At 45.0% G+C, this 125,346-nt stretch overlaps 3 protein-coding genes across 3 annotated transcripts; all 3 read right to left on the reverse strand.

Moving 5' to 3' along the window:
* Positions 1–21,322: 21,322 nt before the first annotated feature.
* Positions 21,323–70,398, reverse strand: LOC126526012 (cytochrome P450 3A4-like). Its single transcript, XM_055067958.2, has 15 exons — positions 70,315–70,398; positions 67,842–67,916; positions 48,808–48,904; positions 43,649–43,701; positions 43,045–43,141; positions 40,318–40,443; positions 37,932–38,184; positions 30,801–30,931; positions 30,054–30,165; positions 29,857–29,950; positions 28,830–28,938; positions 28,663–28,751; positions 28,223–28,363; positions 22,497–22,662; positions 21,323–21,527 (listed from the first exon to the last, which is right to left on the reverse strand). The coding sequence occupies exons 2-15, from the start codon at positions 67,895–67,897 to the stop codon at positions 21,447–21,449; spliced, it is 1,605 nt and encodes a 534-aa protein (XP_054923933.2). The 5' UTR covers positions 67,898–67,916; positions 70,315–70,398; the 3' UTR covers positions 21,323–21,446.
* An 11,691-nt stretch (positions 70,399–82,089) lies between these two features.
* On the reverse strand, positions 82,090–84,100 carry LOC129383339 (cytochrome P450 3A5-like). Its single transcript, XM_055067777.1, has 5 exons — positions 83,883–84,100; positions 83,690–83,783; positions 82,679–82,787; positions 82,520–82,608; positions 82,090–82,223 (listed from the first exon to the last, which is right to left on the reverse strand). The coding sequence occupies exons 1-5, from the start codon at positions 83,974–83,976 to the stop codon at positions 82,109–82,111; spliced, it is 501 nt and encodes a 166-aa protein (XP_054923752.1). The 5' UTR covers positions 83,977–84,100; the 3' UTR covers positions 82,090–82,108.
* An 11,323-nt stretch (positions 84,101–95,423) lies between these two features.
* LOC129383337 (cytochrome P450 3A13-like) lies at positions 95,424–120,799 on the reverse strand. Its single transcript, XM_072289914.1, has 14 exons — positions 120,744–120,799; positions 114,844–114,940; positions 110,608–110,660; positions 109,782–109,878; positions 106,881–107,006; positions 104,910–105,162; positions 104,199–104,329; positions 103,445–103,561; positions 103,253–103,341; positions 100,434–100,542; positions 100,267–100,355; positions 99,825–99,965; positions 96,797–96,962; positions 95,424–95,801 (listed from the first exon to the last, which is right to left on the reverse strand). Exons 1-14 carry the CDS (start codon positions 120,797–120,799, stop codon positions 95,721–95,723), a joined length of 1,605 nt encoding a protein of 534 aa, XP_072146015.1. The 3' UTR covers positions 95,424–95,720.
* Positions 120,800–125,346: the final 4,547 nt, after the last annotated feature.

A 125,346-nucleotide genomic window follows, 5' to 3' on the forward strand; every position in this document is an offset into this window, starting at 1 on the left:
TAAGCAATAGTCGTTTAGAGTACTGGCGTAAGAAAAGTATGGAAGATATTGATACGACCGGATCTATTACAGGTATAGGTAGCGGTACAAGTTAGAGAAACTTTGTGGAAGAGAAAGAATATTAAAAAGACGTATACAAAGATGCTAGAATGAAAAAACGTGTTTAGCATATCTGAGTAACTCAAGCAGGCTAGGTGACTATTTGCCACCGCCAGGTTCAAAAGGAATGACAATCACTCATGACAATCACCATTGCAATCACGAGTAGTGGAACAAGCGATGCATAAGGCTGGAGTCAAAACATTGAAAAAAAAAAATACAAACGATTTGCCTTCGTGAGTGCAGCCTTCGGCATCCCCTGTTCGACCATTTTCGATCAGCTCTAAATTCAGCTTCACATGTCCGCTTGACCGATGTTTACTACAGTAACGTGTATTTCCACCGAGCTAAACGCAGCGCAGCCTACCTTCTTCATGTTGCTCGTCGTAAAGGCTGGCGTGAGAAGGCTGCGCATTTTCTTCCAACGGTCGCCCTCCACGTTGACCAAGCTTAGTTTCATGATCGAATGGCTCCGCGCGAAGCTCGACGGCATCTGTAAATGTTTTTTCACAGCCCGTTTCCTGGAGACACTGTGAATCACTCAAAAAAATTTTCTGTGTTACGGCCATAAGCCGGCGAATATAATTGCGTAGCAGGTCGTAAAAACATCTGACATAAGCAAATCTAAGCACATAGAGATTTTAATATAAATATCACGAAAAAAATTTTTGCGGGTTAGAAATTTCTAAGGCTGAAACTTCTTCCAAGGTACATTTATAACAGATGAACACACTGGATAGAATGCATAGAGTGATGCAAACACACGACAGGGTGCACAGTGGTCTTGTCTAAGTTTCACGCATCAGTGCAGCTGCAATAAAAATTAGTAGAGCTATTGATTTGGCATGCCGATACAGCAATTGGATCGACAGTAGATGGTACCTTGAGGATACCGACAGGTTTAAGAGGGAAATTCGTGAAATCATACCAATTTTTCACTAATTTCGACTGGCTATACGGCAGCGGTTGCCCGTTATTATTTATAATTAAACGTTTCTCTCTCTCACTTCCTGCCTCAGCAATTTAGAGCTGATAGAAGCGTGAAATATTGGGCTTGCCTCAGTAAGTGGCCTTGCTATATTTACTTCTGATGAGGAAAAAAAAAAAAAACCGCTACCAGTTCTTAGCACACCTGTTCGAACGCTCAAGAGTAGAGGTGGTAAGTAGTTGAGATGGCCTCGTGAACACTTTATACCGACTTCAGCGACTATCACTTTGTTCTTTTGACAAGTCCACTGATATATAAAGCATTACAAAGGCGCAATTTTATTTACGCTTTCTCAAAAAGTCATTACAATAGCATTTGTCCGAGTGTTACGATGGACCCTCAATACAACCGGCAGAACGTAATGATTCGGTTCCGCATCATTGGCCTTTCGAGCTTTGTCAGCACTTCAGAGCACCTTCCGCCTGCGTTATCACCCGTGACAGCCGGTCGTTTTGTGTTGAGCGATAAAAAAATAAGATAGAGGAATGACTCGTTATATTATACAGGCCTAGTTTTGTACCCAGCGTGGTGCACATATCACACGGGGTATCCCTGCAGCATGTTCCAGTGGTATGCGCCTAGAAAAAGAAGTTAGCACTAAATGAAATCCTGCGCAGTCTTATTTTCAGACGAGTGAATAATGAAAAAAAAAAAAAAGAATGGTGGGGTTTGTGACGTAAACGTGACGTGGGCCTCCCACTCCTGTGGTAAAGTGCATGAGAGTAATTTCGGTTACGGACATTAGTCTAAGTAATGGAAGAGAGTGCCCGAGGCTTGCTGCGGAAGGAGTAGCTGGTGTCCCGGCCTCATTGGTTGGCAATATTTAATTTGACTGCATATCCGCTATTGCCAACTTTCCTAAAGCGAATTTTTTTTCTACCTGCTCAGGCTTTCGGGAGAGTCATTCAGCTGACTTCTTACCAAGCTGTCGCCCAACCCAGGCAAAATAAGAAAAAAAAAACTTGCCCAATTGGAGCTGTTTAACAAGGTCTCTGTGCTTTAATCATTAGGCCATAGAGGAGCAGGCTTTTAGCGTACGCCTAATTTTCAGTTTGATACCCCTCTAGACTTCTCGCAACCAAAGCTTTGAGATTCCTCGCAGCCAACGCTAACAATCATAAAATGTCCAAAGGAGTCGACAAATCCTCTAAATTAGCGATCGTTTGCTGTATGTTAACAAATTGTTGTGTGCAGTGGCACCTCGTGGGGAAAAAAAGCCACCACATAGCGTTCAATATTTAAATGGTTCGTATTTGGTTCTCGTATTTACCGCTCTGTTTCGACTGAGGTAGCTAGCATTTTCGCAATATTGAAATGTTTATTGACGCATGGAAAAGGGCTTAGTTGTCCTTAATAAATTGTCAGTAATCGTCCCAAGGCCACTCTTCGATCATGAGAGCTGTTGCTTGGCGACAATTGAAATCCTCATTTGAGCTGCTGAAGTGATAAATCACAAGTCTATAGCACTAGTGCGGGATGAAAGAAGGCTTAGCTTACACTGATCTCCACAGTGTCGGAAATCTTCATGATTTAAAAATTGATCCATGAAAAAAACGATGATCAAGATACTCCCTAATGAGTAACTTGAGCGCAGCTCTATACGTGTTTTCATTTCGCGACAGATTGGCAGCCGCGGACAATCTGTCTCGTGAGGCACGTAGCAAACGGAGCGAAATGTGCGGCGCCTGCCGCACTAATCTGAAGATCGCGAGAGGCAGCACATGGGTGACCCTGGGCGCAATGCACAGCAGCCACCGCAGACGGACCTCCCAAACGACGTGCGATACTCTGGTGCCATATTTAATAGCCATCGCCGCCACACTACGATTTTCTTCTCACGCTCGCCATACCCTCCTCCTCTGCTTTCCACATCTTCGTTCCGCTGCATCGTCCTCTCCCGCTTTCCGGCTCACATCTTTCATACCCCGCTGCGCTCTGCGTTCGCTCTTTTATCTTTCGCTCGTTCGCTCGATTACGCCGAAGGTTTCCACAAGAACGGGCGCCTAAGGGTACACCCACACCAGGCCGACCGGACACCGATTTCGGTCTGCCGACTGTCGGTGGCAGCGTTTTTTCCTTCGTGTCGGCAACTCTGTCACAATGTACCGACGCTGACAGTCTGCCGACGATCGGCGAAGAACTCGGCGTCGGTACAGTGTCACAGACGAAGGTAAAGAACGCTGTCGCCGAAAGCCGGCACACCGAAATCGGTGTCGGGTCGGCCTGGTGTGAGTGAGCCTTAAGAGCTGCGTCCTAAAAGTTCACCGACGTTTACGATACTCCTTAATGCAAATTTGGAGCGCAGCTGCTTAGGTCTTTTGAATTTGCGATATATTGTGGCAAAGAATTTGATTCTGAACGACAATGTCCTCTCGGCGGCGGTGCTGAGCCTCTACTCGGGTATCTCATTGAGCAGCTACGGCAGGCGAGGCGCTTCCAGCGGTTGCGTCGCTCATTGTTCTAAAAGAACTGGCTGACACTATTTTGTATTATGATTATATTGACACGTGGTAGCGATAGTGACGAACGGCGTAGTGTCGAAGCTGTTAGTTACAAATTTAACTCTTCATTAGGCGAACTTGTGCCAAGCAAGATAAGTAACACTCAAGCGCAACAATAGCGGCGAGCGGAATCGGCGATCGTCGAAAATCCGATCTGCGGGTCAAGCGCGTCGGCTTTTATGCCGTACCTGACTCTCCAAGGTTCCATTGTAATCGGTGGTGCCCGCGTGGCTTCCAGAAAGTACCACACAATTCGCGTCGAGCATACAATCAGATTACAAAAAAGCTTTGGTTGCCACAGCCAAAGGAAAGAACTATCGGTAACATCCGAGATACTTCTGATACATGACGGCGCGCGTGCATTGAGGAATAGCATTTAACAGTTGTTAGCTGTTGAAAAGCAGTGACCGAAGAAAGATAAAGGAGTGAACAGACAATGCTCGGTACTCTGGCGTCATCTCGTAGCGATCATCGCAGAATGCGTCTTGCGGGGAGCTACGCTTTCCTTCTCACACTTTTGCCATACCATCCTCCTCCGCTTTCCTCCCCGCGCTCTCTCCGCTATCGGCAATTTTTATTCACTGCTGCGCTCCTTGATGCTCGTTCATCCTGCGCTGTTGTGCTCGTTCGATCGGTTGCTACGCCAACGCTCGCCGCAGGAACAGGCGCCAAAGAGCAGCGCTCTAAAAAAAGGGTTTGCCTGGGAAAGATCTTAGGACGGTGCTTTATAACTTGCAATTGTATAGCCAAAACACCCAAGGGGGCTTATTTGATGAGACTGCTAACAGCGACATGAAGACTAAAAGATTCAAACTTGAAGAGTAAACTTTCGTACTTACTCTTCGGCTTGTAAAATTGTTGAAATCTTTTATCTGGATCTTCTTGATTAGCTCAAGATCTTTCACAATAAGAGACGGATGAGCACCATTGTAGAAGCTGCAAAAAGCCATGCCACAAAGGAAGTTTACGTACACCAGACTTGTTGTACAACATATACGGTAGAAAGTATGACGTCACAGACAAACATTACGGCTCCAGAAACCAGCAACTGCAGTGTATCTTTATAGTTATGTCAACACTCTCGCAAGACATATTTTTCAAAGAAAATTTTAGCGGACCACACCATGATATTGCACATGTGTTGCGAAACCGATTCCTGAACTATCAGACCCAGAAGATGGGATAGCTAAGCATAACATGTTTATGCCTCGCTGGCTATTTCATTTTTCTGGTGTCACTGCAGTTGGCAATAGTAGAGAACTGGCAATTAGTGCACTGAAAACATTTCTGCTATCTCATAACTGGGTACAATTATCGTTCCGAATGCAGTTTCTCTAGAGTTACTCTGCATGCCAAATTGGTTTAGTTTGCATTTCTTTAGGTGCCTTTCAGGAGAGAAAAAAAAACACACGTACCCTACGATGTCTCCATATTTGTCTAACCATTCCTTGAATTTTACCAGTGCTCCCTAAAAAGAAGCAGCAAAAAGAAAATACTGTATAATACGGCCATTGTATTTCGTGGCAGGGCAAAAGCAAACCACCTGTACTGATTACGTTGTGTGACGTTTATTTCCGTAAAGTCAGAAGAGGATATGCTATCTCGTACAGGCTTTTTTAAAGAGGAGGGTCAGACAGCCTAACTAAAATTACTATTTGCATGCAGTACAATATCTGTTTCTCTTGCTTGCTGCAGCCAACAGAAAGAATACTAAACTGCGATAGACGACTTGCTTCTCCACATCAATATACGCCGGCTGCTAAAAGCATGTTCTGTAAAGATGATATGTGGTGTTTAATGGCGCAAGGGCCAGGTATGGCCTAAGAGCGCCATGACAATTGGTAAGTTTAACAATGTATTGTGAATGGCATGGACAGTGAATGTATCATGGTAATTGTGAGAAGGCTCTAAAAGGGCCTGAAAACTGTCGCTGTAAATTGTGTAAAATATATAGGTACTTAAATAATGACGCTGATAGCGTTCTGTAAAGATAAAATTCTGTAAAGACAAAGTTGTTTTTCATTCTACCAAAGGTGTTTTTACCCTTGAAAAATATGTGGCTCCTCAATTTGCACCCTGCGATATTTGCGCATTGTAAGTGAAGCAAAGCTATGGGTGTTCCTTAAAATTTGGTAAAATTGCTTATTGCAATGTCTAGAGCTGAGATAACTGTGCTGTCACTAATTCATGCCACTTGCAATTTCATGACTTCGCACCAGAAATGACGAGTGCCACTTTCGCATTCTCGTTATATTCATAATGTTGCCAACATGTTATCAGGAAGCCCGCAAGGTGCAGGATCGTTAATGAAAAATAAAATTGTCATCTACCAAACTGTAGCATGAAGTCATGCAAAGGAAACCCATACGGGTTTCTCAGAAAGAAAGCTGGCAATCAGAGAAAAATTCGTCCTGATCTGGCACAACATTATAGCGTAGCTTCATTCTACAGTCCGGTGGAAGGTATATCCCTTTCATCGATTGTTTCTATAAAAAAATTAAATAATGGGGTCTTACGCACCAAAACCACGATCATATTATGAGACACGCCGTAGTCTGGAACTACAGATTAATTTTGACCACCTGGGGTCCTTTAACGTACACCTATGTCTAAGTACACGGTTTTTTTTTTGCATTTCGGTCCCATCGGAATGTGGCCGCCATGGCCGCTGCTAAGCACGATGCCAGCCTCGTGCTTAGCAGCGCCACACCAAAGCCACTAAACAACCATGGCGGGTATTGTTGTTTATTCTAATAGGATTCAAGGAAACAACAGGGTCAATTCATTGTAGCACAGTTCATCATTAGATCCAGCGTGAATGATAGTTCCTTGCTGCGCTTATAACCTAAGTTGGCAGATTGGAGTGCATTGTTCTAATTAATATTCTTGCATTTCTAGGTGCTGCATGGTTTATGGCCGCGGGAAATCTTGAATTATCTAATTGAGTATAAAAGCTTGCTCAAGCACTGCCAAATTATAAGAATAATTGAAGATCTACAGATTTTATAGCTAGTCTTAGTCAAATTGTAGCTGATTGCTAAGAAACAAAATTCGGCAGCGACATTTAAGACGGCTTTTGCGCGCGAACGCGAGAGCCTTATTTCATAATTGAAGTTTGTTCTTACCGCATAAGTACACTGATGTATACATAAGCGGTGGGGATGGCAGGATGAAAGCTGCATAAAGGCAGCTTGACTGGTCTCACCTCCCGTTGGACAAGAGACAGCAACATGGCAACATATTCATTGCACATACTTGTGCCAAGATGAATAAATATATATACATGCAGCAAGAGCAGAAACGTCACAACTTTGAAACGGTAAATAAATACTGTTCGATTCACGCATAAAACATGTTAGCAATCACAAAATTAATTGCAGTAATGTGTTCTCGAATATATAACGTACGTTTTCATCACTTAGTTTGTATTCAGTTTTGATAAAAGACGATAGGAGAGTGTTTGAAGGCCGTAATTAGTGCGCGGGCGTGGAACTGCTTAGTGTTCATTGTATCGATTCAGGCGAAAAGCTTGATTATGTTGCAAGTTTGCAATGTATCTGATATGTGTAGTACCCTTAATCACATCACGTTTAAGAGAACTTATAAGTTGATACTCGTAAAGGTGGTCTACTCGTAAAATTCTAAACCTCCGAAATATATCACGCGTATGCGATTTGTAAGGCAATCCTGAAATAGCACGTAAGGCGCTATTTTGAGGTGAAACTAAATTTCCTAACGATCTCTTAGTACTATTTTGCCAAATGAGGTGACAAGAGCGCAGGTAATAAGCAAATAGTGCGTTATGAATCCTAAGTTTCTGTGGTATTGGCAGTAACCTCGGGCGCCTGCTGATCATACCTAACGCATTACTAAGTTTATTTTGTATGTAAATGGTATGGTGGTCCCACAGCATGGGTTCATGAAAAATAACACCCAAACTTCTTGCTGTAGCGGAAAGTTCTATTTTCGTGTCATTGAGTGTGAGGCGCTGAGTGAGATCACAAGGCGTGGACTTCACTCTGAAGAGGACCGCTTTTGTCTTGGAGCACTTTAACTGGAAATAATCGTTTGCCGACCAGTTATATATTTTGCTGAGTATTTTATTTGCCAAATATATAAGTTCATCCTCCTTAGTTCCTGAGAAGTATAAACTGGTACCATCTGCGTAAAATATGTCGTTAAGCGAATCTTCACTATTAAAAATGTCAGTTACACAAATAGTAAATAGAAGTCGTCACAATTTGCTACCTTGAGCCATACCCTGCTTTATAAGTTTAAACGAATATAATTTTGTATTAATTGGTCCGCATTGCTTTCTGTTGGTTATGTAACTTCTTGTTAAATCGAAAACAATTTCGTGTGTACCATAACAACTCAAATTTTCTGATAATGTTCTATGATTAATTCTCTCGAAAACTTTTGAAAAATCTAGCCATACTCCCAATGTTAGTTTCGCTTTCTCTATGACTTTCAATATTAGTTCTTTTTGTTTAACAAGAGCAGTTTGAGTGGAGCAGCCTGTCCTGAAGCCGTATTCGATTTTGTACTTGGAACTAACGGGCGAGATATACACCGTGGAGATCACGATTCCTTCTTCCGTTTGTACATCACAAAAATGAGCACAGTCGGTGAAAATTCTGTTCATACCAAGATCGAACAGTTGCACTTAAACGTCGTGCTTTACGCGATGACACCGACCTGCAACGCGGGACTCCGCCCGGCGAACCCACACGACTCCGGTGTAGCCATTGAGCTGGGCGAACGAGTCTGACCACGTTTCCGAAAGACAAAGGACGGGTATCTCGTTCAGGATTGCACCGTGATTGAGATCTTCCGCACGCAGATTCAATGAACGAAACATCTGTTCTTACCCGTGTGCCTGTGACCCCTTTAGTTCCCGCGGGTGACGAGAATATTTCAAGGGAGCATTACAGTTTCGCCGAGTCCACAGGGGTATGTGCCATTGAGCTTCGACCCTTCTGCACTAACACCAGGATCGACCCACAAGAGGATTTTTTTCTGTTGCCGGACGCCGAGAAAGCTACGGGAGGATAGTCACATACCACTTTCGCTGTTAATTGAGATTGATTTGTAGTTACTTGTGATGTCTTTCTCCACCTTTGTGCGCACCAGTTACTCTTGTAATTTTCATCTCCTGAAGAAAAAATTTCAGAGGTTAAAGACATGTTGTAAATAGGAGTAAGCGCGGGATGAGCAGGTGAATAAGATATAGAATTGGTTGTAGGTTTATTTCGTGTACATCTTCACTTTTGGTTCACCTAAAGCTTTTAAAAAACATCAAAAACTTCAATGTCATCACCTCCATGAAGATAGAAAGAGTGTGTAATGAGACTGAGCAAATACATCAAGGCTACCTGATCATAAGCTGGTGCGCTCCACTCAGAATGCGATATGTGGCCCTGGAAATTTTGGCCCTGGAAAAAGTCCGGCATGCCGTGTGAAAGTCCGTCAGAACTACGACGCACTCCCAGTGGGGCCTCGTCGTGATGGCCAACGCTATCACTTGCTCCTCTGCCTCCGCAGTGCTCGCTCTGGAAACCGACATCACGCCGATGACACCAACGGATTTTCGCGTAATGGGGCACCTAATGCATTCGCATTAATAATATTTAGTATTTAACAAATTTCAATGGTAAGGGATATGCAGGCGATACCTCCCAGAACTTTTAGCTACCGAAGTAATAGCCTAACAGCGTCGGTGTTCTTTTTTTTCAGCAAGATCTCGCGTTTCATTCCCTGAAGTGGCAGTCATGCTTGGTTTAGTGTTGATTGCTGTATTTCTCACACGCTCACATCTTGAATAATTTCAAAGAAATTCAAATAGTGAAGATCTATCCTATTATTGTGATCCGTGGCCTTGATAAATGAGTTGAAAGTTAACTCGAACCACTGATGATTCTTTATTGTCCAGCCATTGGCCTGCTAGCGTCAGCTTTTGAAATAATGTTTAAATTTTTATGCCTTTTATATATCGTAAGGTGGTGAGTTGTTTAAAATCAGTGAGTTGTTTAAAGTTGTTTTAAAAAATCATAGATGACATTATGATGCCGACACAGTAATAAAGCAGCTTAGATTTTTTTATTATTCCGGCTTTATACGCCTCTTGAACACTTGTCACGCAGCAAGTATATGAATTCTACAAGGCTGCGTTGCCACAGATTTGTAGAACAGTCTGTTGAAGAACATTCCCAGACAACCTTTATAGAGAAGATGTATGCTTCCAGCCCCCAACGCATTTGTCGTGTCCGTGGACATAAATGACCTCTTTCGTGGGCCGATCCCGGTGTGGTGCAATTGTAGGCTGAAATTGAAGCGATAAGTGTGCATGTCCTTTTGAATCACACATACAGTGCATACTGGATTGGTTGCTTCGATAAATAAAAGCATAAAACATGTCTCGTGCTACCATGATGGATGATAAGGTGGTCGTTAACAATGGGAAGCACAATATGATCGACAACGACATCTGGTTGTAACAGGGGGCATGGCGCCAATACCAATATAAAATATAAACTAAAGTGCAGGTTTGTGACAGCAAAGTTTGTAACACAGGATGTGAGGTCACCACATTACATATCTATAAAAAGACCCGCATTGCATTTATGTTGTGACAGTTCTATGGGAAGGTCACGTATAGGGTGGACTCCTGAAGAGCAGCGTGCGTATGAGGAGTGGCGAACAGAGACGACAATGTGAACAACGGCGTCATGCTCATGCCACGAATAAACATCGTGTCCAGGACGCTCAGCGCAAGCGCCAAGCGTGGTAGGATGGTGATGATGAATGTCGCGAAGCCGAAAAAGAGGCCAACCGACGTGGGCGCTATGCAATCAATCGTTTCAAAGGTGCGAATTCTAGGTTTAAGAAGACATTTCTCGACGCAGAATTCGGATTTAGTTGCCCAATGTGGGATCGACTGTGATTCCAGGTTTAGTGCATTTAGCTTCTCTGTGGTCCACTCTTTGTAGGTGCACGAAGTAGCGGCGCAAGTGAAGTCGTAGGTCGGTGAAACCTCTTCGGTTAATAATAAGGCAAAGAGCATGCGAATGTCGCTGCGCAAATAATTTCGAGCCACGTCGCAATGGGTAATTGTTCTAGGCGTCGTTTACAGCTTCGTTATCCAAACATCTTCACAGGGTGAATTGGAACCAATAATTCTTTTATAGCATGCGAATTTTTGGTTAAAAGAAATCGTCTAAGCAATCTATTTCCAAAATCTCGTCGCGGATAGTCACGTTTTACCTTTTGTATAATTTCAGAGAGGTTCCCTGAAAGAAAGCTTGGAGGAGGTCCGGGGATTCCGAGGTCTTTAAAGAACGACAGCTGTCTCTTCCGTTGTCTGGAAAACACGTAACAACGTATGGTGTCGAGGATACCGTACAGCTAGTTCTTATTTCGCTTGAAATTGGTGTTTCAACGCTGAGAAACGCTATGGATCCTAAAAGCCAGTAGTTCGATATTAATGAATGTTTAAAGTTTACTTATACAATGTGAAGACAGCATAAATTTGGATCAATCTGAAAACCTATAATTGCAGTCTAAAACTACACTAAACGTAGAGTTATTCGACATATAGACGCTTACTTGAAAGGCCATCTCGCTATTACTTTTTTTCTGTTAAAAAGCTGCGATACTGTTTCTCGATTTCATACGTAGGATGCATGTAAGCTTGAATGTCAAGTACGTTCTGCTTAGTAAAGCCAGGCCTTCTTCCAAGTTACATTATTCGTTATTACAACAGGATAGTCGTACTTACATGACGAACCAAGTAGCAAGTGCCATGATGACGCTCAGGAGCAAGGCTTCAAGCATGGTTTGTGATGCCGACGTCAAGTTAAATTACGGAACGCACAAACATGAACTTGTGGCGAAAGGGGCTATGAGCGCTTTTTGTGGCGCGTCGCATAGCAGGCTGCGCGGTTGTTCTTATCGTGACGTCACAAACACTATTCTCTTATCTCGCGACCTAGTAATCTTTATATGTAGGAAATCTTTGAGGTCAGTATTTGCGAATTAATCAGTTCATGGTGTGTAGTCAAGACGCTTCTGAAGTCGGGGGAAAGGGTAACGTAGTACAATAAGGCCTTCTCTCTCATGTCGGCATCTCTAGCAATAAGAGTTTGTCTCAGCATATGCCTGTATTCCTCTATTATATATATGCACCTTTTTAGGGCTACGAAGGTACGTGGTGGACGCATGGCTTATGCAAACACCACACCTAGGAATACAGTACTGAAAACAGGAACACACATTAAAACGACAAGGACAAGACAGAGAAAAAACAAATACAAGCAAATACACAAAGCCACAATTGCAAATAGGCAATATTCTGTAGTGTCGTTGAGCGGAAATACGCGTGGGAAGAAACGGAGTGGACAGGACAGACGTTCACTTGAAATTGAAGTTTAATGAAAGGTTTTCCTGGGAGCGGACGGCCACACATGCATTGTCAGAAGGCTGATACGAAGCTCATGCGTAATCACATGCAAAAATTGTTAAAAACGCTAACGCCCAAGGAGATAACTAATTTCTTTATCCGTCAGGGCAACTGACGGGACACTGACACACGCGGCAGATTGTGCGTATATCTGGCCAGCCTCAACAATTTCTCTCACCAGTCTGTCATTAGACTTCTTTAAAATGGTTGCATTTCTAAATAGCGGAGTGCAACCGCAATCTTTGATACGTGCAGGTAGGCGCATAGCACCCGCAACAGCCTTCAATGACGCTGAGTGCATCCTGAGTCGGCATAAACGACAGACTAAAGGCGCCGTAATTTTGACAGAGGCGGTTTCTAACACGTAAAGTAGCTCTGCTTGGGATTGCCGGCCTAATGGATTCTCGAGCGTGGTGAAATAATGATAGATGCTGCGTGGTGTGGAGCACAGCGAGCACTCACCGAGGACGAAGTCATGATCTCGAGCTCTATTCAAACAACTCTTGAGCGAATAGGGTGCCAAGTCAATGAGCGGCTCCCTGAAAGTGAGTGAAATTTGCATAGCATTACATTATTGATACTGTAGCTCAATGCAATAATTTTAAACTTAGAGGAAACAGCATCTACGCAACGAATTAAGTGCGACAGAGTAATTAAGGAATAGTAAGGATAGTAGCCACACTGTTCGCTATGGGTTTGTAAACGCGGTCGCTTATGTAAAATCATCAAGCTGTACACAAAATGCTGTCGTCTTCGTTATCTAATTTTGCCGAGGAAAGAAATTTGTGGTAATTTTCATTACCCTCAGATTTCTGGATTGTAAAACTTTATTTGTCCAACAGATGTAGGGAAGGCTTTGAGCGTTCCCACCTAGACGACGGCCAGGAGTCCTTGGACCCTCAAGGCGGTTTCGGCCAGTCGGACGGTCTTCAGTTGAATCTCCGGAACGGGGCTGTGCCTTTCGTTTTTGCCAAGGAATGACCTTTTTCCTTCTCTCCCTTCTCCGCCCTATTGAAGATAAAATAAAAGAGAAGGGAATGATTTCTATCCTACTACTGCATTCTTAGTTTTAATAATATTGCTTTCTTTTTTGCAGGAGACAAATTTTTCGCTCAGCCCCCCTCTCACTCATTTGGTTGCTCTCGCCCCGCCCCCCTCGGCTCCGTAATCAAAAAAGCAAGACCCATGTCTGGACAACTAATGTATGAAGGGGTACGTTAATCTTTTGTGTTAACCCTGATGTGCCTGTGGCCAGTGGGGTAAGCTGAAAGCAGCTGCTGGTGCTCCATCTGCAGTAAACGTTGATCGCAACAAAACGACGAAGAGGTGAGGGTGTAGGGAGAAGATAAATGTGACTCAGCCTCAGACGCTAACAGCCCCGAGCCCCCGCTTCATTTTTTCCTAGTCATCGATATGACGGTTTTGATAGCCGCCAGTTTCTGCACATGCCTCCATTCTACATGATTTTCGTTTCCTCAATAAAGTTGTTAAAAGTCAGCGCTGTGTGACTCTTTTTCTTTTATCCCTGTCTCTCGCACTGTTCTTAAACATGAACTACAAACATGTATAAGTCTCTACCTTTCATATGTTGTTTGAAGCACGTCCTCACCGAAACAAATTTGCAGAAATTTTTTGCCTCTTCAGACGACCATCTTCAGCTTTAGAATGCATTGGGAAGCAGCAACAAAATTTTCTGTATATCAACATATTTGCAAGATCTTGCATTTACTGCACCATTGTGAAGGATGAATAATATTTACCGGCGTCCCGCTAAATAAGAAAGCCGCACAAATTCTTTTCTGCAGAGGCTATAGTATTTCTGTAGGATTCTTGCTTTTAATGCAATTGGCATTCTATCTATCTATCTATCTATCTATCTATCTATCTATCTATCTATCTATCTATCTATCTATCTATCTATCTATCTATCTATCTATCTATCTATCTATCTATCTATCTATCTATCTATCTATCTATCTATCTATCTATCTATCTATCTATCTATCTATCTATCTATCTATCTATCTATCTATCTATCTATCTATCTATCTATCTATCTATCTATCTATCTATCTATCTATCTATCTATCTATCTATCTATCTATCTATCTATCTATCTATCTATCTATCTATCTATCCTCTCACGCCGACCAAGTGACCCATGTTGTCTACCTTCTTAAGACTCTAGGTATGTGCTCGTAGTCGTGATGCCGTCATGGTCGTCCTCATTCCAGCTTCGTCATCTGACTACCATCATGCCGTGTCGTGAACACCCAATGTAGTGGCCGAAGTTATCTAATAACTTGTGCCACTAGTTACGGTCTCGTGGCTGGGACGCCGTCGTGATGCCGGAGTCAGTTTATCCTCGTCATCACTTCACAAGCGTCATACCATTGTCGTCATGTCGTCAAAGTCATTCAGCCATCGTCGTTCCAACGTCCTTAACTCTCAATCATTCTAGAGTAATCATGCTGTCTTCATGCAATCGTGATTGTGCCGCCGCAGCATCCCATCGGTGCCACTGCGTCGTCATGAGACAGTCACTGCCGTGTATCCATTGCCATGCAGTAGTTGTCACGCTGCCACCGTTATATCATCGTCATCATTTGGGAATCGCCATGTCATTGTGGTCGTGCCGCTGTCGTCCCACCGACTTTGTCCTTCCATCGACGTCATTGTTTTGTCGTTCCAACGTTGTCACTGCTTATCATCATAGAGTCGTTGGCATGCATTCATGCTTATAGACGACTTTGGCAAGCGAGTGAAATGCCAAAGTGGGCCGATACAGGAGACAGTGTGGATCGCATAAAGTCGAAGCAATGAAAGTCTCAGAATAGCCGCTACAAATTTTAAGTAAACGCGACTTCAGCAGTGCGGTGTGTCGTTGCAGTGCTAGAACGCTAATCGCATTATAACGTCGATAGTCATATTGAGATGGGTTCTGGCGTAATTTTTTTATTTCCATTTAAATACTTCTCATAGCCTTTATCTAGAGGGGGTTGAAAACAACAGGAACACGGACTCTATAATAGACGATAAAAAAGACACAACCGCAAAAGCATATGTCGGTCGGTAACAAATATCGTGACGTATGATTTAGCAGCACGTTTATTCAGAACCCATATTCCACGTGAACTGTAGCGCGCCGCAGTCTCAGTGTAGTGTTTTTAATTCTTTTACGGAAATTTCTACTCTGAACAAAATGGCCAAAGGCTTCAACAGCTCTCCGACGGAAAACCGTGCAGTGATACAAGCACGTGTAACAAGAATGTGTTTCATCGATAACGGCGAGAAGCTTGTGTGCTTGGGAGCGTTGTTTACCACAAGCATTCATTGCACCTATAAAACGCAGACGCAAGGATCAGCGTTGCCAGATTGGAAAGTCGGCACGACACCAGAAACTCGCTAAAATTTCCCCAGATTTCACCAGAAAATAAAAGTGCCTTATAATGCACAAAAATGACCAAGAAGTAACATTCGTCAATCACTCATCTTATTATTTATATAATATCACGATGAGAAGGCTTTAATCATCCCTTGGAGCATCGTAGATGCCTGAACGAAACCTGCGTAGCATATCGTCCGTGATAGTGAACTTCACGCAACACCCCTCTCTGGAGGCCAACGTTGTGCGAATTCGTACAATGGAATCCAAAGTTTATAGCGACATTTTGCTCCTGTACTTAGTCTTAACACACGTAACCTGACTGAAGACACGCTCCACCACTGCATTCGACACTGGGCGAGAAAGACACGCCAGTGCATACAATGCAAGTTCCTGGTAGGGCTTTTCCCCCATGGCATTTTTAAACTTGAAAATTCTAGCCCAGACTGTTGCAGAATCCTCAGGAAGTTTCCCATCGAAGACGGCCTGCGCAACAGGTTTTTCTGACAGCGAAACGAGCGGAGCGTCAGCACGTGTGTTGGCTGGCCACGTGACGCATTGCCGGTGGCCGGGCGTTGCTCTTCCCGTGCTTCCCACGGTAAATTCATTCCTCCACTAGAACAGCCGGTGCCGTCTATTGAAACGACTTATAACTATACGTGCGTTGAAACCTAGCGCTAGCATCACACGCTAGCACAAACCTTAGCTACAGTAAGCTTTATATAGTTCACTGTACCCTAGCAGTAGCACAGCAACACAGGGATTTCATGAGGAGTAAACAAATACAAATATAGGCCTTAAAATCGTGGCGGCCGCAGGCGCAACCTAGTGTTAAATGTTTGGATGAGCAGCGAGGGTGGACGGTAATTTCGGTAGAGTGGTTTTCCCCAGATATCCCCAGATTTGGTCTGGTGTAGTAGTTTGTTGGCCTGGCCACCAGGAGCTCTACATTTTCGCCAGATTTCCGAAATCTGGTGGCCAATTTCACCAGATGGCAACGCTGGCAAGGATAGTTCTCCTCGGTCTATTGCATCATAAAAAGGTGATAAATGCACAACGCGTTTACAGGGTTGTCAAAAAGAGAACAGTTTTATCTAAGGAAACTATTGCCTCATTTGCATGGCCAAGAGGTGTGATTGTGTTTGTCTATAGAAGTTTGCTGAGATAATAGAGAGATTTAGAATTGGGGGCCCAAGGCTGTAGGCCCCTGCGCCGCGTTGCGTCGGTTGCTGTTGGGTTTAGAGGAGCAAGCAGAGTTTGAGGATTGGGTCGAACGCAGACAGCGTTGGGTTGAGCGCTCGGGACGCCGCAGTGTGGAAAATAGAAAGGTACTTGAAGGCAAAGAAAAGTACCTCTTTTCTTACAAGGGGAAATGAACAGAATGCATTTTGAGCAAAAAGAGCGAACAATAAAATGTAACATACGTAATCACTGTGCTAGTACCGGTTAGTATTACGAATTAAGTGTGCAATTCTAAGCCAAGCAAAGCCAATCGAAGCCAAGTGCTCTTAGTTGGTGTTTTCTTGTGACGCACTGCGAAACTGCGAGTTCACCCGCGTGAAATGGCAAAAATCAGTCGAAGTACAGCAAGTTTGCGCTGGGGCCATCTGCTGTACGCCCTCGCTGTCACCCGCGAGGGCGGCCCAAGACGGCTTGGGGACCCACGCTGGTTTTCGATTTTTGGGTCTTGGGCTAACGCGAACGCAAGAACCCAAGACTGGCTTGGGTTCTGCGCATGCGCACTTGCGGCCCGCAATTTTCTTGGGTCCCCAAGCCGCTTGGGCCCCCAATTCTAAAACTCTCTAATGATATGCGTTCCGGGCCTCCACAAGAATTTACCCATCAGGCTGAGAAATCGAACTTGCTACTGTTTCTTTTGTGTTTGTCCGATTGGCCGTTAAGCAGTCGCTAACTCTCTTCCAGATTGCTTTGTTATTTCTTATTTTCATCGGCGTAAGGCTAATTCTGATGGAATAAATTCTGTTTTGAAGGCGGCTGCGCCTATCTTCTGTTCTCAAAATGATTATTGCTGACAAAGCGGAGAATGTACATTGTATCTCTATTACGTCAAGGCCTGACACGTGCGCTGCTTGTTTTATAGCGTACCGATAATATCCAAGAATGCCAAGATATGCAAGATATCCAGCGTTGGCTGCGATTTCAGACTCGCCTTTCATCAGCAGGAGTAGTGTGGGTCATGGTAGGGCCTTAGCTGCTCACTGATGGCGGGCACGCTCCTTTCGAAGAAATTGACTCGGCGAACGCCTAAAATACTTCAGTGTACTTTTGATTTCCCGTGATCCGTTCTGTATTTGTACTAGTGACGTTGAAACGTTTCTTTGTTTTTGTCTCGCTTAACTTCCTCGCCCACACTTCAGGCAAGCAGATATAATATTCTAAGCCCGTTGCACCCCCATCGCATCTTTCTTTCTCGGCCTCTGAGCATTTTCGGGAATATTTCAAAGGTGATCGAAAAAGCATGTCCTCGGGAATGCTGCACTCTGAAGCAACCCCGTGCTCTTGAAACAAGGAGTAAAACCATATTCTTTGGCAAACTTCAACGTCCACGAATGTAATTCAGCCGGGCTCACATATCGTGTGGGTTCTGACTGTCAACGAACTGCATTTGTCAAAGGAGCCTGAAACAACCACAAAATGTAAGTGACGCGGTTGTCTCTTTCTTGCTTGACAAGGGGCGCGATGCTGCTGCGGCACTATCAATAACGTGCCATGAAAACATAATTTTTTTCACCACTTCTTCAGTCAAGCTGATTAGCCACATTTGACAGCGCTATGTGTAAACTCTGGGGAATATAAGCTTCACGGCCATACTTTTCTAGATGACATCAGAATGTTTATTGCCATAAAATTTTCAGTCGGGATATCTTATGAAAACGTACGTTACTTTTGAACGTTACAATTACTAATAGGATAAACTCTTGAGCATAGCGGGGAATGTGGATGGAACCTTTTGCTAAACAAATAATGTAATTAGTCACATTACAGCACCAATAGATACAGGAAATAGCTATTTTATATGAGGTGCACTACGAGGCTTTAGGAGTAATTCAATGTGTTACTAGGTATCTGTGGAGATAAATAGCGCTTTTCTTGTGCGTTTTGTTAAAAACCGCCAACTCGCTAATTCAGAAGGCATGAACTTGAAACTAATCTTTTAGTTCTTCTTTATGATATACCACAGCATGTATAAGAGTTCAATACCCGCAATAAACCATTTTTTTTTGTGATTATAAAGACTGGAAATGGGCGTGACAACTAAATATTCATAAAGATGTTTTCCTGCACTGCAGGCCGCAAGTTTTCAGAAAAGTATCTGCTGTAAATTTGGATACATTAATAGCACTAAGTCATGTTTCGTGACAGCAAGAGACTTTCTGAATCTTTCAGAAACACGTTCGCAATAAAACAATAGAATAAAGAATTGCACAGTGAAACAACAATCACTTCCTAAATATCATCATATCATCACTGCAACAAATATAGGCCTACAAGCCCAATATTGCTTTAATAGAGCAAACACACGCGTCGTGGTTGTTTAGTGGCTACGGTGTTGGGCTACTAAGCGCGAGGTTGTGGGATCGAAACCCGGCCAATGCGGCCGCATTTCGATGGGGGCGGAATGCGGAAACGTCCGTGTACTTAGATTTAGGTGCAGGCTAAAGAACCCCAGGTGGTCCAAATTTCCGCAGTCCCCCACTACGGCATGCCTCATAATCAGATCGTGGTTTTGGCACCTAAAACATCATAATTTATTTAAGCCAAACAGCTCTCTTAAACGCTCGGCTATTCGCTTGCATTGGGTATCGCCTTCGATGGTGACAGCACCTTCTAGTTTTACAAGCAAGGTAATAGGGAGACAATTGAAGCAGATTGCCTTAGAAAGGCAGGTGTGTCGTGTGTCAGCGCACCTTCTGTTTTTCTATCGCCCAAAGAAACTAAGTTTCTGAGCATGCTCACCTGAGGTCGGCATTTTGGTCTTGGGACGTCATGAAGGAAAGTGTTCATATGGTACAATATTGTGCATACACGAATAACATGCATAACATAGTAGCCAAAATAAGAATCGGGACGTTAGGAAGATAATTGAAGCAGATTGAATTAGAGAGGCGGGAGTATCAGGTGTCAGCGCACCTTCAGCGTTTCTGCTGTCCAAAGAAACTAAGTTTCCGAGCATGGCCACTTGAGGTCGGCATACCGGTCTTGTGACGTCATGAAGGAAAGTGTTCATATGATCCAATTTTGTAAATACAAGATCAGTTGGAAGTAAGCGCTTGTGTTGTCTACTCCTCATTTTTTCCTTGTTTGTGCGTGCTTGACCGTGATCTGCCATGTGTAACCAACTAGCCAAAAAGTCGGGGGCCTTAAGCCACCCAAGATGGTAAGAGGTTCATTGACGAGCGGCAGATATCCAATGCCTGCATGGCGCAGTTCGATGTAGCTTTGACGTGAAAGACGTCCATTGAAAAGTGGCACATAGCCTGCGAATTTTCGGCGTAACGTATACTAAATCATCGGCTTCCGGTTATTAAGGAACGCTTGGAACGCGGAGTTGATTGCTCTCAGCGTCGAAGAAACTTAAGGAACTTTTTTCGTCGCTGTAAAGTCGCAAATCCGCAGTGGCACCTACCTAGTTACCCAAGCTAGCGTCAAAGGCTTTCATTGAAGAGCGGCACCCACCTAATGGCACCTACGCGGTGAACCAAGTTTGCATGAAACATGTTCATTTTATACGATCGCAGTCCCAGTGGTAGATACCCAGTGGCGTTAATTGGCATCCTAAAGGCTAATTGAACAATGGTACCTACCAGCGGTGCCTACCAGCGGTACCTACCAGGGTGCAGCGGTGGCGTGGAGGTAGAACAAGCATGCAAGAGGTCCGTGGTTCGAATCGCGGTGCCGCGCAATTTTCCACCGGATTAAAAAAAAAATCCGCGTGTTGAGAAAATTGCATAAACAGGCCTGGACTGTGGCCTGATCCCGGTGACCAAAACCGCTAACGCACTCCCTCACCAGAGCAGGATTGGCAACCCTGGTGCAGTACTTGGCCACAACCTCCTATATGAACACAACAATCAAACCCCGGCCCCTCAGTCCCCAGCAGCTGCGAAGCAACTGACCACGGCGGCGGTCAGACCTGCGACGCAGCAGAGGGTGCTAAAAATCCCTGGCTCCGGACAGGCCGCCATTGGAATATGAACCTGGCAACGTTTAACGCTAGAACGTTATCTAGTGAGGCGGAATTAGAGGGCAGTTAATGGGATATAATAGGGCTCAGTGAAGTTAGGAGGCCAAAAGAAGCATATACAGTGCTAAAAAGCGGGCACGTCCTGTGCTACCGGGACCTACCAATCCTGCATATACACTGAGCCGTCTCCACGTGAAGAGGTTTATTGATGAGCGGCACATATGTACATATTGTCACATAGCGAGTGACCCAAGTTGGCCTCACGGTCTGCTTCGAACCCAGTTCCTTCAGCACAACAGCCTGATGCTCTACGTGATGATTCGCCCATGTACAGAGCGCGCCACCCTTGTGTAGAGCGCGGGAGCGGCTGCCACCGGGCCACTCCGCAGCGAACCAGCGACGTTTAATAGTAGTGGATGGGCCCGAGATTTGATATGTCGGCCGTGCGTGCCCAGACACTTCTGATGTCGAGCCCCGCAGATACAGTTACAGGTGACTGGCTAACTCCGGTGCCGCCACGCGGCCGCCGTTCCCGCGCTCTACACAAGGGTGACGCCGACTGTACTACCCAGTAACCCTGATTGGTTGGGAAAACAGTAAGATAAAAACATATATGGATCGTTAGCGCCCGGAAAGTGCGTGAAGCCTCTTAACAATCTAAATGCATGAAAATATAAGCTGAATGGATAATAAAATAAAACGGCTAGTTTATTTGATGCAGTTCAACAAGACGTTATAAAGTGCAAGCTCTTCTAAAATACTTGGTGTTCAACCATCCCTTGAGTCCGTGGAAAAAGTGGAACTGATGTTCAAATATTTTCAAGCTTGAGCCATATGCCATTCTTAGGGTAGGCCAAGACGAAGGTAGATTCAAGCTTCAACACTTTCTCCTGGAATGATAAACAACGCATGGATTACTGCACAAATTTTATCTGTAGCCGCAATAGTCTAATGGAACAATTTAAGCAGTGCTGATGCTACAGTGACGCCATAATTTTTTCAAGTTCTGGCATATTGAGCCACACAGAATGTGTAATTGTCCAGGAAACTTCAGATGAAGGAGAGAACAGTAGTCAAGCGAAAAATAATTTAATAAATAAAATTGCTGGACTTTATATGCCTAACCTACGAATGCTAATGATGCACACGCTGAAGTGAGGTAGTGCGCAATCAATTTGACCACCTGAGGTTCTTCTACTTCCACCAAATCTAACTTTACCAGCGTCTTTTGCAGTTCGTCCCCATCAAAATGCAGCTCCCGGGGCTAGGATTCAACCTGTGAACTCGAGCTCAACTGCAGCACGCCAACCCACGGGGTTACTGCGCCATGTAGTGATGAAACAAGGAATGTCGCTGGATCTATCTTTTTGGCAATTGGACATGTTAGTTTCAGTGGCCTGATGAAAGACAAGATTCCTTGCCGAATGTTGTATCTAGGGGCATACCTTGTTGGATGACCTAATGCAAGTCAGTATGACAATACTACAATACAGGCAGCGAAGTTTACGGCCATAATAGTTACAAATGTACCTCATCTGTACATGAAATCGGAGCTGGTTCTCAGTATTTGAATTGGTGAAGGTTTGAATGAAAAAAAAAAAGACTTCCGTGAAATGAACACATATGGGGCTTGTACTGCGCAAGTTTACTATGTAGGGTTAATATACAGTGGAGTTGAAGTTAGTATAGACGTATCAAATATAAAGACAAAACAGATATTCTAGTCGCATAAATAGTATTCAGAGCTAACAGGTTTCAATTCCGAATTGTTATTTATTTCAATTCTTCCCGGTGTAAAGAAAAGCAAGTTGGGCTTTCTATCGGAAATGGCGTCGAATGTTTCATGAGAAAGCGCACACCTTAATATGACGATCGTCCAGAACGAGCTTGTATTTCGCCATTAGCTTGGCCAAGGTGAGTTTCATCTCGAGTTGAGCGAAGCGTATGCCGACGCAGTTGCGAGGGCCTTGACCAAAAGGCTGGTACACCGCAGGATCAACTTCGCTTTTCTTTTCAGGGCTAAATCTGCAAAAAGGGTTGTGGCAAGGAGTAGAAATGAGAACTGAAAACTACATAATGACTCAACCTCTTATTCACAAGAAGTGTTACTTGATTTACTCAGGAAATAAATATTTCTTCCCAAGACACCTTTCCGAGCAGCGATGTCCAGCTTGCCCGCTAAAAGCAACTATGCATAAAAGATGTGTCACTCATTTGCAATCATTGAGTTTCATTCCGAAAACATTGAATGAAGCCTGTTTTCTTCCATGTTTCTTTCTGCGATTTTGTCAGTTGCATGAAGCGACGGCAATAGTCCAATTCATTAAGGATAAAATGGTTTGTTCCATTAGCTGTCCGATTAAATTGGTGAACACAGTTCTTGACGTTCATTATTCAAGGGGCCGCATTCACAATTTTTTTCGTTACTTCGCTTCGCCATTGATCTGCTGCATTCACTAAATATATGTCCAACATAAACATTGGCGTTTAGAGCTTTAGAGTAACCAGTTTTAGAGTAAGGTCGATTTTGTAAGTACACACCAAGATCTCACAAACACTACGACAAACGGAATTGAGAAGGTCATTTTGTGCTGCTCGTGGAACAGGTTGGATTGAATAAACTTTGTCAAAGGTCCTACAGGACGCGCATCAGCGCGCAGCGGGCGTCTCCCACGCAGGGACCGACAGCGAGTGCCGGGCTGCAGCTGCGTGGGCCTGCTAGACGGTTCATCGCTGGTCTTGGAGAAGTGCGCATCGTAGAGTCTTCTCTCCCTTGTCCAAAGTAGAGTTGGGCGGAGCGTTTCTGCACTCCCAGAGAACGTGTGCGAGTGTTGCCATGTCGCCGCAGGAACGGCACGCGTCGTCGGAGTAGACGCCCGGGTAGATGATGTATAACGTGGCGGGGTTGGGATAGGCATGTGTCTGTAACAAGCGCAGCGTTAGCGCCTGTGGCCTGCTTAGTTTGGGTTGCGGGAGCGGAAAGAGACTTCGACACAGGTGAAAGTGTTTAGTGCTTCCGTCGTACGTTAATGAGGTGTCCCTGTTCGCATCCAACTCGTCGAAACGTGGTTGCCCGGGGTGTCGGCGTGGTCAGTAAGCGCGCGCGCAGCGTCGTGGGCTGTCTCGTTGAGGTCGGGCGGGGCGCCCGGGATCCGACCCAGGCGGGCGCGAAACCAGATGATGGTGTGGTGCTTGATGGTGCTCGGATCGGCGCCGCGGAGGACACGTAACGCCTGGTCGCAGACGACTGCTCTCTTGAACGCTTTCATGCCGGACTCGGTACGCTGAATCGAGCATCGCCAGGGCTATGGCCACTTGCTCCGCCACCGCGGGATCGAGAGTGAGTACTGTGGCGGTGTGTAGGGTCGGCTGCGAGGACGAGACCGCGACTGCGACGAAGGCTCGGTTGCCGCGGTAGGCGGCGGCGCCCACAAATGCGACGTCGCCCGCTTTCTTGACTATGCGCTTGAGGAATGCGGTCACCCGGACTAGGCGCGTGGCTCGATTGTGTTCCGGATGTACGTCTCGCGGAGTGGCTGCGATCGTGATCAGGTCGCGGGGCTTGCGGGGAACCGGCGCATACTACGGTGGATCCTGGTTGGTCGGTGGAAAGTAGCCGAGCTTGCGCAAGATGTGGCCGCCCGTCTTGGTGGTCGTCAGCCATATCACCTGCGTTCTCTCCTGATCTTCAGCTATCTCTACGAGCGTATTGTGCACCCCGAGCTCAAGGAGTCGCTGCGTCGGCGTGGTGATCGGGAACCCAAGAGCCCGCTCCACTACCTTTCGGATAAGTGTATTGAGCTTGTGCCTCTCCGATAGTTTCCACTTGTGCATTGCTGTGACGTAGGTAAAGTGACATAGGACAAACGCGTGTGCGAGACATAGCAGATTGTCTTCTTTGAGGCCGTGGTGACGGCTGGCGACTCTGCGTACGAGTCGTATCGCGTTGTTCGTCTTTGTAGTCAGCTTGTGGACCATTTCAATGTTTGATCCACGCACCTCGATTGTCAGGCCCAGGACTCGGATGGAGTCGACCCTGGGTATGGAGCGACCGTCTCTGGTGCGGACGGTGATGTTGCGCGTGATCGGGAGTTTCCACCCCTGGGTCTTTTGCGGTGTCGTTTTTTACAGTACAGCAGCAGCTCCAATTTGGCGGAGAAGCACTTAAGGCCCGTGTGGTCGAGTTAGGACTCGGCGGTTTCGACTGCTTCCTACAGAGCGGATTCGCTAAAGCCGTCCGACCCCGTGGAACGCCAGATGGTGATGTCGTCCACGACTACCGTGTGGTGGAGGCCTTATATCTTCGAGAGGCATTCGCAGAGCCCGATCATCCCCAGGTTGAACAGCGTCGGCGAGACGATGGAGCACTGGGGGGGTGCCGCGCTCTCCGAGCTCCACTTCTGACCTGAGGTCTCCAGCACCGAGCACGGCCTTACGACGTGATCAGGTCACCTAGGGTGCTGTAGTGTTCCGTTATTTTCTTGTTCAGTTCTGCAATGCGTTTACGGAGCCTGCGGTTGAGATGCTGGCTCTTCCATCGGGTCAGTAGAGGCTGCTTGGCCTCGAGCAAGTGGGCTCGGCGGCTGTCCATCACCTCGGTGGGCATGTCCGTACTGATTGTTTTCGTGGCCTTACGGACGACTGCCTTGAGCTGAGCCGTCCACGTCTCGATGTTCGGGGCAATGTCGGGCGGGAGTCGTGCGGCGCGAGTCTTGCGAAAGAGGTCCCAGTCGACCCACAGTGTACAACTTGGGCTTCCTGACGACGGTGGGTAAGTGCACGGCCAGTATGAAATAGTCGCTGCCAAGATTCTCCCCGAGATTGGACTAGCGGGCATCGGCTGTGTTCTTCCCGAAGCAGAGATCGGAGTGCTGTCTCCGTGCGTGAAGGTGCCGATGCAGGTGAGGGAACGCCTTGTCCGTGCCTAGTGTGGGATCCAGGTCGTTCGCATTCTGTCCCAGCGCGGTACCCTTGGAAGTGTCCTACACATAATCCCAGGTTAGATGCGCAGCGTTAATGTCGCCAGCTATCACGAGCGGGTTTCAGCCTGCAAGACGGATGGCTCTCTGGAATAGGCGTAGGAAACGTTGACTCTTTTGGCTGGAGCTTCTGTACACGTTGAGGATGTATGCACTTTGTCGGCATGCGTCGCTTGGGAAAATCTCTTACATCACGTTGTCCCCGTCCGACATGCGGAGGGAGTGCGCGAGGCATGTGAGCTTTTTAGCGACCAGCGTAGTGGTACCGCGTCTTCCCGCGGGCACTGGGCAACCACTGGTAACCGGTGGACGTGGCGGTGTGTGTGAGAGTTTCTTGCAGTAGGATTAAGTGGGGCTTGGTCACTACCCATCAGGTATTACCTGGTAGAAAACCGGGACAACTAACCATTTCAAAGCTGCGTCCACGCATTACGGACTCATTATTGTGCCGAACAAAACTTAATTTTTAGCGGTATAGCCGGAGATTGAACGGTTCCGAAAGGAATAGCCCGCCAATCGCTCTTGCATTAGTTACTCGAAGCTGCCGGGAGAATACACGTATTTGAGCATAATAAACATTTTCCCGTGGCGGTATAGGATTGTCGAGCCCTTTGGGGAGGCATGCGACATCGCTCTGCCAATTTTTCTTCACTAAAAATGCCTTTTATCGGTACTTTTAACCTTCCATTGCATGCCACGGTGATTCTCTACCAGCCATCAGAAGCCAGGCTAGGGGAAGCGGGCAATCGCAGATCTAGGTACCGCCTTCCTTATACGGTTATCTACTTTCGCTGCGCTGGCTTGGCCCCACTCAGACTCTCTCCATTTGAGTGTGAATTTCACCTGCTGTGAGCCAAACATATAAGAAAAATGTTGCAACAGAACTGCTTGTTGGCCTAGTTGGTGCTTGCTAAAAGACGTGTATTTTGCCGCAATTGAACACACACAAAAGGAAGACACATACAGCCAACACGGCGGTACTTCCAACTGATTTAATTTGGACTGTGGCCCATGAATATATATACACATACACGCATGCGCTTGCTGTTCACAGATCTATGTTACCCAGCGGTCAAACAATCTAGTTTCCGATTTATAGAGCACGATAGATGTATCGCTAATGCAATTTGTACCGTTCTTTTTTGTATAGTAAGCTTCCATTAGCAAGCTTCTATTAGCTCACGTGCTGTTTGAAATCTACTTCTGCCAAGAATCCTAATCTCAGAAAAAACGTGGTTTGCTCATGCAGGCCTTGCAGTGTGCAGGCGAATGTGCCACGCCATCTTTCATTAGATTCTGTTCGTGTGCCCTGGCTTGTTGATTTACGCAGCGTCCAGTCTGTCCTATATAGGAGTTGCCGCACTCAAGGGGAATTTCATATACCACGCCCGTAGCGCATCTCCCGTAGGACGTGCTATGTTTTTTGCCACAGCCTTGCGAACTGGTCTCCTCGCGTGTGGTTTTCGAACAGAGTCGACCCAGTTTGACGGCAGCAGAAAAGGCAATGGGTATACCACACCGGCCTGCCACCGGTATGGTATGGGAACAGCCAGCGCATGCGTGTATGTGTATATATATTCGTGGGTCACACCCCAAATTAAATCAGTTGGAACTGCCGCCCGTGATGTTTGTATGTGTCTTCCTTTTGTGTGTGTTCAACTGCGGCAAAATCATGTCTCTTATATAAGAAAAACATGTCAGTAAAGACAAGAGCATTTGGTCGGGCTGTTCAAGTAACGCTGCGGGTCACCGCCGGATGTCTGCGTTGGTAGTTAAGTAAGCTTGAAGTTAGGAGATCTGTATAAAAACAGATTGCAATGGTTCTACCTTATAGGGACCCTGGAATACTACACGTATAATCAGTCAAACATCGCGAGTAACTACAAAGTTTCGCAAGAGAATACTAGTTCTGTCCGATACATCAGTGCCAGTATTCACAAGGAAGTTTTTATGCTTGAATTGCTCGGAGCCCATGCAAGCCGATCATGAGGCCGCACATATTATCGTGAATGTGGCCGGCAAATGATACGCAGCTCATGAAAGGAAAAATATCTTTCTGAAAACAGCTCAAGGAGCGAACTGCAGTAAGGTATCTAGTTGGGCGAGTGGGTACATCTGCATTATTATGCACAACAAAGATTTGTATCTGCACAACAAGGAAAAATATTTCAGAAGCATGTAATCGTTAAAGTTATCGGACTTCTTCCTTTACCGCTCACCTTTTTTGTTTCGCTTGTGGTTAAGGGAATGTATGGTGCGCGGGTGAACGCATTTGTGAGGTTTCCTATTTATATGTCTCTTTGAACGCAATAAACTTTTAGCCGTGAGTCAGCGCTCGCGTTTCGTTTCTCTTCATCCATGGTTTTTAGTGCTCACCGTAAGCAGTAATAAAGCTCAAGGAGCGGCATATACGGGTCGCGCTAACAATTGCTCCATCTCGGATATCCTTTACACCGGCCTCATTCGGTAATGCGTTGTTAGACATCAGGATTCCTTGCCGTCTGCTCCAACGGAGGCTTCTTCTTGCGTTAGCACGTTGTACGAATATGGGGCTAGATGATTGATATGGGCAACACATGTGATTAACATAGGAGAAAGATAGCGACCTTTCGGGATCGAAAATTTCTTGTTCCGTCCAAAAAGCTGGGTCACGGCTCATCTGGTAGTGGGGTATAAGGATGTTGATTCCGGCAGGTATAGTGATACCCTTGTGGACGTAGTCTCTAGCACATCCTCTTGTTGTGAAGCTGTAGAACACAGAGAAAGAACTTGTGTTATTCATTCAACTTTACCAAATGAAAAATGCCAAGAACGTTAATTAGCCACATTTATACGACGATTCGGTGTGAAATGGGTGCCTGGAATGACGGTTTTATTACTTGGTGGAATATCAACTGAGAAGTTGCTACCTGTGGGATAGTGGCGTGTTCAGAATATCTTTGCATTTTTACGGAGACATACAAAGGGTCTCGAAAGCTAAAAAAAATCCCTCGAATTCTTTTCATTGTAAATAAAGAATGCTGTTATCCTCGAAAACATTACTTACCCTATGGCGGGCGCATAAAAGCGAAGCGATTCCGATATGACTTGGTCCATGTATTTGAAGCTGAAAACGTTGTCATACGTAAAGGTTCCCTGAAACACCACATGTTTTTGAGTTAGGCTCACATGACGAACAAAAAAATGCCACCGAGGATTTTCAAGAAATCATACATCTCTCTTCAGGATGGCAAGGACTTCTTTTCGAAGACGGTCTTGAATGTCTTGGTGTTTTGCAAGGAGATACACTATAAACGCCAGAGCTGTGGCTGTTGTCTCGGACCTGTAATTTACTTGTGCGTTAACGCTGCAATGATTCCAGTTAGCAAGAACGACATATCGAGAAAGATGCTGAAATTTGACACATCTTATCATCGCTGTGAACAGACCAAACGATCTTTTAAGAGGAACATTGTGATAAAGAATGTTTAACAATTTTCTGCATTTTATATAATTATAGGGCACGCAAGTTGAAGCCTCTTGCGACTAAAATTATCGCTAAATAAAGAATTACCGCTGTGTTGCAAAAAAAAAAAACTAATACGTTGTTATAGTTCCGGAGCAAAGAACAGTGAAACTTACATATTTCTAGGGCATAAAGGCAAAAAAAAAAGTTAATAATGAAATATAAGCATGCACTGATGTTATACTTTCCATGGAGGATATGTTGTCAAACTTCAATGTTCTTTTATCATAGATCATACAGCATTTATAGCAGACACACCAGCAGCTGATTGAAGTGGCATTACATTGCTATAAGGCAGTGGCAATTCTCAGGTCAGGGTGCAAACCACCGGAGGCCCACATGCCGTATAGTGTTTGAGCAAAAGGCCGGACACCTGGGGTGGCGCAAGTGCAGATCCGTTGGCGCAACTGCTGACCACGTTGCCATGGCGTTGCAATTTTATGCGAGTATTGAAGGAAACTACACAACCAACACATAACAAAAACGAAGAAGTTTCAGACTCTATCAATATCGCGTTTGGAGTCGGAGTAGCTTGCACGAAAACGTAATTGCACTGAGCTTTCATTTCTTGCTATAAATCAAAGTTGTGTTGGTCCTTTAATGTTTAAGACGGTAATGCATCTGTTGTTTTCTTACAGTGGGATTTATTTTTGCCAGCGCGGATGGGCAATATTCAGCAGCATTATTTTAATCCGACAGTTAGCAAATACCCCTTAGCTTCCCGCGTATTCTCACCCCGCTACGAAGAAGATGAAGCCGTTTGCCAAAATTTCCGTATTTGTTAGAAAGCACTTCTTCCCGCTGTCCTTTGCTTTGACAGGCTGCTTATCTGAAAGACAAATCAGAGATGAAATGCGCTGCCATCTCTAAACTATAAGCCACATATTCAATAATCAGATACGTTATGAGAAGTAGGCAGCTGTGAGCTCTACCTTCAAATGCTCTATCTGAATCGACGGACGTTGTGAGCGAATGCACGTCTACGGGGACTTCATCCTCAGCTTCTGCATTGAGCATCAACTGCAAGAGATCGCTTCTATCGTTCTGAAATGATATAAAAAAGGCAATTCAATTAAAATTTTCTAATCAACGTGACCTCGGCAAATGAGGCGCTGTCGTCATCGCGCTTGACCTTTTGTGACATCAGGTAAATTAGGTTCAGAGGTGTCCCACACATTACTGGCACCATCGCTGATTACTGGTCAATTATAGTTGGGTAACTCTTCGAACCAACTATCGGTCATGAGCAAAACTTCGTTCTAACCGTCGCTGTTTCCATTGGCCGTCATTTTAGCTTGAGCGACAAAACGTGCGGCTGTATGGTGCAACGTCAGATGTTATTAATAGCCCCTAATTTTAGCTTTTACTATAACCTACTCGTCGTCGCCATAGCCAGCCTTCTGATTCTATGCGTATATGTGACTTGGCAATCCCGCCGCGAGTTCCCATATCTCGTTGCAAGCTTAATATAATGTGTAACGTGATTTTCTTAATTATTATTTTTGTGACAGGACGACCGAGTTCCTTGCGAGCTAAGTCTTCCTTACAATTTGATGACATAAAAAAGTCCACCGGATGTTCTTGTTTGAGATCTCGAGTAGATTTTGAAACCTAAGCCTTTCCGGAGAAGGGTGAGCAACTTAAATATCAGTCACGCCTGCGCGATAGAGAGGACCTACCTCGCGGTTTCCTCGACGGAAATGTACGATAGGAGAAAGTTCATCAAAGATGTTGTCTGTGGCAGTTTTGTTGAGCCGCGAACTGCACGACATTACCGTTGTCCAAAAAGAGGCAAACTCCGGAAAGCATGCTGAAAGAAAACGACAAGGTCACTGGTTTGAAAATAGAATAAAAAAAAACTGCTGAAGATTCCACGTGCTTTGATAATCGATTCAAGCGAACGCTGTTCTGCTGTTTGTGTTGAATGACAATAATTGGCGGGGATGTTGATCGCATACGAGAATCGTGAGGGGACGTTAAATGTTGTCTTGTGAGCACCACTTGTGTTTACGTGAGCAGTACCTAGAACACAGTGAGACGTGCTCGTTCGAGGTGCAGTGCATCATTCTTTGTAACCTCCGAGACGGTTACAAAATGGCCACTGGCTCACATCGCGCATCGCATCGTGAATGAATCGTTCGTTCAAAGGACTGCCGCTTGTGTATATAGATTCTTCTTGACGCTACCGTGCTCTAATGCGGTGTTGCTTCGGCACGCCCTGTGTCAGTCATCCATGCGGACGAACTGACACGGTGTTTAATTTTTTTTTTTTCAAGAACGTTCCTTCCGGCAGAAACTATATCACGTTGAACATAGGCGTAAATTCAATGAGCATTGAAACAATGTAGAAGCACACTGTACTGCCACCGTAGAAACGCATCTTGTATGAGGGCTTTATGCAACCAGGCTCCTTTCTCACGATTCCTTCGGCACACGCGACGCCATATCGCACCACTGCCAAGAAAGCCCACCCGTGGCGTGTGGTTGAATATGTACTCCGTCTACGTTGAATACTTATAAGGCGGGTTCAATTCAATCCAATTTAATACTTCAATCCAAACACGATTTTTAATAAGTATTTTGTTAATAAAGAGGCTCATGTACCCAACGGCATATACCCGGTGACTCTAGTTAGCATCGAAGAGGTTCACTGAGTATCGAAACATAACCATTGGCACGTACTCATTGACCAAAGTTGGCATCAAAAATGTTCGTTGAAGAGCCCCACATAACTAAGCACATAATCAGTGACTCAAGCATGCTTTAAAGAAGCTAATTGAACAGCTGCACATACCCAACGGCACATACATAGAGTGCAAAGTTGATTCGTTGGTTAGATTCGAACCTTGTTCAATCTGCAGAGGGGCCCAATGCGTTATCTAGTAGACTATTGACTACACAATGGCGCAATTCGGCGAGAAAATTGTTTGACAGATTACAGACAAGCAGACCCATGAAATTGCGTCAAATTCGTTAAGAATGCTAATCGAATTAAATAAGAGGAACGCACCTTGGCGACTTTAATATACATATGCCGAGTTCGTGTGCAACTGTTCTCATAACTAGTAGTTGCGTTTCCTTGATTGATGTGGCCCTGAACGAGGATTTCGTTCTGATGGCACTTGTCCCCTTTCCCGCGGTCTCCCCATGTATTCATGCTGCCACGATCTAAAGGGAGTGAAGCTTTTATACTTATTTCGCGACTGCCTTGGCTCTACTCCTTTCCCTCCTTTCTCTACCTCCTCTCTGAACTGCTGCGGGCGAGCACAATGTTAAGCGCTTGAGCTTCTGCAATGTTTTTTTGAAAGATCTCACGCGTGTTTACAGTCGTTCACAGATCATTCTGGTGACAGCTAGTGAGATCCTGAAGGCATTGTGGCGATGGCTAGGAAGCCCCACAGAGCTTTGAGCACGCGTCCAGAGAACGCGCACTGGACATGTCTCAGACACCGAATGGTGCATGCTTTCTGACGTCACCTTTTTGCTTTACCGTGCTCAGGCCTCGTAAACGGTACGTGTTCTCAACCTGCACTCTATTGCAGCCTGAAAGATAGCAGCACCTTCAGTGGGACAATCGAAGAGGCAAAAAAAGTTTGGCACCGCGTTCGACTATCTCGTTAAGTATGACGTGCAAAACGCGAGAAGTGGCCAGAGCAGTGTATCCGTCAAGCTGAGGGCGTTAACGCAGTGAAAAGTGGAGAGGTTTCCATCATTCCTGCGATGTGGGCACCCACGCGGTATTTTTCGTCTGCTTTCTTCGCGGAAGGCTAATAAACAGCGAGAGGAACATTCGGTGGCATGTCCAGATGGCGATCGTCGAATATTCACAAGATTATCATTCATAGGATACTTGACGCACCTTTTAGTAACCAACTGTCCATCTTTATATGCGTTTCGAGGCTTGTTTCCAACCTTTCTTTCCAACCTTCTTAGTAAACAAAAAAGAAAATAGCCTTTAACACCCCCCGTGCTGGGCGGAACCCAACAAGCGTCACACGGGTTTATGAAGTACAACACCAAGACGCTTTAGCCATCTGTCCTACGAATACACTAGAGAAGTGCCACTCTTCAACGAGCCTCTTCACGCGAACTCGTGTTACTGGTAATGTGCCACTGGGTGTAAGCGGCTCTTCAATGACAAAAAAGATCGTCAAAGTTTTTTCAGGAGCTTTTGTGTAGTCTAAACCGCGCCTCAGCCATTCTTGTCTAAATTTTTGCGAATATGTATTCACATACGTGCCACGCGTGGACATTGTGGCGGCGGCAATAGACAGCGCAGCTTGTTCAGAAGGAATAAGGTGGCTCCATCCAAAACAACTAAGAGGGAAGCAGTTGTTACGGCTCAACACCATAAAAGCGTTAATTGGCGTTTGCCACAAGGCAAACACCCGCCCATCCATCAACGCCTATCCAGACGTCAACTCAGCGTGGACACCGACTCTTGACGGGTCCAAAAAGAAAAAGAAAGGTCATCCCCCCAACAATACCTTGTAGCCTGAACTAAGGATGAAATGGGCGGCCCCATCCAAAGCTACCAAACAGCGTTGGCGACCTTACATTGGCAGGTTGCTTTCTTTCCACATATTACACAAAGATAATCCTCGGCGTTTGCTATCGCTCACCCTCGTCCTGTGCCACCTTCACTGAAGAACTGCACGGCGCTATTAATCTAATTTTTTGCCGTTTTCCCACAACACCGTTATTAATACTCGGCGATTTTCATTTTCCAAATTTAATATGGAATACGCATCCACCCACCATAAATCCTTTTTCTGTTCAGGCTAAAGATGTCTGTGAACTGTGTTCCCTGTTTTCATTTTCCCAACTTGTGACTCAGCCTACCAGATCATCAATCAGAACCGTAAACACGCTTGATTGAATCCTAACTAATCGACCAGAGCTTGCTTCCTCTATAACATACCTACCTGGTATTAGTGATAATACCCAAAAGGACAAAAGGTAAGGAAGTGATACGCGATTACAAGAAAGCCACTTTTGAAGCTATCAATAATGAACTATCTTCATTTATTCAAACATTTTTTGTTGATTTTGAGGACCGTTCGGTCCAGTCGAATTGGGATATATTTGTAGACCAGGTAGGCCTATAAACTAAAAGTTCATTCCTAATCGCGTCATCACTTCTAATCCTCAATCTCCTTGGTACAACTCTTATATAAAGCGCCTATCTAACAGAAAAACATCTATATCACTTAGCTAAGTCATCTGCAAATAAAACAACTTGCGAAACCTGTAACGCTGCCAATCATGTGTACTTAACTGCACTAAAAATGCCAAAGACAATTACTTACTCCATACATTACCTGACATGCTTACAACAGATATCCGAAAGTTCTGGCGCGTGATTAACCCATCTTCTGATAACTCTATCACCTTGAAATATGAGTCAGGTGAAGTTATTCCAAGTGAAGATTGCGCAAACACTCTCAGTGAATCATTGCAAATAATTTTTCCACTTCATTGAACATTAATCCGCCACACACAGAACACTACAGCTATCTCATTATGCAACCCATAGCTCTCGACTTTGCAGGTATTGCTAGGCTGATTTTTGACTTGCCTTTAAACTCAGCTCCCGGTTATAATACTATTAATAGTAAATTTTTGAAAAGCACTAACACATACAGCTCTGTAATACTTTCTAATATTTTTCAGCAATCAATAAACACTTGTACTCTGCCTTCTCAATGGAAAATCCGTTGCATAAGTCTGGTAACAAAAGCTCACCCCTGAATTACCACCCGATTTCGCTTACCAGCACACCTGTTGCAAACTTCTTGAACATGTTATATCTCGTTAACTCTCTTGATTCGAACTCATTTTTTACCTCAGCTCAACATGGTTTTCCCAAAACGTTCTCATGTGAAACGCAACTAATATATTCCACTAATAGATTACACTGTATTTTATATCGTGCCTCCTGTGCCGACTGTGTATTTTCAGACTTTATCAAAACGTTCGACAAGGTTTGCCACAAACTGCTGCTATTCAAGTTGAGTCTACTAAACCTTGAGAGTAACCTGCTAAAATGGATTGAGTGTTTTCTTACTAACCATTATCAATTTGTAACTGAGAATTACGATTCATCATTGACTGAGGTTCGTTCTGGTGTGCCTCAGGGATCAGTACTAGGGCCCCTACTTTTCCTGATTTATAATTATGACCTACATTCTTCATTGACATCTCACATTCACTTGTTTGATGAGGATGGCGGGATATATCGTGAAATAATTACTAACGACTACACTAATGCTCTTCAGTCTGACTTGGACTATGTGATTGATTCGTGTGACACTTGGCTAATGGAACTTAATATTATTAAATGTAAAGTTATGCACGTACAGAGGAGCACCAGTACTCTTCCTACTTACTATCTAAATAAAATTCCTCTAGAACACGTTAACTCGTACAAATACTTAGGAGTTCATATAACAGAAAAACTAACCTAGAACATTCACACTGATTACATAATAAGTAAAGCTAATAGCATGCTCGCTTACTTACGCCACAAGTTTTCCAAAGCACCACCATCCTTAAAATTATTACTTTACCAGTGCGTCCTAAACTGGAATACGCTGCAGCTGTGTGGGACCCGCACCATGAAAGTCTTATTTCCTCACTGGAACTTGTCCAAAATAATTCAGCCCGATTCATAGTTTCAAATTATAACCGTACCGCTAGCGCAACATAAATAAAAGACAATCTATCTCCTCCATCACTTGCATCTCGTAGAACAAGAGCACGTTTGACACTGTCTCACAAATTTTATTACCAGCCCCTCCCTTCACAGTAACTTCATTTCTCAACCTCATTACCTATCGAGCCGCATAGATCATCGTCATAAGGTCGGACTTCAAACAGGCAACACTAACACCTTCAGTCAATCTTCTTTTCCCAGATCATCACGGCAGTGGAACCACCTTCCTTGTGAAATTGTATCTATTGTCGACAACAAACTCCTTCGTAAGGCATTAGCTAACATTGTATAATTAGGAATTATTAACATGTTATTTCATTTACTTGCCGTACTTACAAGCGACTAAGGACGACACTGGTTAACATTGTACTAACAGGAATTATCAAGATGCTATTTTGTTTACATTGTCTGTCGTACTTACAAACATTAGGCAATATATTGCATAGTGCTGTATAATTAGGAATTACTAACACGCTGCATTGTTTATTTTCCGTACTTCATTGTTAGGCTTCCCGTTTCCCACTCCCCTCTGTAATGTCTTCGGGCCTTGAGGGTACCATAAATAAATAAATAATTCCAAACTATCGGGATCCGGGGGTGGAGTTTCTGCAGAGTGTTGCGAGCATTGGCGTGGTATGGCAACGGAGTCGGCGATTGTGATTTGCTGCTGGACAGTCTTAAGATTCCCTAGTCAAGTCGCCTAGGAAAGACGACGGTATTAAAAGCGGAGACTTTTTTAGCAGTGAACAGAGGCTCCTGATGTGAACTCCGACGGTTAACTTGCTCCTGCGTGGAGTGAACTCCGTAACTGGAGCCTTGTAACTACGCAATAAACCTTTTTTCCTTCATTTTCTACAACTTCACGTACCAGTCAACGGGGCTGGGTGCATTCCCTGCCATAACACCACCCTAAGCTGCAATACGATAGAGTGAAAAGCGCGACTGCAGTAGACGCCTTATACAAGAGGCGTTTCGGCGGTGGCAGCACTATTCGAAATAATGTATACGCTCATCGTGAAGTGACTTCTGCATAAAAATGCATTGCGAGAGCAATTATATGCACACTCGGGGTGCAGTTTTGTCGTCGCCGTGATGTTCCGTATGAAGTCCATGGGCGATAAAACCGTCGCCGTGCGTGGTATGTTGTATGCGCGAATGAAAGCGCGCGAGGGGAACCGACGTTCAAGACTCAATCGGCGGATTGGGAGGATGGAAAGAGGAGAGGAAACGCGCCGTATCCGCCACGCGAAAGGCTGTGGGGGGATGAGAGGGAGAAAGGGGCGGTGTTGGTCTCCGGCAGCAGCTCCGTATTTCGAGACCGGGCGCTAGCGAAATTGACGATCACGGCGCAATCTCGCGTGCGAAAGGAAAGAAAGCGGGGAGGCTGTGCCGAGAAGGTGGGGGGGGGGGGGGGTACTATCAACTGCGCACTATGCGCGGCGTCGCACAAGCATGAAAGCGATTTGCAGACAGCTCACACGCCGCTAAGTTTGCGTTGAAGCGATAGACAGCACGCAGTGCTCACTTCGCTCGCAGTTGCTGCCGCACTTCATCACGCCAGTGATTTGACAGCGAGTGTCCGCGGTCATCGAGTGTGATGTTCATGTTTGCCTGTGGGTCGTTACGCTATGCTTGTAGTCCTGTTAGTAAGCAAATTATTCCAAGTTTACACGGCCGATAAAATATATACAGATATATATATATATATATATATATATATATATATATATATATATATATATATATATATATATATATATAGAAGCCCTTCTGAATTTCGTGAGGAATACTACTGCATTGTATGAACGTTTGTGAATCAAGATTCCTTTGCGAATCTGGCCTTTGTCTTTTCTCTCCTTGTCTATTCTTCCCCTTTCTCCCTCTCCTAGTGTAGTTAGCCAACCGGGCACATGCTTGGTTAACCTCTTTACCTTTTTCTCTTCGTTACGCTCTCTCTCACTAATTTGCTATCGCAATCGATGCTTCGGTTTTCGAACAAACCTGCGACTCTTTTAAAACCTACCATCAGATTAATTAGTGTAACATGTGTACGTTCTGCTGTTTCTACAAAGTTACGTGCGCAATCTGAACTTACCAGTAAGGAAGTTTATCCATGCATGACGAAATTGCTGAAAACTCTTCAAGCTCTCCTGAAACAGCGACTCTGCCGAGCTGTCCGCTCGATCTTTTCGCTGCAGATTAAATTTTAGGCCGAATGCTGTTTGAATGAGCACGTCTGCCGCTAACCTCTGGAATAGCTCCCGAAACTCGATGGCTTTGTGTTTTGGCCGGAGGGACTCGATGACATCGAGTAACTCATTGGAGCTGTCGTCCATGAGGCTCGCCATCTGAAAGCAGAAGACTGCCATATGATACCTTCTCCTAAGCACCAGCATAAAGACATCTTAGAGGATTTATGCCAATTTCCGAGACTAATACACCAAATACAGCAAAGATGTACCCCCTAGCTCTGACCACTTTTGTCGGAAATAGTAGAGATCTGTTTGCTAGGGGTCGTTGGGCATGATTGACCATCGAAACCCTGGTCACACGGCTGCTTTGCGACACCCTAGCAGGCGCCGTTCTTTGTCCACCATCTCTGCTTTCGTGCAGCAGAAGTGCAAACTCCTAGCTGACGCCCAACCTTGTGCAGGTAAAACACAACGTTACAAGCAAAAATTACGTGCTACTGATAAAAACACCGCGCAAGAAATCCTTTAGTCCACTGGAATACCTACGGCTAAATTAATGAACTTAATTTTGTAATCATTAGTAACTACCTTTGAAAACAATTAGTTGGCTATTACTTGGTCAACTGTTGATACTGAGCATGCCGCTCCGAACGCGATACAGCCGCATGGAGGCAGTTGTGCCCGTCTACTTAACAGCTTCGCTGTAAAGTTCTGCAAGTGAGCTGTCAGCTAGGGCCCAGAAGTTCTTCACTTCTCAACAGGTATCTTGAATATATGGTCAAAAACGTTTAGTCATAGCAACTGATGACAAGCAAACGGTTTTCGCACCAACTTCCAGTTTTGGCGGTTCACAGCCGAAAGCAACGTTCTTTAGCAAGCTGTGGGTGTCTTGGCAATTTAGTGGTGTTTGCTTGGGTCCGCGATAAAGTGATCAGTGACTTCTTTTAGTCACTGGTGCACCAGATGTAAGGAGCAGAGTTTACACTTGCCATATTTAAGTTAGAAAGGAAAATTGCCATCGCGAACATTAACTGACACCTTGCTATCAAAGTATTTCTTCATTTTTTCGTTAACCGTAAAAGTGCTACCTTGGTCAGCTAATTGCACACACTTATGCTGAAGAAACAGTGCTGTTGAACAAAACCAGGAGTGACGACATACGCTATAGTGCTGCCAAGCAACCGTTACATTTATTTGTAACGAGAAGGTATATACAGGGTGTTTCAGCGAAAACTTATAAGATGTTTTAAAGGTCGCCTGTGGCAGATAGCTCAATTCTAGTTTGTGAGCCTGTCTACTCGAAGCGGCTAACATAACTTGCACAAAAAAAATTGAACTGCAAAATTAGCTAAATAAGAAGAATTCACTAATTAACGTTTTAGCTAATTATATTATGACACTTATTGCAATTTACAAATTCTAGAAGTAGACGTCGCAAGGCGGATCCGCTTGAAACGAATTCTCAGGATATTACAGTTTCGAGATATAAATTCCCGAACTTTGAGGTGCAGTGCATAGGCGTTCCAGTTCCTTGTGTGCTTCAGTGCATGGAACGACGCTTTTTTATCAAATGAACTGGAACGACAGTAAATTTCTCCACAAAGTTTCGGAATTCACATCTTGAAACTGGTGTCATCTTGAAAATTCATTCCAAGCGGATCCGCCCTGCGAACTCCATGACTATAATTTGCAAATTGCAATATGTGCCACATTGTAATTGCTTAAAAACTTAATTGGTGAATTTTTATTATTAGTCGATTTTACATCTCAATTTTTTGCGCAAGTATTGTCCGCCGCTTCGAGTAGACAAACTCATGAACTAGAATTGTGATATCTGCCACAGGCAACTTTTAAAGGTATTTGAAAGTGTTCGCTGAAACATCTTGTATATGGGACATGACAAACTGCAGGTAAGGTGGACATATTTGCAAATCAGAAGACATGCTCCAAAAATACCGCACATCCTTTATACACAATAGCTTTTATGGTTTATGGACCTGTAAGTGCCGGGCAAGCATTTACGCGTGCCCCCGTGGCTACATAAATGAATACAAGGCAGACCATTCGGCGTGTTCACGTAATATACATTGTTAATGCGGTGGCCCGTTTGACCTTTGTATTTGCCGAATATGCTAAAAGAACTTTGTAAGTGATTTCTTTGTCAGCGCAGCCTGAGAAATCTCTAGTTCTACCACTTTCGATCCGCTCTAAATCTAGTTTCGTGTGTCCGTTACACAGAGTGCTACTAGTAGAGTGTTTTGCCATCAAGCTAAGAGTATCGCTGCATACCTTCTTCATGTTGCTAGTCGTAAAGGCTGGCGTGATGAGGCTGCGCATTTTCTTCCAGCGGTCCCCCTCAGCATGCACCATGCTTTGACTGATAATCGGATGGCTCCGCGCGAAGCCTGACATCATCTGGAAGTGTTCAGACACCACCGCATTCTTTGAAACAAAGCAAATTCTTCAAAATACTTGATCTCATATAGCCATGAACCAGAGGATATACTTACTTAACACGCCGGGGAAGCAGTCACGCAAACTCATGTATGCACAGAAAAATATTAAAATAAATCTGATGAAAATAGTTTTCCTCGCAGATTACAAATTCGTAATGCTGAAGCTTTTTGCAACGTACATTTATAACAAGTGAGCACACCGTAGAGTCCGCATGCAGTGATGCAAAGAAATTGTCAAACATCAGTTAAAGCATGTTAAAGCACGCGTCAGTTAAAGCAAGCCTCAAGCCGCAGCTATATTAGTTGCTAGAGCTGCTGATCCGCAGCTAGTTGAGATGGCCTTTTAATGTTTCGATACTGGCTTCAGTAACTATCACAATGTTCTCTAGTAAAGCTGATTGCCATTTAAAACGATACACAGGTGCTTCTTTTTAAGAATGCATTTTCAAACACTCATTTAAAATGCGTCTGTGTAAGCCTTTAGAAGAAACCCCAACACCGGGAGACTGTAACGACTGTGTTCCACATTTTTGACCTTTGGAGCTTCTTCGAGGCAAGTTGCGCCTGCTTGATCACCACCGTCATCGTGAGACAGAGGGTGGTAAAATAATAGAATTTAAAAGAATGTCTCATTACAGTACATCGGTCTAGCATTGGTCATTGTCAATTGAAAAGGCCGGTGAATATATCACGCGCTGATACCTGCACAATTTTGCAAGGGTTTATGCTTACAAGACAGCCTAACACTCAAATGAAAGCCAGCGCCCCCTATTTCTTGGTGGAGCGAAAGGCAAAAAAGAGCAGGGATTAAGGCGCACTTGTGACGTGGGCCATCGGCTGCGATGATAGGACGCACAGGTGAACTTTTTATTTTGTTATATTCGGTAGGATTGGCCGTAAAGTTGAACTTTCGGTTACGGACACTGATCGAGGTAATGGGAAGGAGCGGGTACTGCTTGCTGAAGGGTCATTAGCTCGCTTATACCCCTGTCACACGGCAAATCTAATGTCATTTCCAAGAAATTACACTTGTTGCGATTAATGTCATTAACTCAGCGCGCTGTCACACGGCGAAAACTAATCTCATTTGAAAATGATGACAATGACGATAGTAAAAAAAAAGACACCCCTCAAAGCCACTTTTGTCCAATAATTATTTTCTAATATGCTAAATTCCACTAGAATATTTGATCGTTGCTTTCAAACCGTAGCGTTCGATTACTAACTTGTCGACATTGCCAAAGAAGTCGAGTCAAGCCAAGCCAAAGCTACGGCAAGCACCAGGGTGAAGAGAACGATAGGCGCGTCCGCTTCATCTGCTAAAGTGGTACGAGAATGGCAGTTGCATGTCATCGCCGTTCTGATGTGCATGCGGGCTTCTAATATCCTCATTCTTGGCGCGTGCCACAGGAAAACATGCGCACGCTTTTACGCCAAGTCAATTGAAGCGGCCGCGGCCGATTCTCCGGTGCGAACCAGCACGACTGCTGCAGCGAAAGCTAAAAATGGCTGGCTGTCTGGTCACTGGACTGAGAGTAGTTTTCCGTATTTACGCACGCGATAGACTTCAATGTCGTTAAAGCAATAATTAGGTAATAAAATGGATAGAATATTAGTGATTTTTTGATAAAACAAAAAAGAAGCATGTACTGTTTGCGAAACACTGGTAAACTCGTGGTGTCGAGGATACACATGCGAATGCGAATGAGTTTGGCGAACTCATTCGTTTGTAAATGTCATTTTCGAAAATGTCCTTACGTTTTACCGTGTGACACCAAACAAATGGCATTATCAGCGAATGTCATTCGCTGTAAATGACATTAGATTTGCCGTGCGACAGGGGTATTATTCGCCTCATTGGCCTACACCGTTTCATTTCACTCTGTATTAGCAATGGGCAAATTCATTTTGATGCGAAGGTTTATTTGTCTACTGCCCAGGGTTTTGGTGTAGGCCACTCGGTCGAGTTCTTACCGGCCTGTCACTTAATCAAACCAAAATAAAAATAAATTGTCAAATGGGATGACTTGAACAAAGTGCATATGGTGCGAATATAGTCAAACTTTGAGCTTTGCTTTACTCTTTGCTCGCTGCAGCCAGTGCTTTGAGACGACTGACAGGCGTAATAACGTTTATAAAATGTTCAAAGGAGTCTACAAATTATCTAAATTTTCGCAGTTGGCCTGTACGTTTTCAAAATGTCTTGTGCGGTGGCACCTGCTTGAAAGAAAAGAATCGACCACATTGAGCGGCACATTATGTCTCGTGGTTGCTTCGAAAATTTCCCGCTCTTTTCCGATTGTGGTAGCTAGCACATTTCGAAAATTGAAACGTTTATTGACTTATTGACGCAGACAAAAGCGCCGACGTATCCAAAGCCAAGGGTAAATCATTTTGACCACGCCACTCTTCGATTATGATATCGAAAGCTTACTTGACCAGTTAAGCGATAAAAATTTTAGATTAAGTGCGCAAATAAACACGGCTCATTTGATGAGTCTTCTACAAGCGGCTAGAAGACTAAAATGTAGCAGCACGAAGGTTGAACATTTGTACTCACTCCTCGGCTTGTAAAATTGTTGAAATCTTTTATCTGGATCTTCTTGATTAGTTCGGGATCTTTCACGATAAGAAACGGATGAGCCCCATTGTAGAAGCTGTAAAAAGTCGAGACACAAAGCAAGGCTCCATGTTAAAGATTTGGTATATAAAGTACCGAGTTGAAAGTATGACGTCATAGACAGGCATTGCGGCTCGAGAAACCGGTAAGTGTATATTGTGCTTTTCGTACGGTTATGTGAACACTCTCGCAAGAGATCTTGCACTTTTGGAAGTTTTGTGAGAAAATTTTAGCAGACCTGACGGTGATAGTCGACAGGAATCACTAGACCTATTCCAGCACCTGCAGAGCAGGAACATGGTATCGCAAAGGATAGCATGGTTATGCATTGCAGGCTAATATATTATTTTCCCGATGTCACTGCAGTGGAAAACAGCAACGGGCTACTAAATATTCAAGGGAAAAGAAGTGTACTACCTCCGAACGAGGTAAGATTATTGCACCAGTCACACAGTGTTTTCATTTCCTCTGCGGACCACATGGCATTAGCTTCAATTTCTTTATTTTCATTTCCGAAAAGAAACAAAGAAAACTAAGCACGTACCCTACGATGTCTCCGTATTTGTCCAACCATTCCTTGAATGTGATCAGTGATCCCTAAAAAGAAGCAACAAAAATAAACTACTATACTACACTGACAATTTATTCCTTCGACAAGCAAGAACATTCCAACTGTAATAAATAGCTTGCGTGATGTTAGTCTGCACTAAATGAGAGCAGTCTATGGCACAACTATAAATGATGTTTTTAGAAGTGTCGGAGCAGATAACCGAACTAAAACGATAACATTCCATGATCTCTGTCTGCTTCTCACGCTACCTTGCAGCTGTAACTTATGTAACCGTAATGTTTACGAAGAAGACCTGGCCGCGAACGCTATGCACGAAGGCGAGCACCATCTGGATGGTGTTGCAAGCATCCGGGTGAGCGCTCTATAAATTGTAGAAACACTGGAAAATGGGTTTGTTTGAGCTTCTGCGTAAGAGCATATTAATATTACAGTCCGGCGCTAACACGTCTGTAGGTTGTGCGTAAGTCATACTCTATGACTTTTCAGACGTATTTTACATTGAGAAATTCAATAAGTTCGGTAAGGCCATTGCGCTACACGGAGTGCCTGCGTGGTTCGCATTGCGTGGTTCGGAACATTCTCTCGCCACACTGGATTTTCTGCGACATGGAGGCCTTAACGCTGTCACGTTAAAATTACTATTTGCAGGTCGCACGAAATCTATCTCTCACTTTCTGCAGACAATAGAGAGAATGCTAAACTATGATAGATGACTTTCTTCTCCACATCGGCATTCCGTTACTGCTAAAGGTGTGTTCGGTGAGCAGAAAGATTTTCTTTAGGTCTCCCAAGGTCCTTTTAGCCTTGAAGTATACGTGGCTCCACAGTTTGTGCTGCCGATGTTTGCACATATTGCGGCCATGATGAGAACAGGAAAGCTACAGGCATTCCTTCAAAATGGCATTCTATTGACACGGGACGGTGGCACACACACACCTAGCCTGCTTAAATTAATCAAATATGCTATGTACGTTTTTGTTCTAGCATTTTTTCATACATATATTTATCTTCTTTTCTTCCTGAAAGTTTGTATATCTTCCCTGTGCCACTACATATACAACTGCTACATGGCGTGCAACCTCTTTTAATAATACGCAACGGCAGTAGAAAGTCTGCAAGTATCGACGCTACCCGGCGCGCATCTCACATCGCATGACAGGTGACAAGAGCCTATGGTACTCAAGATGATGATGGTGGTGATCTATAGCCATCCCCTTTGAAACGGGGTGGTGAAAAACAGTCACATAGCCTGCTTGATTTATTCAGGTTGTTTATACATGTTCTTTCATCATAGCAATTTTTATACATCTCTATAATCATCTTTTCTTCCTCAAGACATCTATATCTACCTTCTCTCGCTCTTTATGCAGCTGCTTCGTGGCGTGCCATCTGGTTTCATATTATGCAACTGCAATGCAAAGGACCCATGTATTGATGCTATACGCTTCACGCAGCTCGCATCGCTATACGAGTGGCACAACTCGATGCTAACGATCATGATGATGGTGATTTATTGGCACCCCCTTTCACATGGGGCGGCGACATTATCACCTAGCCAGCTTGTTTTAATCAGGTATACAGTACATGTTTTCTCATTCTAGCATTTTTTATATATGTCCTCAGTCTTCCTTTCCTCCTCAAACCTTCTGTATCTAGATTGTACCGCTACCTAGGTGAGTGCTTCATGGCCTGCCACGTGATATAATAGCATGTAGCTGTAAGGCAAAAGGTCCACGTATCGACGCTATGCGGAGCGCTTGTCACATCGTGTGTCTCCTGGTGCGATTGGACGCGTTTATAGGGCATTGCTTTTGCCTGCAAGCTAACAAGCGCTGGCGCAGCTCAGACCAAAAGCCTGAACTCTTAAAAGTTTACGGCTGCACCAGAAGCTGAGCAAAACTGGTGCGTTATGGCAAGGGCATTCTCTACACTTTTCTTGTCAGTTCAAAAGAAGGCTATGTAATCTGCATAGGTACGTACACTGATTTTGTTGGATAACAATTTGAACCCGTGGAAGCATGATCCCTCAGAATTCGTGCGCAAAGCAGTTCTAAATGGCCTATGGTGTACGATGCCAACCCACTTGACAGGCATTCAGGGGAGGCAAGGCTTTAAGTAGTTGAATGTATCCCTCTCTCAATACCACACTAGAAATCCACACTGGTCAGTGGAAGTTGCAGAAGTACAACGTAAGGCTAGCAACGGACAGAGACGGCAGTTTTCTATATTTAGCCGAGCTGAAGCTTGCAATGTGTTCCTGGCAGCTAGACTTCCATATGTCCTGCAGGCATCACACTACTCGCGGCATAGGTTGCAAGCTTACCCTCACGTGTTTGTTACTAATGTGTGGAGCCTCCGTGTTGAGGCCCTGCAACGTGATAACTTTTTTTTTCTCATTGAGAGGTTTTTTTTCGCATAGTTCCCCTTTTTGTTAGACAATCTTGTCTCCCGGTTATTCTTCATTTGTGATGCAAACAGTCCATTTGTAAGAGAGTTGTTACAACTTTGAGTAATCACTAGCGTTCAAGAAATAGATGTATCGTCATCTGTCGGAGATGCACCACGAGCTCCTTTGGGCTTCATGAAGGAGTTTGTCGGAGAATTTCACTTTCTTAAGGCTCGCTTTTTTATGGATTATATTGCTACGCAACAGTACTAGCGATCACGAAGAAGCGAGCAGTGTAAAGACGACGACGACGATTAGAGGCTAGCGCGGGTTGTTGCCTCTTGGCCAAGTGCGGCGTATTTTCCTGTAAATATACTTGTATATAGCTTTTCGTCTAAGTCTCCTTACGTAACAATATTTTCACTGCCTCCCGCAAAGAAATTTCTGTTGCACTCATAGACACATTGTTTCCTGTTCCCCATTATCGTGCGCCTTATTTGGACTGTCATTAACTAGACGTATTTAAGCGTGTCCGTGGAATCATCATTGCTGCAGGGATCAAAACATTTTTTCTTTAATTTCCATTAGGCAACCCTTCCTGTCCAAACCTGGCTTGAATAAAGGGGCTGTTTCGTGCTGTAGCCGACTTGCTGCCGCTTCTGTCCGCACGCTGAAACGATTGATCACTGTTTTGTACATTGTAGGGATGCCGTGTTCTTGTTACATTTCCAAAAGAACACTTGGCTGTCACACCATACACAATTAATTTCCTACCTGTCAAAGATCCCTGTGACACGCCATGACGTGTTCATGGTACTCGTCCTACATTGCCTTTGGCGCTGTAGAATGTGTGGTAGGCACGCTGAACCACCGCGAAGCACTCGGTCTCTTTGTTCAGGAATCTGTTGGCTATACGTTCATAGTGTGCGCGCCGCACTTGAAACAGCACCGGACTGGATGACTTTATAGGACATTTGCGTGTGTTTGTCTCACTTTTGAATGTGTTTTCAGTCGTCTTAAATTTCTCCAGCGCTTTGTTTTTCTTACTTTGTTGAGCAGCCTGCTCCCATGTAATCAGGGACAAAAAAAGCACCCGCGTGGCTCAGTGGTAGTGAAGTGGTAGAGTAGGTGAGTCCCGCGCAGGGGGCCCCTGCTCGATCCCGGCGGGAAGTCGGTGTTTTGTTATCATTTTCAGTGACAGCTGCGATGGACACGTGAGCCGGCGGCGCAGGCAACATCGCCTATGAAAGCGGCTATTGGAATAAAACAGCTTACGCTATCAAAGATTTGGCTCATCCGTCATAGCTTTGCAGCTTCATGCTGCACTAGGGTTAATTACATTGTTCCCTTTAATCAAGAAAGTTGTCTGACCATAACAGATTTCAATAAAGTTCCAGCAGGAAATTGAAATTCAAGGAAATTGCATTCACTGTGGCACAGTTCAGCATTCATTAGAAGCTGAATAAAACCTTCTAGGTTTCGTTATGAAGCAATGTTGCCATATTGAGGTATTGTGCTTCAGTTCTTATGCTTCAATTCGGAAGTTCACAACAGTTTATTATTTTGAGACAGTTTTTGAGTTTTCTTTAAGCATCAATATGTCCCCACTACCAAATCATAGGAATTATTGCAGATGTATAAATAATTGTATTTGGATGTATTGGTGAAACTCTCACTGGTTGCTGAGAAACTACACAATATATTGTCATTTTGGCCAGCAGTGAAAGTAGTGGGAGACGCGCATGTAATGCCCCCCAGTGCTTTTACCCCCCAGCGTTTTATTACTCTTGTTCAGCAGACTACACGTACTTGACTCCCCGTCATGGCAGCCATGCTTGGTTCAGTGTTTGCTACATTTCCCAGGCACTTAATGTCGAATCAGGTCACAGAAAATCCAGGCAGAAAAGCTCTATCCCAATACTGTAGTCCTTGGCCTCGATAACCGTTTCGCACACTTAAGTGATCCGAGTGAATGTACATCTTTGTTTCCTAGCCAGCGGGCTAGATTTGTTTTTCCTAATGAACTTTTACGCCGTTCCTTATATCGTAATATGGCGATCCTAGTTTCAAGAACTCGTAGACGAGATTGCTTTTGCAAACGTGCTTAGTACTATTGTTGGGGCTAGTTGCAATAGCATAATTAGAATACAGCGTTGCAGAGTTACCACAGACGAACAACAAAAACAAGAGCACGGGCGATGAAGCACTTCTATGAACTGATTTACCAGCAAAGAACACAAGGGGAGTGAAAGCGTGAACGTAAACGACCATGCGCAAAGAACTCGATTGCGCTCACTGACAGGCTGTTGTGTTCTCTGGGCGGCAAGCAAAAAAATCGAGCGTGCGCACACGTAGCATAGTTGCATATATTAAGTTAAGCCTTGCCAAGGTGCTAATTGAGTAAATAGCACGTGCCAAGAATAATTTACACTATCATGTCAGTCTGATAGAAGCGCTCCATCGTCTGTGTTCCAATTTCTGTTGTTTGTCTATCCTAATTAAAGAGCACTGTATTCTAATATACTGTTCAATGGACCTTAACATTGATGAAACTTTCCGGCTTTGAAATTTTCGCTTATAGTTTTCACGCACCATATAAGCAATTTGTGCAATGTCCTTTGCCAAAGTATTGATGCTCCTGAAGAACATTGTCACACAACTTTTTAAAACATATTCGTATGTGGCTCTTATTGAAATATTTTAGCCTGTATATTTGTAAATACCGACTTTGTAGAGCAAGCTTTACCTTCTGTATTATCTCCGAGAGGTTTCCTGAAAGAAAGCTTGGAGGAGGTCCGGGGATTCCGAGGTCCTTAAAGAACGAGAAACGTCTCTTGCGTTGTCTGAAAAACACACGCAACAAATTATGGTGTGGACAATGCCATACTGATGTATTTTTTTCTTAAGGGTACTGCTTAAACCGGGAACAGAAAATTGAGCGAAAAAGGCGGTAGTTCGATATTAACGGATATCTAAAGGAGATTTGAGCAAACTTAAGGACGTATAAAAGTGGATTAATCTGAACCCCTATGATTTCAATTTAAAACTACACTAAACGAATTGTTATCCATGACATTGATGCTTACTTTAAAGGTCCTTAAGCTATCACACATTTCTGCTCTAAAGCCGCAGTACATTTTTCTATTCTATGTAATGGATGCACCTAACTTTGAAAATCAAGTGCTCTCCACTCCCGCGGAGCCATGAATTGTTCTATGGTATAATTCTCATCGAAAATTTGATGGAAGCCCGTCTGGTGAGGATGAAATATGACAAAAGAAATGCGTGCACCAACCAAGTAAAACATTAAAATTAAAGACCTTTCGGCTTCCATACAGTAGCCTTGTTCACAAATAGGGCTTGCGTATGGAAGCCGAAAGGTCTCGCCTTTTAATGTTTCACTTGGTCGCTGAACGACTTTTTTTTGTCAAACTATACTTCTGGTCAACATGTCAAGACAGCCATACTTACGATATAAACCATGCAGTAAGCGCGACAATGACGCTCAAACGTAGAGCTTCAAGCATGGCTTCCGACGCCGGCGTTCGGGACAATTTCATCACACACTTTCCGGGACTTGAGCGGAAAGGGTTTGTGAGCAGATATTGTGGCGGATCTTACGCAGTAGGCGGTGTTTCTCTCTTTTCGCGATGTTGCTGCTGTGAGCACCCGACGCTCCAGACGATGACATGCAACTAGCTGTGACTTCAGATATGCAGATGTGGCTTATTCAAGTGAGCACAGTGCACAGTGCACTGACGCACACTATAAAGATAACAAAAGCCGAGCGCTCGCGGTACTCGACTTTATGAGGAGTGTAAAATTTTTTATTCATTAGTTTCATTCCACAGTAATCACCTGACCTTACAACAAGCTTGTTAAAGTGTGGGCTGGCTGAAAAACTGTTGCATGTTATGCGAACTGAAGGCAAAATTTTCAGCATTGAAAACAATAGCAAGATTTTATGAGTTTTATACCATTGGGAAATATTAAGGTATTTCTTAGCGAAAAGTCACACAAATTTGTTTGATGGAAAGCCTATCGTATTTATAGAGGATTCTTGCTATCTTTTAAAATTTGATCGAATTACTTCTCATTGCCTTTGCCTGAACGGGTTTGCAAAAAAAAAAAAAAACTACAGGTGCACGGAGTCTATGACATATGTGATCACTTTTTATGTGTTATTTGGCGGCAACTGTCGAAAAAGGCAACTTAGCCGCACGTATGAGTAAGCCGCACGAGGCGATGTCGTAGCGCCAAACTGTGACGGTGTACTGTGTTTCATTCTTCTGTGGAAATGTCTGCGTTCACCAAACAGGCACGAAGACGAAGACTAATACGTTTTGGGACGCGGAACGATGGCTTCCGCTTCCGCTTCTTTAATGTCTTCGGCTGGACAATCTTCTCGTGTCGTTGTGGTTTTGGTGTCCATCGACGGGGGAAGTTTTGACGCTTTTGTGGAAAGCAAACTTTTGTCGGTTGGTGGACCTTTCACCGACATATTACTGTTTTCGTCTGCGGGACACGTTGTCGGCTGCTCGGCCTAACGGCTGGCAGGCCTAGCGCGGCGAAGCGCCGACGACTCCTTCGACGGAGGCGCCCTTCGACGGCTGCTATGGCGGCGGTTTCTATGCAAGTAGAAGATTTCCACGAGAATGTGGGCTGGAAGGTGGTGTCCGGCAGAAGAGCGGAAAAGGCTTGTCGGGTCTCCACTCATAACCCGGCTTCTAAGCAAAGAGGCAAGGCTGGCACGGAGCAGGTGAGTGCACATTGCCCGTTTCCTAACATTATGAATCGGGTTGTAAAGGCTTCGCTCATGCCTCCCATGGCCCAGGAGCATACCAGAATTCTGCTGCGCCCCAGAGGCGGATTGAATTTGGAGAAAATTGGCCCGAGTTCAGTGGGCAATCGGAACCGAGGCGGCACGCCTGTGTCTGGAGGAAACGATGGATGATATAATTTGTCCAAACGTAATTCAAAACGTTTTGGTGACCAGCACTACCCCCCTCCCTCCCGAGGGGAAACGCAGAAATATGTGTGGGTTTATATCTATTACCGTGGCTCGTAAAGCCTATCAGGTCAATGCTAATGAAACTGCTCCTACCGATACGTTCAAGAGGTTATTGGAAATATGGACATTGCCGATGGGCCAGCAGCCCTTGAGAGAAACATTTTGAACGACCGCAACCCGCTAGCGTTGCTCGTCAAGAGGATCAAGGATTCGGGATCAGTTATCATCGTCTTCGACGGGCTTCGTGTGCCGAACTTTGTGAGATACGGACCTACCCTGGTGCGCTGTTGTCCATACGGCAAACAAGTTGATGTACATATGCTACACCATTGGCAGAACTGGTCATTGAGTGGACGTCTGCCCGGCGCCTGAAACTAGGGAATGTAGGGGTTGTGGTTTGCGTAACCAAATTCAATTGCCTGTGTGCGAGCCGAAATGCAAATTGTGCGGTGGCTTGCATAAAACGGCTAACAAGGTCACAAGAAAAGCAGCGGAAGAGTTCTATACTGAGCAGTTCCCCAGAGCAGCCAGGACAGCTACTTCAAAAGTAATCATGAGCAGGTTACAGAGGTTCGTTCTACAACTTGCGATGAAGTTAGAAGGGCCCTAGAAGACATGAAACAAAGAAAGGCGGCTGGTAAAGATGGAATAACAGTCGATTCAATCAAAGATAGAGGAAACATCATGCTTGAAAAGCTTGCAGCCCTTTATACGCAATGTCTCACTACTTCAAGGGTTCCGGAGAACTGGAAGAATGCCAAAATTTTACTAATCCACAAAAAGGGAGACGTGAAAGAATTGAGAAATTATAGGCCCATAATAATAGAATACGGCAACCAATCAGGCAATCGAGCAATCTGCAGAGTGCAATCAACCTCTTTATATGAATTTTAGAGATTACGAAAATGCATTTGATTCAATAGAGATACCAGCAGTAATAGAGGCACTACGTAATCAAGGAGTAGTGGAGGCTTACGTAAATATCCAGGAAAATACGTGCAGAGTTTCCACAGCTACCCTGATTCTCCACAAGAAAAGTAGGAAGATAGTTAAAAAGAAAGGGGTCAGACAAGGAGACACAATCTCTCTAATGGTATTCAATGCGACCTTGGAAGAAGTATTCAAGCTATTAAATTGGGACGGCTTAGAGATCAACGGCCAATATCTCAGCAACCTTCGGTTTGCAGATGGCATTGTCCTATTCAGCAACACTTGGGACGAGTTACAACAAATGATTGAGGACCTTAACGGAGCGAGTGTAAGAGTGGGGTGGAAAATTATTTTGCAGAAAAGAGAGATAGTTATCAATAGCCTGGCAAAGGAACAAGAGTTCGGTATCGCCAGCAGCCTATAAAGTATGCGAAAGAATACGGTTGCGTAGGACAATTACTCACAAGGGACTCTGATCATGGGAAGGAAATTTACAGAAGAATAAAATTGTGTTGGAGCGCATACTGCAGACATATTTAGAGCCTTACGGGAAACTTAGCATTATCACTAAAGTGTGTACAATCAGTGCATTCTACCGGTGCTAACATGTGGGACAAAAACATGAAGACTGACAAAGAAGCTCGAAAACAATTTAAGAACCACACAATGAGCGATCGAACTAAGAATGAGTGGCGTAACGTTAATAGACAGGAAGAGAGCGGTGTGAATCAGAGAACAAACGGGCATAGTAGATCTGCTAATCGACAATAAGAGAAGTGGAGCTGGGCAGGTCATGTAATGCGTAGGTTAGATAACCGGTGGACCGTTATTGTTGCAAAATGGGTGCGATGAGATGGGAAACGCAGTGGAGGACGACAAAAGGCTAGGTGGGGTGATGAAATGAAGAAATTCGCAGGCTCAAGTTGGAATCGGTTGGCGCAGCATAGGAGTAATTGGAGATCGGAGGGAGAGGCCTTTGTCCTGCAGTGGACTTAAAATAGGTTGGTGATGATGATGATGATGATGATGATGATGATGAATTCTGTACATGGTGCGTGTGAGACATCAGGAGCGCGCGAAGACGCAGGTGGCTAAAGAGGAGCCACAGGTGGCTAGCGGTCGCACCACATCCAGGTAGCACTCTCGCTCGTACAGCCGCTCCCCTTCCCGCAACGTGCGTCATCAAGACAACGAGGATCAATCAGAAGTAGGAGCCGCTCCCGCTCCAGAGGACAGCAGGTGCGCTTCTCGTCTGGTCGAGGCAGTGACTCCTGGGCTTACAAGGTCCAAGGCAAAGAAAAGGGCGCGGCACAGCTGTTGGAAAGTGAGATTCGCCGTCCACAGATATATAGGATTGTACCGTTAGAAAAGGAGAATAGCAGACTCAGGATGGCGGTTGATAGGCTTTCACTAGAGCTAGTTGAGCTCCGCAGAGAAATTATTCTTAACAAGTCCGCGTCGTCTGAGCGTCCGTCGGTTAATGAAGTTCTTAAATCAATGGAGGTGGTAACGCTAGAAGGCATGGACAACGAGTGTCCGAATCCCAAAGAGAGCGCCCTCGATCAGTCGAACCAGTTGCAAAACAATGCGAAGTCTGAGATTAAGGAGACTCTCTCTGCCATAAACGATAGCATCAGACAAATCAACTGGCAGTAGTAGTGAGTGTAGCAAGGAGGAATCGGGAGTAAGGCTGCAGAGGATCGATGCGTATCTTAATGAAACAGTAGTTCCCGTCATGGAGAAAATCTCTCCCAGAACGGTACCAACGCAGGGCACGTCTCTCAGTAACTCCCAAGTGAATAAAATATCTGCAAATAATCAGGACGGCACCGACTAATAGGAATTTCAGAGTTCGCCGATGGAACTGCTGGGGAATCAGCCCTAAAAAGGCTGCCCTTCTGCGGGTAATTTAGTCGGAGGCTGAGAAACCACACGCAATTATGCTCCAAGAAACACCGACGATCGATCTTTCCTTCGAGGACGATGATGATATGTAGTGTTTATTGGCGCAAGGGCCAGGTATGGCCAAAGAGCGCCAAGGCAGTGGTGATGAGCACTGAATTGACTAATGGCTGATGTGACGTGGCTGTAGAGAGGCCTAAAACTGAGAGCTATAAATTGCCTAAATACATAAGGAATAAAAAATATGAGAATGACTGAAGTAGGGTATGATGTAAGTATGGGATGTACAAATATGGTGTTATAGCATCACATGAATACAAATCGACAGGCGATTGTTGACGAGTAGCACAAGAGCCTCAGCGGATACCTTGAGCGCAAGGGCCCGGAGGCATGTGCTATTCCAAAGGTTGACATCGCAACCGTGGCCTCTCGCAAGAGGCCGTGTTACGAATTTCTCGGACAGAAAACGTGGAGCATGTCAACGTCGCTTAAAAAGGCCAAGGTAGATTGCATGTCAAATAGCAGTTCTCTGCCTAGAAACAGTGCCAGGTGAAGTGGTATACACTGTATATATGCTAAGGGTAAGTGTCGTTTCCGCTCGACTTGTGTTTCGTGGCATTCTAGGAAGACATGCTGAACACTGAGTGTCTCCCCACATCTACTACATATTGGGCATTCTCCGCCAGTCAACAAAAAGCTATGTGTACCGTAAGTGTGCCCTATTCTGAGACGACAGAATAGGACATCACTTCATCTGGACTTGGTCAGTGATGGCCAGTATCCTAAATGTGGCTTAACTATGTGGAGTTTATTAAGGATTTCAGCGTCCCATTTATGCTGCCAGTGGTTTCTTAGTTTTTTCCGTAAGTATGGCTTTAGGTCTGAGACCGGAATGGCTCCGGACATCTTGCAAGCTTTCGTGTCTAAGGAGGTAGCAATTCGGTCTGCCAGGACGTTACCTTCAATACCTCTGTGTCCAGGCACCCAGCATACCGTTACATGTTGGCCAGAGGCATAAATAGTGCATAGGAGAGAGTAAAGATCTGCAATTACTGGATTTCTGTAGTTGAAGCATGACATCAATGTTTTCACAACGCTTAATGAGTCTGTGTATATGACCGCCTTACGTAGTTTTAACTGTTTGATGTGTTTTGCAGCCGACCATACTGCATACGCCTCTGCTGTAAGTATGCTTGTTTGAGGGTGCAGAAGGTCGGACTCAGAAAAGGATGGGCCGACGGCTGCATACGACACGCCAGCATGTGATTTAGATGCATCTGTGTAATATTCTGGACACGAGTATTTAAATTGTAATTCTAGAAAATGCATATGAATGTGGGCCTCTGGAGCGTGCTTTGTTACCTCCACAAATGACGTGTCACCGTCAATGATGCGCCACAACCACGGCGGTAACGGCTTGGCAGAAGCCATTAGACGATTTTAATTAATAGGGACATCCATTTCCTCGCTCAGCTTTCTCACACGGATCGAGAATGGCTCTCTGGCTGTAGGTTTGTTATGAAAGAGCATTGCAGATGTCATTGTTTATGGTGGGATAACAAGGATGATTTTTGTTAGCATGTACTTTCAGAAAATAATTAAGAGTAAAATATGACCGCTGCAGATTGAGCGACCATTCCTTAGATTCTACATAGAGGCTTTCGGTGGGACTCGTCCTAAAGGCGCCGGTGGCGAGGCGGATACCAAGATGATGCACAGGGTCCAGCATTTTGAGAGCACTGGGTGTAGCAGAGTGATACACTACGGCACCGTAGTCTAACCGCGATCGTACAAGGCTCCTGTAATGGTTCATGAGGCATTTCCTGTCGCTTCCCCATGTTGTGTGTGACAGTATTTTTAGGATGTTCATCGTTTTAAGGCATTTAGCTTTCAGATACTTGATATGAGGGATGAAGGTTAGTTTTGAGTCAAGTATTATGCCTAAAAATTTATGTTCAGTGTTGAGTGTTATGTGTTGTCCATGCAGCGTAATATCTGGATCTTGTATCAAGCCTCCCTTTCTATAAAAAAGTACACAGGAGCTTTTGAAGGGGTTTAGCTTGAAGCCATTTTCATTTGCCCATTTTGAGACATTGTTCAGTCCGAGTTGAACTTGGCGCTCGCAAACTGCAAGGTTACAAGACTTAAATCCTAATTGCACATCATCCACATATATTGAATAAAACATTGAAGATGGAATGACTTTGTGAAGGGAATTCATTTTCCCAATGAAGAGTGTGCAACTAAGCACGCCCCCTTGTGGCACACCAGTCTCTTCAGTGAAGAGCCTGGACAAGGCATTGCCTATGTTGGGTGGAGCAGATTTGACTACTGCCACCTCGGGGGGGGGGGGGGGTGCCACAGCCAACAACTCGCTGTGTGCGGGTTGGGCAGGTCGCGAAGGTCGGTGCGGCGCTGCCCCCTGACGCGTCGCATCGGCATACGTTGTGGTATGGAACGGTGAGCACCTTTTACGTGCTTCCTTGAAAGAGATGTTCTCGTGTACTTTAAGAGTGATACTTTCCTTTTCTTTTTTCCAGTTGGGACACGATCGCGAGTACGCTGGATGTTCACCATCACAGTTTACACAGTGAGGTGTCGCTTCACACCTGTCTGAGGTGTGACCTTGAACTCCACATTTCGCACATGTGAGTTTACCACGGCAGCTCTGTGATCCGTGGCCAAATCTTTGACATTGGAAGCATCTTCTTGGATTAGGGATGTATGGTCTGACAGCTATCTTTGTGTATCCGGTTTCTATTGTTTGTGGCAGATCGCAAGTGACAAAGGTGAGGATCAGGTGCTTTGTTGGAATTTCTTTATTTTCTCTTCGGATAATGAATGATTCGTTTGACGTTAGTTACATTTTGCTTTTTCCAGCCCTCTAACAGCTCTGTTTCGGACAAGTCGATCAGATCTGCATCAGATACTACACCGAGCGCTGTGTTCATAGACCGATGAGGGGAAACGGTTACAGGAATATCTCCAAATGCCACAAGTTTGTTTAGTTTCTTGTACTGTTCTTTATCATGGATTTCAAGGAGCAGGTCCTCGCTCGACATTTTGGTGACCTTATAGCCTGGACAAAGTGCATCAGTCAAGCCTTTTGCAACAAGGAATGGGGATACGGTTCTAGCTGGTTTTTCCGTTTTTTCGCTGTGAACAACTTGGAATCGGGGGAAAATCTCTTTTGGTTTGAAGAGGCTAAGAATTTCATCAGTGCGTCCCCTCTTTTGAGGGTGACGATCAAGTAGACGTGGAAAAGCAGGTGTTCCCATAATATTTCGGTCATTTTCGGCGGCAATGGCGGCCACCCACCACGGAGCCCAACAGGGGGACGCTGTAGCACTTAACGTGTAAGGCTGCAGACGCCAACCGTGCATTGCTGCTATAACCTAATATAGCATACCCAAGGGAGGGCACATACACAAGGTTAACCCTAGCAGCCTAGAAAAATTAGGAAGTGATGGAAGAGAATAGATGATAGGACAGTAAAAGAAAGAAGATAGGAAAGAAAAAGATTGAAGAGGGGGACAGGAAAAGGCAACTACCGATTTCCCCCGGGTGGGTCAGTCCGGGGGTGCCGTCTATGTGAAGCAGAGGCCGAAGGGGTGTGTTGCCTCCGCCGGGGGGCCTTAAAGGTCCAAACACCCAGCATCAGCTCCACCCCCAGGATCCCCCTTTCTCCAGACACGGCTAAGCCGCGCATGGCTACACGCGGGAGGGTCCAAGCCTCGTGTGCTCGGGTACGTGGTGTCGCAACACACCAAACGCCTGCTGACGCAGACGCCCCTGCGGGGCCCTTCGAGGACTACAAGGTGGAGTATTTTGGAGGAGATAGAGGCAGGGGTGTCGCCATTCTGATAAACAGCAAGATTCCTTATGTCTAACTTGAGCTCCGCAAGCTAAACAGTAATGTTGAATTTATTGCGGATGAGATTGTTCCCAACACTTACGTAGGCAATAGCGGCCACGTATTTCTCCTCAGTTTGCACATCTGTCCTAAAGATTCCAGACAGTGATTCAAATCCATCCTAACCAACATCACTGAACATGTTTTGGAGGCTATTCTGCTTGTTGGAGGTGCATGAGGTGCATTCTTCAATGCACCTCATGAAGCGTGGGGATACCATTTCTCCAGTGGTAAGGGCGGAGAGGCTGTAGACGTACGCTTCGGAGCTTAGTCTCACTCTTACTACAGACCCCGAACATCCAACTAGATGCGGTACATCCTCGTGCAGGTACTCTACTCCCGACTTAACTTTTGTCAAATAGATCGCTGAGTTCATTTGGGACAATACCAACATGACCATCACATAATAACAATCAAACTCGAGATAGTCGTTATAAAGCTAAGGCAATATAAGCTGATTGATAGGGACAAATTTCGTAAACTGGCAACTCCCGAAAGCTCACCCCCCGCAACGGCTGATTCGCTGTTCGAAAGCTGGGTAGAGCAACTAGAATCTGAAATCAGGGCGTTGGAGAGGGTTATTGTCAAGGACGTCCAAATGGATGAGATGGACTCCAGACTCGTTCACCTCTTCGATACCAAGCAATCGATATTCGCACGGTGGAAAGGTCAACGGTTGAACAGGAGACTTAGAAAGAGAACAGCAATATTGAATTAGGAAATCGAGGAACATTGTAGAGTTCTATGCGGACAGCAGTGGGACGAGGTGTGTCTCTCCCTGGATAGCAGACTCCGCCACATTTCATGGATGAGAGCGGCTCCAAGTCCAAACCCACTCAACAGTAGCTATTACGCAAAATTATTCACAAGGCGAGAAAAGAAATGGCGAATAACGAGCTGTTGGATGACCTAGCTACTCACAATATTCCGCCGAAGAGGACGCAATCGTTCACCCTTCTTTCGGTCGGATACTCGGGGTCTCCGAATCACGCCTTTAACGTATATTTCTCGGAAGGTGAAATTCGCGTTGGGATTCAGCAACTGAACAGCAGATCTGCCGCTGGCCTCGATGTGATCTCCAGCAGAGTTCTGCGCAACCTCGAAGAAAATTCTGTCAGTTACCTAATTAGGCAAGTTAATAGAATCTGGAAAGAGCCGCATTCTGAAAGAATGGAAACAAGCACGTATGGTACTCATTTCCAAGCCGGGCAAACCTCTTGGGCTTGCAAATCACAGACCGATCTCCCTGACGTCATGCCTTGGTTAGGTCGCGGAACATGTCGTGCTCAGCTGGCTCTCGAACCATGCGTAGGAGAGCGAACTTTTTCCGTGCACCATGATCTGATTCACGTCAGGACTTTCTACCCAGGATGCTATGCTTAGAATTAAGAAGAGACTTATAGAAAGGATCACTCGCGAATCAAGGGTCATACTCGATCTTGATGTAGAGAAGGCTTTAAACACTGTAGGCCACACGGCAATTCTGCAGGGAATTTCGGATCTCTTAATCTTGGTGAACGCTTCTTTCGCTACATTCAATCATTTCAGAATGGCAGAACCACTTCCTTACACATTGGCGACCTAAAATCAGAACTTGATGAGCTAGGTGACAGGGGCACCCCACAAGGCTCGGTATTGTCTCCCTTACTGTTCAATTTGGTCATGGTCAAGCTGGCCATAACATTGTTGGACATTGAAGGGGTTGAACACGCCATTTATGCCGATGATACTCCATGGAGCGCTGGGGGCAGCGACGGGGAGTTGGAGGCTCAAATGCAAAAGGCTATTAGGGTCACAGAACTCTGCGTCTCTCTAGCGGGCCTCAAATGCTCGTAGAGAAAATCGGAATTGCTCTTTTACCGTCCTTCCAGGCCAGGACGAAAACCCAAGGGCTGGGAGCAATATAGTAGACGTCATATAGTGCTCTTTACATGAATGGTAACCGCATCCCTGAAGTAGGGTCGATCAGAGTCCTAGGACTAACTATTCAAGATAACAGATCAAATGGCTTGAAGATACGAAATATAACTGGCAAAGTGGAGAATACTCTACGAATGTTTCGACGCAGTCAATAGAAATAGAGGCCTGAAGGGGGAATTTGCCATTAGGCTCATTCACGCTTTCGTACTTTATCATATTAATTATAATGTGGCTATGCTCGATTGGAAGAAAACAGAATACCACCATCCGTCGTGTCTTCAAGGTAGTCCTGGGGCTACCGCTCCGCCCATCTAGCGAGCTCTTTTCGAAATTAGGCGTACACAGTACTCTTGGTGAAATCGCTGAGGCTGAGCACGCAGCTCAGGTCGTCCGGTTTTCAGCCACTAGAGCGGCCAGGGACATTCTGGTTACTCCGGGAATTTTTACTGAACGCGAAAAGGATAACGTCAGCCATCTAAGCAAAGAAATCAGGGGCGCAATTGTGGTTGGTCTCTTTCCCAGGAACGTCCACCCCGTCGTTAACCAAGGGAGAAGGCTCGCCCACTGGAAGACGCTTCTTGCCGAGGCTGATACGAATACTGTCATCGTAGACTCCGCTCAGATGGTCAGTCGCGAAGCTTTATCGGCGACCCTAATAGACGCCCCCGAACGAGCCTGCAGCGCACTCCCTGTTCACACCAAGAATCCGGAGGTAACCGAACAAATCGCCATTGCAGTCTCTATGCTAGATCCACAGCGCTCGTTAAGCTATAGTGATGCTAAGGCAGTCACTCGCGCATTTGCTAAGGGAGCGCTAGATGAGTAGCTTTATAAGTTGCTCGAAGGTAGATCTATTAGTCTCCACTCTATAGTTTGGTTCTCAGGCCATATTTTCGTGAGAGGACAGCGGAACCTTAACGAATCCGCTCATAGGGCCGCACGAGGACTTGCAAGCCGCGCTGCCCTGCAGACTCCCTCGTCTCTTCATAAGTCCTTTAAAGATCAACTTCAGACATATAATGAGCTCACCAAGTACTTCTACTGAGGACGCAGAGAATTCTCTCTTCCAAACAAGGGACCTGAACAGGGCGCAGTCAGTCCCTCTCCAATTGCTACAGGAGAACTCGTACCCCAATGCTTGGCGTACGAGCCGAATCGACCCGGACTACAACGGATCATTCAGTTGTGCACAGTGTGGTGGACATGTGAACTTGGGACACATGTTCTGGAGATGCGCGACGCAGGCCTCCTATCTGGATGACAAGAACAAGTGGGACGGCGCTCTTAGGAGCAGCGAGCTACAAGACCAAGTCTGGGCCGTCCAGAAGGCCCGCGAAGCGGCGGAGAATCTAGGGCTCCACATGCCGAAGTGGGAGGTGCCCTCTAGACCGTGACAAATAGTTGGGTGTCTTTCAGGACCTTTTCGGAAATAAAGTTTCACCACCACTAGCATCAAACCGGCAGGTGCTTCAACAGGTGTTTAAGAGAGCGCCCTGCTGCGACGCCTAGCAGCAACACATGCGTCGATAACCGCGAGAGGCATCAGTGCTCGGGAGCTTTTTGCGACAAAAGCATTCATTGGGTCTCTCAAAGACAGGCACAAGGGGAATTCTAGTGGGCCTATTGTATGAACAGTGATAAGTACATGACGCGTTTATTGTCCTGTCCGAACTAGAGCAGCTTTATCTAGCTAACAAGACCAGCGACCCGTTTACATGGCCTCGTTTGAATGATTGTGCTTGTCGCCAGCATTTGGCTCGGGTAATTATGTAATGATGTTCTTCGCAGAGGCGAGGTAGTTTTTTATGCACGCAATTAGCGTCTTCGCATGAAAAAACAGCTCCAAGTGTATCCCGCTTGCTTCAATGTGATTTTGAGAGAGAGACAGAGAGAGAGAGAGAGAGAACAACCTTAGCGAAAATGCCTGCAGAGTCGGTTAGGCTCCCTCCACACAGGGAAGACAAGCTTTTACCGCGACGCGGCCACTACGTCAGTCTCGTGCATTGTGCTCCTCGAGGTCTTGGTTCCTCGCTGCTTCCGCGGATCCGAGAGGGCCGCCGCTCCCTTCCTGGGGGTGCTGCCCCCTTCTCCTCGGTTTTTGACACGCTATTAAATAGTGTATCAAAGTTCTGTGAAAACGTTATACAGGATGTCCCATGTAACTTGAACCAAGAATTTAAAAATCAAAGGCGCGTTGAAAGCGAATTTAACCGAACGCATACTATTCGCAATTGCCTATAGTAAATCAGACACTTTTTTTGTTTCCCCATAACTCATTAAGTTCAATTATCCAACTTTTAACAATTGGCTGTATACCACAACTATGATACGCAGATTTGTAGAACACCTTCAGAAACCAGCGATCGAGTGGTTTCGTTTACGATACGTCTCACATAGTCATTCTTTCCGGGCTACAAAAAAAAAAAAAAAAAAAAAAAAACTCGCGTAATATGAAAAAGGCCACGTGACAAACTTGCGCAGTGGTATCGCGCTGCTCTCAAGCGTGCGTTTGGTGAGCAAGGTCGGCTCCCGTCGGATGACAGCGAAAATTCATGCTGCTTGCCAAGCGCTGCCGATAACACAAAGAATGCCCAGCCGCTTCAATGTAGCAAGTCAAGATGCAGCCGACCTTGTGAGACCGAATTAGTGAGTTATGGCGAATACGAGATTAGTTATTATAGGCTATTGCGAATAGTATGCTTTCAGTTCAATTCGCTTCCAACACGCCTTTCTTTCATTTTTAAATTCCTGGGTCAAGTTATGTGGGACATCCCGTACAGTGACCCGCCACAGAGAAGCATACCTACGTAAAGAGCTACCACTCGAGCAGTTTCGTTGCCGAGCAAGTAAGGGTCGGACCGCACGCCAAGCGGCATGGCGATGTACAATTCCACTTGACCTCAAAGGTAGACAGGTTATCATACTTGTAATACTGCGGTTACTACGCCAAGACACACGGACAACGGAAGTAGGAAAGGACAGGAGGCGCGCTCTTCTACATCTGTTGTCAGTGCGGCTTAGCGCACTAACCCCAGTGTCACAAGATGAACTTCCACCAGCTAGCCCAACTTGCCGCTCTACTGCAGCTTATTATACATCCAAGGGGTTGCGTGCACGCATACCGTTTAATTAGAGAAGATGATGCTGCGCCGGTCTTGTGCTGGTGGTTACGCCAACCCCGCCACGCCTTTCAACGCGTCGCTTTGCTTTTGCAGTAAGTTGTTTCCATTTGTCTGCAGAAATAATTCTGCCGTTTCTTGCGTGAAGAACATTGTCAGGAAGATGTCTGTTGTTCTAGGTTAGCGCATTTTGCACGTGTAGCCCAGTACGTGTGTATTTTTCACCCGTGGCGCCCGTTTCCCGTGCAGCCACCCATTTGTTTTCGCACGCGTCTTTTCCGAAAAAGCATGTGCATTACTTACAACGCGTTATTTTCCAAAGGTTTCTTGCAACACCTTCGGTTGAAAACGAAGAATTTGCTATCTGTGGCTCACCCGTATCATCTCACAAACGTTTTATTTAACACAGCTCGAGCAATGTAATGCGCATTCGGGATCGTATTGCCAAGGCTATTTACCTCACTGCACATGCACGATGCATAGCCCTGGGCCGGTTCGCAAGTGCCTGTTTTACTTGACGCTTTGCTTGTCATGGTTAAAAGATTCTTGTTGTAGTCTGTGTCTGTTTGCGTCTGCGTATTTACCAGGTGTGGGATGCAGTATTTTTTCTTTGCTATTGCCAATCTAAACAAGAAAAAAATTACCTTTTGTTTACGGAACCACCGATTCCTATTGTGTGCAAATGAGAAAGGCGGCTCAAGGACGGCAAAAGACCGCAATAAAAGCAGCTATTACCGCAATATTTTGCTAATGTGCATGAGCTGATTTAGCCTAGCTGAGGTTCTTCGAGAAGCTTGGCGGTATTTCCAGTAAAAATATTACGATCCGCGAGTTTATTGCGTCTGTATGTACAGCCTGCTTAAATATGAAATATTAAAGCTCTTGCGCAGCACTATACACGACGTAGTCGAGAATTTTAATAGCCGGCGGAAGACCAGAATCGAAAGCGTTGCTATCGAAATCGAAATCAAGACAGTGCGAAACCACACGTTCAAAATCATGCAAGCCAAGATTTGCGATCTGACCTGCCGCTCGGGGCGCTGGCGGTAGTAGGGTAGATCGGCCGCAGGGCCCTATGGGAATGTCAGGTCTTTACCTATATGTTTCTCTATGGACAAGTACTGAAATAATTGATACCAGCTAAGGTTTTTTACCAGCTCCCAAACTTCTGCATACGAGTGTTTTTGTATTCCGTACCCACAAGAATTTAGCGGAAGAGCCTACAAATGGAACTCGCAACCATTGTAATTTTTTTTTCGCCAGTGCGTAGCCATTATCTCTCTTAAGATTCGCGCGTGCGTATAATTGCGCGTGCTTGCTGCAATGATACGCTCGGCACTCTGTGCGCTTCCTCGCTGCCACGTCACGCATATGTCATCCGCCATCATTCGAGCTCGCAGAACTACGAAAAACTCAGGAGTACACGTTTCCCGAAGACAATCTTGACCACCTTTCGTTGAGCAGAGCTTCTTCAGGAACGAACAAATGAACGAAAGAGAGATAGAAAGAAAGGCGCTAAGATTACGCACTGAAATTTTACTAATAAATGGTGGAAATCTCCAGGTGGCGTGTCAATAATTGGAGCTTGAATTGAGTCCCAGATATTCAAGAACAGGAAGACAGTTTTCTCACAAAGGGGAACACCACAATCTTACTTTGCCATCTGATTCTGTGCATAGAACTAAATATTCAACTAGAATCCAGCAAAAGAACTTTTATTCCATATTTAATGTCATGAGTCGTTATAACACATCATGCACGACTGGTTTCTAATCACAGCAACCTCGATTTACCTAAGAGGAGCACCCAAAAACCCATAATTCATTTTGATTTCAATACACCGGCTTGGCGTCGTACGGTAAATATTATGGCTAATGCTACTACTTCTTTGTTCATGCGGCAGGCTTTATTAAAGCAAAAGCTTTACTGGCCGCGAACTTGCTATTTTGCCGTGGCGGCGCTCCGAGGAGGCACGTGACGTCACACCGCGTTCCTCGTCACATCGCGTTCTTCATCCTTGCGCTCGCCTCCCCTCGTTTCGCCAGCTGCGTCGCATGCCTGATAACATGCCGGAGGATTGAAAAGGAGAGCTCGCGTGCGCCGCAACCACAGTTGAGGTGGCAGTATGGATGGCGACAATACTGATAAGCAGGAGGAGGCCTGGAATCGACACCGGAACGAGATGCAGAGGAAACCAATTGCCCAGGAAACACGAACAGCGAGCCGAACGACTGGCTAAACGCCGCAACATAGCTAGACAACCAGACTAACCTGGACTTGCAATCAAGATTAACCAAGGCTAACCATGCTATGCCTTAGCTTTCTCTACGCATATCCTGGCATAACCGAGCTAAACCACTGCCCATTTTTCCTTCTTCAATCAGCTGCATGTCCCACTGCTATCATTTCGTTTTAGAATGCAACTCTTAGGTGCTCGCTCTTGCGGTGAGTGTCGGCGTCCTCGGCGTAACCGAGCGAACGAGCACAGCAAAGGCTGAAAGAGCAACTGCGGAGCGCAGCCGGCAATGAAAGACGGCGAGAGTGAAGAGAGCGCGAGGAGGAAAGCGGAGGAGGAGGGTGCAGCCGAAGCATGAGGGGGAAAGCGCACCTGGAGGGTATGCCGAAAGCCCGAGACGAAAATCGTAGTACCGCGCAAGACGGGCACTGCGGCGACGACCGCTGCCAGATGGCTCCAGAGTAGCACGCCGCAGTCTGTTTACAGATGACGCCATTGATAAGGCGTGCGGCGAGCGCGTCCACCTTTACCATATATGGAAACAGAGTGCTGCGTGGGCGGAGGTCTGTTTGCGGCAGCCGCTGCGAATCGCGTTGACGCGCCACCCATACGCTGCCTTTTGCGATCTCCCGATTAGCGAGGCAGTCGCACCAAATTTCGCTCCGTTTGGAATGTGCGACGCGAGACAGATTTTCCGTGACAGCCACGCTACTCACAGCGTTCTCTTCTTTATATAAGCCGTGTACATAATGATAACACAAAATATCGACCAGCATGCTTCTTTGACGTATACAGCTGCGTTCAAATTTTGAATTAGGGCGCATCTACAGTCGTCGTGAATTTTTGTGTTCTTATTATCATTTGTTTTTTTGCTGTTGCGAGTGAATTTGTGGCTGTAAATTCTCTCGATTTAGCTCGGCTGTGACGGCTCTCCGTCCCAAATGTGAGCGGCTGTCGCGGCGTACACGTAGTTTCACTTTTCGCGTTCGTGTACTGAATCGTAGCCTGCGTTCTTGCCTGCCCGCTTCGCACAAATGGATATAATGCAGCGAGACTGAACCTCAATTGCGATGCAGCCGTTCTTGTACGTGGTAATTAACGAGGCAACAGTAGCGTCAGTGACGAGGTTGCTTTGCAAGGCGCAGCTTGGTAGCGCTCCCTTCCGCTTTTTGTAGGGTCTAAAGAATAAGGTGATCAACTATTCCATACTCCATCTCACAAGCTGGTTGCGGCACTGTGGAAGCTACACGAAATCCTAGCAAATAGAAAGGCCGAATGCCTCTCTCTCTAGACGTGCTCATCCGCGCCGCGTCGTCCGCTCAGCGTCTGCTTGCCATCCTATTACATGCTCCATACTTGGTCGACTGACGCAAAAGATGTTTTGACGCCGTAACCACGTGCTGCGTTGACATCTAGGAGGATATAAAGAAATTGCTGTTAGGTTTGCATGCATGCGGCAGCAGGGCTTCGTTTAACTTGTACGTTTTCCTTGCACTTACCTTGCAGCCTCCTTAGCAAGTAGTACGGTAAAACGCCCTTAGAAATGTTCACCTGCGCCACAGCCTCTGTTCAGCGTTTACTTGGCGTTTGCTCACTACCATCATCACGTAGCATGCTAGGGCGGGGTAGTATATTAATGATGCAGTGAAAAATTGGGGTTTTATAGCGTTCCGCGCCGCAACGCATCCCCAATGCTAACGCTGTGGCGCCATTTGCTGACTGGAAATCAAACCAGTTTTACGGCTTGCATGGTGCCATGTCTGTAGTCCTAGCAGCGTGAAAAGAAATAGCCGATCTCAATAACCACCACAAAACATTCCTGATCATTTGACCTCAGCTTGTGATGAGAGTTAGCGAAAATATTTTTTGCCGCTGGTTTCTTGCTGACAGGGCAGAGAGCCAGTAACAAGCGTGTGTTCGGAGGCGCCGCACTTTTGTCCCCAATTACATGGCACATCGTGCACCGTAGGCACCGCGCTCTGGGATTTTACTTCCTGCAGGCAATGCAGGGCCCGTATACCGTGATGTTCGATTTCAGGTTTCCTTGCTTCTATCACGCGACGCGCGGTGAGACTTATCGCAGCGACCGTGACGGCGAGCGAGTCATGTCCGAGCCGACGACGAAGGGCGAAGAAAGAAGGAAAATTGATTTAGTCCGCTAGTAGAGGTAGCCCTAAGAACCAGTGCACGAAGTGCTCACAGTGCATTCCTGGTGCGTGCATCGTGCAAGCTCTTTGGTAGCGGATGACATAGCGCGGCGCTCTGCCAACTAATTTACGCTTGCGATGCCGCTTCTCGGCTGAGAATGAAAAAAAGAATTACTAGAGAACATCGCTATTTGCCTTGACAGGACATACACCCTTGGCTATCTTTTTCAAAGAGTAAATATGACGAAACGGTAGTGATGGTTTTTATTTCTCTTGAAATTAGTATTTAAACGCTGAGAAACGCTATGGAGCATAAAAGTCAGTAGTTCTAATAGCTGTCTAAAGGCTACTTACACAAAGTGAAGGCAGCATAAATTGCTGCAGTTTACAACTACAATGAACGGATATTTATTCGACACATAGACGCTTATTTCAAAGGCCATCTCGCTATTGCTTCTTTCTGTTAAAAAGATGCAATATTGCTTTGTGATTTATTATATTGAATGCACGTAACCTTGAATGCCGAGTACGTTCTGTTTAGTAAACCCAGGCCTTCTTGTAAGATCTATTACTCGTTGATATGGCAGGATAGTCGTACTTACATGATGAACCACGTAGCAAGCGCGATGATGACGCTCAGGAGCAAGACCTCAAGCATGGCTCGTGATGCCGACGTCCTGTTAATTCGCACAAAAAACGAACATAAACTTGCGGTGAAAAGTGGTAATAAAATATGACTGCTTTCTGTGGCTAGTCACATGGCACGTTGTGCGGCTGTTCCTGTTATCATGACGCCTCAAACACCGTTCCTTGATCCTCTGACCTGGTAGTTCTTATATTTGGGCAATCTTTGAGGTCATCATTTGCAAAGTAATTAGTTCATGGTGTGTAGTAACGAAGGTTCTGTAGTAGGCGAAAGGGTAGCGTAGTACTATAAGTCCTATCTCAGGTTGGTATCTCTCGCAATAAGAGTCTGTGTTCAGACGATGGGTCTGTCCTCGGTGAATGCTCTTTGTAGTCCACACCACGGAACGTCTATCACTATATCATCATACTCTAGAATCGATGAGGCCGGCAATACCAAGCAGGGCTACTTTCCGCGTTTCAAAACGCCTCTGTCAATATTATGGTGTCCGACTTCGTTGCCCCGTTCACCTCTGTAGTTCGCATTGGAATAGAGCCTACTATTCGCAGTCAAATAAAGGACACTAAAATTTACTGTCCTAACACGCCGCGCGGAAGGAATTGAGCATTCATCCACAGCATAGTTGAATGGCGACAATAATTTTTAACTAGTAAAATGCATGATATACGGTGCTACTTCCCGCTCTTGAACACATGTGCTTTCAGGGCTACGAAGGCACACGTAGCACACATGGCTGATGCAAACGCCACACCACGTGGTTCCCGAAACCTTGGTTAATTATTCCAGTTATTTGTTTACATTTACAATTATCACGGTACATAGCAGAAAATTGCATAGGGGAAAGCAAGGACGGAAGGAAAGAAAAAGTGGAGAAGGAAGGCAGGGAGGTTAACCAGTTTAGCTTAACCGGTTTGCTACCCTACACATGGGAGCGGGATGGGGGGGATGAAAGACGGGGAGAAGAGATAGAGAGCACATGACACGGCACACACATCGTTGGTTACAGTCTGTCACTCTTGCGCGGTACGTGACATCACTGTCACAGCCGCTTGTCCAAGCCCGTCTCTTTCATAAGCCGAAGTAGACCGTTCGTCGCCTTCACCTGCGATGTCTTCTGTCGGCTGCATGTGAAAATCGTGTCGGGGGACAGTGGTCTAGTGTCAAGGTGCGCTAGAACGGATGCCAGGGACTGTCGCTGAACATTAAATTCAGGACAGTCGCACATAATGTGTTTCAGCGTCTCCTCGCAAAGACAGGCATTGCAGAGAGCGTTGTCGGCCAGAAAATACAATGGGACATTAGGAATAGAGTACTGAAAACAGCAACGCATACAAAAACAACAAAGATAAGGCGCAGGAAACGCAAATACACAAACATACAGTAACAAATAGGCGATGTTCTTTACTGAGGTACCTGCGCGTGTTTCATTTTTATTTCAATATATATAAAAACTTCAAAAATACTTCAAATTTGGTCCTATGCAGAGAAAGCGGTCGCGGATGCAAACTAATGAAACAGGCAGGCTATTCCATTCGATCGAAGGTTTGGGAATGAATGCTTGAGTGCGTGATCGTTTCATCAATGCAGTGGCCGCCCCAGTGGGCGGGGAGGGGGGCATGAGGGCGATTGCCCCGAAGACTGGCCTGATGCCAATTAAACATTGATAGTAGACAATTTTTTTCATGCCATGTGGGCAGCACGTTTTCAGAAAAACATCTGCTGTAAATTTCGACAGTTTAAGTGAAGTCATATTTCATGACTGAAGGGGATATCTTGAAGAGTTGAGATAAATAGGTTAGTAGTGAAATAAAAGAATAAGGAATTCTGCAATGAAACAACAATCACTGCCTAAATCATATCATCCCTGTAACAAATACATGCCTTCAAGCCCGATATACCTTTAATAAAGGAAACAGCTCTCTTAAAACGTTCGGCTATGCGCTTACATTGGGTAAGCGCATCGATGGTGTCAGGCCCTTCTAGTTTTACGAGAAAGCCACTCAAGTTCGCAAGAGCGTCATTGAGGAGCGACAGATACCTAGTGCCTGTATGACGCAGTTGGCTGTAGCGTTCGCTTGAAAGACGTTCACAGAAAAGTGGGACGTAGCTTGCGCATTTGTGGCGTAAGCTTCTAAAGCCTCGTTTTGCGGTCCTTAAGGAACCCTTGGGACGTGAGCTCGATTCCGCAAAGCTATGTAAGGAATTTTTGTCGTCGTTGTAGAGTGGCGCGCCCGCAGCGGCACCTACACAGTTACTCAGGCTGGCGTCAAAGGCTTTCATTAAAGAGCGGCACCCAACTAACGGCACCTACGCACTGAACCAAGTTTGCATCAAAGAAGTTCATTGAATACCAGCGCAGTCCGAGTGGTAGATACCCAGTGCTCTAAATGGGCATCCATCCTAGGGTTTAATTGAACAGCGGTACTTACCGAGTCCCGCATCTACAGTCGTCCACAACGGCGTGAAGAAATTTGTTGAAGAGCGGCACACATATACAGTCGTGGCCAAAAATGCGTGGCCCACGGCTCCGGGTGCAGGAGTGGCTGCGGGGCCACAACGCGGCTCTGCTATCTCCGTCGGGCGCTTGCTTTGGCGGTGCACCGATTGCCGCCAGTCTTCGCCCTCACTCTCGTGCGACCAAGTCACGCGCTTGATAAATTCAAGTGCGTCGTTTGCCGGTTTCGCAGCTGATGGTTAGTGCACAGTAGGGTGCTTTCATTTTGCTTCGTTTAGGGTGCCTCGATGTTGCGCGCCGTCGTACTGGTTGAAGACACTGCTTTCGTGACCGCCATATTGGGGTGAGCCCAGATACGGCGGGCAATGGAACGTCGGCCGACATTCTTGTTTAACATGCGCTTGCGTCAGCAAATTCAGGTGTATAAAGGCCTTGCACATTTACTCGAAATCCTTAGCGCTACTTGCACACAGAAATAAAATAGCGTATGCTTACATGCATAGATCTCAGAGGAAATGATTACTGTGCAGCTAGGTCAATGTTGGCCAACTGGGATGCTCAGACCGATAAATTAGTCGAAATTCGTGCGCACTATTCCAGATGCCGGAGAATTTGATGCAAAGCTTGCGTTATAGGCACCGAAAAGCTCCTAAAAGAAACACTTTATTAGGCTGACTTGCGCCTACAAAGAACTGCAACACTTCGCGGCGGCGATAGCAGCAAACGTGCTCGGCTGTGATTGATGAACACGACGTCCGCCGCTTTTGGCCGAGCTAAATTTAAAGCAGGTAAGGAAACTTCAAGATAACGTGCTCAAGACAGCGACAAAATTCTGGAACCCCTCATATTTGAGGGTGGCTCGGATCAATCAAGATAAATTTGGTCGCATCTCGCGTCACAGGAAAACTGATAATGCGGCGTGCCGCCCGCTTTAAGAATGATCAAATAAACAAAAGCAAGCTGCTTCGCGTCAACATTCTATCCACGCAATGCTGGTACGTAAAGAAGGACAGGTGCACACTTTGCTCGGTTCCTTATTTCGTGGAAAGCGAGAACAGCGCATGCCTTTCGTTGTCGAGCCGGCACACAGCGGGACACAACACCCTGGCATGCTGGTTTTTGCGTCTGAACACAGTTCAATCGCCCAGCACCTGGCGCACAACACAGCAGCTTCGCAAACTCCTCAACAATGCTGCTTTACCAATCCTAGAAGGAACGGGTGAAGAAAGCGCGGAGCAACATTGCGGCGCGGCTCAGGCCAAAAGGTGTCACCACCCTGTACGGCGGCGCGCCACATCGGGGCACCCTAGCCTGATGTAGAAAGCAGGCCCACGTTGTGGCGCCGGAGCGGCGCCGTGGGCAGCGTATGTTTGACCGGGAGTGTAGATATTGCCCCATACCCAGTGACCCAAGTTGGTCCGACGGTTTGTTTCAAACCCGGTTCCCTCAGCACACCAGCCTGATGCGCTACCCATACGACCAGCAATCCTGGTTGGGCGGGACGATAGATAGATAGATAGATAGATAGATAGATAGATAGATAGATAGACAGATAGATAGATAGATAGATAGATAGATAGATAGATAGATAGATAGATAGATAGATAGATAGATAGATAGATAGATAGATAGATAGATAGATAGATAGATAGATAGATAGATAGATAGATAGATAGATAGATAGATAGATGCGTGAAATAGCCTAAGGATGATAACACATGAAAATAAACGCATAATCTTTAATAAAATAAAGCGGCTAGTCGATTTGTTGCAATTTAGGAGGCTGTTATGAAGCGCACAACTATCTTAAAATACTCGGTGCCGAACGATCCCTTGAGTCCGTGGAAAATGCAGACCTGATATTCAATTTTTTTTTTTCAAGCTTGAGACATATGCCATACTTAGGGTAGGCCAAGACGAAGGTAGACGCAAGCTTCAACGTATTCTCCTGCAATAACAAACAGCGCGTGGATGAATACACAGATTTCATATTTATACCCACAATAGTCAAAAGGGAGCAAATTAAGCAATGGTGATGCTACAGTGATGCCAGAAGTTTTGCCAGAAGTTTTGCCAGTGATGCCAGAAGCTGTGGCATACTGAACTTCAAGGACGAGATAATTTTCCACGAAATTTGGAAGGTAAAGCGAACAGTGGTCAAGTAAAAATATTTAATAAATGAAATTGTTGTATTTTCGATACCTAAACTGCGAATGGTTATAATGCACACGTGGTAATGACGTGCTGCGCAATTAATTTGACAAATCGGGGTTCTCTTACTTCCACCAAAATCTAACTTTACCAGCGTTCTTTTTTTTTTTTTGCAGTTCGTTCCCATCAAAACGCAGCTCCCGTGGTTGTAATCGAACATGTGACATCGAGATGAACTGCACAACGCCGTACCCAATGAACTAACGCTGTGCGTAGTGGTGAAAGAAGGAATGTCGCTGGATCTACAGTTTTGGCAAGTGTATATGTTGGCGTGAGCGGCCTGTTAAAGACAAGACTCCTTACCGAATTTTATTTATTTATTTATTTATTTATTTATTTATTTATTTATTTATTTATTTATTTATTTATTTATTCGGTATACCTACATCGCCTGTACGGCATTATCGTAGGGGGGTTAAAATACAGGTGGTCACAATGGAAACATATTCAGCAACATCAAAAGAATACATCAGTAAATAGAACATAATTTAAGCACTGAAATTCGCCAAAGCGGTATAGAAACTAACAAAGTACAAAACAAAGTGAGTGACAAAGTAACTAACTAACAAAACAGAAAAATAAAGTAGCGTATGTGCAGAGATGAATAACAGAACAATCAAAGAATATGACTCTCAATAGCATTTTCAAAACTAGAAGCTGCCATCACTTCATTAGGGAGCTCATTCCAATCGCTAATCGTGTTAGGAAAAAATGAATACTTAAACACATTGGTACGGCACTGATAAGCTCTAATTTTGTTAGCGTGGTCTCTCCTAGATGAAACGTAATGCGGCTCCTTGATGAACAGTGTTTTGTCGATACCAGTTTTACTTTTATATATATTGTAAAGGAATTTCAATCTTAGGATTTTCATGCGTGAAGAAAGAGTTTTCCAACCCAACCCTTCCCTTATTCTGGATCCTCTGGTAGTAAAATTATAATTTCCTGTTACGAAGCGTGCTGCTTGCTTTTGGACGCGTTCTATTTTTTCTGTGAGGTTTTTAGTGTATGGATCCCAGATAACGCATGCATATTCTAGAATAGGCCTGATGTTTGTTAAATACAAGGTTGCCTTCAGTGATGAAGGAGAATGCTTAAAATTTCGTCGGAAAAAGTGAAGAAGACGGTAAGCTTTCGCGCTAATTGAGTTAACATGGTTAGTCCAGTCAAGCGTTTCAGAAAACGTAACTCCGAGGTACTGAACATCCTTAGCGGTACTGATTGCAACATAGGGAAATACCTTATTCGATCACCTAATGCAATTCAGTATGATAATAATAAAATAGAGGCAGCGAAGTTTACGGCAATAATATTTGCAAATGGGCCTCATCTATACATTCAGTCTGGAGCTGGTCATCTCGGTATATTAATTGGCAAAGGTTTGATAAAAAAGAAGCACTTCCCGTGACATGAACACATATATGACGGGATTGGTACTACGGACGCGTTCCACCCCCCCCCCCCCCCCCCAACTGTTGGGTAACATGCAATGCAGTTCAAGTTAGTGCAAATGCATCAACGATATAGATGAAACAACTATTATAGTCATATAAACGGTATTGATAGCTAACAGGTTTCCACTCTGAATTAATATATTTCAATTCTTGATGCTGGAAACAAAAGCAAGATGGACTTTATATTGGAAATTGCGTCGAATATTTCATGAAGGAGCACGCACCTTAATGTGGGGGTCGCCCAGAACGAGCCGTTAGCTTGGCGATGGTTAGTCTCATCTCAAGCTGAGCGAAGCGTATGCCGACGCAATAGCGAGGGCCACGACCAAAAGGTTGGTACACCGCCGACTCAACCTTGACTTTGTTTTCAGGGCTAAATCTGCAAAAGGTTTGAGGCGAGGAATACAAATCACAATGGAAAACAATTTCGTGACTTCACTTCTTCAGGCGTAGGCTTACTTCATTTACTATGGAAACAAGATATCTGCCCAAGACACCCTTCCTAGCAGCGTTGCCTAGCTTACCGGCTGGAAGCAACTATGCTTAAAAGCTGTCATTGAATTTCATTTCGAAAACATTGAATACAGCCTGCTTTTTATTAATGTTTTGTTCTGGTATTTTGTGGGTGTCGTGAAGCCACTCACATAGTTTAACTCATTAGGGAAGAAATGGCTTCTTCGATTAACTGTTTGATTGAACTGGTGATTGAACTGGTTAGTGGCTATGGTGGGCTGTTAAGCACGAGGTCGCAGGAGACTCCCACAACGACATGTGTCATATTCAGAAAGTGGTTTTGGCACGTAAAACTCTATAATTTAAATTTTTTGAAGTTCGTTTTTGTACGTACGCATCAAGATATCCCTAACAGTACGACAAATGGAACTGGTGAGGCCGCAGTATACACCCGTGACACAGATTTACACTATTATCTCTTGGTGCAAGTTATTCCGTTCAAAAATCGCGCGATATTATAGATGCTCTTGGCATTGAATAATCATAGCACTCTAACATAAAGATATTCCAAATTGTTTCTATTCTATTTCTCCTATCAGCCCTCCATTAATGGTGAAAATATTTTTGAATGAATGAATGTTTGATTTTTAATGGCGCAAGGGCCAAGTATGACCAAAGAGCGCCATGTCCGTGGTAATAAGTTGGCAGTGTACTTGATAAGTTCTATGAAGTTGGTGTGACGTAGCTCTAAAGGGGCCTTCAAAATAGTCGCTCTAATGTACGTAAAATCTGTATAATAAGATTATGGCGATGAGATATGACGTGTGCTATGAGCAATAAGATGCATTTCAAAAGAATGATACGATGTGTAAAATATATCAGGTTATAAGATTGGCTAGAGCACTACTGCCTCCTTAGAGCCCTTGAAACACAAGGGCCGGGAGGCATATGCTATGCAAAACAATTATCGCAGCGGCATCCTCCGGAACGAGGATGCTCTACGAATTTAATGGACATACAACGTGCAGGACAACATCATTTAAGAAATTGAGGACTGCCTTGATGTTAAAAAGCGGTTCTTTACCAAGAAACATAGCCGGGTGAAGAGGGATGTAGTAACGGTATGCAAGAGGAAAATGTTTCTTTCTATCCGCTTTGGCTTCCCCACACTCCAGAAGCACATGGAGGACGGTCAGCCTTTCACCACATCTACCACAGGTTGGAGGTTCAGTTCCAGTAAGTAGAAAATGATGGGTCCCAAATGTGTGTCCTATTCTGAGACGACAGAATAGGACATCTGTTCGCCGTGATTTTGTTGCGGAGGGCCAAGAACATAACTGTGGCTTTATTACATGCAGTTTCTTATTTATTTCTGCGTCCCACATGTGTTGCCAGTGGTTTTGCAGTTTCTTTCGTATGAAAGGTTTCAGATCTGTGACAGGGACCGGACCGAAGCATTAACAGCATGGGATGTGATTAACGTGGCCATCTGGTCTGCCAGAACGTTACCTTCGATTCCCCTATGGCCAGGTACCCAGCATATAATGAAATGGTGGTTAGATAGATAAGCTGTGCGCAGTTCAGAATAGACCTCAATAAGTACGAGATTTTTATGTCTGCAGAGTGACATTAAGGCCTTCACCACACTTAGGGAGTCTGTATATATAACGGCTTTCTGGAGTTTTGATTTCCTTATATGCTTTACAGCAGACAAAAGTGCGTAGGCCTCTGCCATAAAGATACTTGTTTCTTTATGTAGCACATCGGATTGCGAGAAGGACGGACCGATGGCTACATAGGACACTCCGGCATGCGACTTGGAAGCGTCTGTGTAGAACTCTGCACGAGTACTTGTAGTGATGTTCTAGGAAATGTATTCGGATTTCGACCTCTGGAGCATGTTTTGTAACTTTTAGAAAAGATACGTCACATTCTATCACCTGCCATTTCCAAGGAGTTAATAGCTTGGTTAGGTGCAGTAAGCGATGCTCGAGGAGTGGGACATGCATTTCATCGTTAAGCTCCTTCACACACAGCGAGAAAGGCTGTCTTACAGAGAGGCGATTTCGGAAGAGTGTAGCACACGTCAAATCGGTAACGGCATTAAAACATGGATGTTTAGGATTAGAGTGCACTTTAAGGAAATATCTAAAGCTGATGTATGATCTCTGCAGGTGGAGCAACCATTCATTCGATTCGGCATATCAGCTTTCAATCGGGCTTATTTTGAAGGCGCCAGTGGCTAAGCGGATACCTAGATGGTGGACAGGATCTAGCATCTTTAGCGCGCTCGGGGCGGCAGAGTTATATACTACGGAACCATAATCCAGTCGTGACCGAATTAGGCTCTTGTAAATATTAATTAAACACTTTCTGTCACTACCCCATGTAGTATGGTATAGAAGTTTCATTTGGTTCATGGTTTTCAGGCATTTTTCTTTAAGATATTTAATCTGTGGAATGAAAGTATGCCTATAGTCAAGTATAATACCTAGAAATTTGTGCTCTTTGTTGAGAGGTATTCGTTGTCCACACAGTTCTAAGCAAGGATCCAGGTCCAGGCCTCTCTTCCTTGTAAAAAGAACACAAGCGCTTTTGCGAGGATTGATTTGAAATCCATTTTTCTCTGCCCACTTTGACACTTTGTTCAGGCCATGCTGTACCTGTCGCTCGCACACTGCGAGGTTACAGGATTTGAAACCTATTTGAATGTCGTCCATGTAGACGGAATAAAGAACGCCCGGTGGTAAGGAAGCACGAAGTGTTGTCATCTTAACAATAAAGAGAGTGCAGCTGAGCACGCCTCCGTGGGGCACACCAGTTTCCTGTATAAAAGGACGTGACAGTACATTGCCGACTTTTTCCCGGAAGGTACGATTCGACAAATAGCTTTCTATTAGGTTTAGCATATTGCCGTGAATGCCCATTTCTGATAAGTATCTCGAGATTCAGTAACGCCACGTTGTGTCGTACACCTTCTCCATATCGAGGAATATGGACCAGAAAAACTGTTTGTGTACAAATGCGTCACGGATATTTCCTTCAATACGTACAAGATGATCAGTTGTGGAGCGCCCTTCTCTGAAGCCAGATTGATAGGGATCAAGCATTTTGCTCTGTTCAAGGAAATGAATGAGTCGCCGATTAATCATTTTTTCAAATACCTTTCAAAGGCAACTTGTGAGGGCTATCGGTCGGTCGCTTGCCACTGAGGAAGGGTCTTTGCCTTGTTTGAAAACAGGGACAAAAATGGCTTCTTTCCATGCAGTTGGAAGGTATCCTACAGCCCAAATGGTGTAACTTGGGTGTCATTGTTTAAGTTTTTAATCATTTCATATATGATTCTGTCAGATCCCGGTGCAGAGCTCTTGCATGCGCTCAGGGCAGCTCTCAACTCGACAATACTAAGAGGACAGTTGTACTGTTCATTCTTTCGGCATTTTCTTATGAGTGGCTTACATTCTTCTATTTGTTTATCTTTGTGAAAGGATTGCGAATAAAGCACGCTCTCAAAGTCCTCCCCAAGTGAGTCTGCCTGGTCTTGTAGCGTATCGCCCTGTGTATTTACCAAAGGGAGTGAATATGTTTGTCGCCCTCTTATCCTATTTACCCTGTTCCAGACTTTGGCATCATCTGTAAACGAGTTGATACTCGATAAAACTTCTGCCAACTTTCCCTTCTGGCCTGTCGGCGAATTCTCCTGCCTGGGGACTTTACTTTCTTAAAGTAGATAAGATTCTCTGCAGTGGGAAACGCGCGTAGCAACCCCCACGCTTTCTTCTGTTTCTTACGAGCGATCCTACATTCGTCCTTCCACCACGGGACACGCTGTCTGCATGCCAAGCCACTTACTTCAGATATGCATTTAGATGCGGAATCTATAATGAAGGCAGCAGAATACTGCACAGCAGCATCAATTGCCAAAGAAGACATGTAATTCCATAAGATACTAGTGAGAGTTCGGAATTTCTCCCAGTTGGCTGTATCAATCTTCCACTTGGGAGCCTGTGGTGCATATTCATTTTCTTTAGATGTTCTTAGCAGTATGGGGAAGTAGTGGTCGCTCGCGTAAGGATTGTTCGTAACTTCCCATTCGAGTTCATGCAGTACAGACGGGGAAACTATGCTGAGATCAATTGAAGAAGAGGTTCTGTTTGCAAGACAGTAAGGTGGGTTCCTTCTTATTCAGAAGGCACGCACCAGAAGAAAAAAGGAACTGTTCAACAAGACGACCTCGCGCATCTATACAAGAGTCGCCCCTAAGGCAGCTGTGCGCATTGAAATCCCCAAGAACAACATAAGGTTCTGGCAATTCATCTATAAAAGACTGAAATTCATGTTTGTTTAATTTGTAATGTGGGGGTATGTAAAGCGAGCAAATGGTGATGAGTTTGCTTAGGACAACAGCTCGGACCGCCACTGTTTCAAGAGGCGTTTGTAAAGGTAAAAGTTGACACGCAATGCTTTTATGGATAACAATGGCAACACCGCCCGATGATGCGAGAGCATCATCGCGATCTTTGCGAAACGCTATATACTGTCGGAGGAAGTTTGTGTGTTTTGATTTTAGGTGTGTTTCCTGTAAACGCAGCACTTTTGGATTGTGTTTGTGGATGAGTTCTTGCATATCATCAAGGTTTATAAGAAGACCTCTGACGTTCCATTGAATAATTTGTGTAACCATATTGGAAGTAAATAGGTGCTGTGTGTACAGAAACAGAAGTAGTAATTACAAAGATTACAGAGATTAGATTACAGAGCTCTTTCGAGGCCCTTTAACGGGAGTTTTGCCTTTCCGGAGCGTTCGAGGGAACATCGGCGCTCCTTAGGCACTTGGTGCGCCGTCAGGATAGGTGTAGTGTCCATTGCCTCTTGTGAAGCGCCGGACACGCGCTCTTGCGAGCGAGAAGTTTACCGAAAGAGTCCTGCCTCGGAAGGCAAGACCCCTGCGCCCACCAGCCTGGAGGTCGATGGGGCTCCCTGAGGGACTTGGCTGCGCCGGCTGTTGACAGCGCTGGAAGGTGCCGGGGAGGTTGGGGCAGACTTGGCTGCGCCCACCTTCGGGGTCGATGGTCCCTTCTGCTGGGCTGACGGAGCACCGCTAGCTGCAACCACCGTGTAGGCAGATGGCGACTGCCGACTCACTGCTTGTGGGTCGGACAGCCGCCGGAGCCCGTTGTGACGCTGCCCCCTGATGCGCCACTTCGGCAAAGCTGTTCGTGCTTTGGCAGGTATGCTACCCGCCTGCGTGCCTCTTTGAACGATAGGTTTTCCTTAACTTTGATTGTGACTATTTCTTTTTCTTTTTTCCATGATGGACAGGACCGCGAGAACGCGGCGTGCTCCCCATCACAGTTCACGCAGTGTGGAGCATTCTCCCAATTGTCAGGTGGATGTTCTTGGGCACTGCATTTAGCGCAAGTCTGGCGACGTCGGCAGTTCTCTGAAATGTGGCCAAATCTTTGACACTTAAAGCTTCGGAGAGGATTGGGGGTGTACGGTCTGACTCGGATCTTTACGTACCCCGCCTCAATGGTCTCAGGTAGCATACTTGATGCGAAAGTTAGAATTAGGTGCTTTGTTTCAATCTCCTTGCCATCGCGCCTATCTTTATTCTCTTGACATTGATCACATTTTGATCGCTCCAGCCCTCCAGTAGTTAGGCTTCAGTCAGTTCGATGAGATCAGCATCGGAAACGACTCCGCAGGTGCTGTTCATTGTGCAGTGCGGTGTGACCGTCAGAGGAAGATTTCAGAAAGATACTAGATTAGAAAGTTTTTCGTGCTGTTTCTTATCACGAAGTTCTAAGAGGAGGTCGCCACTTGCCGACTTGGAGACTTTACAACCTGGGTCGAAAGCTTCAGTAAGTGTCTTTGCAATCACAAAAGGTGCGATCGCTGCCTTTTCTTTTTTCTCTGAATATATTAAATGACGTCTTGGAAAACTGTCAATGTTTCGGCCAAAAAACCTGGAAACTTCTTCGGTGCGCCCTCGTTTATCAGGGCCATCAGGAAATAGTGGAAAAGAACTTGCCATAGATGTATGCGAAAATTCGGCAGCGCCGCCAGCCACCCACCATGGAGCTAGACAAGGGGATGCTGCAGGACCGTGAAAAGACAGCCTGCACGCGCCAGCTGTACTGCACTATTGTAACTAAATCTGTTATAACCAAGGTTGGATATCCCACACAAGGTTAACCCTTGCCGCCAAGGAGAAAGGAAGTAAACAGAAGAGAGAAGAAGACAGGAAAGGCCAGCAAGTGAGAGAGAAATACGAAGATTCGAGGAAGAAGAGGTGACTGCCGATTTCTCCCGGATGGGTCAGTCCGGTGGTGCCGTCTAAGTGAAGCTGAGGCCAAAGAGGTGTGTTGCCTCCGCTGGGGGGCCTTAAACGTCCAAACACCCAGCATCGGCTCAACCTCCAGGATCCCCCTTTCCCCAGACACGGCTAAGCCGCGCACGGCTACACGCGGGAGGGTCCAACCCTCGCGTTCTCAGGTGCGTGGTCTCGCAACCCACCAAACACCTGCTCACGCAGACACCCGCGGTGGAAAATATTTTTGGGTAACCCCCTCTTTGCCTGTGTGTGTGCACCAGGACAAATTGACATGTACGCATTAGAAATGCATTAATATGCTAAACAAAACTGAATTTTTAACGGATTATCCGCAGACTACCCCGTTCCGAAAGCAACAGTCCGCCGATTGCTCTGGCACTAGCTACTCAGAGCTACCGGGCGAATGGATGTGTTTGAGTATACTAAAAATTTTGCCGTGGCAGTGTAACATTGTCGAGAGCTTTCGGCACTTATGCGACGTTGCTCTGCCAAGTCTTATCCCTTTTAGCAGCATTCTTACCCTTCCTCTGCATCGCTGCGATTTTTGACTAGCCATCGCAAAAATGTTTAGGCGAAGTGGCCCAGCCGAGACTCTGCCACCACCTTCCTCATCCAGTTATTTGCTTTCACAGCGCAGGCTTGGCCCCGTTGAAACCCTCTCCATTTCTGCATTTCTCCTGCCTGAATTGCCAGACAACTATATCAGGAAAACCTGGCAGGATAAGTAAGGCATTTCGCTTTAACAGTAATCAAAGTAGCATCCCATACAAGAGAAAAGTGACTCTGCCGTTCAAATAATGCTGCACGTCACCGACTCATGTCGGTGACGTGCAGGTGACGGTGTCGTGGGGTGGTTCACTGAACGTACGTTCAGTGAACCACCCCTAGTAACTACAGAGTTGTGCAAGAGCATACAAGTTCTGCCCGATACATCAGTGCCAGTATGCACAAGGATGTTCTCATGCTTGAACTATTCGGAGCCCATGTAAGCCAATCATGAGGCCGGACATATTATCGTGCATACGGCCGGCAAATGATATGCAGCTCAGAAAAGGAAAAACATCTCTGTGAAAATGCCTGAACGAGCCGCTTATACTGGTCGCATTAACAATTTCTCTCGCTCGCAAATGCTTTCTACGGGCCTCATTTGTTAATGGCTTCTTAGACGTGACGATTCTCTGCCATCTTCCCTTACGAAGCGTTCTCGTGTAAACAAGTTTAGCGAACATGGGCGCATATGATCGACGTAGGGATCACTTTTCATTAACATAGGAGAAAGACAACCACCTTTCAAGATCGAAAATTTCGTGTTGCTACCAAAAGGCTGGGTCGTGGCCCATGTGGTAGCTGGGAATAACGATGTTGGTTCCAGCTGGTATTGTGATACCCTTGTGGACGTAGTCTCTTGTACATCCTTTTGTTGTGAAGCTGTCGTGTGGAAAGAACAAAATGGTGTCAAAAATTCAACTTCACCGAATAGAAAAGTGTGAAAAACGTTAACCGCATTTATGCCCCGATTAGGCGTGAGATTGGGGCTTGGAAAAATTGTTTTATTACTTAGTAGAATATCAATCAAGAAGTTGATAATTGTGGGATAGTCGCGTCTTGAGGATATCTTGTCATTTTTACGAAGACATGAAATGGTCACGATCGCCAAAAGATATCCCTTCAATAAATGCCATTTTAAATAAGGAGCAGTGGTATGATTTAAAAACATTACTCACTCTATGAAGGACGAATAAAAACGAAGTGATTCCGATATAACTTGGTCCATGTATTTGATGCTGAAAACGTTGTCGTACGTAAAGGCTCCCTCAAACACCACATGTTTCCGACTCGGACTCACATGACGAATCGAAAATGCGATTTTCAAAAAGCCATACATCTCTCTCCAGGACGGCAAGGACTTCTTTTCGAAGACGGTCTTGAACATCCTGGTGTTTTGCAAGGAGATAGGCTGTATAAGCCAGAGCTGAAGCTGTTGACTCGGACCTTTAATTTACTTGTCCATTAACACTGCAATGATTCAGGTAAGCAAAGGCGGCATATCGATAAAGAAGTTGAAATTTGACACATCTTATCGTCGCTGTGGACGAACCAAGGAAACTTTTAGAGGAATATTGTGATAGACAGTGTTTAATAATTTTGTGTATGTTATATTACTATAGGGCACGCAAACTGAAGGCTCTGGCTTGAATCATACGTTGAGTAATACAAAAATTATCGCTGTGTTGTAAAGGACCTTAATATATTGTTATAGTTCTGGAGCATACAACAGGGATACTTCAACATTTTTAGGGCATAAAGACGAAACATATTTAATAATGAAATATAAGCAAGCAGTGATCTTATAAATTCCATGGAGGCTATGTAGTCATGATCATTTTCTACACTTCATTGCGCTTTATTATAGATAGATATTATATTATAGCATGTATAACAGACGCACCAGCAGCTGATTGCAGTAGCGTTACATTGTTATATAGCAGTGGCAATAGTCAGCTCAGGGTGCAAACCACCAGAGGCCTAAAGGCAATATACGGTTTGAGCAAAAGCCAGATGTAAAGGCACTTCAGGTGGCGCAATTGCTGAAGGTGTTGCCATGGCCTTGCAATTTTATCCCAGTGCTGAAGCAAACTACGCAACCAACGCACAATAAAAACGAAGGATTTTGAAGCTCTATCAAGTAGACGTTCATAGATAGCTTAGTTTGCAGGAAAACATCAGTGCACTCAGCTTTTACTTCTTGCTATTAATCAAATTTGTGTTGATCTTTACCGCGGTAAAATTGCTTTCTTACAGTGAGATCTATTTTAGCCAGAACAAATTTGCAATATTCAACAGTATCTTTTTTTCATTGAACGATTAACCATCAGCTTTCCGCGTATTCTCACCCCGCTACGAAGAAGGTGAAGCCATTGGCCAAAATTTCCGTATTTGTTAGAAAGCACTTCTTTCCGCTCTCCTTTGCTTTGACAGGCTGCTTCTCTGAAAGACAAAGCATAGACGAAATGCATTGCCATGTGTCAAGAATAAACCACTTATTCAATAATCAGATATGTTATGAGAAGTAGACAGCTGTTGTACCTTCAAGTGCGCTGTCTGAATCGACGGACGTCGTGAGCGTGTGCGTGCTGACAGGGGCTTCGTCCTCAACTTCTGCGCTGAGCATCAGCTGCATGAGATCGCCTCCATTGTTCTGAAATGATATTAAGAAAAGCCGATTTCATGAAAGTTTTCTAATCGACGTGAACTCGTCAGGTGAGGCGCAGTCGTCATCACGCTTGACCTTTCGTGACCTTATGTAAGTTAGGTTCAGAGGTGTCCGACACATCACTGGCACCATCGTTGTTTGCTGGTCAATCCATACTTGAATGACTCTTCCACGCAGCTATCGGTTATGAGCAAGATTTCGTTCTAACAATCGCTGGTCTCATTGGCTGCCATTATAGCTTGGATGATGAAAGGTGCGGCTGGATGACGCAACGTCAGGCTTTAGTAACTGCTCCCAATTTTAGCTTTTACTCACGAGCCAGTGAACCTCTTTCTAGGAGACAGCCAGATAAAGGAGGTCCAGAAAATGCGAGTCCTCGGACTGTGGCTGCAAAGAAACAAACGATTGGACCACACCATTAAAACCCTTAGGACTACGGTGAAACAGATCTCCCGTATGATCCGTAGAGTAACTTATCACCGAAAAGGTTTCAAGGAACAGAGACGATACGGCTCGTTCAGGCTTTTGTGCAAAGTCGTCTCACATATAGCCTCCCTTTCCAGGACCCCACGAAAACAGAACTAAAGGCCCTAGATGCGTTGATTAGAACGTCGTACAAAGCGGCTCTCGGCCTACCACAGGGAACCTCTACTGAACGCCTGCTGGCCCTCGGGATTCACAATAACTACGAGGAGCTACGGGCAGCGACGCTCATATCTCAACGGGAGCGGCTTAGCTTGACCTCCTCTGGCAGAAAATTACTTTGCCGCGTGGGTTACCCTACTCGTCCACAGTATGTGGGAGAAGAACTCGAATCTCTGCCCAGAGTCCTTCGTGAAAGGATCATAGTAGCCCCAATCCCTAAGAACATGAGTCCAAAATACCACCGGGGACGTAGAAGTGCTCGAGCTCGAAAGTTAATGCAGCAATTCGGTGGAAACCCGGATACAGTCTACACAGATGTCGCCCGATTTGGTGCTTACAAATACGCCCTCGCAGTGGTAGGAGCGGCCGCAAATCAAGGGCTTGTGACTTGCGCCACGGCTAGAGTTGCATCTGCGAATACCGCAGAAGCTTCAGCCATCGCGCTAGCTATTAAAACTAAGGACGCTCTGGGACAATCGTCGATAACTCTTACAGATTCCCAAGTAGCATGTAGACTATTCCTCACCGGGAGGCTACCACACAGCACCACTCACCTATTAGAATCCAACCTAACGCAGAAACACATGATCATCTGGTGCCCGGGTCACGCAGGACTCGAGGGCAATGAGAGAGCGGACGGCGCAGCTCGTGCTTTTGTCAACCGAGCGTTCGACCACTCTGACGAAAACCCCTTTTTACCACGAGACATCCTTGAGCACCAGCGGCGCGAGCGAAGAAAGTACAGTCCACCACACCCTGACCTATCCAGGCAGGACTCTTATGACTGGCGCCGAATACAGACGCACACATTTCCAAACCTTTCTTTGAAAAATGCCATTCACCCAACGCTGTACAGCGTTCGCTGTCCGTGGTGCGGAGGCCGGCCAACTTTCGCCCACATTACGTGGGACTGCCAGAACAGGCCACCCAAAATTAATACACCAAAAATAGCCGGCAAACTTTCCGGAAGGGAGCAGTGGGAGACTTGGCTCGCCAGCGAGGATCGGGAGATGCAACTGGCGCTCCTCGACCAGGAACGGCGGACCGCTCAAGCCAGTGGGGCCCTGGACTAGGGGCTCCACCCACTCGCTTTCTGCATTTTTTTTTCTTTTAAATAAACGTTTTGATATATATATATATATATATATATATATATATATATATATATATATATATATATATATATATATATATATATATATATATTTATTAGCTTTTACTATAACCTGCTCGGGGTCGCCAAAGCCAGGCTTCTGATTCTGTGCGTATATATGACTTGTCAACGACGCCACGAGTTCACATATCTCGGCGCAAGCTGAACATTAGGTGTAACAGGATTTTCTGCACTATTATTTTTGTCACAGGATGACATAGTTATTGGCGAACTAAATTTTGCTTACAACTTGATGACATAAAGGCCCACCACATGTTGTAGTATGAAAATTTGAATAGTTTGTCAAACGTAAGTGTTTTCGGAGAAGGGTCTACAACTTAAATATCAATCACACCTGCGCGATTGAGAAGACATACCTCCCGGTTTCCACGAAGGAATTCTACGATAGGAGAAAGCTCGTCAAACATGTTGTCACTGGCGGTCTTGTTGAGCCGCGAACTGTACGATATGAACGTTGTCCACAAAGAGCCAAACTCCGGAAAGCACGCTGAAAGAAAACAAGGTTACTGAGTTGAAAATAGAACAAATAAAAAAGTCTTGCAGATTTCACGCGCTGTCAGAATCGATGTAAGCGAAGCTTGCTCTGCTGTTTGTGTTGATTGGCAATATTTGACGGGGTTGTTGACCGCATAGAAAAATAGTCAGGGGACGTTAAATATTCCCTTGTGTGTACCTATTGTTTTTACCTACGTAGTACAAAGAACGCAAAGAGAGATGTGCTTATTCGAGAGGAGCGCACCATTGTTTGTAAGCCGCGATACGGTTTGCGTTGCCATTGGCTCATATCGCGCATCGCATCGTGACTGAATTATTGATCGGCCGGATTGCCGCTTGTGTACATAGATTCGTCTTGACGCCACCGCGCTCTAATGTGGCTTTGCTTCGGCACGCCCTATATCAGTTATCCGTGTGGACGAACTGACACGGTGTTTATTTTTTCTGAAAACGTTCCCTCCGGCAGAAACCATATCACGTTGATCATCGACGTGAATTCAATTAGCATTGAAGCAATGACGAGTCACAGCATACTGCCACCGTAGAGACACGTCATGTATGAGGCATTTATGCTACCGGGCTCCTTTCTCGTGATTCCCTCGCGGATACGTAGGCATGCGACGCAGCTGGTACATATTATCCATAGTATAGTATTATCCATAGCATAGTACATATCATCCACATTATGTGCAATACGGTTAAATGATGTCAACTATGACAGCCATTCCTAATCTGAAATGCACCAAAAGAGCAAATATAGGCAACAAATTGTAATTCAAAAGGCAATCAGTGCACAGGATAAGTGACAGACTTCCTTTTATTGAAAAAGAAATGTCACATTTGTCATCAGAAGCTTGATGTGGGCGAGTTGGTTTTGCATACTTGAAGAAAAGAGCGCTAGAAGACGCGGACTAAAAGAGGAACATGTACGACGGACAAGGCGTACATGTTCCTCTTTGGTATGGTATGGTATGCCCTATGCGATGGCGCACACCCACTGTGGGGGATTGGCCAAGATTTGGGTGAAATTAGGCTATCTTTATTAAAATACTAAAATTGTTAAGGCTAACTGGAGAAAATCCTTTTTTAGTCCGCGTCTTCGTAGCCCTCTTTTCTTCAAGCACATTTTTCATGCCACCAGCAGTGGGTAGCAATGTTTTCAAGCTTGGGTGACAGCGGCAAAACTTAGCAAAATGCTGCAATCACATTCAAACGTAAATCGGCCTTGGACACAAAAAAAACGACATCATATTGTACAGAATGAAAGGGCAGTACTCCATCAAAGAACACTATATGGTACCACATACTTGACATGGTGTAAAAAATGTTAACATGCCCTACCCATAAAAGAACAAACAAAAAACACGGAAAACACGCCTTAAAATGCAATGTGCAGAGTCTGAAACCAAGAAAACACAACCCAAAAATGTTTCGCTAAATCTTTCAATGATTAAAATTGTTAAACTGTCTCATCGCTTCCTAATGAACCGGTACAGCTGAAAAGGAAGCAACAAAAGCCCAATAGCAGGGCCGCAGAAAATGCCACGAAATAAATATACTTTCCTTACCAAGGATACCTCTGGTTAGTTGTGGTCTGACTTTGCACAATAATCGTGCACAAGCTTTTCTTGTTTAGAATGATTTAGGTGATAAGGAAGAAATGACCATAAGAGCACCAGGTGTGTAAACACTCTACGCACAAAAAAAACTGCTTTCTTACTTTTTTCCTCTGCTACTATTCATGAGTATTTAAGCACCCTAATAGGACTGCAAAACACAAAATTGGGCAAGTTGTGGCAAAGAGAAACTTGCAGTTTCACACGTAATGCGAAACAATGATGCAGTAGCTGGTGAAATATGCGCAGGAAACTTGCTTCATGCGGTGTTTGTTTAAGTTAACACTTGCCAATGCAAGTCAGTAATCTCTTTTAAAGAAGTAAAATAAGTACGAGTCGTATTTATTTGTGCCCCCCGGTGTTTAAGAAGAAAGACTCTACATTTCTTCCGCTTTCACATCCTGACTTGGCCACTGGTCTCCACCAAAACAACCCTTTAGCCTCTTACTGCTGAATTCGTTTCGGTTTTCTCAAATCTATATTTGGGCTACACATTGCTAGGCCTCGCGTTGTGCTTGAGGAAAACTAGACACCAACAGCCCCATACAGTAAACCTGAGAAGTCAAGCACTAGAAGAAGATTGATGAAGCAGATGCACCCAATCACTGTCATTACATGTAAGAAAAAAATTTAACATAGGACTGCCTTCCCAAGTGAGTAGGTGATGTGTCAGAACTTGGAGGCGTGGATGCCAGCTCTATATACAGTACGCAGACATTCAGCAGCTGTTTGCAAATCATTGCACCTCTTGGCTAGATCGCGCTCTCCAAGATAAGTATTCACCACGACTGTACCTTCAGCAGAGTGGCTGAAATGTAGAACTGGGGACTGTCAAAGTTTTGATCGTATGTTTGAATCCTCGACGCACAATGAGAACTTCATTTGCAATATTCTAGCAAGAAATTTGGGAATTCCAGTGACAACACCAGCAGACCTCAGAACAACCAGGGTAGTTAACCCATAGCAGCTATTGCTGTAAAAAAGAAGACTGGCATAAGCACAAGAATTGAGATGGGCACAAGAAGATACTGGGCCCAGCCAGACGCTCGTCACGTCCGCCTTAAAAGGCTGGATGGACCCCGATATGAAATTTCCTATTCTGCGTGGAATTCCACGCCCTCATACATGCCTGATACACAGACTGCAATTAGGCGTCGCCTTCAAGCGCAAATATTTGCACATTATTGGACGGACAGACTCCCCGGACTGTTCTGTGTGTGGCGCTGTAGAGACTATAGACCATGTGCTCGTGGTGTGCCCTGAGTATGCGCGCGAAAGACTGACAATGGCAGATACCTTGAGACATTTACACAATGGACCACTCTCGGAGGACCTCTTGCTAGGCGCATGGCCACATAGTTGGCAGACGACAGAGACAATGCGTGCTCTTTCACGTTTCCTAGGTGACACGGGCCTGGACTCAGGCCTGTGATACCAGTTGTGTAATGTGTTCTTCCCTTCATTCCTCCCATTATCATCCCCCATTGTGGCCCTTTTTTTCCCCGCTTCCCCTTCCCTTACGCAGAGTAGCAGGCCAGATGCTCCATTATACGGCCAACCTCTCTACATTTTCTAGTCATTAAAATACTTCTTCTTGAGATGGGCACACTACATGGTAGTGTGCCCATCTCTAGAAGAAGTATTTTAATGACTGGAAAATGTAGTGTGGTAGTGTGGTAGTTCTGGTAGTGGGCCACTACTTCGGTGCTACAGTTAATGATCTCGAATGAGTTCAAGCAGCAAGGATTTAGTCAAGAAAAAATATTACGGTTAACAGCTGTATTTAGTATTATTTTGCCTATGCAGCTTTATATAACCCTGTCCACACTTACCTAAAGCACATGAGTGGCATGCTGAAAGAAAAAAAAATGCTTTTGATATTGCTTTGGAGAAAATTCACCTCTTTCGGCGTAACCGTGTATATACATACTGCAAATACCTGAATTAGGTATACCTTATCACCAACTGTTAAGTCAGCTTCTTACCTCATCAGCGATTCACTTCTGCAACCAAATGTGCTGGTGCGGGTTTCACCTGCATTTCGACCTGTGCAGTTGGTAAATTTTTGGGCTGTTTACGGTAACTTCATATTTCAAAAATTTGGTTGCAAGAGAGGCTTTGGCAACACTGGCAACCCTAATGCCTAGGTAGGCTTCACGAAAGGCCACCAGTACCTCCTCGTTGCAGACTGTGCTCAACATTCTTCTTCGTTGGACTTTGACTAAGAACCCATATATCTTACCTCCGACGCGGCTGGTATTGGTGATGCTTTGATGCAGAAAGAGGTTATTTTCGGACATGTCAGCCTTAGACCATAAACCAATCTGGCACAGGTGGAAATATTCTTGTCTATCCCAGATGGTGGTTCAGCCTCGTGAGCAACATTCCTTCAGTCAATTTGCACACTGTCAATGTAAGTGCGACTGATCGAAGGTTGGCTATGGTGTCAGGTTTCTTGCCTGGCTTCGGTAGTGGCATCATGACCAAGTCTTTCCACTCTGTGGGGAATTCCAATATTCCAGATTTCATTAATTACAAGCAGTAGTGCTTTCTTTCTCGTTTCGGCAAGATTCCTCAACATCTGCGACATGACATCTTTGCCACGAGCGCTTTAAGTGTTGACATGCTGGAGAGCGACGACAGGTTCCGTCATCGTAAAGAGGCTTTCTATTTCTTTCCTGGCAAGAGGTCATTAAGGTGCCTACCAGTATGGTAACGGTCAGTCACTGTGAGGTGGTCGGGGAAAGCATCTGCAGCTTGTCAGTGAAATTTCTCAGACGTGCACTGAAGATCGGGGTAGCACTGAAGATAAATAGTATTACATTATTTCGTTCATCCTGTTATAGCAGAAAATGTGTCACAGCTTACCGACACCTATGCATTTAAAGGACACGCAATGGTCCATCCACTAGTCCCTGGCAAGTTTCCTACATGACACCTCGCCTGCTTAGTCTTGTGCAGAACATTGATAAGGGTTTGTTGCGCGTGGCCACAATTTAAGTATGCAGCTTGGCTTGCTCCCGCCAGAGTTACAGCAGGTGCTTGTCAGGGCTGGATGTTGCCCCGACATGTCGCTCTTTGTAGTGTGTAAAGAATGCATGTTGCTAGCATTTCTTCAACGCCTTCATATTCTGCAAACTCAAGTGCATCACGGAAATGCTCCCAGCCTGAAACCCTGATTTTGTGAATGTAGCACGTTTTCGCCCCTACGTAAAGTGTAATATCGGATAATGGTCGCTGCCTCTTGGGGCAGAGAAGCACAGACACTCTGGATGAAGGCCCCAGTTGCCCATGCTGGTTGTGTACTGCCGTTCTGGTTTGACTGGAGGGTGTGGCACTTAAGATAGTTGGTGTCATTTGCTAATTTGAAGTCTGTGGTGTCTACTTCATGAAGCATGCCCAATGTGGGTGATGTGCATTTAGCTCACTTTAAGTATTCTGCGATGGGGAAATCAACTTTGCAGATGTCAAAGCCAAGTGAAGTCGCCTCGGGTGACGTGCCTGGTTTTGGGACAGAGGTAGACCAATGCCAAAACTGCTTCCTTTTACTGCCTTGGCCTGCAGCACACCGCTACAACTTTCTGATGACACATGTTTATTCAAGCTGTTCTTTCCTTACCCTAAGTCATTCGTAGCCAATTTTAGGAGCTGCAAATCAAGCTGACTTCAGCAGACTGCCGATTTTTTAGCTACTTCTTGTAGCTTATTTCTTGGTTGATTTTCTAGTTGGGCATGACATGCTTCGTGCTTGAAAATGAATTGTTTAAGGAAATCTTGGAGTAATAGTCGGGCAGGCAACTCTAACTGAGTGATCATTGCTTTTGTCGCAAAATGTGGCAATGAGCTAGGCAGACGCTGTCACGGCAGCACAGTGTTTAGGTTGTATGAATATAGAAGAAACAAAATTGGAGTTGTGAATCTCAAAGCCCTATTTTTACAGCCTCTCTTTATCCTGCTAACATTAGAGAGCTTTAGATTAGTGGGCGCAAGCAGCATGCGTAAACAAGAACCCTGTTTGTGTATTTCTGGGACCCATGCGGTTTGCATAACCAAGCATTACACGAGTCGCTTGCATCCTCTTATCCAATACTATTATTTCCATTGTTAAGCAACCAATATCGCAGTAAGTCTGATCAACCTGCATCAATATGGTGAAAATTTTTAAGCACTTAAGGTGTGTCGGTTGAGTGTTTACAGCACTTCACCACACCTTAGGCCACAAGACTTGTGCTTTCCAGCATTACTTTCTAATCAACTCCTGAGGTGTTTACATTGTTTTTCTATGCTGTAAGATCAGTTTGACAGTCCTAATAAAATTGTTGAAGTGAAGGTCTGGGCTGTTGTATTGGCCATGGCATTTAGGTGTGACACTGGAAAAGCCTTTGGCACCTTTAATAAGCTTCACCTCACTACATGTATGTATTGCGGTGGGACCATTCTGCATGTGAAAATAAAAATGCCGGCATATAGAGAGTTCAAGAGCATCTGAGATTATAGTAAATCGGGAGGGGCAGTATCTTCTGCGTAACGGGGACATCAAAGCTGTAACTATGGCTGCCATACATCCCGTCACCGCAATACACTTTGCTTCATTGCATCACACAAGTGTGTTGCGGTGAAGTTATTGCAGACATATATATATATATATATACACATTCGTCCCAAGTTTGCACAGAACCATGCGGTTCATTGCTAAATCCAAGAGCGCGAAAAACGGGCAGAGATGCAGCTGAACTATATAGGGCACAGTATTAAGGTCCATCTCACTGTGTTTATTGCGCCCTTAGTACAAATAATCTAATCTGCATTCTAGTTCGTGGAATTCCGGCATACCACGTGATCTCACTAAAACTCCATTATGTTCAGAGCCCTACGCGATAATTGTCGCAGGGCCCACGATAAAAGTAAGTCACATGAAGTCACGGATAGCGCACTTGCGCTGAACACGATTGAAAATATGCGCTGCCCCATGTCAAGGACGCGTGAGCATTTGTGAGTAAACACAACCTTAAGCATTATATTAGTTACGTAACGCAAGTCGTTGCGAGGAACACGTGCAATACTCCGTCTACGATGCGCGTCTAGTAAAGGTGCATGCGCGATGCGATCACGCTGATGAAAAGGGCGAACACGGCGACGCTGCTGCACAGCTCCGGTTCGCAAATTGCATTGCCGTGGCGCTACGCCACTTCAATATTTCGGTCGTCAGTACCACTGAATTCTTCAGAAATACGGGTTTCACACCACCAGAGTTCACCGAGACTAAAAGCTGACTTATCGCCAACAATACAGAACCCACTGCGAGAAACCATCAATCAATCAATCAATCAATCAATCAATCAATCAATCAATCAATCAATCAATCAATCAATCAATCAATCAATCAATCAATCAATCAATCAATCAATCAATCAATCAATCAATCAATCAAAATTTAATTTCACCTCTCAACAGAAAGAGAAAGGGGGCGGCGCGAAAAAGCTGCATTACTGTAGCTTGACTGAGCCCGGCCCCCTATGGTACAATTCGACAGTGTGCAGCAGTAGTATAGCTACATAACAACATAAATCTAGGCACTTTGCAGGAAATGTGAAAGGAAAAAAAGAAATGATAACATGGACGTACAGACAGTAAATTTCTTTTTGTGCAGAACATACGAAATAATTTCAGAAAATAAGCTGTGACAAGGCAGCTAAAAAGAAAATGAAAACAAAATTGAATACATCAGACGCATCAAACTCGATTACATAGATGACATATGCATATGTGCATACATACATATATACATACACTAATACTAATGTATACTAATACCAATATACGTACTAATATGTATACAATAACGAAATACAAGTACAGGAATCACACAGCGGGATTTTGCGAGAGGAAATAAGTGGGAAAATAACAAGGAGACATAGTATCCGGGTTAATTCCACTTGTAGCCAGGTTGTTTAGTAGATCAGCTATGGGGTAGGATACAGACTGCTGTCCATAATTAGTACGACAAAAGCTTGCTAACCAAATGTCGGCATGTCTCGTGTTATAGGGAATTGCGCGACGATTCAAGTTAAACAAATTTACATAATCAACATTTCCCTTTTTCAACGTTGTTCTGTACATGCATGCTAAACGATATGAATAAATGAATTCAACCGGCATTATTTTGTGTTCGTAAAAATATTTAGACGTGTGTTCTTTGGAGGAAAGATTAGCTATAGCACGAATTGCTCGTTTTTGACATAATTTTAGTTTAGCGATGTTTTGTTTTGTTGTTGTTGTCCAGACTAGGTGACAATAATTTAGGGCAGAAAGAAAAAGTGAGTTATATATAGTTCGTTTCACAGTGGTAGGCAAGACACGTCGGTGTCTATGTAACAGTCGCGTTATTCTGTTTTCTTTCCCCGAAGAGATTCCACATGTTTGTTCCAAAGTAGGTTTTCTGAAAATATAACTCCTAGTGTTCTAACGTCGTTTGCAATTTTAGTTTCCTCACTTTTTAAATACAACCTGTCTTCGAGATTAGGGCCTTATGCTTTGGGCGAAACATGATCGCTTGTGTTTTTTTAGCAATAATTCTTAAATAGTTTCTATCACACCAGTTTGCGATATCCTGGAGCACAATGTTTGCATAATTGACGGGAGTGTCCGGATTTGTGCCGCAATAAAATGGTATCGTCAGCATAGAGTATCCAGTTGATATTTTCAACGGCCGAATAAAGATCTTTCATCTAAAGAATGAAAAGAAGTGGCCTGAGAATGCTCCCTTGTGGCCACTATGTGGGATAGGTTTTATTTTTGAGTTTGAATAATTATTGCAAATGTACTTAGACCGATGTTGCAAATACGAAGACCAGCTCGACCAGCTGTCGGCGTGGGCCAGAGATTCAACGCCCCACATGGCACCACGGCATCACTTGGCGCCACCATCGCGCCTTCTCAAAAGTCCCTAAACGATCCTGTCCCTAGGCATTTAGGATCAGCTCACGTGAGGGATTTTTGTACGACATTTAGACGCACGCGAGGTACCCTAGCTCGATGGAGATAGCAGCGCACCGTTGTGGCCCCGCAGCCGCTCCAGCGCCCGCAGCCGTGGGCCGCGTATTTTTGACCGCGATTGTACATATTGCCACACAGTCAGCGACAAGATGGGGCCCGACGGTTTCTTTCGAACCCGGTTCCCTCAGCACACCAGCCTGATGCGCTACCCATACGACCATGTAATACCCAGTAATCCTGGTTGGGCGGGACAGACAGACAGACAGACAGACAGACAGACAGACAGACAGACAGACAGACAGACAGACAGACAGACAGACAGACAGACAGACAGACAGACAGACAGACAGACAGACACAGACAGACAGACAGACAGACAGACAGACAGACAGACAGACAGACAGACAGACAGACGGACAGAAACAGGTAGAGACAGACAGAAAGACAGGACAGACAGAGACAGACAGACAGACAGGGACAGACAGAGACAGACAGACAGACAGACAGACAGACAGACAGACAGACAGACAGACAGACAGACAGACAGACAGACAGACAGACAGACAGACAGACAGACAGACAGACAGGCAGACAGACAGAACTCTGAAGGTGCGTGAAGTATCCTAAGGATGCTAGCTCATGAAAATAATACGCATAATCTTTAATAAAATAAAGCGGCTAGTATAGTTGTCGCAATTTAGGAGGTTGTTATTAAGTGCACAGCTCTCTTAAAATACTCAGTGCCGAGCGATCCCTTCATCCCGTGGAAAATGCAGATATGCTGTTCAAATTTTTTCAAGCTTGAGCCATATGCCATTCTTAGGGTAGGCCAAGACGAAGGTAGATTCAAGCTTCAGCGTATTCTCCTGCAATAATAAACAATGCGGGCATTACTGCAAAGATTTCATATTTATATCCACAGCAGTCAAAAGGGAGCAAATTAAGCAATGCTGATGCTACAGTGATGCCAGAAGTTTGTTCAATCTATGGTACACTGAACCTCACAGACGAGATAATTTTCTATGAAACTTGGAACGTAAAGCGAACAGCGGTCAATTAAAAATATTTCATAAATGAAATTGTTGGATTTTCGATGCCTGCGAATGCGAATGCTTATAATGCACACGCCGTAATGAGGTACTGCGCAATTGATTTGATCATTTGGGGTTCTCTTACTTCCAACAAAATCAAAGTTTACCAGCGTTTTTTCTTTTTTTTTTTTGCAGTTTGTTCCCATCAAAACGCGGCTTCCGTGGCTGGGATTGAACATGTGACATCGAGATGAACTGCGCAATGCCGTACCCAGTGAACTACCGCTGCGTGGGGGGGGGGGGGGGAGGGGGTTGTCAAATAAGAAATATCGCTGGATGTAAAGTTTTGTCAAGGGTATATGTTTGAGTGAGCGGCCTGATAAAGACAAGACTCCTTACCGAATGTTGAATATAGGGACATACCTTGTTCGATCACCTAATGCAATTCAGCAGGATAATAGTACAATAGAGGCAGCGACGTATACGGAAATATTATTTTCAAATGGGCCTGATATATACATTGAATCTAGAGCTGGTTATCTCGGCATATTAAGTGGTAAAGGTTTGAGCAAAAAAAGAAGGCACTTCCCGAGAAATGAATACATATGACGGGGTTTGTACTGCGCATGTGTCCCCCCCCCCCCCAGTGTTGGGTAATATACAATGGAGTTCAAGTTAGTATAAATGTGTCATATAGTCATATAAACAGTATTCGTACATAACAGGTTTCAGTTGTGAATTATTATATTTAAAGTCTTCCCTGTGGAAACAAAAGCAAGTTGGGCTTTCTATGAGAAATTGCGTCGAACATTGCATGAGAAAGCTCGCACCTTAATGTGACGCTCGTCCAGAATGAGCTTGTATTTCGCCATTAGTTTGGCGATGGTTAGGTTCATCTCGAGCTGAGCGAAGCGTATACCGACACAATTCCGAGGGCCTTGACCAAAAGGTTGGTACACCGCAGGATCTATCTTGACTTTGTTTTTAGGGCTGAATCTGTAAATAGTTTGAGGTAAGGAGTAGAAATGAGAATGGAAAACAACGTTATGACTTCACTTGTCGTTCAGACGTAGTGTTGCTTGATTTGCTAAGGAAACATAAGATTTCTGCCCAAGACACATTTCCGAGCAGTGATATCTAGCTAACCGGCTGAAAGCAACCAAGCCTAAAAGCTGTCATTGAGTTTCATTCCGAAAACATTGAATACAGCCTCTTTTCTTTTGTGTTTTGTTCTAGGATTTTGTGGGTTACGTGAAGCGACTCAAATAGTTTAACACATAAGGGACGAAATGGCTTCTTCGATTACCTGGTTGGTTGACTTGGTGAAAAGAGTTCTTGATGTTTATTATTCAAGGGACCGCATTAACACATATTTTCGTTTGTTAGTTCTCTTCCCCTCTGAAAGGCTGCTTTCGCTAATTATGTGTGCAACATCATGATTGAGTGAAATATACAATTTTAGAGCAAGGTCGTTTTTGTAAGTACGCACCAAGATCTCCCTAACAGTACGACAAATGGAACTGGGAAGGCCAGAGTACATGCCCGTACACTATTGCCCGATTTCCACTATTATTTCTTTGTGCAAGTAATACCGTTCAGGAAGCGCGCGTAATTATAGATGCTCTTTGCATTGAATAACCATACCACTATAACATAAAGATATTCCAAATTGTTTTTATTCCATTTATCCTATCAGCCCTCCATGATTGGTCAAAATATTTTTGGGTAACCCTTAATTCGCCTGTGTCAACACACCAGGTCAAATTGACGTGTACGCATTAGAAATGCATTAATATGCTAAACAAAACTGAATTCTTAACGGAATAACCGGAGACTACCCCATTCTCAAAGGAATAGCCCACCAATCACTCTGGCACTAGCTAGTCGGAGCTACGGGGAGAATTGATGTATTTGAGTATAATAATATTTTGGCATGGCAGTGTAACATTGTCGAGCCCTTCCGGCGCGTATGCGATATCACTCTGCCAAGTCTCATTCCTTTTAGCAGCATTTTTTGCCGTTCCTCTACATCGCTGCGATTTTTGACCAGCCATCGTAAAATAGTTTAGGCGAAGTGGGCCAGCCGAGACTCTGCCAGCATCTTCCTCATCCAGTTATCTGCTTTCACAGCGCAGGCTTGGCCCCGTTGAAACCCTCCCCACTTCTGCGTGCTCCCGCTTAAATTGTCAATCATGTAAGAAAAACCTGGCAGGGTAGGTAATGCATTTCGCTTTTAAAGTAATCAAAGGTAGCATCCCATACAAGAGAAAAGTGTTTGATTGGGCCGTTCAAATAATGCTGCGCGTCAACGGCTGATGCTGACCTCGCTGGTTACGTAGGTATGAGGTCAGGAGATTGTTATAAAAAAAGATTACCAAGGACTACGGTATTCCTTAATTTGAAATCACGACGTGGCGTTTGTGGCTATGCGTTGCCTTTAGGAACTCATATTCTTTCCTTATTGGAATGGCCAACAGCCCCAAGTGCGACACAAGCAACAGCGAAGAGACGCTCACACACATCACCTGTGTCAGCCCGTGATATAGTGCCCAGAGACAAGTGATGTGCAGAGTACTGGACCAGTTGGACCATCGTCCACTATCAGAACTGAAAGCTTGAGATCAGTGCTCTGAAAGAACATCCGCCTTGAAGGCCTTATTCGCATTATTAAGATTCCTGTGGTCTACGGGGCTTCACGATAGACTTTAAGAACGCGGCCCACTACCGCTCTATAGTGTACGCGCTTTGTTAGTGCTCGTCTCACTTTCTCGCTATCTCCCCCTTCCACTCCCTTTCATTTTTTATCCCCTGAACCCTTCCCCCGTGCAGGGTAGCCAACCGGATCTACCTCTGGTTAACCTCCCTGCCATCCTCTGTATTCTCTCTCCGAGTGCAACTTTACACGTGCTTTCATTTCGCGATATTGGATGGCTTGGACAAGCTGTCTCGTGCGGCACGTCACAAGTGGAGCTAGATGTAACTCGACTGCTTCGCTAATCGGGAGATCGCAACGGGAAGCGCGTGGGTCACACGTGGGCGCGATTCACAGCAGCCGCCACAGACAACCTCCGCTCATGCAGCGCTTTATTTCCATACATATGACGCACGCTACTCTGGCGCCGTCTCGTAGCCATCGTCGGTGCAAAGCCCCTCGTGCGCGGCCCTACACTTTTGATCTCTCTAATTTACCATACCCTCGTCCTCCGCTTTCCTCCTCGCGCTCTCTTCGCTCTCGCCATTCTTTTTTCATCGCCCGCTGTAATCCGCTCCCGCTATCCTCTTTAGCTGGCTCGGCTACTATCATCTTTAGCTGGCATCTTTATTTGGCTCGGCTACGAGGTAGGACACCGACGCTCGCCACAGGAACGGTGCCTTAGAACTGCGCTCCCAAACAGATTGTAGTGGCTTTACGTCATAGGGCCGCTGGAGTGCTACACCTAGGTTCAATCAACCACCCAGAGTAACTACAATGTTTTGCAAGAGCGTACAAGTTCAGCGCGATACATCAGGGCGAGTATTCACAGAGAAGTTCTTATGCTTGAACTGCTCGGAACCCATGCAAGCCAGTCATAAAGCCGGACATGTTATCGTAAATGCCGCCGGAAAATCATATGCTGCCCAGAAACATATTTTTGAATACAGCTCAAGGAGCGGCATGTACGGGTCGCATAAACAATTGCTCTAGGTCGCAAATGCGTTAAATGGGCCTCACTCGGTAATGTTTTGTTAGACATCACGATTTCCTGCCGTCTCCTCTTACGAAGGCTGTTTGCGTAAGCATGTTTTGTGAGCATTGGCCTAGATGATTGATATGGGCACCACGTGTGATTAACAAAGAAAAATAGAAAGATAGCCGACCTTTCGGGATCGAAAATTTCGTGTTCCTTCCAGAACGCTGGGTCACGGCTCATGTGGTAGTGGGGAATAAGGATGTTGGTTCCGGCAGGTATAGTGATACCCTTGTGGACGTAGTCCCTAGCACATCCTCTTGTTGTGAAGCTGTCAAACAGAGAGAAAGAACTTGTTGTATTCATTCAACTTCATCAAATGGAAAGTGTCAAGAACGTTAATTAGGCACATTTATACCCCGATTCGGTGTGAAATGGGTGCCGGGAATGATGGTTTTATTACCTGTGGAATCTGAACTGAGCAGTTGGTACCTGTGGTATAGTCGCGTGTTCAGAATATCTTCGCATTTTTACGGAGACATACAAATGGTCTCGAAAGGAAAAAAACAATTTCCTTGAATGAATTTCATTGTAAATAAAGCACAGTGTTACCATCGAAAAGCATTACTTACCCTACGGCGGGCGCATAAGAACGAAGGGATTCCGATATAACTTGGTCCATGTATTTCATGCTGAAAACGTTGTCGTACGTAAAGGTTCCCTGAAACACCACATGTTTTTCAGTTAGACTCACATGACGAATAAAAAATGCCACCTTGGATATCGAAAAATATCATACATCTCTCTTCAGGATGGCAAGGACCTCATCTCGAAGACGGTCCTGAATGTCTTGGTGTTTTGCAAGGAGATACGATATAAAAGCCAGAGCTGTGGCTGTCGCCTCGGACCTGTAATTTACTTGTGCATTAACGCTGCAATGGTTCCAGTTAGCAAGAGAGGCATATCGAGGAAGAATCTGAAAGTTGACGCATCTTGTCGTCGACGTTGACGGCCCAATAAATGTTCGTAGAGGAACATTGTGACAGAGTGTGTTTAATAAATGTCTGCATTTTCTGTGCTTATTGGCCGCTCAAGTGGAAGCCTCTGGGCTAAATCATACTCTGATTAAGAAAAAAATTATTACTGCGCTAAAAAGCAACTGAAATAGAATAGAAACTCGTTCATACGATCTGGAAGAAACTGCCATAAAAAGTTCGTCAACGATTACGCTGGTAATGCGATCTTATTTCAACAACAGGCTACCGCATACAGAACACGCTGTGCCGAACGGAGGCGATTCTGTGCTTCGGATTGGGCAGAACACACCGCGGTCCGCCGCTATCGAGCGGCGCTCCCGAGACGCGCCATCGCGCCGTGTTATAGTGGGTCACCACCGGGGAGAGGGGGAAGGGAGGGCGAGATTAGCAATTATTATTTAATGTTTCTTCTGAAGTGGGATGAGGAAACGGGTGGAGAACAGGGGTATTGAGGTGAGGTCACACACTCATTCACTCACAGGCCTCAATGTGACCGAACAAGGTTGGGGTGGGAAGTAGAACTAAGAGCGCGAAACAATATAAATGTCTTTCGAGTCCCCGCAATGGCACTGCGCCCGGTAAGGGGAGGTATAGGGCAAGAGTGGAGGCAGGAGAAGGACAGCCAGGCGCAAGCATTGCCAGAGAAGACACTGAGGAAGGCCCCCGCAAACTGGGAGGAGAGAAACACGGCTGAGAGCCGTACAGCCACGCGACGCGGATACAGAGGAGCGGAGAGCCGTGGATCACGCGCTAGGAAGCAGGGGGCGCCCGTCGCCAGCAGTGCGGCAGTGCCGCGACAGCGTGAGATGAGACGGTGAGGGCGGAGTAGACGGTAGTGGCGAGAGTCGCCTCAACGGCGCTGTGCGGAGGAAGGGGGCGAGAGGATAGGCGAGAACACGTGATCCGGTTTCGGAGGACGAGGGGACAGCAAGACTCGCACCGCGCGCGAGAGATGGCAGCAGGAGCGCGGAGCTCCTGCTGCACGACCGGGCGCTAAAGTCGCACTTTAAGTCGTACTTACCGGGAAAACTTACGATCCGAAATAACTAAAAAGATTGGACAGATTCAACTACTCAGAACGACAGAAAGCTGAGCTATATAGTTGGTAAGGATTCGTTATGCTCATCTGAGCTTGCACAGATGAATTTTGTGTCTTCTTTCTTTTTACGCCTCAGTGCTCCCTTCAGTTGATAGTGCACGTTCGCGTTGTCCACTGCTCTAATCTTCTGTCCTGTGTGCACGCCTCACCTCTTTTTTGCAAGATTCAACTACTGTTGACGTCTACGTAATGCGAAGCGTCGCACGGATCGTTGCGGCATGAGACTCCGACCCGCGTCGCGCTGATGGGGCTCCGGCGGTCCCGAGACACGTTTTGTTGTTTTCCTATTATTGTGTGGTGTTTTATGAGGGCGACGGGAAAGTGAAACGATATCGAACTGGAGGACGATGCTGGATGCCGCCGAAGCGAAACGGGATGCCCTCATCGCGCCGCCTGCTGCAGGCAATGGTGGCGCCTTTGGATTATCGCCTACTGAAAGCGTGGAGTACGCTACCAATGACACTACGCACCACGCGCTGTAAAACAACAGGTAAAGATGCTTATCGCTGTAGGTTTGGCGGCGATAGCTGTGAATGCGGCGTGCGATGACCCTGGTGGAGATTTGCTTCTAACGGAATAAGAAACTGTGCGCACCATGGTCTTCAGGTTTTCTTATATATATGGGATCTAGCGGCCGGAAAACGCATCATGCGATTCAAGTTGAATGACGTACTGAACTTTGGCGCCAAAATATTGTGTTTTCCGGGAACGTCTGAACCGGTGAAAAAATGGGCGTAACATTGTTGGGTCATTTGTTTTTTTTTTCTTCATCGCGAACGCTTGCGCTGTTAAAACGTACGTAACGGAAATGTATCAACGATGTTATACTGTGTATTGTAATAGCAATGAAACAAACAAGAGGGATACTTAAAAAATCTTTGGCCACCTGGGGGAATATTTTGATAATGACAAAGGCGTGCACTGATGTCATGCTTTCCACGGAGGCCATGTACTCATGAACGTTATCCCCACTTAATTGTTATTTAATATGTCATACATAATTTGCACCTCGTAAATCAGCAGCTGATTGCAGTAGCGTTACTTCGGTGTACACTGCTGCCCATTGACAGCTCCGGATGCAAACCACCAGAGACTGACAGGCAATATACTGTTGGAGCGACAGGGCGGACATGGGGGCACTTCCGGTGGCGCAATTGCTCATCGTGTTGCCATGGCCTTGCAATTTTATGCGAGTGTTGAAGCAAACTACGCAACCAAGACACAACAAAAACCAAGGATTTTCACGCTCTATCAATATCGCGTTTGGAGTCAGCATATTTTGCACGAAAACGTAAATGCACTGAGCTTTTACTTCTAGCTGTAAATCAGAGTTGTGTTAGTTTTTCAACGTTTACCGCGGTAATGTATCTGTTGTTTTCTTACAGTGGGATTTATTTATGCCAGGACGGGTATGCAATATTTACTAACATTATTTTTACCGAACAGTTAGCAAATACTTATTAGCTTCCCACGTATTCTCACCCCGCTACGAAGAAGATGAAGCCGTTTGCCAAAATTTCCGTATTTGTTAGAAAGCATTTCTTCCCGCCGTGCTTTGCTTTGACAGGCTGCTTCTCTGAAAGACAAAGGAGAGACGAAATGTGTTGCCGTTTCTCAAGAATAAACCACTTATTCAATAATCAGATGCGGTATGGGAAGTAGGCAGCTGTTAACTTTACCTTCATATGCGCTATCTGCATCAACGGACGTCGTGAGTGAATGCACGTCTACGAAGGCTTCATCCTCAACTTTTGCATTAAGCATAAGCTGCAGGAGATCGCTTCTATCGTTCTGAAAGGATATAAAGAGGCGATTCAACGAACAAACTCCAATAAGCGTGACATCGGCAGATAAGATGCATTCGTCATCGCGCTTGAGGCGCTCTTTTGCGACCGCAGGTGTGTTAGGCTTGGGGGACTCCCACACATTGCTGGCACCATCGCTCATTGCTCGTCAATCACACTTGAATGACTCTGCCACACAGCTATCGATTATGAGTAAGATTTCGATCTAGCAGCCCCGGTTTCCATTGCCTGCCATCTTAGCTGGGAAGATGAAACGCGAAGGCTGGATAGTGCAACACCAGGCGCTATAGTATAAAAGCTCCTAATTTTAGCTTTTATAGTACCGTGCTCGTCGTTGCCAAAGCCAGGCTTTGGATTAGGCGCATATCTGAGAACTGGCAACAACGCTGCGAGTTCACAGACCTCGGAGAAAGCTGAATATTAGGTCCAACGTGATCGCCTGCATAATTATTTTTGGGACAGGATTACAGATTTATATGCAGGCTAAATCTCGCTTACAACTTGACGACATAAAAGTCGTGTGGATTGACATAGAACTCAAGTAGATTGCCAAGCATAAGTATTTCCGGAGAACGGTTAGCAACTTAGATATCAGTCACGCCTGCGTGATTGAGAAGACCTACCTCCCGGTTTCCACGACGGAATTCTACGATAGGAGATAGTTCATCAAACATCCTGTCTGTGGCAGTCTTGTTGAGCCGCGAACTGTACGATATGAACGTTGTCCACAAAAAGGCAAACTCCGGAAAGCAGGCTGAAAGAAAACAAGGTTCCTTGTAGAGAAAAGAATTTAAGAAAAGAACTCCTGGAGATTTCATGCGCTGTAAGAATGGATGTAAGCGAAGCTTGGTCTGCTGTTTGTGTTGATTGACAATAATTGACGAGGATGGTGACGACATACGAGAATAGTCAGGGGACGTTAATTATCCCCTTGTGTGTACCTATTGTGTTTCCCTACATAGTACAAAGAACACAAATAGGGATGTGCTTGTTCGAGGGGTAGCGCACCATTGTTCGTAACCCACGAGACGGTTCGCACTGCCGTTGGCTCGCATCGCGCATCGCATCTCGAGGGAATTGTTGATTTACTGGACAGCCGCTTGTGCATGGAGAGTCGTCTTGACGCTGCCGAGCTCTAATGCGGCTTTGCTTCAGCACGCGCTGTGTCAGTTATTCGTGTCAGCTACATTGCTGCAGTGATAATCGCAATAAAGTCTATGCTCATTCTGAGGTGAATTCAACAAGAATGTTTTTAACTTCTCATCGATTGAATTTGTTCCCACTTGCATATTATGCTGCTTCAACAAAGTTACGTACAAAATCTGTGGACTTACCAGTAAGGAAGTTTATCCATGCAGTACGAAATTGTTGAAAACTTTTCAAGCTCTCCTGAAACAGCGACTCTGCAGAGCTGTTCACTCGATCTTTTTGCTGCAGATTAGATTTTATGCCAAACGCTGATCTCAAGTTGATGTCTGCCGTTAGCCTCTGGAACAGCTGCCGAAACTCGATGACTTGGTGTTTCGGCCGCAGGGTCTCGATAACATCGAGCAACTCATTTGTGCTGTCGTCTATGAGGCTCGCCATCTGAAAGCGGAAGGCCGCCATTTGATCGCTCCTCCTAAGCACAAGGATAAAAATATTCCTGGACGACTTATGCCAATTTCAGCAACTAATATACGAAAGACAGCAAAGCTGTGCTCCCTAGATCTGACACCATTTGTCCGAAATAGTAGAGATCTGTTTAGTGGCTGTCTTTAGGAATGGCTAAACATCGAAGCCCTGATCACACGACTGATGCGAAACTCGCTAGCAGGCTGCGTTCCTTGACCACCATCTCTGCTTTCTTGCAGCAACCGCGTGAACTCCTAGCTGACCTCCAACGTGGTGCCTGTGAAACGCAACGTTACAAGCAAAAATCACTTGCTACTGACAAAGAAGAAGCGCGAAGGATTCCTCTTGTCCAGTGGGATAGGTGCAGCTACCTTTAATTTTGTAATCATTACTAACTACGTTTGAAAACAATTAGCTGGTGGTTATTTGGTCGACAGTTGATACTGAGCATGCCGCTCCAGACGCGGTACAGGGGCACGAAGACAGTTGTGCAAGTCCCCTTAACTGCCTAGCTGTAAAATTCTGCAAGCGAGCCGTCCTGCTAGAGTCCCAAGAGAAGTTCTTCACTTTATAACAGACACCGTGAATATGTGATCAAAAAGTTGCAGTTTCGCCCAAATGGCGAAGCATTGATTGCGATAGCAAATTAGTACACAGCTATGCGAAGTGAGGATAGTAGTTTTATCGGACGTGTGCACTTGGAAGCATTCGCTAACTGAAATAGCAAGCATGGTGTCAGCGCGCCCAAGCAAACATGAACACATCCCGCTCGATGAGCGCGGACACGCTGCAAGACGCTTGACGCTGGTGTGAGCAAGAGCGGCAGCAGCAGCGAGCGGACTGGCCTTCGTGCGGTCTATCACTTCAACGCAAGAGCGGCGAGAACAAAGCCCACACAAACGGATGAGCCGTCTGCCGATCCCTTTCAAGTTACGGCGAGCGCAACCGCGCGCGGCCGTGCAAAACACACTTGTTCCCGGTGTAGAAGCATGTGTAAAAACATGTTGAGCAGCTGCGTGCGTGTCGTCCCGTAAAAAGATCTAGCGGGTGCTTTTTTAGACTATACAGACATTCTGAATATCGATGATGGCTAATACTACAATTTCCTTCACCAGTAAATCACTTACCGTGCGATCCCTAGAAATCATTTAGGTCGATGTGCCTCGCAAACTCACCGGCTACAACCGGCCAATTGCAGAAATGTGCCATGAAATAATTAACGGAAAGGTAATCAGTTAAATGTTTCCTAATTAGTTGATCATACATTTCGATTTCTGATGCGAATAATATGCGCCACTTCGAGTAATCTAGCGGCATAACTACAGTTACGTTATCTGCCGCAGACGATTTATAGCAAATTCCGTGACCAAAACAGAAGCATCTATTAAAGCACAAAATAAAACAATAGCAATAAACAGCACTGAGTACTTTGTTTTGTCTGTGTCTCCTCTAAACTAAATCTGTAGACTCGGGATTCGCATGAAAATGGATACAAAGTGATCAACAGTGGTATGACAAGGGCAGCCTCACTCAGGAGTCAAGGCTTTGATTAGGAGCCTTTGCCAGTGCCAGCGTGAGAAATCTCTCGTTCGACCACTTTCGATCCTCTCAAGATCTAGTTTCGTGTGTCCGTTTCTCCGAGTGCTACTAGTAGAGCGTTCTGCCGCCAAGCTAACAGCATCGCTGCCTACCTTCCTCATGTTGCTCGTCGTAAAGGCTGGAGTGATGAGGCTGCGCATTTTCTTCCAGCGGTCCCCCTCAGCATGCACCATGCTTTGACTGATAATGGGATGACTCCGCACGAAGCCTGACATCATCTGTAAGCGTTCAGACACGACCGCAAACCTTGAAACAAAGCAAATTGTTCAACAAACTTGATATCCTATAGCCATGAGCCAGAGGATATAATTACTTATGTCGTGGAAACAGTCACGCAAACGCATGTACGCAGAAAGAAATGTTAAAATGAATCTAATGAAAGGAGGCCTCCTTGCCGAATACAAATTCGTCAAGTTTAAATTTTTTCCAAGGTACATTTATATCAAATGAGCAAAGCGTAGCGTCCGCATACATGATGCAGAAGAAAGTTTCAGGCACGAATTAGCGCATGTTAAAGCATGCATCAGTTAAAGCAAGAATCAATGCCGCAGCAGTAATATTTGGTAAAGCTACCGATCTGTAGCTAGCTGAGGCGGCCTTCTGAATTTTCGATGCCAGCTTGCATGACTATCACTATGCTCTCTACATAAGTTGATCATTATTTAAAGCAATACACAGGTGCTTCTTTGTGTGAAGGCCTTTTCAAAGACTCGTTACAACTGCGTTTGTCCAAGCGTTAAGAAGAAACTCCAGCCATGCCGGGAGAATGCGACGATTGTGTTCCGCAGCTTTGACCGTTGGTGGTTCTTCGGGGCTGGTGACGCCTGCGTTGTCACCACTGTCTGACTGTCATGAGCCGGAGGGAGCTAAGATAATCGAATATAAAGGAATGGCTCATTACATTATACCGGTCTAGAATTGGGCATTGTATATAGAAAAGGCCGGCGCATGTGTCCCGTGGTAATTCCTGGAATGTTCCACCGGTTTATGCTTATACTCTGTTCCATAAATACTAGCATAGAGTTTCTCACTATATTACCTGGAGGAAAATCTCGTGCTCCTGTGCTGTGGTATGCATGGGAATGCCGGTATATTGTGACTTCGGATTGGCATCGTTCTCGGAGAGACAGGCAAGCACCGTTCCGTCTGTCACAATGATTAATTTTCTACTAAAACAGCACGTAAGAAGCTGTTTTCGCTTTATTATTACACAAAAACATATTTTGTTTAAGTTTGAAAACTTGTTTTTGCATGTACAATTATATGAAACGTAAAAGGTATCAGCGGGTCGCTAAAGTTGGAGCACAGACAACATTCGCGCTCGCTTTGAACCAGTTTGTCGTTTTTCTTGCTTTTCTTCGCTTGGTTATACACTGTAGGGGAGGAAACTTCACTGGAATATGTAATATGCGTGAATGGAAACCTTTTATGAAGGTTTTACTTTAAGAACGCATTATTTGTGTAGCCATATCGACGTTTTAGATGAAGCCTCTTACAACACCAGCCAACACAAGCCTCGTAGACACATATACCGTAATTCCCATGACGGCACAGCGCCCCTTACGAAACTCCCATAGACAGTGGCGCCAGATTTCCCTCTAGGTGTTATAGTGAGAAACTCTATGCATAGCAGTCAACGCTGTGGAAGCTTGAGAGACTTCTTGCAATGGCTTCCTTCGCACTTGAATATAGTTCGATGTTTTTTGACCCAACTGTGGCCGACTGTCGTTTATATATCGGCTCAGTATTGAACGAAACAAGCTTTAATCCTTACAAACAAACACAATCTGGTATACGGCTGCTAATACGTTGTTTCAGATCACTTTTCATTTTTGTTGTTCTTTTCGTGTTTATTATTTGCAACCCGTCGCCAAGAGCATCAATTGCAGGCTCGCGCGAGCGAACGCTGTTGGCGCGCGGTGAATCATTGACGGAACCCGCGAGTGATAACTTTTCTTGACCGGACTTCTTGTGTAGCTTCCACAGCGTTGACTGCTATGCATAGAGCGGAGCGAAGATAGCTTAAGACTGAAATGAGACCCTGCGTCCGCTTATTCTCAGTGGAGAAAAAAAGAAAAAGAAGAACCGCGATTGAGACGCAATTGTGACGTGGCCCATCGGCTCCGGCGATGAGAGGCACAAGCGAACTCTTTATTTTGTTATATTCGGGATGATTGGACGCAAGGGGGAATTTTAAGTGAAGGACACGGCTCGAAGTAACGGGATAGAGCGCGTGCTGCATGCTCGCTTCCTCGCACCATTCCCACAGCGTTTCATTTGATTATGTATGAGCGATGCAGTTTTTCTTTTTTCTGAAGCGAAGGTTTATTCGTATACTTTCCCGGGTTCGGTGTACGCCATTCAGTCGCGTTCTTACCATGTCGTCACTCAATTAAAAAGAAAAAAAGAAATTCAGTTGTCAAATGGGGTCATTTTAACAAAAAAAGAAAGCGTCTGTGCTGCAAATTTAGGCGCAGGCTTTTATCGTACGCCAAATTTTGAGCTTTGCATTACTCTTCGCTCGCGGCAGCCAGCGCTTTGAGACGACTGAAAGGCGCAATAACGTTTATAAAATATTTAATGGCGTCTACAAATTATCTTAATTTTCGCAATTATCCTGCACGTTTGCAAAATATCTCGTGCTCTGGTACCTGCGGCAAGGAGAAGAATCTGCCATATCGAGCGGAATATTACAATGTCTTGTGATTTCTTCGAACACTTCCCGCACTTTTCTGGTTACGGTAGCTAGCATATTTAGAAAATTGAAACATTTATGGACGCCGACAAAAGCGCTGACGTATCCAAAGTCAAGGGTCAATCAATTTCTCTACACCACTTTTCAATTATGATTTCTAACGTTTATTTAAGCAGCTAAAGCGGTGAGTAACAATTTTAATGTGAGTGTGCAAATCAACCCGGCTAATTTCATGGATCTTCTAAAAGCGGCTTGAAGAGTAAATACAGCAGAACTAAGGTTGAACATTTGTACTCACTCCTCGGCTTGTAAAATTGTTGAAATCTTTTATCTGGATCTTCCTGATTAGTTCGGGATCTGTCACGATAATAAACGGATGAGCACCGTTGTAGAACCTGTAAAAATAACCCCACAAAGCAAGGCTACATGTACAAGATTTGCTGTATAAGGTAGAGAGTTGAAAGTATGACGTCATAGACAGGCACTGAGGCTCGAGAAACCAGTAAGTGTATTGTGCTTTTCGTACGGTTATGCGAACACTCTCGCAAGACATCACTTTTGAAAACCCGCCGTGGTTGCTCAGCGGTTATGGTGTTGTGGTGCTGAGCACGAGGTCGCGGAATCGAATCCCGGCTCAGCGGCCGCATTGCGGTGGGGGTGAAAGCACCCGTGTACTTAGATTTAGGTGCGCGTTAAAGAAACCCAGGTGGTTTTCCACTACGGACTGCCTCATAATCAGAAAGTGGCTTTGGCATGGAAAACCCCATAATTTCATTTTATAATTTTTGAAAGTTTCGTGAGAAAATTTTAGCGGACCTGACAGTAATAGCCGACAGGAATTACTAGACCGATTCCAGCATCTGCAGAGGGGGAATACGGTAACGATTAGGGTAGCATGATTATGCATCGCAGGCTAATATATTATTTTCCGGATGCCACTGCAGCAGACAACACCAACAGGCTACTAAATATTCAAGGGAAAGCAGGTTATACCACCTCCGAACCAGGTAAGAATATTGCACCAGCCACACAGCCCTTTCATTTACTCCGCGGGCCACAAGCTATTAGCTTAAATTTCTCTATATTCATTTCCCAAAAAGAAACAAAGACAACTAAGCACGTACCCTACAATGTCTCCGTATTTGTCCAACCATTCCTTGAATGTGATGAGCGATCCCTAAAAAAGAAGGAACATAAATAAACAACTCTATTAAAATGAGAATTTATTCCATCACGAAGCAAAATCTAAGTACGCGTACTAAGTGGTTTGTGTGAGGTTATTTCGCATGAAATGAGAAGACAGCATGCTACAGCACATTCCTAATAGATTTCTTTAGGGAGGTGGACCAGTCTGCCGAACCAAAAATTTGAAGAATGCTTAAGCTTCACCTTTAGGAGTGGAACTCGATAGCATTCAAAGATCCCTGACCGCCTGTCACGCTTCCCCGCAGCCGCAGTTTATGCAGTCTTAATGTTTATCGGGAAACGCTGGCGGCGAACGCTTTGCACGAAGACGAGCTTTCTGGTAGAAACGCGGCCTCTTTCGTGAGACGCAGATGCGCGGAGGAGAGTGCCATCTGTACGGGGTTGCAAGGAACATGGCGCACCGCTCCATGAATGGTAGAAACGCTGGAAAAGGGGTTTGTGTTCGAGCGCCCGCATAAGAGAATTAGGTTTTCTAGTATACTAAAAATACAGTCCAGCGCTATCATGCCTGCAAGTTGTGTGTAAGTCGTACTTAGCAATTTATCCGAGGCACTTTACTTTGAGAAGTTTACTTAGTTCAGTAACGCCATTGTTCTACACGGAGGGACCGCGTGGTTCGGTATGCCTGGTTAGGAACATTCTTTTACAAGACGGTCAGCGCGAGGCGCCGGACGCCGATACCGCATATTCTGCGGCATGGAGCCCTTAACGCTGTCACGTTAAAATTACTATTTTCAGGCCTCACGAAATCTATTTCTCACTTTCTGCAGACAATGGAGAGAATACTAAACAGTGATAGATGACTTCCTTCTCCCCATCGGCGTCCCGTTGCTGCTAATAGTGTGTTCGCTGAAGAGTAAGGTTTTCTTTAGCTCTCCCAAGGTCCTATTAGCTTTGAAGTATAAGTGGCTCTACAGTTTGTACTGCGGATGTTTGTATGGATTGCGGCAATGATGAGGACAGGAAAGCTACAGGTATTCGTTCAAATATGGTGCCGTTGCATGATGCAATGTCGAAAGCGCGCAAAACTGTGCAGGCACTTGTTTGAGCAAGCTGCAATGTCGGGACATGCCAGCGCAAATGACGACTTCCGCTTCCACAATCTCGGTATGTCGATTTCGTTGCGAACTTGTTCTGTACAAGCCCGCAGGGTGAAAGATAGGTCATGAAAGGGAAAATTAACGTATACCCAACTGTAGGATGAATATATACAAAGGAAATCTGTATGGGTTTCTAAAAAAGTAAGCGCTTGCAGTCGAAAAGAAGTCGCAGGCCCACGCAGCACAGGCAGCACAGTCTCTCGAACTAGAGAGCCTTCGCGGCGACGTTTCTTCTCGCCCTTTTCGCCAGAACGATCTGAACTGGCTGCTCTGAGTCGACAGCGAGCTGCGGCTTGCGCTGCTCCCTGCACAGCGGTCTGCTGAGCCCGACGTTGCCTGTTGACAACCACGCGCGTAGCTCTGCGATTCGCTTCTCCACCAATGGCTCGTGCCTTGCGAAGAAGCGCCAGGACGTGTACCGAAAAGAAAACACAGGTATTCGGACTATGCGGCGCACATGCCACATCCCTTGACCCGTAACACAATACGATGCTGTTGTTGATGATGATGACGATTTATTTGCATCCCCTTTTAAACGTGGTGGGGATAACTGGTCACCTAGCATGCTTGAGTTAACCAGATCCAGCTACATGCAGCGTGCAAATCTTACATGCAACTGCAACATGTCGCCAGGCCTGGGGGAATACAACACCACTGCTATGCAAATTTTGCACGTACAGACGCTACGCGGCGCGCATGAAACATAGAGTCAAAAGGACACGCTACGATGCTAATGATGATGACGATGATGATTTACTGGCATTAAATTTGACACGAGACAGTGACCCACAGTCACTTAGCCTACTTGATTTAATGAGACCTGCTATACATGTTTTCCGTCTAGCATTTTTGCATGGATCTCCTTAAGCTTACTTTTCTTCCTGACACCTTGTATATGTACTTTGTACCAGTACATATGCAACTGCTACATGCAGTGCCACCTCCATTAATAATAGGCAATTGCAGTACAAAGTGCGCGATTATCAACGCTCCTTTGCGCGCATCGCACATCGCTTGACAAGTGGCACGATACAACGCTAATGATCATGATGATAGTGATTTATTGGCATCCCCTTTCAAATGGGGCAGTGACATAGTCACCTGGCCAGCTTGATTTATACAGGTCTACATGTTTTTCTTTCAGTCTAGCATTTTTTATAGATCTCAGGAATCTTTATTTTCTTCCTCAAACCTTCTCGACCTACCTTGTACCGCTATCCAGGCAAGTGCTACATGGCTGAGCACGCAGTGTAATAATATGCAACTGCATTGCAATATGCCCACGTATCGACGCTACGTGGCCCGCTTGTCTCATCGCGTGTCTCCTTGGGTGCTAGAACGCGTTTATAGGGCATTGCGTCCCCTGAAAGCTAACAAGCGCTGGCGGGGCTCAGTGGCAGAGCAGATGGCTCCCGCGTAGCGGCGCCTGGTTCGACCCCGGCGGGAAGTCAGTGTTTTTTTTTTTTTCTGATTCCCAGTGATTGCTGCAACGGAAACCACAGGCGGCGGTGGCAGACAACAGTGCCAACCGAAACGGCTATAGGAAGTACAACAGCTTATGCTGTAAAAGTTTTGCATAATCCGGCACAGCTTTGTAGTTTCATGCTGCACTAGAGTGAATCAAAATTTTCCCCTGTAATCAATAAAGTTGTTTCAATCTAATATTAGATTACAATGAAATGACAGCGGGAAACTGAAATTCAAGGAAATTTAACGCATTGTGGCAGAGTACAGCATTCTTTCGAAGGAGAATGAAACTGTCTAGGTGTCGTTATTAAGCAAAGTTGGCATATTGAGGTGTTTTATTTCAGTTCTCATGCTTCAATTGGGAAGTTCTCAATTTTTTGTTATGGCGAGACAGCTTGTGAGTTGTGTTTGAGCATCAATATGTCCCTATTGCCATATGATAGAAATTATGGCGGATGTATAAATAATTGTATTTGGTTATGTTGGTGAAAACCTCACAGGTTGCTAAGAAACTACACAATTTCTTGTCATTTCAGCTAGTAGTGAAATTAGTGAGGCACATGCATGCAATGCCCCCCCCCCCCCCAGTACTTTTACCCCCCTAGATAATTTAACAGCGTAGCATTTCTCTTGTTGAACAGAGTTCCCATATTTTTCTTTCCGTCATGACAGCCATGCTTGGTTTAGTGTTGTTGGCTATATTTCCAAGGCCCTTAATGTCGCATCAGATCAGAGGAAATCCAGGCAGCAAAGCCCTATCACAATATTGTAGTCCGCGGCTTCCATAGCCTTTTCGGACAGTTAAGTGAAATCAATGAATGCTAATCTTTATTGCCGAGCCAGCCATCCAGATTCGACTTTCCGAATATTGTGTGAATTTTTATGCCGTTCCTTATATTGTATAATCGTGATCCTGGTTTTAAGAACTCGAAGTCATTGGTATTGTGAAAGCGTTTATTGCTATTGTTAGGGCTAGTTTGAATAGCATATCAGAATAGGGCGCTGCAGAGTTACCACAGACACACAACAGAAACACGATCACGGGCCATGAAGCCCTTCTATGAAGTGATTTATCACAAAAGAACACAGGGGGAGTGAAAACGTCAATGTGAACGGCCATGCGGGAAGAACTCGATTGCGCACACTGACAGGCAGTTGTAGTCTCTGGGTGGCAACCAAATCCCGAGTCTGAGCACAGGTAGCACGGCTGCACATATTAGGTTAAGCCTTGCCAATGTGCTAATTGAGTAAATAGCACGTGGTAAGAATAGTCCACACTCTCACGTCAGTCTGATACAGGCGCTTCATCGTCTGTGTTTCTATTTATGTTGTCTGTTTTAATTCAAGAGCGCTGAATTCTAATACACCGTTTAATGGAGCTTACCATTGATGAATATTTCCTGCGTTGAGCGTTTTGCGAACAGTTTTCACGCACCAAATAAGTAATTTGTGCACAGCACCATTGCCAAAGTGTTTGTGCTGCTGAAGAACATTGTCAGTCTTTTTAAAACGCATTGATATGTCACTGTTATTTAAATATTTTAACCTGTCTATTTATGAATATCGTCTTTGTAAAGCAAGCTTTACCTTCTGTATTATCTCGGAGAGGTTTCCTGAAAGAAAGCTTGGAGGAGGTCCGGGGATTCCGAGGTCTTTAAAGAACGAGAAACGTCTCTTGCGTTGTCTGAAAAAAAATATGCAACAAATTATGGTGTGTACAAAATCATATTGATTAATATTTTTCTTAAGGTTACTGCTTAAACTGTGAACACTAAAGTGACCCAATAAAGGCAGTAGTTCGATATTAACAGATATCTAGAGTATATTTGCACAAACAGAAGGGAGCATAAAAGTGGATTAATCTGATCTCCCATGATTCCAGTTTAAAATTTTAAAAGAAAGGTTTAAGAGAAAAGAAAAGTTTAAAAGAAAGGTGCGCATCAACTAAATAAAACTTTAAAACTCAAGACCTTTCGGCTTCCATACAAAAGCCTTTTTCACAAATGGAGCTCCCGTATGGAAGCCGAAACGTCATGCATTTTAAAGTTTTATTTGGTCCGTGTACGTCCTTCTCTTGTCCAGATATACTTCTGGTCAACATGTCAAAGATAGGCATACTTAAATAATGAACCATGCACTAAGCACGACGATGACGCTCAAAAGTAGGACTTCAAGCATGGCTTCCGATGCCGGCGTCCGGGGCAATGACACGACACATTTGCCGGGACTTGAGCCGAAATCGAGTAATGAGCTTATTTTGCCGCGGGTCACACGCAATATGTGGTGGTGCTCTCTTTTCGCGCTGTTGCTATTGTTAGAACCCGACTTTCGATACGATGACATACAACCAGCTGTCCCTTCCAATATGTAGATGTGGCTTAGTCGAGCGAGCACCGTGCAACAACTGACACACACTATAAAGATAACAAAAGCCGAGCGCTCGTGTTACTCGACTTTATGAGACGTATCAAGTTTTTTCATTCCTTACTTTCCTTCCACAGCAGTCACACGACCTAATAACAAGCTTGTTTGAAGCAGGGGCTGGCTGAAAAACTGTTACATTTCTTTTCTCCTTAAGACAATCGTCTTGAGCATGTAAGCTGACCCAACGGAAAATCTTCAGTATAGAAAAATAATAGCAACACATTCCTATGTTTATTATACCATTGTGAATTATGAAAGTAATTCTATGAGCATATCCGAGCAAATTTGTATGCTGCAAGGCGGATGGTATTTCTACAGGATTCTTGCTCTCTTCTAAAATTTCATGGAGTTACTTCTCGTAGCCTTTGGCTGAAGGGGTTTGCAAAACAAATGAAACTATGACAGACGATAGCATAATCTGTGTATTAGTTGGCTCCAACTACCGGAAAATACAACTTAGCCACACGCACGGCTAAGCAGCACGAGGCGCAGTTGTACACTCTTAAGAAATGTTCACACTCTTTGAGTCGTATCTTGCCCCACAACTATAAACATCATCTGTCTTGTCCGCATATCCTTTCTTTAACGCTTCGAACCCGGTACGTCCCAGTAACGAACGGCATGCGTGTTATCAGCATTACATAGCATTGGCGACAGGAAAGTAGCGGGCGCGGCGTTTTCAAGAAAGGAAACGCAAGCAAGACAGATGACGATTATTGTTGTGTGGCAGATATACACCCCAAAGAGTGCAAACTTTTTTTAGAGTGTAGCACGAAACTGTTATGGTTTAATGTGTTTCACTCCTATGGGGAAATTTCTACGTTGACCAAACAAGCAGGCGCTTCAACGGATGGATGGATGAATGCTATGAGCGTCCCCTTTGGAACGGGGTGGTGGTTCGCGCCACCAAGCTCTTGTCATTATATTGCTTATTGACCTACGTATGTTAAAAAAGGGAAAAAAAGCGTCACGATAAATTCTCATAACCAAGCAGCTGTTTAAGATAGCGCCATGCTGCGACGTGTAGCAGAAACACTTTGGTCGATAACCGCGAGAGGCATCAGTGGTCGGAAACATTTCCCGACAAAAAGATTCTCTTGGCCTTTCAAATGCAAATTGAAGGGCAACTCTCCAGTCCCTATTTTATCATGAACAGGGATAATTGCACTTTCGGAACAAGAGCTTAAGCTCGGTTTAAATGCAAGGAGAGTTCGCTTTTGACTTTAAAAAAATCCGGTTGAGCGGTGGCATGAATACTACTCTTACATTTTCCAGTATTTTCTCGAGAAACAGCGACTTCTTCGCCTCCCTGAACCTGGACTGTTGGTGTCATCGCTTCTTGCGCTTAATATCCACGGCTTAACTAGAGATTTGCAGCGACAGGTTCTAGCAAAAACTCTGAAAACGCCGGAAGCGCTCTTGGAACTACTAAAACTACTTCCGCATTCCTGGACTGAGCGAAGCTACGAGATTACACAAGATTTCGCTGGGACGCCAAGCGTGAATCGCTTGGACAAGAAGTGTCCGTCGGGGTTGGGAGGCGTCAGATCTAACTTTGGCGCGAGCATCGCAAGACCCATAACTCGCGTAAAGAAACGCACCGAGTGACAAGTTGAAGAGTAGGGAGAAGCAGAGGAAAATTCTAAACATGTCTCTACAAATGAGACCGTCCAACTTCTGTCATCAAGTTTATTCCGTATATAACTTGACGTGAACGGTGAAACAATGCGAGCTGGTACAGACAGTGGAGTTTTAATCTCAATTGTAAAAAGAAGTAGAGCCAAAGCAGAGAACATAGTTAGAAGAAAAACAGTCGCTGTGCGAGAATATGATGGGCGTGAGAAGGAACATTGCGAATGGATGCGCTTAAAGCTTAAGTAGTAGTCACCAACTGCAGAAATACTGACGCTGGTTATAGAAGGCATTGAGTATGACTTTCCACTCTCCCATGAAGGCATTAAATTGCGCAAGCTTAACATACACTGGGGTGACTTTGTGTCTGTGAGCGAAGAAGCGAATCAGCCGCAACCTCTGGGAAAGCAGAAAGAAATCCGCATTGTGAACAAAGAAGGTGACATTCCTATCGCATATCCTGAATTATACTGTTGCAGATGCTATCCTCCAGGTACTACGAAGTTTGAAGTTCCCTTTCAAATTATTTGACACAAATGAAGTACAGAAGAAACCTTACCACCTCTCCAGAAATAAGAAGGCAATACTGAAAGAACAGCTTGCGAAGATGTTGGACGCGCGTATTATCCGTCCGTCAGTATCACCATACGCTTCGCCGATAATGATAGCACTCAACGAAGATAGAAAGTTCCCACTCTGCACATACTACAGATCAATTAAGAACCAGACACAGCTCCTTCCATTGCTTATGTCTAGAATAGATGGAAATATTGACGACAGAGTTCGATGCACTTGGTTTTCTGGATGGACATTTCGTTAAGGCTTTTGGCATGTACCACTTCAAGGGGATAAAAACAGTATATGGCAGTTATTATTCAGTTTGGTATATACAAATACAACTGTCTTCTCTACGGATGAAAGCACTCGCCCAGGTAGTTTCAAAAAATGATGAATATGGTTCTGGTTCCGTTCATGGGCGTGGCCAATATTATTGTGTATTCTAAAAACGAGCATCTCCGTGAACAACACCAGGCTTATGTCCTCGCAGCTTTCTCAGAAGCGGACTTATAGGTAAATTTTAAGAAGAGTGAATTCTTTAAGAACAAGGCAACTTTCTTGGCCAGAGTACTGCATGTCACTGCGTAGAATACAAAAGGAAGAATCAGCGGCATGCATAGCAAAAGACGTTAGACCTTTTGATGTTCACTCACTTCGGGTGTTCTTGGGGTTGGCTGAACATCATAGAACATTTATCCATGCCTATTCTCTAAAAACTAGTTGCCTGACTTTGCTTACACAAAGAGGCATGCCATTCTGTTGGACGGGAAAGTGCGAAGTGGACTAAATTAAAATTAAACTATGGGCTTTGACGTGCCAAAACTACTTACTGATTATGAGGCACGCCGCAGTGGAGGACTCCGGAAATTTTACCACCTGGGGTTCTTTAACGTGCACCTAAATGTAAGTACACGGGTGCTTTCGCATTTCGCCCTTACCGAAATGCAGCCTCCGTGGCCTGGATTCCGAAGTGGACTACGAAGATCTGGTACGAGCTATGTCGTCTGATCCAGTAGTCAGACTTCCACAATTTGCTCTACCACTTGAGCTCAATACAAATGCCTCGCACTTTGGAACGAGAGTGATACAATAACAGCGAGCCGCAAGCTAGCCGAATAATCTGCACCTGATAGTAATTGGCTACCATTGATGCACATTTAACGAAGAGGACGTGAACTACACGATGACAGAGAAGGAAGCTCTAGCCGTTTTAAAGGCTATTCGGTACTTCGTTTCCTACATGGAAGGTGCCAGATAGAAGTTGTACACAGATCATGAGGTGCTCACTCAGCTTTTGAATATGGCAGCGCGGAAAGGAAAAGTCGCACGATGGGTCAGCGAGCTTCAATTGTCGGACTTTGAAGTGAAACACCGTCCAGGAGCTTCTTGAAATATGAGGACGCAATATACAAAATAGGGGTCGAATTTGTTGACGAAACAATAGGTGCCGCCAAAATTTGGGAAAGAACTGAACATCACAACAGACACAGACAAGTAGAATTGCAGTACCTCCCACATTGCTTCCAAAAATTCTGTACCTTTACCACAATAGTTCCCGTTCAGGTAAGCATGCTGGTTTCTGGCGGACATACATGAAACTGACGAACAGTTCACATGGCCCCACATGAACGAATACATGAAAAGTTACGTGCAGTGATGTGAAAAATGCCAGGTCAAAAAAGTAGTTTGAAAAACGGACTCAACAGATTATGTTACCGAACCACTCGAACGCACCATTTGATGTTTTACACGTAGATTTCGTGTAACAAAAAAAAATTCGAAACGTGAAGAAAACGCAAGCATTCCTCTTGAGTGAGGGAGTGCTCCAGGATAGCGGCACAAGAACCGTGGAAGGGGGACGCCGACAGTGTGATCTCCATTTTTGTCGAAAGATGTTTTACAACGTGAGAGAAACGTGAGAGCGTGAGAGTATCAGACAATTGACATGCCTTTCGGAGCTATCAACTTAAGGAAGGGCCGATCGACGTGGAGTTAGGTTCACAGCTCATATCACCCAGCAGCTAATGGGCTAGCTGAGCGAGCTATTTATGACACCAAATAGTATATAAATATGCATCCAGACTTTTCAGGTGGATGCAAGTGTTGCCTTGAAGCGGCGGTAACTCATCATAACTAATCCTACTCAACAGCTCTCGAATGTATACTGCTCTTTGCTGCTACTGGGAACCCAACCTATTTACCATCCGACACGTATATAGGCGGCAAAGCAATTCTGCATATGAAAGAAGAAAGAAGAAACGACGAAAGCGAAATCAATTGCCATGAAAGAATCAAAAGGAACTTTGATAGAAAACAAAACAGCGATATCAAGAATAGGGGTTGGAAACTTGGTGCTATTGAGGAAAGGGCTGTGGAATTTAAGCTCTAATCACAGAGGCCACTTTCTGTTGTCGAAACAACGAGCCAACAAGGAATCTAAAAGTCTGTGTGTTATGTAGGCGCAATGAATCAGCCTCTATAGCAAACGCTTTTCAATGCCATCCCAGGAGGGATGAAAACAAGGGCGGGGGGAGGGGCGGTGAAGCGTGCTCAGGCAGTTGAAGAAGAAGAAATTACAAGACTGAATCCGGAGTAAATGGGCTGGGGGAGAAGAGGCGAATAAAGAAGAAGTTAGAAATGGCGTCATGGAGAGTAATCTGTCTGTTAATTATGGTTGGGCTTCTTACAACGTACGCAGAGCAAATGAACTTTAAAAGGCATAAGTTCGGCTTCCATGCGGAAGCCTTGTTTACAAACAGGGTTTCCGTATGGAAGCCAAAACGTCTTGCCTTTTAAAGTTTTACACGGTCGGTGTACGTTTTTCTTTTTTCAAGATATACTTCTGGTAAACATGTCAGTATAGCCGTACTTACATAACGAACCATGCAGCAAGCGCGACGATGACGCTCAAAAGTACGGCTTCAAGCATGGCTTGCGATGCCGGCGTTCCGCGCAGTTTGACGACGCAGACGCTGGAACTGGAGCAGAAAGCTGTCATGAGCAAATGCGCTTTTCGTTTTTTGGGCTTTTGCTACGCTTTGAATGCATGCTGCATTATCAGCCGACCTGGAATGCTGTACATCTACTTCCTGCCACATGCTGCAGCCATATTCAGAGCTGTTTCAGGAGTGGAGTACAACAAATACAACAGAACAGATTGTTGGCCTAGTTGGTGCTTGCTAAAAGAGATTTTTTGCCGCAAGTTAAAACACACACAAAGGAAGACACATAAAAGACAACATGGGTGCCACTTCCAACTGATTTAGTTTTGGTGGTGACCCAGGAATATTCCTGGGTGTTTTAACGTTTTAACGTGCGGCAAAAAAAGTCTTTTAACAAATGCAAGAAACGGACAAAGAAGTAGTAGAACATAAAGAAATATATGGACAGTATACGTGTCACACAAGGGCTTCAACAAAATCTGGCCATGCCAATTCACCAACAGAACCGGGTAACTCGCTCCAGCATAGGATAACTCTGTAACACTGTAGCATCATAATGTTAGTGAGTGCAAAGAAAGGCTTTACGTTGAGGCTGTGACAACGTCTAGTTGAAAAAAAACACGGGCATACGCGATGTAACCATCAATGGATAGTCGACAAGATGACTGAAAAAATGAGTGCAATGGCTTCATGGAATCTGTATGCCGCCTGGGGCGTACAAGAGACAAATTCATGGAGTTGGTTGCGGACGGGGGCGAAAAAAATCCCGATCGTAGCGATGACAAGGGAAATGAAATGCATTCGGTCCTTTGTAGAGATTCAGTTTAGTTAATTTTCACGCACTTTATATGGGTTTCAGATGCGTGAAACGTACTGTAATACATGCAGGTGAATAAGCATATTATACATTAGCACTTTAATGTATTTTGGCGATTTAGATAGCGTTCGTTTTAAATTACCCTATTTATTTAGTCGTTTAGGTGTAACGGGATCAAAACGCTTTGATCACTGTATGTTCTATGCGAAGGTAATTGTTAGGTTTTAGTACAGATGGGCACTGGGAATTATTGTGTTGCTGAAAACATTCACATGCTATGAAGGAAAATGGCTGTTTGTAAATGACAGAACTGTGGTTTTTTGAAGGTTGATGTGCATCTGCCCATCCGTACACCAGGTGCAAAATCTGGTGAAGGAATCCTGAAGTAAGGTGTGATCACTTGGAGAAGAAATTACTTGGTACAGGAGGAAGTCATCCACATAATGGCCGACTTCTGACTTAATATCGCTGGGAAGATCAGTTTTGAATATTAAGATTATACAAGTATCCCAGAACAGAGCCGCGGAGAACACCTTATGTTACATTTGTATTTGAGGACGAAGTGGAATTAAATAAAACAAGTTGAGAGGTAGAGTTAAGAAAACTAGCTATCAGTCGAGTATTATTTAAAATTACGTTTAGTCTACTTAGTGGCTTAATATGTATAATGGTCTCCAAGGCTTTGGAAATATCTACAAATAATGAATCAATTTGTTTGCCGATATCAAGAGTGCTATTAATTTAATGTGGACATTCCACCAGTTTCGTGGTGCTGAGACCAGGGTGAAAACTCCAATAGCTTACCGGAATAAGAGATAAGCGATATAGGACATAGAGAAACGTTACTTTTCACCAGATTTATGCAGAGGCAGGACGTTGGCTAGCTTCGAAGACTGGAGCATAGGGCCTGAAGTCAAGGATTTGTGAAAATGACTGAAAAATAACGTGGACACCAGAGACAGTATGGGACTAGAAGCTGTTCGGAATATTGTCAGGTCTAGTCGAATTATTTGTCTCCAAATTGAAAATCAAATTTAGGATACAGTTGTCATGAATTACAACATTGTCGACAGAGTACTCAGGATTAGTAGAGCCGTGGTAATGCATGAACAGTAATTGTAAGTAGATATTAAAAGCATTAACTATTTCATTGGGGTCTTTAATATCGATGCCATCTAATACAAAGGAAACTGCAGCAGTTTTGGTTTGTGTGATAGAATTCCAGAATTTCCGCGGGCTAGATTCTTATAATACTACTAGTTCAACACGAAAATAAGAGTTTTTAGCTGTTTGTATTTTGATACGCAGTTCTTCCTTAGCAGTGTTAAAGCAAACGATACTGCCAGGATTACATGCCTCTTTCAGCGGCCGCAAGCGACGAACCCGACGTGGTGTCCGCATTATGCTGCGATTCATCCAAGGAACCTTAGCATGTCTCTTTTTAGTCTCTGGGTGAACAAAATTACCAATGCATAGTTTTACGATGCACTCAAATGCATCAACCAATGTGTGAAAGTTATCATGCATAGCAAGGGCTTCAAATGAATCAAAATTAGAAGCTACTGCAATTGTCTCTCATAGATGTGCCATCAACACTAATGAAATCGAAGAACGGTGTGATGTTAGGCTGCAGTTTAATAAACGAAGAGTGAAGGTAAACGTGCACAGCGTTGTGATCAGAACAGCCACTGATCACGTCGCACTGAAAATCCGTTTGGATGCGCTGAGAAGTGAGAAAAGCGAGGTATTAGGGAGAGTTAGGGCGGGTTGGAGGTTGTACGATTTGAATAAGACCAAGGGATAATGACCCAAGGAAGTTCCCTTCACATAGAAGGGTCACGACCGGTGCACCTCAGGGTTGGCCAGCCAATACCCGATGCAATGAAGTCCCCCATGAACACCAAGTCCGAGGTGCCGAAGTCCGGTTAGTGCATGAACATGCTAAGCATCGGTAAAATTTAATTCTAATAAGGAACCTAGCGGGTAATAGCACGCACCAACAGTTACACAATTTCCGTACATAGAGCCCACGCCAAGCAGCGTCAATGTTAGGCGCGCGATGGAGCACACAGAATTTTAGGTCTGCGCGAATAAGCAGCGCAAATAAATAAATACTGGCAAGGGCAGTTGCAAGACGGGACAAGAGAAAGACACGCACTGGACCAGCGCTACTCGCAACTAAACTTTAACGTGATCATTTCGCCTACTGATGTACACAGCAGACCAGGATCGCGCCAGCGCTCTGTCCATGGAGCCTACCAATCTGTCATCAATGAGCGTACATATTACAGCATCATTTATAAAAACTACTTTTCCCTGCTACACAAAACAGTCGACGTATTGCTAATACAGGCGCTCTCTTTATTTATAATGCTCGGTGATTTCTCTGGCCAAAGCATTACCACTCCTGCCTAGGATTTGAGTACCGGAAAAAATTGGCTTACAGGGACAAGACTTGCAATGCGCAGGCAAATGAAATGAAGCTTTGTTAGCTACAGATCGCTCGTGTCCTCTCGCCCGATCGTTGACGCATTGGCCAGTTTGTCCGATATAAACCTTTCCGCTCGTTGGCGGAATCTCGTACACAACTCCAACGGCAAACGTGACGTGTGGCCTGGTATGCTCCTTTCCACAGGCGGGTTTCCTCGGAGGTCCAGAAATGCGTGCCACAGCCCAGCAAGCTTGCGTGGCGCAGAAAACACAATAGGCAGGTCGCACCTTTTTGCCACATTCTTCAGGTTGTGCGCAACCAGGTGAACGTAGGACACCACTTGCGGCCTTTTAGTTCGTAGAACCGACCATGGTATTCTCCTGCCCTTCAGTTTCTGAATGAGGGTCTTGGACACAGCTGCCAAAATCGAGCGAGGGAAACCAGCGGCCTATAGGCTTTCAATCTGGCAATTAAAGCTATCCTGAGGTAAGTGAGCATAAGATTTTGCTACCACCGACCCTAGGCATTCAGTTGCGATCGCTCGTTTTACCACCTTACTATGCGCTGAATCAAACAGCAAATGAGATAGAAAGCGGGGGAGGGTGTGGCGGAAGCGTGAGAAGAAAAGCATAGTGCGGCAACGATGGCTATAAGATGGTGCCAGATTAGCGCGCGTCGTCTGGGAGGTCTGCCGGCGGTGGCTGCTGTGAATCGCGTCCGCGCGTCACCTACGCGCTGCCTCTCGTGATCTCTAGATTAGCGAGGCAGTCGCACCGCACTTTACTTCATTTGCAACGTGCCGCACGAGGCTGATTGTTCGCGGCAGCCAATATATTGCGAAATGAAAACACCCATAGAGCAGCGCTCAAATTTTGCATTAGAAAGTATCGTAATCGTCAGTGAATTTTTTGTGGATTTTATAAGTGTCTTCGCGTGAAGAAAAAAGAGCTCCAAGTGTATCTCCCTTGCTTCAATGTGATTTTGACACGCTAATAAATTCTGTCTAACAGTTCTGTGAAAGCTGGGCAATTCGGTCGCTGCAACCACCGCTCTTCTTCACGCCAGCATTTTGGCAGCGAGTGTCCGCGGTCATCGAGTGAGGTGTGTTAATGTTCGTCGATGCACGCATGACATGCTTGTCATTTAGTTAGCAAACGAAGGTTTGCAAGTTTGTGCCGCCAATAAAGCTACTATCCTTTGTTCGGATAGCTGTCTAGCAATTTGCTTTCGGAACCAATGCTTCGCCGAAACTGCTAGTTTCTTTTTTCCTATTAGGCTGTACTTTC

Source organism: Dermacentor andersoni, chromosome 8 (assembly GCF_023375885.2).
Source record: "Dermacentor andersoni chromosome 8, qqDerAnde1_hic_scaffold, whole genome shotgun sequence".
In the NCBI taxonomy this organism is placed as follows: domain Eukaryota; kingdom Metazoa; phylum Arthropoda; class Arachnida; order Ixodida; family Ixodidae; genus Dermacentor; species Dermacentor andersoni.

Coding starts and splice junctions, on each gene's coding strand:
- LOC126526012 (XM_055067958.2), bottom strand. CDS start 67,897: ATGCTTGAGGTCTTGCTCCTGAGCGTCATCATCGCGCTTGCTACGTGG. Junction 29,951..30,053: donor TTCAGATAGAGCATTTGAAG/GTAGAGCTCACA, acceptor TTTGTCTTTCAG/ATAAGCAGCCTGTCAAAGCA. Junction 28,939..29,856: donor TTCATCTTCTTCGTAGCGGG/GTGAGAATACGC, acceptor AGTAAATTACAG/GTCCGAGACAACAGCCACAG.
- LOC129383339 (XM_055067777.1), bottom strand. CDS start 83,976: ATGCAGCTGATGCTCAGCGCAGAAGTTGAGGACGAAGCCCCTGTCAGC. Junction 83,784..83,882: donor TTCAGACAGCGCACTTGAAG/GTACAACAGCTG, acceptor TTTGTCTTTCAG/AGAAGCAGCCTGTCAAAGCA. Junction 82,224..82,519: donor TTTTATTCGTCCTTCATAGA/GTGAGTAATGTT, acceptor TCCACACGACAG/CTTCACAACAAAAGGATGTA.
- LOC129383337 (XM_072289914.1), bottom strand. CDS start 120,799: ATGCTTGAAGCCGTACTTTTGAGCGTCATCGTCGCGCTTGCTGCATGG. Junction 107,007..109,781: donor ACAATTTTACAAGCCGAGGA/GTGAGTACAAAT, acceptor GAACGCTTACAG/ATGATGTCAGGCTTCGTGCG. Junction 100,543..103,252: donor TTCATCTTCTTCGTAGCGGG/GTGAGAATACGT, acceptor AGTAAATTACAG/GTCCGAGGCGACAGCCACAG.